We start from the raw sequence: 119,384 nt of genomic DNA, 5'->3' as shown, positions 1-119,384 counted from the left end.
AGTGATGATAAAAACATTTATGTTACAAAAGATTTCTATTTCAGATAAATGCAGTTCTTTTGAGCTTTCTGTTCATCAGAGGAACCTGGAAAAATCAGCTGTAATAATAATAATATTTTTTTTTTTTTTTTGAGCAGCAGATGGGAATATTAGAATGATTTTTGAAGGACCATGTGACTGGAGTAATGAAAAAATTCAGATGAAAATCACAGGAATTAATTACATTTTTAAAATGTATTCAGAAATAGAAAAGAGTTATTTTAAATAGTAAAAATATTTCATGTACTGTTTTTTTTTTCCTTCCTTCTTTAAAAACTTTAAAAATCTTACTGTTCAAAAACGTTTGACTGGTAGTGTATATTATTATTATTATTATTATTATTATTATTAAATATTTCACATTTAAGTCAAATTAATTTATCTGTATGTTATTTTATTGAATATAGTTCCAGCTATATTTATATTCAGTGTATAAACACTTTTAAGGTTTAAACCTGCTAATTTTAACATGAAACAAGATTTTTACACTTTACATAAATGCCATATAAATGTTAACATTTCCACAGGTTCATTTCTGTAAAAGAACCATATATTGGAAACAAAGAGCTATAGACATATTTCAGCATCAAGTTTATTAAATGAACTGCAGTTCACTTTTTTTTCTTTTTTTTTTTTTACACTACTACACTTCTTTACAGTTAAGATTCGATGTATTCATCCCCCAGGATAGAGAGATCCTGCCATCTAACAGTTCACTTAAAATTACTTATCACTTCAGACTGATGTGTCCTCTAGAAGCTTGCGTTCTGCAAGTGAACAGCACATTATTGTGCCATTTTCTTCAAGAATCACCTCTAGCACTCTCTATTCTAATTCTATTCTTTAAAAAGAATTGCCCTTTTAGACTTATACTCTATTTATTTACTTCCTGCTTGGAAAAAAAAAACAAAAAAAACATTAACACTAGCTTCTCTGTTCTTTTTTATAAGGCATCTAACACTAGCTTGCTTATTTTTCTATTCTTTCTGTTTTCTTTTTATTTATTATATGATAAAAAAAAATAAATAAATAAAAAAAAACTTTGCTACTATGTTAAGCTAACTGAGACTTGTCTTAGCACTTGCATGTTATTGTTGTTGTGTTGGCACCAGAGCACACAAAGTTTTTATATCAAGTATCAAAGGCATTTACTGTGTTTCACTGGTGTTCCAGTGCTGAAATGCCTTCATGTCTAACAAATAAACCAGCACTGACTGATGATGCTGTGAGCTGTACTGCAGGAACAGGCGTCTCATGTTCTCATAAAGCTCTGTGATACTTTTTTTTTTTTTTTTAAATGTATGTTATTTTATTGAATATAGTTCCAGCTATATTTATATTCAGTGTATAAACACTTTTAAGGTTTAAACCTGCTAATTTTAACATGAAACAAGATTTTTACACTTTACATAAATGCCATATAAATGTTAACAGGCGTCTCATGTTCTCATAAAGCTCTGTGATACTTGTCCTTGTATCGGGCTTTCCATATTTTTTGACCCATGAATTTCCATGATGCGTTCTAGTTTTTTGTAATTACTGAATAAAGAAATATATTTTTTAAAGTAAAGTAAAGTAATATTTTCAAAAAAAACATTCAAATTCATATTGAATCAAAAACTCATTTTCAGGTCTAAAATGTAAAGTGATTCACTCATGGACGTCATTATGGTCTAAGAGCTAATTTTTCCCTACAACAAGAACAATACTTTTTGAAGTTAAAAAGTGTCAGTCTATTAACTGAAATCCTGAATTTCATCATAATCACTTAAAATAATTATAGATTGTTCCCAGCAAAAAAATTTAACCTGAAATTGAAAAAAGATGACAGAACAGCAGTGAAGTGAACTATTTTGTCATATACAATGCAAAACGGTATTAAAAGTTTCTTCAAACAGGGGCACTAATCTTCTTCAAACTATATTTCATCTAAAAATAAAATATAGTGATACAAGGATAATGGCATTGATCAACCTTTAAATTCACGTTAGTATAATGCTTGATTGATTGATTGATTGATTATTTGTAAAAGTAATGCTGTGTGGCAGAAATGATTTCTCACCTATTGTTGAAACACTGAATAGGCATTTTACTTAACAACAGAATATTACTATCAGCCTAGATTTAACAGATTTTAACTTTTAGTTAAATCTAATTTTTAAATAGTTTTAATTTTTTTTTTATTGTTTTTTAACTATTAAAAATGTAAATAAATTGTCTGCTTCTGAATGAAAATTATCTATTGGCTGTTTTGATGGTAACACCCAACAAAGCTGTTCTGAGATCATCAAGTAGAAATTAAAGGTGCATTTATGTTGGAACTGGAATTATTTGATTCTGGCTTGTAGAAAGTGTTCATGAAAATAAATACATCAAAAAAATTAAAAATTAAAAAAAAAAAAAAAGTTTATTATAGATAGAACTAAGTTCTATAATGCATAATATTAGATTCATTTTCATGTGAATAGTGGTGTAATAAAAACACATAACTCCAAATCCAAGGATATCAGTGGAGAATGTCTGGGTTGCCCTGTAGTAATTATAGAAATCATAAATTATGGTAAATGCTAAAATTTAATATCTTCAAACTGTCAATCTTCTGCATAAGCAGAAATATGATCCTATCTTCTCCTATCTATTTCCATTATAATTAAATAAGGTCTCAAAAATAAACATGGAAAAATTCACATGCTTGTTGAGATGGTAGTAATGACCAATAGTAAAGTATTAGGAACAACAGTGCTTTGCTATAAATATAATAAAAATAATAATGATAATAATAATGATAAAAAATTACATATAAATACCAAATAAACCCAAACATGTAATTTTTAAACATATTCTTTGTAAATATTTAAAATCATCCCAGGACAAAAAAAAATTGCTTAATTAAAGAACCACCTTATTATGTCTAGGATCTTCAACATTATTACTCGTCAAAATTGATATGTTTTGCTCAAAAATGAGGTTCCTTTAACTAGTAGTTGTCCTGCAGAATAAAGCAAACCTTGGGATGTATATGAAGAGTTTATCTGAGAAAAAAAAAAGATTAAAAAAAAACAAAATAATAATAATAATAATAATAATTTTCAAAAATCATGTTTTTATTGTGTTTTATTGTGCTTTATTGTTAATTATTATTTTTTACTTTATATCAAAATAAAGATTAATTGGAATGCACAATAACAAAATGTGATTTGGAAAATGATTAAAAAATCTGTTTTTGCAAATAAACTCTTTATATATAGGCCTGGTTTCCCAGACAAGGTTTAGACTAAGCCAGGATTAGGCCATAGTTCAATTAGAACATTTAAGAGATTTTTATAAACGTGCCTTGGAAAAAAACCATCACTGGTGTCCATCTTCAGACAAAATGAAGGAATTGATGTATTTTAAGATCATTCAGTGCAAGTTTCTTTCAGTTGAAACAGCTCAGACTTACATTTTAGTCTGGGACTAGGCTGTGAAACCTGGGGATAGAGTTTTGTTTCTTTACCCAATATTCTCACTTTGTGTAAAAAGGATTTTTCTGCCACGGATTGTGTTTACAGTCCATGACTGGATTTTATTTCAACTATATACAGTGTAGCATGGCATGTCACAAAATAATGAAATCACGTCTGGTCAATCTCTTTAAAACAATTATTTTCTCTATCGTCTCAGTGGTCTTCTAGTCCATATACACACACACTGATATGACACATGAGCCCCAGCTCTGCGGCCCACGACATCTGCAACTGAAGACTGGCTGCGGTTTATTTTATTAGTACTAGTAGTATTACTTCTGTATCAGATGTTCCATTATAAGGAGCGAGTTTGAGAATTTCACCTCAGACTGGAAAATCAGGATTGATTTAGGGCATTTCGATTTAGGGCAAATCAGGGAATTCATCTTAAGTTGATTTACAAATCTGATTTACAAATGCTGTGAACTGTCTCATAATTCGCACTGCTTTCTCTGCATAGAAATGTAAGGTGAAATCATCATTACCTGAATTTACCAAATGAAATATTACATTCAAACAAATCATTGATCTCCTGCTGGTCCATCAGGGTCTCAGCTCTGCTGTCGTTTGCTCATCCTCACAACATTACATGCGTCCATGCTGTTATTTATTCTGTGGAAGACAAACGTTGAATGCAGGTCTTTCCTGTACATCAACAGATCATAGTGATCAGTCCTCCAAACTCATCTTTTGTGTCGCACAGAAACATAACAGCATATCGGTTTGGAATGACGCGAGGGTGAATAAATCAGGTGAGGTTTAATTTTTAGGTGAACTAGTGATTGTAAATCTGCTGCTAATCTCTTCAACAGTCTCTGTTCATTCAGTCCACATTATTGGCCTATGCAAAAGAAATTATTTTGTTGGTCCTGTCCGTCCCATGCTGAGATATAATTAGTCTCGTCACTCTTGTCCGAAGCCCTCGGTTTCCTCAATAGCAAACAGAAGTTTTTCTCGGAGCTGCTCCAGGTTCTTATAAGGTGGCAGATCCAGACGATTAAAGCTGAAATGGTAAGACAGGAGGGACAAATAAGCACACTTCTATGAGCACAGTTATTTTTTATCATCTTTCAGATTTAGAGTCTCACCAGGTGTGACTTCTAGGCAGCCAGGTTTCCTTCCCCACTTTGTCTATGCAGAATTTTTGTGGCCCGTTACTTCCTAAACACCAGGATCATAAAAAAGATGAATTATTAAAACTATTTACACTTCTAAACACAGAACATGTACAGCGTACATACACAATGTAAAGAGCTCAAAGCTGCATGGTGTGAAGACTCACTGCATTTTCTCCATTTAACCCTTGTGTAACCTTTTGGACATTTTTTTTTTTTTTTTATCTTGTTGTCTGTGTTATTGCCAGGTGCATACATTTTTGCACAGGTGTGTATTTCTGTTGGAATTTTACTATTTCACCCCTATTTCCTTCTATCTATTTTGCACTAGGTAGAAAAAAAAAGTTCCTCTCAGGACAAAAATGTCCCCATTGAAACCCATTAAAACTGTTATTTTTAATCACAGTGCCATTTAACTGTAAAATTATGCCATTTTTGTTAATAGATTTGCATTCTGTTGGCAAGGCTTTAAAATATTTTTTTTTACCAGATGGTGTCATTTTTTCAGATTTGGCCTATTAAGCAAATACTCTCTTTATTCCTGTTTTCTGCTTCTGCATATTATAGAGCCAACTGGATAAATAATGCAGCTGTAATTGTGTGGGTGTGTTGGTATGGATGTCAGAGTGTGGTTTGTACACGTATGTGTCATGAAAAAAAATTGTGTGTGTGCTTGTAATATTTGAGATAGAAAAACTACTGCAAATCACAAATCCAACCACTGTGTGCACCAGCGGAGTTTTGCTGGGATCGAATGGGGAAAATGTGGTACTGCGTCCAAACGAAATCTTCCTGAAAGCTCATTTTTTGAAATATCAACCTCAAATTTGGAACACAATTTGTTTAGATTCATAGCTTTGATTTTCTAACAGGTTTAGAGCTCAATATATTTAATAAAATATAAATCTTATATAAAATATTGTTCCTAAAGCATTTTCATAAACTTAAACCTCTATAACTTTATTTTTTGGTTTAAATGTTTAAACATTTTTTACTTTAACAATAATCTGCCATGGGTCTCAAATACTCGCTTTATTCCTGTTTTTTGCTTCTGCATATTATAGAGCCAACTGGATAAATAATGCAGCTATAAGTGTGTGGGTGTTGGTATGGATGTCAGAGTGTGGTTTGTATGTGTGTCATAAAAAAAAAAAATTGTGTGTGTGTGTTCTTGCTACATTTGAGATAAACTCTACTGCAAATCACAAATCCAACCACTGTGTGCACCAGTGGAGTTTTTCTGGGATCTAAAGGGGAAAATTTGGTACTGCGTCCAAACAAAATCTTCCTGAAAGCTAATTTTTTGAGATATCAACCTCAAATTTGGAACACAACTTGTTTAGATTTACGGCTTTGATTTTCTAGTAGGTATAGAGTTCAACATATTTCACAAAATATATATTTTATATAAAATATTCTTCATAAAGCATTTTCAGAAGCTTGGCGAGGCTTTAAAATGTTTTTTTTTTACCTTTTTTTTTTACCAGATGGTGCCATTTTTTAGATTTGGCCAATAAAGCAAAAACTTACTTTAGTTCTGTTTTCTGCTTCTGCATATTATAGAGCCAATTGGATAGATAAATGCAGCTGTAATTGTGTGGGTGTGTTGGTATGGATGTCAGAGTGTGGTTTGTACACGTGTCATAAAAAAAAAAATGTGTGTGCTTGTAATATTCGAGAGACAAAAACTCTACTGCAAATCACAAATCCAACCGGTGGAGTTTTGCTTGGATCTAAAGGGGAAAATGTGGTACTACCCCAAACAAAATCTTCCTGAAAGCTCATTTTTTGAGATATCAACCTCAAATTTGGAACACAATTCATTTAGATTTATAGCTTTGATTTCCAAGCAGGTTTAGAGTTAAACATATTTCATAAAATAAATATGTAATATAAAATATTGTTCATAAAGCATTTTCATAAACGTAAACCTCTATAACTTTATTTTTGGTTTCGCTTTTTTAACTTTTTTTACTTCAACAATAATTCTTTAAAATGGGACCAAACTTAAGTTAACTTAACTTTTTATGACAGTTTTTTGACATGGACATTTTTGTCCACTAAGGACCTATGTGAAACTTTTTATTGACTGTTATTTATTGACTGTTACCAAAGACTAAGTGATCAAAACAATAAAGCCAAAGCAGCGAGCATCTTGACAGCATGCAGTGATTTCTTTGTACTGTATGGCACATGAATCTGTTGCGTCTGTGGTACATTATAACTGACATTAAAACTCTACCTATCAGCTCTGCAAAGCCTCCAACCGGCAGTCGACATGTTCCTGTGACGAACTGCAGGAGACGAATTCTCTTTTCATTGTCCATTTCCTTTACGACCTGTTTGACACAATGAAATATATATATAGTAAAAAGAGAAAGACAGGAGGAGTAGCTGTGGCGGCATAAAAACACCCGAGGCTGAACGTGTGAATTACCTGCCAGAACCAGTGGATCTGTTTGCTGTTTTTGGTATAATGCCGATAGATGGTGTTCTTCTGCCAGTCGTTCAGATCAATTTCCTGCATCCCACACAACATGAGCTGGAGCAAGAAACAATCACACACCATTTACCATCTGATAAACATAACATCAAGACGCCTAAAACAAGTCCAAAATTAACCAGTTATTTACATCCACTTCCTCAGTGATGCCACTAATGTTTGTGTCTGTATAGGCGAGGGTTTTTTATATTCATGTCAAGTTCTTGCTAAAAATACCAAAACACCCACCTCCAGTTCTTTCTCATCAAAATAACGCAACCACTCCAGAGGTACAACTTCATTGAAGCCATCCAGGAAGGCTTTAGTTTGTTCCTCCACTCCGCGTGTGAAGCGCCAGTCAGTGAGCAGACTGCAGGAAAAACACGCAATGAGTTTCAAATCACTGTGTAAAGCAATAGTCCTTTTTAAAAGACAAAAAAGGTTTAAAAAAACGTTGACTGCAGATTAATGGTTAAATGTGTGGAGTTTCAACAGGTTCTTACAGTGGAGTTGCATATTAAATCGATAGGATGAGTATTCTAACACAAAAAATACACCCTTTATCTTTAAGGACAGTTCCTGTTATTACACCTCATTTGATGAACTGGCCAGTAGTACTGTTGTCATCTAAACATGGGCCAGCCGTACCTGATATACTCCTCCTTGTTGTCCTGTGTGACAAGTTCATTTTCTCCATCGTTCTTCAGCTGGTGTGTCGTCACCTTGCCCAAAATCTCCATGTCCTGAGCGAAGTACAGCTCCACGCCGCACTCTTCCAAATCATTCTCTCTGTGAACGTACATCAGCATAAATGTCACAGAACTGTTCTGACTGACGTCTTTGTTTAGTCAGTGAACGCAGATGCAGTCTTGATACTCACTTGACCCACATGATGGAGTTGTAAAACTCAGGGTCGATGGACTCCAGGTCTTTCAGGGTGGGTTTCTTGTTAAGCATGCGCTTGTAAAAGGGCAGAGTGAAGCCCGTGTCAATAAACTTCCCATGATACAGTGCCTGCAGAGAGCCAAACACAGGTCAAGGTCATAAAACAAATAATAGTAGTTATAAGCTTCGTCCAAAATGATGCACTATACACTATGTACTGTACTTATAGACTTTGCACGTGCATGAAGTGTCCAAGTTCCACACTTTGTTTTCTAGATTATTTAAGTAGATCATCTAGGTATTTAAAGTGCACTTTTTAATTTTGCCATTTTCAGTGTGAATGCACTACTTGTACCATTTATACTACAAAACAGCATAAAATAGTGATTAAATACGCAAGTCTAAAGTCTTTTCTTCCTTATTATGATGCATGATGCTGCCCAGTCTTGGTTCAAATATACATCACATCAGAGATGTCATTGTGAGGGGCACATTAATGCTTTTCTTTAAGATTATGAAGGCACATATTAAAAAAATAATAATAATAATGTTCAAGGATAAATAGGTGATAATAACCACTGCAATATTCCATAAAAATAAAGATGCTAATTACATATTCTGGGAATTCCTACAATGTCATATGGTATCTAAATCTAGTTTAAAACATTTTTGCTACATGTTTTGGATGTATTATTATTCTGAAATTATTCCTATTATTATTATTCTATTATTCTATTATGAATGCAGCTTTCATGAGCTCACATGAATTAAGATCACATTGTATATTTCTACTTTTAAAATTGATTAGAATTGATTGTCAAACAGTGTTTTTAGTTAGGGCTGCTTGTGAGTGGAGCTCCATCCCAACTTACATTACACATTTTTAAGACTTATGCCTCGTTTAAGTTTCACTTAAAGAAGTGGCTCATTAAGAGTAATTTATTTTGCAAACTAAATTCTGCTGCTGTCTTGTCTTTTCTGCTCTACTAGTTTGAGATTATTATGCTATTGTATGTACATGAGGTTGTTTGGTTTAGTACTGATTGAATGATTAAGGTCACGGTGACTTGTCTGTATGCTTACATTATCTTTGCCTGTATATTGATCTTGTGATATTATCAATGCATTGCTTGTCATTTTTTTCTGACAGTTGGAATGAGTGTGTATGAGTTGGTACTGATTTGTTGGTTCTATGTATAGGATAATTTTAAAGCCGATGTTATTTTATTATTATTATTTTTTGGTACTAGGATAGAACTATATGTAGTAGGAATAGTGTATATTTTATAAGTATTTTGGAGCATGCATGTATTACGTATTAATTAATTTTTTCAATATTTTTAGGGTGACAATTTTACCATCCGTCCAGGGAGTGCAAATCCAAAATAGCCTTTATTATTTATGTGCATTGTCCCTGTCAAACAAACCTAAAATAAATTATTTCAAAAACAAATTCCCGAGTTATGGGAAACTAGGGATTCATCAACTGATCAGTCACAGATAACTAACAGTTCATTCTTGTGCAATTCCATCCAATCCTGTTTAAATTTAGGACCATGGTTTTTGGGGGTTTTTTTGCGCCATGTGAAATTGTACACATACACTCCAACTCTACAGAATGAATCTGTTCTCAGTGCTCGAAATACAGTATGACATCATGGCTGGAGGGTGAATTATTGGCTGTTATGAGCATTCACGTCCTATTAAATGTGTCTGAATTGTATCATGCCCATATTCAAGAGTCATTAGGGCAATTCTGGCATATCGCTGGAACCCATTTTAAAGGTCACCATAAATAAATGTTTGTCACGGTAACAGAAACGGCTGCAATAACAGTTTAACCATTAATAAGGAAACAATAACATCGTCTTATAAACGCCACATTACTATCTATGTTAGATAACACTAAAGAGACTGAACAAAAAGTTTTGAAACGAACACTGGACATTTTTATCTTGCTTCTTCATGTATCAGTATGAAAAATAAACATTGGTGATTGTATCATACGATCATAATGTTAAAATCATGAAATGGTTATAAATACGTGTAAATTCAGAGGAATTTCCACATAAACTGGACCTTTCTGAAAACTATATTTTAATGATTTTTAACTTGGTTTTTTAGTTTTCCTATACTTATACATATAGCACAAGATTCATCTGGACTGCAGGCGTACAAATAAAAACAGTGCACACCGACTCGGTTTAGTGAATTTGAACACTCCAGTTTTGCTTTATCTTTAATTCTCTTCTCTCTCTCTCTCTCTCTCTCTCTCTCTCTCTCTCTCTATATATATATATATATATATATAAACAGATTTCAAAAACACAGAAATGTGATTTTGTTGTAAAGGGACAGCTAACTGTTTAACGTAACAGCACAGAGCTGTGGGAATGATCTCCAAAAAAAACACAGACACCCTGAGTCACACAGTCTGCTCAGATCAGGCACAAATAAGGGCTGAGAAAAAAAATGTAACACACAGCATATAAAAGGGTGTGAGAGGAACTGCTTGTGTTAGGTCCAAATCTTAATATAAGACCAGTCACTATATCAAAATGCAATGATTTCATTCTTGTGCCATGAGGTTTACACCCTACACACTCACACACTCGCATATGTGGTTCACAGGGACTCTCCATAGGCGTAATGTTTTTTCTGCTGTACCAACTGTATTTTCTATTGCCCTACCCAAACCCTACAGCTAAACCCTCACAGGAAACTACTGGCAATTTTTGAATGTCATAAAACAACAGAGTATGTTTTTTAAGCCTTTTGGTTTACGGGGGTCACAGGAAGTGTCCTTATAAATCATATATACCAGAACACATATACACACAAACACACAGATGTACAGAAATACAGTCTGAAAGAGTTTAATTTATTGCAGAGTGAAACTACTAGTCGTAAGGCGTTCTCACCATGGCAATGAAGCGTCCGATGAAGCGGAAGTAGGTGAGGTGGTCGGGGTTGATGGAAGAAGCAGGGTTAATCTGCAGACAGTAGTTGTTTTTACCGGCATACTCAAACAGACAGTACATGGGATTCAACACCTCGTGAGACAGCAGGAAAAACCACTCCCTACAGACAGAAATAGAAGACATTATGTCAGTAACAAGACGACCATACATACACCATTTAAATATTCCCATATCACTGAGACAAACTGTGCTGGCACATTACACAGAAATCAAGACAGTTTGGGGAAATACTCAAATGTTTACAAATCAAAATGGTTTTATAGATTATAAATTATGAATGATTTATGAACGTAGTCAACGGATGTCTTCAGTAATGGAAACATTTAGTTTGAGGCCTGACAGAAGCCTTGCACAAAGCTTCTTTATGAAAGAAACAACTACTTATGAGAGTGATGGGAAAGAACTGAAAACTCACATAACTTGTTAACAATGGCAAAAGGAAATACCAATTTCGAAATATTTACATTGTCATAACTTGCTCTTCATCACCACATTTTACAACAGCAGTAATGTCATAAAATCTGTGATTCTTTTAATTTAACTTCATAAGGTCCATCCTGGGAAGCTTTTAAAACACCGTATTGTTTAAAAAGCACAGAATGCATGTATGTTGGACACTTTTTGGCTGCTTTTCCTTTACTCAGGGTTCCCACACCTTAGTTAACTTCAAATTCAAGGACTTTTCAGGTCCAATACTCTCAAATTCAAGGACTTAATGTGGGGACAAATTTTAAGTGAGAGCAAGGTTACATTGTGTTACCTTAAGATACATTGTTACAGTTTTCATGTGTCAAACAGCACTATGCAAAAAATTAATTTTTGGTCATATGTGACCTTGGACCACAAAACCAGTCTTAGGTAGCATGGGTATATCTGTAGCAAAAGCCAAATTTACATTGTATGGGTCAATATTATACATTTTTCTTTCATTAAGATAGCAAATCATGTTTCTTTAAGATATTTCGTAAATTCCCTACTATAAATACATCAACACTTAATTTTTTATTAGTAATATGCATTGCTAAGAACTTAATTTGGACAACTTTAAAAGCGATTTTCTCAATATTTTGATTTTTTTTGCACCATCAGATGCCAGATTTCAAATAGTTGTAACCCAGCCAAATATTGTCCTATCCTAACAAACCATACATCAATGGAAAGCTTATTATCATTACTCTACATTCAGATGCATGATATAAATTTAAAAAAATTGACCCTTATGACTGGATTTGTGGTCCAGGGTCACATATTACAGAGGTCTGATATTCTATTTGTCGTATTTCTATTTTGCATAAAACTGAAGAATATTCTGTACATCCTATAGTGTATTCTAAAATGATCTGATATTAACTTTTGCATGGATTTTAATTAAAAGAGCTTGGACTCATGTAACGTTAAGTTAACGCAACACGTAAAAGCGTGTAACTTTCAAGAAGTATCTATGTAGGCTTATTTTCAAAAACCTTCCAGGGCCTTGAATTTTTTTTTTTTTTCAGATTCACAAACTTTCAAGGATTTCAAGGACCCATGGGAACCCTGTTCACTATTCACTCCAACATATTCATTAAGAAACAGTTATGTTTTTTACACATGTTAGTTTGTGATATGCAGGCACAATCATTCTGTGAGCCACTTGTGAGAGATGCTAACAAAATCAAACAAAAGAAAACAAATTTACAAAAAACACAATTATAATAATAAAGGGAATATTAAAAAAAAAAAAAAAAACACAGAATCAAAACAATTATTAACAATAAACAATAATTAAAAATGGAAAACAAATCAAACACAATTTGATGGACAGTGTTTACTTTTCATAAGAATTAAAGAAAATGAAGTCTCAGCTTACTTTGTACGTAAAAAAACAATGCAGGTGCCACATAAAGTGATGAAGGTGATGACAGGTTCAACAGCACAAACACACACATCAAATCATAGGCAGTACAACAGAACCCAAGCCCTGACCTTTGACCCCAGGGGTGTTTGGACAGAAGGTTTAGGGGCAAAGAGGGGAACCATGATTGGGGGATGGGGGTGGTTTGGTCACACCACAGGACGACGCAGACACCTCCAGACATCCCGTCCGTGGTTCTACCCTGTGGTAGAACAGCATGACGTAACCTACCATAGGGTAAAACCACTGACAGGACACAGGAGACAGACACAGACACAGGAAGACAACTATGAGGTCCAGACACCAACGAGCAAAAGTTACACCAAAGCCTCCCCGAAAACAAGAAACACTCAGCACACGAGCAGGAACATGAGGATGACGAACAGCGAGACACCACATTATGAACTTGCCTGGCTATTCCTCCATAATCCAGTCCCTCCTCTCCTCTCATGATGATGTAGAGCCTGCGGCGGAGGTCGTACGGCTTCATGTTCATGATCTGAAAGGAAACATGACGGCATTCTCAGTACAAAGGTTTTTTCCTTCCACTCTTTTAACAAAGATGTGAAAATGTTGTTTAGAAATGTTGCTTGTCCACCTCAGGAGGTCAAAATAAAATTATATTAGCCTAAAGGCCCGTTCACACCAACAACTTTAACTACAACTGCATTAGCATCCAGACCAACAGATGGAAAAACTGCCATACCGACTCTTGAAAATGGGTATGATACAATTCAAACACATTTAATAGGACATGAATGTTCATAATAGCTATAGTTGTGGTGTGAACATCCTGGAGTTGGAGTTATCATTCCTGGTGTGGACTAGCCTTAAACATCCATAACTTGGAGACCAATCTGGTTTGTCATTGTATTATACTCACCTGTTGAAATGAGTCCTCAAACAGAGTCTGTCGGGATACGGAGATCTTCACGTGACTGGGCAGCGCGTTGGACTGTCCAAAGAGTCAACAAATAGGACATCATGCGTTAATTTGTTAATGCTCAAATTCAAAATGCACGAGCTCAAAACCTAGAGTGATCTGGACAACTCACATGACACAAGAAGCGGAACTGGTGATATTTCCACCTGAAGCTGCGGTCGTACGCACCCGGAGAGCCACCCTGCCTTGAGCTAAACAGGAAGACAGAGAACATGAAGCCAAAGCACATGAGAACATACTGATGTCATTTATTCCAGGAGTGTGGCGCTTCAGACGCCGACACTGACGTCAGATCTCATGAGCTCTTACGCGGATCTGAGCAACAAAAACTGGACAAACTTTGCAAATGGCAGAATAAAGTCAGCCATCACACAACTTCCATAAACAGATCAAAGTGACGCATCACTACGTGTGATTCAGATCAGGCAAAGGATTGTAACTTAAAGGTTGTCTTGACAGTTCACTCCACTTTAAAAGGAGGGAAACTCTGAGGAATGAGACATTTAAGACAACAAAAAGATGCATGAAAGAAACAAAGGAGATACTGAGAGAGAGAAAAGGAAAGAAAAAAAAAAGAACACTAATATTCTGTGTGAGGATTTACAGCGTAAACAAATGATACATCACCAGTCAAACTTTTGGAATAAAAAAGATTCTTTAATGTTTTTGAAAAAAGTCTCTTCTGCTCACCAAGGATGCATTTATTTGATCAAGAACACAGTAAAAACAGTAATACTGTGAAATACGATTGCATTTCAAGAATGTTTTCTATTGTAAAATATCATTTATTTAGGGCCCTGTGATTTGAGTAATGCGGAATGTCACGGAATTTGTCAAAGTTTGAATTAATTAATCAAAAGTAGGTCATCAAACCGCAATATGGACTAGTATCTGTAAATATTACGCCGCAAAAACATTATTTAAATGTGATTCCTGCATGTTCTGCGTGTCTCTGTTTTACTGAATGGAGCAGACGTGCTGTTTTGTTTACTACACACACTGAAGCACGCGTGACGCTCGCGGTACATTCAGCTTCTGTCGTCTCACTAAACGAGGACATAAATACATGAACAATATCTGCTGAGAGTCACTTCATGAGCATTTCACCGCTGCATTTTAGGAAAACTAGCATGTGGAAATGTAAATGAAAAATTAAAACAGAAAAAACGGAATTTGGGAAAAAATAAAACCGATTTCATAGGGCCCTATTTATTCCTGTGATCAAAGCAAAATTTTCATTGCATCACTACTCCAGTCTACAGTGTCACATGATCTTTCAGAAATCATTCTAACATTTCTGATTACGTTAAAAACTGTTTTTGTGGAAACCACAAAAAAGGAAAGAAAAAAACACTTCTATTCAGCAAAGATGAATTATTGTGCTCCAAAAGATTTCAAATAAATGTAATTGTTTTGAACTTTCTCTTTCTAATGAAAACATTTTTAACATTTATACTAATTGCAACAATTAATAATAACTGAGCAGCAAATCAGCAAATTAGAATAATTTCTGAAGGCTCATGTGACACTGAAGACTGATGCTGAAAATTCAGCTTTGATTACAGGAATAAATTTAATTTTAAAATATTTTAAAATACAATGTAGTTATTTTAAAATTATAATTATATTTCAAGATATTACTGTTTTTATTATATACTTGATCAAATAAATGCAGTAATGTTGTGCAAAAGAGACTTGTTTCAAAAACGGCTCAAATCATAATTATTCCAAACGTGGAATCATGACAGGTAGTGTATATATAGTTTATATTTGAATTTTAAACTTTCTCATGTGTCATACACCGACACTGCATTGAGCATCTGCTGTCTAGATACTGAGAAACCCTTGTAAGTGGGTCAGCATCAAGTCCTTGATCGACTGTCTCTGTCTGTCTCTCTGTCGAAGTGAACGAACAGCTCCTGCCTTCACATACAATCAGAACATGCAATCTGAGCTATAGCGTGTGTGATGTTTACCCTGACTCAAAGCCTGGCCGAGGATCTTTAAAGGTGGTGGTGCGAGAATTGTGGTCCACAAAGTATCGCACCCCCTCTGCTGTGTACTTCATCTCCCAGCCGGGCGGCAGGGGCGGCTCCTGGATCATCCTGCAAATGGAGGAGGGCAGTGAGAGCAGCGCACCCTGCTGGACGCTTAACACTAAATAAAACTATGTTTTTCAGTAAAATCTAAAACGCAATGAACAAATAAACAATGCAAAAAAAAAAAAAAAAAAAAAATGAGCAAACAAAGAATGTTTTGCAGCTTAAGTGGATGAGCTTGATAATGTGTGGTAGTCATTTTGGTTAAGCAGGCAACTACCTTAAAAATAACGTAGCTTTCCTAGTAGTAGTTACAGAGTTAGGCATTAAAAGTATGATACACACTGCATGGAGTGCAAAAAAAAACACCCTCTTAGACAGGAGGCCCTCTGACTGACAAAAAGCAGTTGAGTGCAGTTGGGCAAATCTGACGTCAGAAAACATACTTGAAAACAAACGTTTTCTTGTGCATATCCAGTGACTAGATTCTAACTTCCTCAGAAGTGCTTATTTTGACAGCAAACAGGACTTCGTTTCCAAGTGGGCGGTAAACATTTGTCCTGGGGTTGCAGGCCTATCAGCCAATCAGATTAAAACTGCCAATTTTAGCCAACTCTTGCCCACTTTTATGTCAAGTCGCACTATAGCTGTTTTTGGCACATTACATGGCATGACATTATCCGGTGCCAGTTGAAAATAAAATTAAATATTTGCGATACATCATATGTGCCAGATGAAAAACACTGCTTAAGTCACGTACTGCTTTAAGGTTGTTAGTAACTTGTATTGTTGGCAACTATATTTTCAAAAAGGTAGCTCAAGTATGAGCAGCTAACAGCTTTGCATTTTCAAAGTAACTTCCCCTTACTGACGCAAGACACACAATCTGCAGATCATTTGCTATGGGTCACGTGACAGGAGGACATGATTACCCTTGGGTTCGAGGATCCTCCCACTGCGTCGTCCGTGTGTTGTGATTGACATAGTACACTCTTCCGTTGTCCTGGCGTTTCTCTGAAGGAAAAAAAAAAACAAGTTTCAGCACACATATCATTAAGCTGAATGGTCTTAACAGCTAAACAGCTTAAAGAAGTTAAAGTCCAAAACAAAGATTCACATATAATGTACTCGCCCACCATTATGTCATTACAAAACATATACCGTACTCGCCCCCTTGTCATCCAAGATGTTCGTGTCTGAGGATTTTTCTCCATAAATTTGATCTGATATGGTGCACCAATTTTGAACTTCCAAAATGTAGTTTAAATGCGGCTTCAAACGATCCCAAATGCAGTTGTAAACAATCCCAGTCAAGGAAGAATGGTCTTATCTAGTGAAATGATTGGATGTTTTTATTTATAAAAATACAATTTAAATACTTTTTAATCTCAAACGCTTGTCTTGTCTTACAACTGCATTTGGGATCGTTTGAAGCCACATTTAAACTGTATTTAGGAAGTTCAAAATCGGGGCACCATATCAGTCCATTATATGAAGAAAAATCCTGAAATGTTTTCCTCAAAAAACAATTTCTTTATGACTGAAGAAAGAAAGACATGAGCATCTTGGATGACAAGGGGGTGAGTACATTACATGTGAATCTTTGTTTAGGAAGTGTACTTCTCCTTTAAAAGATATATATATATATATATAAAAATATAAAAATATATATAAAAATATATATATTTGGTTTTTTTTTTACAGCATTTATTAACCTTTGTTAATGTAAGTTGTTTGTTCATGTTAGTTCACAGTGCATTAACTATTAACAGATACAACTTTTGACATTAAATGTTGAAATTAACAGACTGAAATTAATAAATGCTGTAGAAATATTTTCATTGTTTAGTTTAACAAATGTAGTTATCTAATTTAAAAAAATGAAACCTTATTGTGTAGTTGTTTGAGTTATAGCTAAAAACAACGCTAAAAATGCAATAAATGTGTTATGCAATAAGTATACATTACATAAAATATGAATCCATCAAACTTTACTTGTAAACGCTGTTGCTTCCTGATAAATGTACAGCAATGCTGTAACTGGGTGTTACTGTTTAGACTGGTCATTAAAAGAAATGTTCACCCAAAAAATCCAATCGCTGTCATTATTTACCCACCATTATGTCATTACAAAACATATACCGTTTACATTATTCTTTATAACAAATTTACTGTAGTGCTCTTTTCTCAGTTTAAGTTGTTATTTACTGATTCTTCCCTATTTTGATGAAACGGGTGACCAATTCTTTCACATATTGAAAACATAACATTTAAAGTGATCCTCTTCTGTTTTCTCTCTATACGCTGATGGGTAAAAGAGTGTCAAATTTGACAGCGCTGACTGAAAACTGACAAGTAAGTGCGGCATCTCGCTAGCGCCTGCTCCAACATACAATCTCAAATAATCACTTTTCAACTGGGTTTAAAAAACAGAAAGAAGGCTTAAGGATCTAAAGATAGAAAAAGAAAAGAGAAAATCTGCTGGCCAATCGCTTTTCCACAGAGAAAGACGCAGCCCTTTGCAAGAACCCCCTCACCCCCTCATTCACTTGACGACTAACATCTTGTTTTCATTAAGAGTCGTTTGTGGAGCACACAGTAGCCCTCACATTACTGCTCACACAACACTCTCTTTTTCTGATTTTTTTTTTCCCCTTTTTAACCCTCTCATCGCAAAGATTTCCTAGCTCCATTTATGTTGCTGAACTAGAAGTACTGTTACATGAGTTTTTAACAGACAGAAACAATTAAATACAAATTCTTTTAAACCAATATTTTTGTTTTGTTTTATATGGATAGGTACACATTTTTAATTTTGTATCCAGTGTCCAATAAAAGAAATTAGCTCAACAATATTTCATGGCTATTTATGTTATAACTAAGACAATGATCAGGCTCTGCTTCACTTTGTGGTCTGGATCACCTCGTCGAGGTTTATTTTGCTGCTGATCCTTACTATTACACGTTACTATTAAATGTCGCTGCTTTGAGACCAAAATGGTTCTGAATGTATTTTCATCTCTGTTTTGGCCTATGTACGAATCCTGTTGACTACACAGTTCCTGTGGTGCTGCTGGATGCCACCAAAATCTACTATACATCAGCAGATGCAGCACTAAAGTTTTAAATATTAAGTAGCATGAATATTTCAGCCAACTCTGGCCTAAGCGATTCTAGGCCTCTCTCTACTCCTGAAGTTAACGTCAAACTCACACTGAGCTCAAGACACCGGACCTGAAAATAAAGCTTGAAGGAGGACTTACCCCAGCCTGGAGGAAGAGCCCCGAGCGGGTCATTCTCCACCGGACCTCCAGACGACTGTAACAGACAAACAGAGAGAGACACGCACAGTAGTTAGGACACACTTTCTGAACCTTTTCTGTGTAACACCCCCCTCACAACAGAACCCACAGAAACCTGTTCAAGTAAACCAGTACCAACCCAAAAAACAGCAGGACCATACAAACTACAGCTGCCGGTGGGCTTCTACCTACAGCTGTACTGCAATAAACCCTGTGAGACAACGTGCTGGATGTTTCTAGAAGGTGCTGAACTCAGCAGATCACAGAGTTTGCCTCCCGCTCTCAGAACAGAGACTGACGGAGGTGTTCGAGTGCCTAGCCAGTGCCGTCCAAATACTACATGCCTGCTACGGGCAGAAAAAGACACACACACTGACACACATATGCATGCAGTGTTCCAATGATCTCACTGGCTGCTAGAAAGCCCCACCCTGTCTCCATCCGCCCAATCCCGACCCCACCCATGCCTCCGTCCTCTTCTAGCGGAGCTGTGAAAGTACACAGGGAGGCGCGATGTCTGAGCGGACTGAAGTGAACATTCATGAGCGCTCCAGATGGCCCAGCCCCCCACCGGACAAAAGCACCTTTATTCACCCACCATGGCTGTGTTTACTCTGTGCACACGTGTGTGTGTGTGTGTGTGTTTGGTGCACGGAAATTTCATTTATTTGTACACCAAAAACATCCACCCAGTGTGTGTGCTTTAGATGGGCATAATTATATATGAAAAACAGTCAAACGCAAACTCTGTGGGCATGTTTGTGCATTTATACCCCTAAAAAATGTATGGAGTAAATTTAAAAATGGCTCTTTTTCTTAAAGATGACATTACAAAGCACAGTAGAAGCCTGTTTCCGCCACTGAATAAAAAATAAAAAAAACAAGGTTATTGCGACTTTTTATCTTACCATTCTGACTTTTTTCTCAGAGTTATAAAGTCAGAATTGTGAGATATAAACTTGCAATTCTGTGAACATATTTTTTTTTCTCCTCAGAACTAGACTTTATAACTCGCAATTGTGAGTCATTTACATCTCACGATTCTGAGAAAAAAAGTCAGAATTTCGAGTTTATACGAATAACGGTTCATATAATGCGATTCTGAGAAAAAAAAGTCAGAATTCCAAGTTTATATGCTGAGATTTTAAGGGAAAAAGTCAGAATTCCGAGTTTATATGACGCGATTCTGAGGGAGAAAAAATGTAAATTCTGAGTTTATATGACACGATTCTGAGGAAAAAAAGTCGCAGCTGCGAGAAAAAAAAAAAAAATCAGAATTGAAGAAAAAAAAAAAAAAAAAAAAAAAAAAAACCTTTTTTTTATTTTTATTTACTGGTGGAAACAGGCTTCCATAAACCTCAGACCTTTTAAACCACAGGCTAAATTAAACTATTTTAATCCATGCTGGGACATAACTATACTTTCAGAAAATAACATAGTTGGCATTAAACATTATGAAACGAGAATTTAATACTCACAAAGATCTACTTTTCAATCAATTTTATCTACACAAAATTCAGGCTGTCACTTTATGATGGTCCCCTATGAAGCATTTAAGATTGTCCCTGTATAGAACAGACTATTTTAAAACAGGGCAAGTCTTAATCATCTGCATATATTTTTAACAATTTATATAATTTAATTCCGTTTTCTCTTATACTTCTTATTTAACGGTGAAGTGTGTAATTTCTGCAACCCAAGCATCATAAATGGAATAGCTAAATAATACTTGGGTTTCCTAAGCACGCCCCTCGTCTGCCGTCTACTCCATCAAGCAGGTCATCCTGCCCCAAACTCATGCCACTACTGGCTAAGTTGATGTTTTTGTGTTGGGCACGTTTGGATGCTCTAACAAACACAGTAATGCTCTCATAGAGTCACAGAGGCACAGTATGTATACTCTTCACGGTTAAAGGTTTTATTGTGCATATTAAGCTGGTATACGATAAAGTATTTTAACATCTAATCACTTCAATTTTAAAGAAACTGTTGATGTTATAGAAAGAAAAATAAAAAAATAAATAAAACTTAAATGCAGTGAGCACTGAAGACCATGAGTGTTGCCATTTTCCTATGGGCCTTTACCGTGTCACTGCATTCGTCTTAAACTCAAGGCGTTCCTACACTCGCAGCCAAGAGCTCTGACTAAGCGAACTTTAAACTGGCATCTCGCAATAGCCATTTTACCATAGTTTTGTCCTTTTTCCAGCAAGCCATTATATCAGTGGTGCTTGTGCATGAGGCGTATCTGATATCTCACATCTTCATTTATGAAGCAATAGCAGTTGTATGCCTTAGTTGGGCTAAAGATGGTCAAAAATGAGGGGGATGTTAAAAACTAGCGTGCGTGTGTCAGTATGCCCCACCCTCAGCAGTTTCTATGACTAAAAAAGGTAGGAAAAAAATGAAAGAAAACCATGACATCATCTTCACTCCCTCCACACAGCCATTAGACCCAAACCAAGCCTCAAAGAAACAGAGAGAGAAGGAGAGAAAAAAATAAAGGCTTAGAGAGAGAGGGTGAGCGAATACATTAAAAAAAACAAAAAAAGAATAGAGAGACAAAAGAAAACAGAATTACTCACTAAGCATAGAAGACTCGATTGTCCACATAACTGGCAACAGAATAAAAACTTTCCTTTTTTACTTAAAGGAGAAGTTCATCCCAAAATTAATTCTGACATGAATCAGGAAGCAGCACTTTTAATGTCTGACAGGAATGAAGACAAGGCTGGGAGAGACATAAGTAAATTTTGTTCAATGGATCGTATTGTTATTGGACTAAATTGAATTATCATTTAAGTAAATTGAGCTGAATAATTACATTAGTATCTTACTGGAGCCGTTTTACAACTGCAGTTGTATGTGTTTCATAATTGAATAACTTTGCAACATTAATACTGTTTATTGTGTGAAGCTGCTTTGAAACAATGTATTGTGTAAAGCACTACATAAATAAATGTGGCTTGATTTACTGCAACGTTTAAGCTGACAAAATGTCTCGCTTTAAAAAAAAAAAAACGTTTAGTACATAAAAACTCATATAAAGTTAAAACTTCAAAAGATTTATAAAAAGTCATGAAAGTTGTGTGCTCCGAAAATCACACGATCTAGGCCATAAAGGCCATAGTCTATCCTGCACAGCCTCGCATTCATCTCAGTATCCACCCTGACTAAGGTCTATTGCAGTAAAATTGTCGGATTACCTTCTCCGTTAAGTGTTTCCCATAAAATAAAAGTACATATTAACAGCTGTCAAGCTCCAAAAAGGAAAACAATAGTCCTTGTACTCTATATTCAACAGACTCAAATTTACCTCATTATTCGTCTTCCTCTCTACCAAAGCTTATTTTTGGAGCTTGAAAGACATGATTACTATGTACTACTGTCGTTGGAAAAATCTTCTTATATATATATATATATATAAGAGAACAACAGTGAGAGGGTTTTATTTTCGCTTAAGGCCGGAAGCGGTTGTTAATGATACATGATTCTCTCAGGAGATCCTAATGAGCTGCAATTAGCACACAAAAAGCCCAGTGTGCTGTGTGACGTGAGCCAAGACCAGCAGAGTGAGCCGTGTCGTGTCAATGGCACAAAAAAAAAAAAAAAAAACTACTTCTACTGCAGTAAGCATGTAATGTTGGAATCAGCTGTCACATTTGACACTCATGTGAGAATTAAACCAAAGGTCTCTTGAACAAACGCAGCAAACTACCATCTAAACTTCATAACATGATCATATACTGCCAAATATACACTGCATGAATGGCACAGAAGCACCTCTGTAGAAGCATTTAGGTGTCTTTACACAGAATCCTGCTCAGAGGCAGCATAAATGCATGTACACAGCGAAATACAACTGCATACTTTGATGTTAGGGTTTGAGCAGGCCACAGCCCTGTAGTGTAAAGATGCTTTTATGTTACTGATGTGTGCCATAAATGTTGAAGACAACCAAATCTAAAATTGTACAAGTATAAGAGAAGCATAAATAGATAAACATGATCAATATTTCTCATAATGCACCCGCTGGCTGCTATATTGCACCTAACATTGTCATTTTTGAATCCCTTTAATGCAAAATCAACATAGAGAGGATTTATTTTTTTTTTGATTTTAACAAGTATCAAGGATAACACAACATCAATATTAAAACTTTTATTTTGTATTAGTTTGAAAAAAGAATTAGTCATTTTATCATCATATCATCATTAAAAGCCATACTTGAAAGCTATTTAAGAGGCCTAAACTGCAAATTATCAGTATATTACGAAGCCATGATGACGATACACATACACACACACACACACTAAACTATTTATAATGAGGCAATTGCAGTACAAACAAACTGGAAAAGAGTCTTTCTTCATCCAAAATGTTCTTCTGAAACCTTTCCAAGGTATGCAAGCACTGTATTGTTTCAGATCAAGTCTAAAGACACAACGATTCATCCCCATCTTAGATTGGGCGTCTCTGGTTGTTATTGTAGCAAAAAAAAAAAAAAAAAAAAAAAAAAAAAAAAAAAAAAAAGGCACAACATTTTACATGGCTTATTATCGTCTGCAGGCCAAGACACACTTGGTGGACTATCCTATGCCTCGGATTCATTGGATTTGAGTTTTCGCATGGAGTTGTGGTATTCAAGCACTCTGAACTTAAAGGGTGTGTCTTGGCTGGTTAATATGGATCCTGAGAGCACAGCGAACATAGCTTCATCTATTCCACGGGCCTTAAAAGTGCTGCCGCAAAGGCTTATTGAGTGTGGTGTAAAGAACCTACAGAGAAGTGCTGTTTTGTGTACATAAATGACACTGTTGTGTATTCTAAAGTTAACAAAATTCAAAACATCTTGGTCCAATTTTATCTTTGTTTATAAAATGGAGTAGTTTGCAGAATGAACCCTAAAGCTCGAGAAGAGGGGGTTCCATTCAAGAATGAAGCCAAACCTGAATTCTGAGTAAATCTGTGCAGCATCTCTCTACTAATAGTCAAGCTGTGAGTTCGACCATTCAAAAAAGCAACGTTGCCACATCAATGCTGATATAAATAAAAGGTGTTTATAATCTCATTATTGGTGCATAGATAAACACGTCACATTATTACTACGAAGTATTACAATGTTGTACTGAAAGACAGGTGCTCACACAGTTTTTCCTGTGAAATTTCTGGTAAAATACACTTTAGATCATGTATAAACAGGCCCTTTAGAGAAATACAGGTAAATCAGTAATTCTCCAGGATGAGATGATGTGATGTTACCAGGAAATTTCTGTTTTGGCGAACAAACCAGTGTACTCAGCACTCTATATAGTACAGCTAGTTCACTGAGAACGTACTGTACGTGCTATTACTTTATGTACTGCACTGCTTTTTAATTGTGTTTTCATGTCAGTGTGTTAGATCTTTGACCTACTGTGCTTTTAAAAATGCATCACTGCTGCAGCTTTGCAGTTAGATACTACTGTATGGCATGTTGTTGTAAAAGCAAAAACCCCTTCTGTGTGATCAGCCCCTTACGCCGGTCACTATAAAGTCAAAAAAAAGCTGTCAGATTGGACAGATGGTGAAACTAAAGCGCTTCTCCTCAACAGGGTGGATGAAGAAAGCAGTAAAGCATTTAAAGGTCATTCAGAGTGACTGACATTCATTTATCAGCATTTTGGTGCTGTTGTATGATTGGTGTCTCAACAACAAAAAGATAGAAAGCTGTCACTTGTGTGAACAGCAGATATGATGTAGTTGATGCAAATATACCATGATAAATACGATGCAGACAAAAAAATCCATATGGCTTGAATTTTACAGTAATTTGCCAATTTTAATGTATGAAAGTGGCTACTGACACGTTACCTGAAACTATAACTACTATATATATATATACATATATAATTTCTGTGAAGCTTAATTTTTAGCAACCATTACACCAGTCTTCACATGACCCTTTAGAAATCCTTCTAATAGGTGCTCAAGAAACATTTCTTATTATTAATGTTGAATTTTTTTTTTTAATCAATTTATTTTTAATGTTACAAAAGTTCTTTTGAACCTTTTATTAATCAAAGAATACTAAAATGTGACCCTGGACCACAAAACCAGTCTTAAGTAGCACAGGTATATTTGTAGCAATAGCCAAAAATACATTATATGGGTCAGAATAATCTTTTATGCCAAAAATTATTAGGATATTATGTAAAGATCATGTTTCATTAAGATATTTTGCTAATTTCCCACCGCAAATATATCAGAAAGTTTTTAAGTTTTAATAACTTCATTTGGACGATTTTCTCAATAATTAGATTTTTTTTTGTCCAACTCAACTACAGTTTGAGTTCTGCCGATTTCAAATCCATTCAGCCGATCTCCGGGTCTGGCGGTAACACTTTTAGCATAGATCATTGAATCTGATTAGACAGTTAGCATCTCGCTCAAAAATGACCATATATAATGATGATATTTTTCCTATCTGAAACTTGGCTCTTCTGTAGTTACATTGTGTACTAAGATATCATTGCGCCTGCTGCACCCATGGTACAGCAGCAAAGTTCCTTGATTATTATGGTGAAATGAGAGTATAGTTCCTAGCCATATCGACCTAGAAAATCGCAAATTTTCATTTTTCGTCCGTCTTTGTACATGATGTAACTACAGAAGAGTCAGATGATCTATGCTAAGCTACGCTAAAAGTGCTACTGCCAGACCCGGAGATCGGCTGAATGGATACGAAAACGGTAAAACTCAACTGTTTAACTCCAGGGGAGTTGGACAATGAGTCTATTTTCAAAAAAAGTGGAGTGTTCCTTCAACATAGGACACACATCATACAACAATGGAAAACTTATTTATTCAGCTTTCAGATGATATATAAATCTCAATTTAAAAAAAAAAATGACCCTAATGGCTTGTTTTGTGGTCCAGGGTCACAAATAGTCATCCCCATTGTCAGAAAAATCGCAGCAAATCGCCTTATTAGAATACTTTCTGAAGGATCATGTGACACTGGAAAACTGGAGTAATGATGATTCAGCTTTACAAGAGCTATTTTAGATTGTAGTAATATTTCACAATATTACTGTGTTTTTTTGTATTTCTGATCAAATAAATGCAGACTTGGTGAGCATACGAGACTTCTGTCATAAGAGAAATTGACAAGAACAGATTGGCATGAAATACAGCATGAACAGTTACATCCTAGTCAGTGATGGATGATTATCTGTAAGGCAACCTCTAAACCAGAGCTTAGTACACAGTCCTGTTATGTTTTTTTTGTTATTAACTGTCAAAGACAAGTAAAAGACGTGTAAATCAGAAGCACTTTGTTCATGAGGATAATGAAGCATGACCCAAGTAGTGCTGTATTTACCTGGTAGAGGTATCTCTGGTTGAACTGCTGCATGGCTCCCTGCAACTGGCTGCGTTGAGACTGCCACTGCTCATAGTTGCGCACAGACTCCGCTGTGGGCCGCTGCCACGTGGTGGTCCTGGTGTTGTGATCCACATAGTAGAACCTGCCACGCTGATCCACGCGCTTCTCCCATCTACAAAAGACATAAATCATGGATTAACACCAGACCCGGATAAGCGTGTATGTGGCCATGCACAAATGTGAACTGTAAATACTCTCAAGAGCTGTTCAGTCTAAGTTATGGTCGGCACCCATAGCCTTGTGGTTAGTGCGACGACATATAGCGCAATTGCGCTCACAACGACCCGAGTTCGAATCCCGCCTTTAGATCCTTTGCCGATCCCGCTTCCCTTTCTCCTCCCAGTACTTTCCTGTCAGCTCTCTACTGTCCTCTCACAATAAAGGTGTAAAAAAAAACCCCCAAAAATATAACTTAAAAAAAAAATTATAAGTTATGAAAAAATAATGAGATTAAAATATTTTAATGCACTGGCCCCGCCCCAGACCTGCACATCATCTTATATTTCATATAGTTGAATGCTGCAAATATGATGTAGGGCAGTGGTTCTCTAACTGGGGTACGTAAGGTGACGGAGGCGGTACGCAAACAAAATGCTGAGCTCTGTGATGAAATGTTTATGTGTAATAAATTTTATGTTGAATTAAATAAAATATTTATTTCTAAAGCTTTAATTTGTAATGTTCACTTGATACGTTCTCAACTGACACAAAAAAAGCTTTAAATAATCTTTTGTGGGTATTTTCATGGTCAATATGACACTTGCTATCGTGTGTTGATATTCTTCATTCCATAGGACCCTATGATTTCCGCGATGTGGAAAATGCGGACGGAATCTCGGAATCCAGTCATAAAAATGGAATTTACTGAATAATGCGGAATGTCATGGAATTTGTCAAAGTTTGAATAAATTAATCAAAAGTAGGTGATTACACTTAAATCAAACTGCAATATGGACTAGTATCTGTAAATATTATGGCACAAAAATACCATTTAAATGTGAATCCTGCATGTTCTGCGTGTCTCTGCTTTAATGAATGGAGCAGACGAGCGTTTTTGTTTACTACACACACTGAAGCGCGTGTGACGCTCGCAGTGATTTTCAGCATTCCGTTTTAGGAAAATAGCAAAGGTAGACATGGCAACCCGTCAAAATAAAAGTCTGGTTTCATGTGAAGACATTGTGCCAGATATATATTACCACTATTACTACTACTACTAAAATTAAACATGCATTTTTTTTAGGGTATAATCACATAACATTTATTCCACGTTTTAATTTTAATAGTAAATTCCCCTTTGTTTGCCAAAAAAAAAGTTTGCTTAACTTTCAATAATTAAAAGATAAACGAAATTAATGTTTTTATGCCTTCATTTGATAACCAGAACATTTTAAATACACAACACAGAATTTCTGATGGTAAAAAAACCTTTCATAAGGCTATTTTAAGAATACATTTGAATAAATTAAGTATAATAACAACAAAACATATGGTGAGAAAAAATAAAACATTTCATAGGGCCCTAAACATGTCATTTTTGTTAAACCTTTATTAAACTGAAGTGAAACTGTATGTGTTTCTTGATTTTAATTAATTAGACATGCTCTTCAATTAATAAAATTGAATTTACCATTAAAAAGGAGTTGAGAAAAATTAAAACAGAAAGAAATGAAATCCAGAAAAATTAAAATGGAAAAAACGGAATTTGGGAAAAAATAAAACGTAATTCTTAGGGCCCTAATTCCACAGTAAAAGAGTGCACAAGGCAAAGTGGCATACTGGATAAATACTGTGGTACTGGATAAACTATGCTTTCACATTTTTAAAACAACAATTACAATATTATTAGAAACGACACTAACCACACAACCTAAATCTAAAATCTTTTAGGGTTGAGATTTGATGTTGATGTGCAAACTCTTAGGGATGGACATTGCATTAGCAACTCATCAGCATGTAAAAACGTGAAAAAGACAGATACACACCCTGGTGGGAGGGGTCTCTCCCATGTGGTGGTCTTTGTGTTATGATCCACATAGTAGACTCGTCCATGAGGAAGAATTCGCTGTTCCCAACTACAAGAGATAAATACACTGAGCAAACAGATATGGCATGCATTCATGTTTATATTCAGCCCCCTGCTCTCTGACGTACCCAGCAGGCAGTGCATCGGTGGTGTTTGTCTCTGTGGCTGTACTGGTCTGGTCAGTGGTGGATGGGGTCTCTGTGGCTGCTGGCAGTGCAGAACTGTCCATCTCAGCAGAGGGGGCTGAGCTCAGTGAGGGTGAAGACAGAGCTGGACGTGACAGATGACCACCCTCTATCCCATTAGCAGCCGTTTCCCCTTTACCTGAGCAAAGACCAACAAAAATGTAAATTTAACAGCAAATTTTTGCAGTATCGTTTATACTGCATCATGTAAACATATCCAGCTTTCAGTGGACAGGAATTATTAAAGCTACTGAAAAGTCAGATGAATGAGAGAATAAAGGATGGAACATGCTTATTATTAAAGGAGAAGTTCACTTCCAGAACAAAAAATTACAGATGATTTACTCACCCCCTTGTCGTTCATGTCTTTCTTTCTTTAGTCGTATAGAAATTATGTTTTTCGAGGAAAAAATTAAAGAAACATTGTCTATATAGTGGACTTATGGTGCCCGCGAGTTTGAACTTCCAAAATGCAGCTTTAAAGGGCTCTAAACGATCCCAGCCAAGCAAGAAGGGTCTTATCTATAAATAATAATAATAAAAAAATAAATAAAATAAAATTTATATACTTCTGAATCTCAAACGCTCATCTTGTCTAGCTCTGCGTGAACTCTGTGTATTCCAGTTCATGACAGTTAGGGCGTGTCGAAAAACTCCCATCTCATTTTCTCATCCAACTTCAAAATCATCATACATCGCTGTTTTGCCTTTTTTGTAAGGGGTGTTTGACCCTCCTTACACGTTCACTGTAAACACTGGGTTGGTACTTCTGCAGCAATGTAAGATGATTTTGAAGTTGGAGGAGAAAATGAGATGGGAGTTTTTTGAAATACAACCATGATAGAGATAACTACGATCGCTGCTTTGTACCTGCTGAATTCCCAAATATGCTGGAAAGCGAAACGCCGACGTGTCTGCGTTCACAGCACCATCCAGAGGTGGATGAGTAGCCTATTAATCCTGCATTAATGTGTGTTATATTTTTCTGCTGTGTTATATTTTTTATACACTGACATTATTATTATTATTTTATGTTTAGCAGCATTTCTGTAGCCATGCTAATAACATACAACTACCACTACAACTGATTTTAATTGTTTCTATGCTCCAGATACCTATATTATACATTTCTGGCTACAATAATGCCCTCTTCCATTTGCTGATTCAACCAAACTTGTCAATAAGCTCTTCGCTGATTGACTTGCACAAGAACGCTTCATGCGAAGTTTCTGCTGAAATGTTTGAACTTGGGCGCCCACACATTTCGCTTCATTCACATAGCCCAGCGTGAATTCGCCTCTATTCACGTCTTTGCATCGACTCTGTATGTAATCTACTCGCGCAAATAATTAAATTTGCATTTGGTGTAAACGTGTGAATGGACAGAGCTCACACAGCACTAGACAAGTATATAAAAAAAATGTATATTAATTGTAATTAAGCTCTGCAAAAATCATCCTGTTCTGTTCGAGGCTGCTTTAAAACTTAATGAGCTCTGCTCGCCCCACCCCTCTCTTCTCTCTGTGGAGTGACTGTTTACTTAAGCCGCATTTAGCCGGTAAACTTGCTAACTAGCACGTTATTAGGAAAGGTGATTGCAGAGATTCATAAAAAAAAACCTTACACTCACTTCTGCTGTAGGTGAAGCTGGATCACGAATGATTTGCGAGAACATAGACACATTTATGTAGATCGGGAGGTGCATTCCCTTCACAAACAAGTGTAATCCACTGCATCTTCAGCGGCTCAGATGTTGGGAGTAAATGACGACCACCATGTTCATTATTACATCCAGCAACACAACACCTCAATCGCTCAATCTGAGATATTCTTGTCTAACTTACATCCCTGCTCCAGCATCGAAACAATGGAGGTCGGACTGTTACAGCTGATCTGAGGTAAGACGCTCATGTCAATCAACTATCATGGGAGCAGCCTCTGTCGGCGTGACGCAACAACGACAGACATCTGAGAACGGCTCGATTTGAAAAAGGGGATATTATTTTTACAGATTAATTAAAAACCACAACATGGATTTTTAGCATTATAGGGTAGATTTGTACATACACTGCCAACACACATTAATGTTCAAACAACATGAAAAAGTGAACTTTGCGTCCGATGACCCCATTAAGCTGCATTTTGGAAGTTCAAACTTGCAGATACCATAAATGTCCATTATATGGAGAAAAATCCTTAAATGTTTTCCTCAAAAAACATAATTTCTTTACGACTGAAGAATGAAAGACATGAACATCTTGGATGACAAGGGGGTGAGTAAATTATCTGTCATTTTTTGTTCTGGAAGTGGACTAATCCTTTAAAAGCACAAAAAATGTTACTGTTCTTAGATATTTTGTCAAAATAAAAACACCTTTTGTGAATTACCACTAAGATGAGCGCTCATCATCTGTTATCACATTATGTAATGATAATATTTTATCGCAGCCTGAAGTGACTTTGTACAAGTATGTTTGTAAATGTGTGTGTGTTTGTGTGTGTATCTGACCAGCGCTGTTCAGGCTGCTGATGGCCGTCTTTGAGTTGCTGCGGCATGCGTTGTCTGAGGATTCTCCATTCAGTTCGCCATTGGTGAGAACAGCTCCTCTGATATCAGCTGGAGAATCTCCGCAAGAACCCACGGATGAATGAGCTAAACTTCTGAAAACATATGAGGGATTCATATCAGACACACAGTGTTGTTATTATATGTATGCATGCTGGTTATTTCTGTGTCTTTCCTGTTATGCCTCTGTAAACCCACACGCTGTGAAAATGTTTAATTATGGGTGTGTCCAACATATCTGTATGTGGGGCAAGTATTTTTAGTAAATATCCTGTAATACTCCCACGAAGAGTGCACACAATTTGCTAGATTGCCCAAGCAAATTCTATTATTTGGGATCTATTATTCAGGCCTAAGACTGACTAGACAACATTTATCACCAAAATTTTCAAGCAACAAATTGGCTTGCCAGTCGTGATTATTTGATTATTGGTGGGTTTGGCAACTCTGCTCCTGGTCTGATAGAACTGACATTTTTGTCCTTTTAATTTAACAGTTAAGCAACAGAGTTTCTTAAAAGTATGTTCTCTCAGCTAAATTCAGTCATAATAAATAACTGTGTGTGCAGTGTTTCATAAACAGTAACTGCATGCACCAAAAAGCTGGTATGCTCTTTTCTTCATTTATTAATTTCAATATTTAACAGTTTTACAACAGATAGAAATGCAGTTCTGGAGTTGGTTCCACATAAGTTCCAAATAAGAGACAATAACCAAAACTTGTACGAACACCAACTTGTGGTTCTTCAGCCCATTTAGGATAGCATAGAAAACAAGGCTGCGTTTACTAGGATGAAAGACAAAGAACAGGAGGAACAGCAAAATACACTAAGAATAGTCAGTGATAAACAATGTGGAAAATAAAGATATTTTTGCTGACCTTCCACGGGGGCTGCTGGTGCTGGGGCTTTCTTCACTATGAGCTCTGTGCAGACTAGACCTGCTCGAGTGAACTATCTCTGCACAGGGGGGAAAAAAAAAAAGAAAAAAAAAAAACACAAAATCATCATAAGTAAGTGTATTATCATGCAGAAAAGTTTGTCATTCCTACATTACAAGATAAAAACCAATGACACAGACATTTGATGCTTTTAAAACTACCTAATTTTCATGACCTATTACTGTATGTTTGATAATTCCACATATATAACAATTACAAAAGAATAAAAAACATGAGACATGTAATGCTGTAATGCTCCAAAGTGTAGAGAGACACCAAAGAACAACTTGGAAAGTGCCAGTCATAGTATTGCTCAGAAAAACATAAAAACTGAGCTTAAAATGCTGTATGAGCCACTAATATTGAAATGTGTTGTGTGAGTGTCACATACAGTACAAAAGAAAATATTGAGAGCTGACAAACATACTATTATGCACATTTATGCTGCTCAGTTCTGGTTCACTGGACTACTTGCACAACTACTTGTTATGGCTTGGTAGTTTCCAGTTAGCGTTCAGCGCACCTACATACAGACAGTTTCTCATGAGGATGCAGATTATTACTACATTTTAGGACTGGCATTTAAAAAAAAAAAAAAAAAAACAATTAATCATATTCTCTGCGTTAACATGAATCATGTTCAACCTGCTGAAAGGTTACTATGAATATATTTCCCTTCCGTATGTGCATTTTGAATAATAAATAAATATATTTCCCCACTAACCTTTCGCATTCTCATGAACAGTATTTTACTGATCATATTTCATACCTGTTGATTGCACAGTTTTAAATAAGTTTGACTGATAAACACCCTTATGAAAACTAACCATGGATTTACTGTAGTAAAAGTGCCATGTTTTTCCCATTTTTACCATTTGTATAACAACACTTTTACTACAAGTAGCATACCATCGTTAAACTATGGTCAGTGTAGTACAACCTGAGTTAATTTGTGGTTATATGGTTTAACTTCAATGGTTTTATTTGTAATAATGGTTAATTAGTTTGTGTGTGTTGATGCTCTTATTCCGAGTCCCTACAGCTTATTCCATTGTTTAAAATGGCTGAATGAACGTGCAGTAAATGCCTTATTTAACGATGTTAAACATTTAAATAATTTTAACAGTAACACGCTGACAGTGCGACTATTGAATATTCATATTTTGGCATTAGACTACATACAGTGAAACGATGACAGAATATGACACAGAATAGTGACTAACATATTTAATACAGATACAAAAAGTTCATTATGATCTTATTCAATTTCTCAATCTCACAAACTGCAGCGTCACGATTAGGCCACTATAGAGCACTGACACCCTGTGCTGAACAGTCACGTATGATTACCAGCCACCGCTTTCTCAGATCGGTTAATGTTGGATTAAAACTTCACATTCCATTGAGTTTGGAAAATTCTGCACACAGTAATCATCAGAATGTGTCTTCTCCTGTCTCTGAAAATTGCTGAATTTGAAAGCATCCCGCAAAATCTAATTTTATTAGGTGTTTAAGTCAACTAGATGATTACAGCGCATTGAAAATGTACATAACCGGAAATAAGCTTTCAAAACGGAAGTGCGTCACGAGGCTCAGTGCAAGTAGTCCATTCTGACGGACATGAAAAGGTTATTTTAATTCTTTCAAATAAATAACAGATAACTACACAAATTCTTCTGGTCACACTTTAACTATTAACTATGAACTTCAATATACTCCTAATTACTGCCTATTAATACTCCATAAAGTAGTTGCTGACAATTCAGTTTAAGAATTGGGTAGGATTAGGGATTTAAAATAAGGTCTTGCAAAATAAGACATTAATTTGTGCTTTTTAATAGGGATGCTCATTTTAACCGGTTAACCATTAACCGACAGAAAGAATTTTGACCGATTAATACAATCAGTTAAACTGTTTAAAAGGTTTTTTTTTTTTCCTCAGTAATTTAAATCACAATATTTTAAAACGTTTGCTGAATGGTTAAAATAAGACAAAACTGCATTTTTAAGAGAAAAAAAAGTTTTGTAAATTGTTAAGTCGCATTTTATTATTACATTCAGTAACAGACCTGATGCCAACGCAAAATGTTGACAAACACTATAAAAATAGGCTAGGTTTCAATTTAACAGTATTCAGAAAAGAACAAGAATGAAAAATATAAGAAGCTATTACGACAAGCCAAAACTAATTCATTTAGGCTAAAGTGAAACTGAAACTAATGTTGGGTCTCTCATACGACACAAATCCAAATGTTTCTGTATTTGAGATGTATTTGAACGCCAAAATATTATTTATTATGTAAACCTGGTTTTGTACTTCACTCGCATTCCAGATTTCACATAAAACAAATTCATTGGCATAATATCACAGCAGTACGTTGATAACAATTAAGCAGTGTGATTTTTCCAAATGTTTGGCTGACTGTATTTTGTTATGATAATGTAAAGGCTGCACTGTCAAGTTAGCAATGCTTGAATGTGTGTGCGGCGCCGGCGCAATCAATTGTTTTTTTTCCCTTCTAACAGTGGAGACTGCTCCTAGTCATACAGATAATCGAAACTGTAAGCGGCTTGCTTTTATTTGTATGGTGTTTTTAACGGGTCACAGACACTTATCCTTTCTAAAATAATTAAATTCTAATATTAAATAATCTTGTTGGTTAACGGTTAATAATCGGTTAATGAGTGTCGACTGTCTGTTAGGAAAAATAGCTGAAATGAACATCCCTACTTTTTAAGTAATAATAAACAGCCAATATCTCTGTAAAATTCATGCTATTAACCAGTTAATAGTGACAACTGGACACTAAAATGTTACCAATATTCTTATTAACTCACAAAAGTATTCAAAAGTGAGAATGGTACATAAAAAGCATGTATTTTAAGATTAGACTTTAAATTTTGATGTTAAATCCACCATTGTATTGCACTGTATATAAATGTTCTACAGCCTATACACAGGATTAAGTTCAATTACATATAAAGTAACTGAATTACAGAAAAAAATAACAGAAAAAATAAGAGCAATCCCTTACTTTACGTTTTCAAGGGAAAAGTAATTAAATTACATTAACTAATTGCTTCGTAACTAGTTACGCCCAACACTGGTCTATTGCATGTTGTACTGTCTAACATTAACTAATCCATGTTTTCAATAATGTTAAACATGCAACAGTTGTTTCAAACATGTATGACTTCCTTTTTTCCTTGAGCAAAATATTTACAGCTTTTTTTTTTATATAAATATCAGTGTCATGTGACACGTGACAGTCCATATGACTTGTATGGTACATTCCAAGCATGCCCAAGTCATACACTACTTAAATTTCTGTCTGTTTTTCACACAAAGCCAAGGTATCATTCACAAAAAATCTTTTCCTCCTATTTAACGCTCAGACACAAGAAACAATGATATTTGACACAAATTTTGTCTAACACATCTGGATGACGCACATTTATAGGCAGACAAACTTGAATATTGAGCTGTGGTGGAGGAGATAATGGTTTAGATTTTTTCATTATATGAAAAAACTGAGTGAGCATTTCACTAAAGTTCTGAAAATCATGGTTTGGAATCCCGTAAGGGGGGAAAATTCTCATTTTTGAATAACCATTCCTTTAATACTGACATACGTTCGAAATTAAATAAAATAAATTTCTATACTGCTTATGTTGTCGCTCTTAATTAATCACGTGTTGCATTTTAAGTAGTTTAGCATAAAAGCGTCTCTTAATAAAAGGCTTGCAGTTGTAAAAGTCTAATGGAGTGGCATTAAAGCTTTTATTACAAAATTCACAAGTTAGTGTAAGAAAGTTTGAAGCTTAGTAAGTTTGAGCACAAGTTTCTGTTTACTGAACGTGTGTGTGCCATTCTGTCTTTCCCCAGGCCTGTACACAAAGACCTGTTTATGCAGTGTGTGTGTTTCAGAAAAAAAACTGCCAGGGGAAATGAGGGAAAACATTAAACCAACAAGAGCGACTTCAGAGTGAACAGAGGACCCTAACAGACCTACACACACTCCAACCTTTATCCACCGCTGAAGGTCAAACACAAACTCGCACACTGAGAGAAAACACACTCCAGATCTTTATACTGTACGTGGCTAAAACCAGGATTTCGAAGAGCCCATCACAAAGCCAGTTGTTGTTCTGGTATGTTGTGAAAGACATTTATGTCAAACTGCCAATGTGTTAAGTGTGAGCGTGCGTGTACAACGAGTAACTCACAGAATCACTAAATAAACAAACAACCAAATTTAAAAGCAGCAGATTATTCATTTCCAGAACAACAGTAAAGTCCTTCACAGACACAAGCACAAGCAGCATTTACACTCTGAGCTTGTATTGGTGTTTATTACGACCTCATTCATAGTTTAAAGCAGCTCCAACTCAATCTGCTCAAACGGAAACAAAACCACTTCCAAATTTCCAACTGTGTTTACAAAAGAAGATTTTCACAAATGCAACACATGTAATCGCCCAAAGTCACAGAACTTCCAAAAGACTAATACTGTATGAATAGCGTATTAAATGTAGGACTGGCAACTATTTTGCTCATCAATTAATCTGATGATATCTGAAGTCATGGAATATTGATCATTTAATGTCACAGCTGTTTTCTCCCATAAGTAAGTATCTATGGAAGAAACCCATTAAATAGCAGTACAACTGTAAATTTACTACATATGTAGGTCACATATGCTGGTGCTTTTCATCTTTTACCCAGACTGCTATTATTCACACTGTTTTCATATCATTTATTTTATTTGAAAAATTGCCTTTGCTGCTTATGCTTCTGGTCTTTTGTTCAAAATATTCACAAAAGCTAACTGAAATCCAAAACATGTTCCATGATTAATGGCAAGACAAAAATCCTAGTAAAAATCAGAAATACAGTCTGAAATCTGAAAAACTGAAAAACATTCCCATTAATTTTGTATAATATGGTTTCTTGTGTGCTTTTGAATACGTCAGTGCTGAGACATGAAATCCTCTTTCACTGGGGGATAAACATGAAGTAACACACAGGCCAAATTTCTCCTCCACTGTGTTGAATGACCAAATAATAGGTTTCAAATACTAATAATTGCACGGGTTATTTGTACTTATGCACAAAGGAGATTCCGGCAGATTCACAAAAGAGGCTGCACAAAGTACTAAATGCAGGGATGCTGATATTTTTTTCAAATTGAGGTTTAAAAATAAACGTTTTATGATAAGTAAAATAATTGAAAGAAAACAAATATTCTTCATTAAAGGTAACGTTCTTGTGAATGTTTTGAATAAAAGAACAAGAGAATGAACAGCAAAGATCATTTTCCACAGCTTGTTTTGTTCACATTTACCAAGGATACTGACATTAGTGGAGAAAGTTGTGTGTATATGTAAGAAATAAATTGACAACACACCCAGGGTGGTAATGCAGCCACAATGGGAAACCTACTTCAAACACTACCAAAACTACCACCTCACTACAAAAAAAAAAAAGTAATTTACTTTTTCAGTGGCAAAGACATATTATTGTAGTGGTGGGACAGCGCTGACAAGTTTTTGTTGCCTGAATTTCTGCACATCCACAACTGTCTATATGTGTGCACATGGGAGAGACATGTAGGAGAATAATCATTCTATTGTTAGTAATATTCATGTTATTTGTTTATTTATTTTTATTTTTGTGCTGTGGTACTTCTTTAAACAAACAATTTGGCAACGTGACAAATCTAATGGTTTGAACTACTTTATCTGTGCACTGCATTTATTAAAAAATTAACTCTAAGCTAATCACAATCAAGCATTCTACAATGCTGTGGTATAATTAATCAAAATGGCATGGAAGGCTATGCTATATATGAGTAAGCAAGAGAGAGAAGAAATAATCAGAACTGGCAGTGTCTTCATTTAAAGTGCATTAATCCACTCAATTGTACATGCTCTGTGTCTGCTGCAAGAACGCCAGTGAAATCTGAGATGGCCTGTACCACACTGGGTGTTATTATAGTCATCAAAATCAATTGTTAAATTCTGGAATCAATGCATAGAATTTTCAGATACATTTTTATATTTATCTGAAAATATTTTTTTTGTGCACATCTTCCTTAAACCTTAAGTGTGAGTTAACACATCTTCATTATATCTGTATTATTTTATTTACCACTGTATCATTAATTATAAATGCTCAAATATCATTTGGGATTTAAAGTTTCTGAGCAGCCACACCATATAGCATTTTACATCCTGAGTTAATTTTGCCTTTGTATAAAGTCGTAATTATGTTTTCAGAGACTTTCTGACCTTGACAGACATGATATTTGAAATGTTTTAAAAGATGAAAGACTTTTATCATGTTGACAATAAGATGACAATACGACACAATAACATACATTAACAAAACAAACTGGGACAATTTTAATTTCATGTCAACTTAAATAGTGCTGTGATATTGTTGCAGTTTTTTTACAGAAGATTTATGATAATACACCAGTAATAATATTAATTTTAACTCAAAACAATATTTCATGCTGGCATGTTTATTTATTTGACAGGTAGCTGTATAACAAGTAAGATAACCTACAATAAGTCAGGTAAACCTCCTTATCTAGTTATATAATGGCTTTTTGGTAGGTTGAGGGTTTTAGCAATAGGAACAGTTTGAATGCAAAATACCAGCCCATCCTGGAAAACATAGAACACTTCTGAAAATGTGTCCTTTGAATTTCAGCAGTTAAAAGACACTGCACAACACACATTATCTGTATTTTTCCACTTCAAGCTTTAAATGAACATTAAATTGTTATATGTTGACCGATCATGCGTTGATGTCACAACACACACATATGGAGCATCGCAGAGTAATGTCATATGATTGATTTTACCAGTTAGAGACAGTCATTCACTAACTAAACTCAGGATATCATTCTTCCTAGGGTAAAAGACTCAACAGAGTTCCCGTGCGCCATCTAACTGACACACGGCTGCTTTCCAAAGCAGCTTATTCCCAATCAGAAATGAGTGTGCATGAGTCTGAACAGATTAGGTTTGAGTGGTCAGAAAACCCAATGACCTACTGGGTTCTGTTTGTCAGTTGTGAGTACACAGAGGAGAAAAGCTCTCTTGTGAGCATTGGCTGGGCCTCCTCTGGTCAAATCCAACTCTTTCCATCCCAACCCCTCTCACCACAACCTCCTCGGTTCCTGCATTTAGTTTAGGTGGAGTCACAGCCAAGGCTTTGCGAACGCATGAATGTGCATTTGTTCATGTGTTCTGTGTGTTCTATGAGTGTTTTCTATGAAGTGTGCATGTGTGTCTGTGAACAGGACTTACTGTCTGGGGCAGCACTGCCATTGGGCAGAGATCCTAGATCAACAACCAGGCCGTCCAGACAGACGTTGAGCTCACCTCCTGCTACAACCGAGCCTTTGTTCTCAGTCTGTAGAACCAGACTGAGCTGAACATTCTCCACTGCCAGTCAGAAAGAGAGAGAAAGAGAGTGAGAGAGAGCTCTAGTGCATTTGTTTGTTAAAACCTACATTTCATTTACATTCATATTTTATTTGGCTGATTCTTGGTTTCGGCAACACACTGAACACACCGGTTCATACTCCGTGTTTTAAAATAGCAGGGTAGAACTGAAAACTGGTTTAAAAGGGTTTGGGGGAGAGCTCAGCTGTACATTTCAATCTCTTCCAAATGCTGACATAATAACTGCCAACATAAAAACACTACATCTTTATCTTCTTAAGAAAACATTAAAGGAACAGTTCAATGAAAATGAGTTTACCCTCATGTCATCCCAAACCTGTACACATTTCTTCCGTGAAACAAAATAGGACATTTTTGAAAAGTATCCTGTCTTGTAAATGTAAAAAAAAAAGAAAGTTTTTTTTTAAAACAATGTGAAGGAGACAGCTGACTCAGAAACAACTTGACTAAAAAAAAACTAGTACTAACATTGCGGAGTGACGCTGCTGAAAGTCCAACCTCAAAACCTTTCAGGAAAAACACTGCACTGAGCTGAGAGGAACATGTGGTAAGTTTGTACAGACCTTGTCAGAAGACCCAGCAATGCAAAAGTATTAATTACAGGAGATCACATGTTTTCAATCAGAGACTTTTTCCTAAGAACTTTCTACAGTGCATGTCATTGTAAACACTAAGTTCATTCCTCACAGCCTTGTTTTCGAACAACAAATGGAGCTAAAATACACTCACAGTGTGCTGTAATGCTACCCAAAAATCATGATGCTAACCTTTATCTCCGTACCTGAATCTCTGATGGCCAGACAGTGATTCTGTGAACTGTTCAAATATTTGGTGCCCGAGCGTACACCCAGTTCTTAAAAGCTTAGCTTACGTGTGATATCAATAAACAGTGCTCATAAACAGCTGCTGAGACAATATTCTCAACTGAAACAAATAGGCTTGAATCATTGTGAATATATTTATATATGTGTGATGCACTTACTCTTGCCATCATGTGTTCGTAGAGTGTCCAATAAGTCAATGGTGGCACTGCCCAGAAGTTCCTTCCTCAATGTGTGACAACTCCACAACTTCAGATCCAAACGACTCTGAGGAGTCACGTTCCTGTATGGATAAATGCAGTCATTTAATCAAATCCCCTAGAACTGACATGATTTTTAAAAAAGGTTTTAAGAGAGTTCTTTTTGATTACTGTTTTACTTGCAGATCCAGTAGTTTTAGGTCATTTAAACTTAAGTTATCAATATATAATCTCAACCACATAATGCCTTACAAGGTGAGGTCTTCATTCCACTGCAGCTCTAGGTGTCCAGTGCGTTTGCCGGTTTTCTTAGTTTCACTGGTCAGGCCATCAGCGGTCACTTCCACAAATGAACTCAAACGAGAGTGACGATTGGGGAGTTTAGGAGACTGAGGCTTAGCAGACAACACTGCCAAATGAGCAGAAAAGAAAAAAAAACAAAAAACAAGCACTTTAAACATTCTTGAACAGAAAAATATAATTTACATTTACATTACATTACATTTCTGGCTAAGTTCTAAATTACAGAGCTCTACATCCCATATAATATTTACAATGAAAATGAACAAAAAGTAACAGTAATAACATCCAGCAGCGGCCCAAGTGTTTTGGGGGCAAAGCAAATTTTCTAAATGAGTCCCTGTTTCATCTTATTGTAAAGTGTCACGATAATAATAAAACAATGTATAAAGTAACACACTAGTAAACACTATCAACTCAAGATATATTTTCTGAACTGGCATGCTGTATCCAGATTAAAATGTAAAAATACTGTTTTATGTTAAAATCTATGGCAATTTAAAGTGTTGTCTGATAAACACCACAGCAAATAAAAAATGTAATAGGTGTCAGGAAGGTGCTACCTTATGCAGCACTGCGACATTAAATACTGGCATGATTGGGTAACCACTCTATTTCTGCTAAATCTATAAGGGTGTATTTACCCTTGTAGTTCGGTTCATTTGATTCACTAGGTCTGAACCAAAAAGGAAAATGATACATTTGGTCCTGGTCTGCTTAGCGTTCACACTCGCATTTTTGACAGGAAACCTAAAAATACCTAACCTAAAAGCATAGTGATACATTCACAATCTGACTGGTTGGGTTGAATGACATATTGAATGACGGAACACACTGAACACCCCAAACAAAAAGATTTGTTCAACTTAAAGCGGCACTGCACAGACTGATCGGTGTATGACATTAAAGTACCCAAGTACGCTTTAAGTCGAATACACCTAATGCCGTCTGCTTGACTAAGCACACTCGTTGTGAGTACATATGATTTTATTTTCACCACCTGCAAACTCACAAAGAGCTCATAAAAGGCACTTTACCTCTTCGTTGCTCCATGTTTCCCCTGTGCTCATTTTATTTTGGCTACACCACTTGTTTCCTTCATGAAATCTTGTCGCATCTTGTCATTGCTTCCTGTCATTACTTTTCTGTTAGTTTAGAATATTTTGTCCTTGCTGCTTTTATATTTCATTCGAAATGCACCAGAGTTAATTTAGAAGCAGAATGAGACCCATCTTTTTAGTGGCCTCGGGCCACTTGTTTGGTGCACACCAGGGTTTGGATGGCAGCGTTCACACTTACTTAAATGAACCGCACTAACAGAGCAATTGCACCAGAGTAAGTATTAATCAAACCAAACATGACATGTGTGAACACACACACCTACTGTCAGAGTGTGAATTTGCATCTTCATTCAGCCCATCTACCGTTTTTGTTCAGACCAATGCAAAACAATTCCGGAAAAGAATGGAACAGAAGCTAATGTGCGTTCTAAAATCTAAGAACGTATTTTAGAATTATTCACAAAATTATTCATTGGCACAGCATTTTCAAATCAGTGAAATGCTCGTCAAATGCTGAATTAAACCGACAATATATGACACGGCAGCCCATATTTCATCAAATGTATACGGACATAATTAGACTACTATAATGTTTTTTCTTTCATCCTTCTCTTTTTTGTTTTTCCCATTTTTTGCACCAAACTGATAGTGTTACCTCTTAGGGGTTCGCAAATTGGAAAAAAAAAAAAGATGAATCTCAATCTTTTTGTGCTGGTACCTTTGTTGCTTTAGGCCTGTCGTGGACAGCTGACTAGCAACGCTTTTTATATTCTTAATAATCTGTGCAGTGCCAATATTTTTACCTTTGTAAGAGTAATTTGTTCTAACCTTAGTAGATGTATGCATGATTGTTCATGTAAAATTCTTACATGTAATCATTAAATTAAAATTATAGGCTGTTTCCAGTTAAACTGAATCAGTATTAGCTTCAAAAATCTATTTTGAACTGCAAAATTGGCACAGAAGCCAAAGCAGCATTTACACCGCAATCACAAATTTATAAATCATGCTATGAGATAATATTTCGAATAATGAAATAAGAAAATGTCTTTTTCAAAATAATAAAAAAAAAAAAATACCTGGTTCAAAAAGCTGATTAATTTATGAACTAATTAAGTGACTGTCTTTATGAATGGACAGTTAAACCATTGATTTGTTCAAAAATGCTGAATTATTCAGGAACAAAACTGTGCAGCTTAGAGGCATACAACAGCTCCACTGTGGATTCGCTTGAAACTATTTTGGTGAAATAAAGCAAAAACAGGAAATATTACAATGCAACTCACAATATTAAATGTTGTTGACTGAACTGTATAAAACCAATATCACATTCACAATCATGCTGAGTGACATACTCGATAATGTCAGCATCCACATCGTTAAAAAAAGATTTTAGATACTATCGCATACTGAAAAAGCAAACTTTATCATAGTTACTATCACCTAGCTTTACTGCATGGGGCCCCCTGGTGGGCCCTATGCACCCACGTATGTGGCTTATGTAGGGCCGGACCTGATAACATTACAAAAATACTGCTTCTTTTATTAAATGGCTTTTTTTCAAAAGCAGAAAACTTTCATAAAGCATTTTATTATACAGAAAGACATCTTCCTGCTCCAAGACAGTCTGTAGTGTGGATAACATTTACATTATCACAAAAAAAAACAAAATAAGCCACAAAAACTATGATTCCAGAATCAAAGAATCAAGACCAACAAGATGCCAGGAAAAACATACGATTTGGATTCCTGTAAAGAATATTCCGTCAAGCAGGAAATGTGAGTGAATGTGTCCTGACATGAACACCAGCTGGTCTAGCAGCTCGCAGTTAAAAAGTTATTATTCAGCACACATCACCCTCTAGAGGACACAAGGCACAGTGCAAAAACACATGCAGGACTGATGCTGCAAGCTGATGCGTCATTGAGCTTTTAAACAACAGCAGTTCTTGATAAATCGAACACAGTCCACAGTGCTGATGTTTGATGGGACTGGATGAAAAGAGGCTGGTTTTCTTACCTTTCAAGGTCAACTGTGATTTCTCTGTGGCCTGAACGTTGGCAGACTGAGACACACTGGCAGCTGCCATCATCACATCACATCACATCACAGCCCTGAAACATACACACATATACACCATCAACTTCATTAACATTCATATTTACTCAGCCACTCTATATTACAATCAGCAGACAATCAACCATAGACGTGTGTGTGTACTGAGACCTTCATCTAGCATTAAAGCTCACAGTGATCAGCTGAAACACAGACACATATTACAGATCAAATCAGGAAGATTTTACACAAACTCTGAAAGAATCAAAAGAAAAATGCTGAGGAGGTCAACAGGAAAGCCATAATATACCATATATAAAATGTGTCATCATGAAATATGTGAATACCCCAGTCTGACAGCTTCATAGGCCAGTAACTGATTTTGAAGAGCAGACACAAACAAACAGCAATAATCCAAGTAATAAAACGTACGGTATACAGCAGCAGGGTCAGCTGATCATAACATCACATTTATATTCACCTCAGATTTAGACACCAGAAAAACTCAGCAGGAGATCATTTCTACAGTCATTAAAGGTTTATAACCATTGCTAATTTCGAAGTTTAATTTCTCATGATGGGTGAACAGTGACGCTGTTTGACTAGCTGCACATCACATTTAGATCAAAAGTCACAGTTGAAATCGTCAAGAAGAACGCTTAATAAAAGCGGACAGACATATATGTGTTTTAACCGGTTTTCTGTTTATCATAACACACAAAAATGTTTTGATCTCTACCTTTTATCTGCCGTGAGACTGTGAAGCGCTAACTGTCATTTCCGCTTTAATGTCAGAGTCATGTGACTCGCAGCGCCGCGGTGGATCATGGGTGCGGATATTCTTTTATTATTATTATTATTATTATTATTATTATTATTATTATTATTATTATTATTAATGTCATAAGGATACACATAACATTAGAACAAAAACAGGAACCAGAACAAGAGCAAAATACAGCTTAAAAAAAAAATAAGTACCAAAAAAACCCAAAATAAATAAATATCATAAAAATTGCAACTTGTTTCGAAATTTTCTGTAAGATCATAGTTTTTTTAAAAGCTTTTATATTGGAGGAGTTTCTTTGAAGTGATGAGAAAAGTAAAAGTAAATCAGAAGTGAATATTTTACAATTAGGTTTAAAGTTAAGGTATCCTGCTTTGTGAATGTGGTATTTTCCCATCATAAAAATAAAGTCCAGGGTATCCTCTCACTCCCTGTTGTAGAGGTTGTGGATACTCCGTAACGTCAGTGTGACAGAGGTGCATTTTCTGTTGTAGATCCTTAAATATTGCTGTAACATTTTCTATATAAGTTTTTGACAAAATGTTAATAAATTGCATTGTGACATACCAATCTCTCTACTAAGGTTTTATAAGTTTCAGACCTAAATGTTTTTACTGAAATATTCACAGATTTAATGCACTTTGGAATTAATCATTAAATAAATATACAAATGGAATTAAATCATACGCTATCTTGCCATCAAAATATTTACATAGGCCTATCATTTTTGCTAGGTAAATTTTAGTTAATTAAAATACAATGTTTATTGCAGCATTCATTTCATATTCAGCTGTATTCAAAAGTTTCCATTGTTTTGATCTTTTACACCTTTTTATTGTTTTCAACAGAAGATCTTAAATACAATTGTGCATATAAATTATAATTTTAAACTTTGACCTAAAATGCATTTATTCATCTACTGTAATGGAATTAAAAGATTAAAACAGAAGATTAAAAAATATTTTTCCGTACAAATATAATTAATGATTTGAAACCAATCGTAAAGAAATCAGTTCAAGTATTTCAGTATCCAGGCATTTTCAATAACAACATGCAGCTTTCTAAATGCAGAAATGAATGTATGGGAAGTCATTTTATTTTACTTTTCATGGAATTTCTGAAATTTGCTTCTATATATGTTTTCCCAAATGTACACTTTGCCCTCCTATTTGTGCCAGTCAGTTTTAATTTAAACAAAGGAAAGAAAGAAAGAAAGAAAGAAAGAAAGAAAGAAAGAAAGAAAGAAAGAAAGAAAAACAAGGAGAAATGAATAGCGAATAGTCCAGGGCAGAGCCAATACAGAGCCAGACAAGGATCGATAACTAGAAAACAATCTGTAACAGATAGTCAAAGAGTGAGGTGAGTTCAGAGATGAATTCTGCGAACGCAACAGCAGCAGCGGGCAAGGCCAGGAAAAAGCAACAAGCACTGGAGAAATGAGCGGGGTATTAGAACAAAATGTGCACATATAAGATTACACATATTAAGGATGACATCCCTGTTGAAAAAAACAACATATGCTGGTTAGGTATGTTTTGATGCTGGTCCTTTGCTGGTTTATGCTGGTTCTTGACCAGCAACATGACCAGCTAAGAACCAGCATAAACCAGCAAAGGACTAGCATAAACCAGCTAAGGATCAGCTTAAACCAGCATCAAAACCTACTTAACCAGCATCCCAGCATCAAAACATACCTACCAGCATATGCTGTTTTTTTCACCAGGGATATAACAGAAGCTGCAACCATTGTTAAAAGAACGCAGTGGTACTAAATGAAGGGCTGTTTTGGAGTGCCAGCTCTTATTGTTGAACTGAGCTGAATGATCTGTCTCCCTATAAGTAGAGGCAGAATTCCAATCTCTACAGCTCTACTGTATGCTCGCCAGTAGGAAGGGGGCTACTGCTGAGGGTCACATCGCTGGATAAATGTCTGGTCACTACTCTCTTCTTTCTGGAAATCATATGGAAATTTTAGTTGTTTCTTATGAAGTCACTTTTTTTTGCATTGGGACATCCTCAACTTGCAGGGCATAATCCTCCCCTTGGCTGGTCAGAGAATTCTGACCAGAGAAAGTGTTTTCTTGCAGTCCATGTTGTCTTAACAATTGGGCCTCCTTCTCTTGAGACGAACCTAATGTCTCCCTCTCGGCACCCTGCTCCTTCAAACACCCTCCGAATGTATAACAACCTTCTTGATTTGTCTTAAACGGGTCATCGGATGCCCAAGTTGATATGATTTTTTAGGGTCTTAATGAAAAGTCTATAATATACTTTGGTTAAAAATTCTCAATGGTTGTGTAAAACAACACCCCTTTTACCTTGTCAAAATGAGCTCTGCAAAAATCATCTCATTCTGAGGGATTGTTCCTTTAAATGCAAATGAGCTCCGCTTGCCCCACCCCTCTCTTCTCTCTGTGGAGTGACGAGCCTGTTTACTTTAGCCGCATTTAGCATGTTTAGCTGCGATACGTGCTAACTAGCACATTATTAGGAAAGGTGACTGCAGAGATTCATAAAAAAAACCATTATACTCACATCTGCTGTAAATGAAGCTGGATCACGAATGATTTGCGTGAACATAGACGCATTTATGTAGATCGGGAGGTGCATTCCCTTCACAAACAAACTTAATCCATTGCATCTTCAGCTGCTCAGATGTCGGGAGTAAATGACGACCACTATGTTCATTATTACTTCCAGCAACACAACACCTCAATCGCTCATTTGGACATATTCTTGTCTAACTTAGATCCCTGCTCCGGCATCGAAACAATGGAGGTCGACTGTTACAGCTGATCTGAGGTAAAACGCTCATGTCAATCAACTATTGTGGAAGTGGCCTCTGTTGGTGTGATGCCACACTGACAGCCATCTGAGAATCGCTCGATTTGAAAAAGGGGATATTATTTTTACAGATTAATTAAAAAACCACTGCATGGATTTTTATCATTTTAGGGTAGATGTACATACACTGCCAACACACATTAATGTTCAAACAACATGTAAAAGTAAAGTTTGCATCCGATGACCCCTTTAAAATTACAGTCTGGCAGTAAATACTGAAAAATGCATTCCAGTGTTGGAGTAAAAAGACGATTAACATTTATATACGTAGCCTTCCATTTGCCAACAGACTGGCAGAATGTCAAGAAAACCATCTTCACGTTCTGCCAGTCTGTTGGCGAATGGACGTATGGATGGAAAGTGCATGTTTTTGTGTATTTTTATTTTTTTTTTTATTGCTTGGGAGAAACAAAGCATCATTATCCATGAACAGCTCTTCTGGCAGTCCATAATGTGAAAATAACTCTCACAAGATTCTGAGGGTCTTTTTTCGAGGTGATTATGGATATTATTAAAGAAGAAGTTCACTTCCAGAACAAAAATTTACAGATAATGTACTCACCCCCTTGTCATCCAAGATGTTCATGTCTTTCTTTCTTCAGTCGTAAAGAAATTATGTTTTTTGAGGAAAACATTTCAGGATTTTTCTCCATATAATGGACTGATATGGTGCCCAGAGTTTAAACTTCCAAAATGCAGTTTAAATGTGGCTTCAAACGATCCCAAATGCAGTTGTAAACGATCTTAGCCGAGGAAGAAGGGTCTTATCTAGCGAAACGATCTGTTATTTTCATAAAATTTATAGAACTTATATACTTTTTAATGCCAAACACTTGTCTTGTCTTACTCTGCCTGGACTGTTTTTGTTCCGGTTCATATCAGTTAGTGTATGTCAAAAAACTCCCATCTCATGTTCTCCCTCAACTTCAAAATCGTCCTATATCGCTATTTTACCTTTTTTGTTAAGGGTGTTTGATCTTCTTTGCATGTTCACTTTGCAAAGACTGTGTCGGTACTTCTGCAGCGATGTAGGATGATTTTGAAATTATTTTTGAAATTGAGGGAGAAAATATGATCAGAGTTTTTCGACATACCCTAACTGTCTTGAGTCAAAATACACGGAGTTCAGGAAGAGAAAGGCAAGACGAGCATGTGAGATTAAAAAAGTATTTAAAATGTATTTTTTTAATAAAAATAACCAATCGTTTTGCTAGATAAGACCCTTCTTTCTTCTTTAACATCTCTGTTAAGCTGGAATGCATATCCACAGAAGCAAGCAGCATCATCCCTTCAACAGGCCCCACAAAGTGTGGTTTCACGTTTCTCATCACGGAGAAGATAGCCTGTCATACAAATAGCCTTTAACTCTTTTTCAGTGTCTAGTACTGCTCATCAGATCTCACTTCTAGCCAATTCATCTAGATGATTGAATGCAACTGAATGCAGCTCTTCTAGTCACAATGAAAGTGTCCAAACTGGATTTGACATCTAAATTAAATAGTAATGTGTAAACAATATAATTTATGGCTGCTGCTTAGTGTTTCTGACTTGAAATTTTCAAGTTGAGTGTTTTTCAACTTTTGTAGAGTCTCTGCCATTCCCTTATTCAGTGTCAATTCCACAATGTGCAAATGTGGCTCTCTTAGGGGTGAACTGAAAATGTCCCCTCAGCTAAACCCACTCCATGCCAGTGGACACATACAGTAACTTTAGTCTCGAGAAGTCAGACCATTGACTGAAAGCGGAAGGTTTGGTTGTGCCATGTTCAGATTTCGTTAGTTCGTTTCAAGAAGACAAAGCTTTTTACCAGGTTACATTTATTTGAATAGTCATCAGTCCTTTTCGGCACTTCAGTACATCATGCTTTTGTCAGCTAAGTAGCTTAGGGGAATAAAATAATGACACCTGGCCTGTGAGACCAGAGTCCAGTTCTCACTAATACTGGTGCGTCACAGCACGACTGAACTAAACAACATGAATCCAGCAGATAAATCCCCAGGCCTCTCAATTGCAGATTGCACTCTCATTGCCATGAAGAGATCCCGACAGAGATAATCCATCTTAAAGATGGACTGATTTAAAAAAAAAAAATGTGGCAACAGTCATTGGCCCTCTGATTTGATACTTTCTAGAGCCACCTTTTGCTTTAATTACAACTATTAATATTTTTGGATTGAAGAATATTTGCCCATTCTTTCTTGGAGAATTGCTCAATTTTGGTCTAGTTCAACTTAGAAAATGTACTTCATGTGGTAACATCTACAATAACTGGTTTTGACACATATGATAACACTTAATTCCTTTGCAAAGCATGCTGGAAAAAAGACGTCTTGAGCCTTTGCCACCAATGGTGTCTACGATCAACATATCTTACGATGCTTTTGAGAAACGCAGCCATGCAGGCAGTGGATCTGTTGTTCCCAGCATGCTTTGCAAGGGACGGCATTCAGAGATTAAGTCTGCATCCCAATGTGCATACTATCCATCCTAAATTCTATATGATAATAGTCATTTTCACTACTATTTAGGGCACATAGGATGGATAAGTATGCACAATGGGACGCAGGGTAAGTGCTATTTTAAGTGTTTTCAGTAAAGGGAAAGATGTTGGTAATTTATGATAATGTTTAATGTTCAGTTATGTTGGATATTTAAAGAAGTTTCTGTAATCGAATGTTGTGTTACTATTGTGCTAGAGTAGAGATTGGATTTTCACACTGCTGTGACATAAAGTGTATAATAATCCTAAATCACAATTTTTCATGGAAGCAAAAGTTGCTTATCAGCAAGTGTGTGTGTATCTTGCATGTATTAGTTCCCAGTTTTATTGGAAGTAAAATATTCGATCAATGTAATGTATTTCAGTTAAAACAGCAATCCTTTGTTCTATGTATAACCCTAAAGGATAGTGTTTGTGGCTATGCAACCACAATATCCGTATGGACAGTCTCATCCACAAATAATTGTGTGGGTTATTCATACTTAAACACACAGAAAAAACTTCTCACACAAAAGTTGTACCAGATTCACAACAGGTATGTACAGACATGAATTTTGGGACTGGTTGTCTGACTGGTTAAATATGCACTTCGTTAAATATGCTCTTCATGCACATATGCACTTCAATCATGCTGCTCAGTTTGTACACTGTATTAAGTAATGGAAAAGGGAGTATTTTTCCAGGACATTATTTATTATCCGCTGTTACCCTGAAAACCTGAAAATACAAAATACAATGAGTAATTTAAAATGCAGGTTAATTCAATAATAATAATTCAATGTTTTTATTTAAATACAGTTATATTTTAATATTTTATGCATTTATATTGTTTTACAAACAAATCTAAATTAACATATTTAAAATATATTTGATGAGATTCGATGAAGTGACAATTTTGCGTCATGATTACATAACAATGTCACTGTGCAATGATGTCACAGCATCATTTAGCAACTTTTAGCAGCAAATTGACCTTCTTTTAGCAACTTCCCCTGTTGGCAACACTGCTAAATTGTGTTGTAATATCAGAACCTCTTCTCAGTGTTATTAACTCATTATTAGCTTTAGTTCAAGTCCTAAGAAACTTTAGGCTGGTAGATAACCATAGATTGAACCAAGACTAAATATATCAAATCTCCCATTTATATCTGAAATAACAGAAAAATTTGTGTCCTTCTCAGTTATATTTATTTGGGCAGAGTGACCTTTTTAAACTGGGATTTTGGCACTGTATGGCACACATACTGCACAGACAGTTAAAATACCTGATTTTATAATCTCAATCTCACTTCTTAAATCACAGCTCTGCCTTTGAGACTATAGATCAGCGGGTTTCAACCCTGATATTGTCTTTGCGTATCTTTTGGGTCAGCTCCAAATAGGTAAGGCAGCTCCTCACTAGTGAGCTGCTGTAATCGCAGTTTGGTGCTTAAACACTTACGCTTATGTTCTGTTCCTAATGCTGCAAGATTGTGGCAGCTTCTCGTGGCTTACTGATTACTGATTTCGCCATTGTGACTTAAATTCCATGCAACAGAGACAATGTAGTATCAACAACTTGTACGTATCTGTTTAGGCACACTCCCTCTTTTGAACAATGAACACGCTTTTTGGACATTTTACAATAATAATAATGATTTTTATTTTTAGCTTTTGATTAATTTATTTTCAATTTAAAGAAATAACTCCCATATTAACCCTTAGTCCATGATTTCAGGCCTCTGCCCATGTTTTCAAATCTAATATAAATGCCACACACAGGCAGATGTTATGAACCAAATCTTATGAACACACACACACACATGAACTTTTTAAAGGACGACTTTCCTTAAACATGATGTTTTTATACTGAGCTAATCATATTTTCTATCCGCTAACCTTACACCTAAACATAAGTAATTTAGTATGATTTATAAGCTCTTTTCTTCATGGGCTACAGTGAAATAGCAACTTTTCATGATTTACCTTTGTAGGGACATTTGGTCATTATGTAGGTTAAGCAAGTACACACAAACATACACCCATAATCTACCCACATAAAAATTTACTCCATATTTTGTACTGGGTTTAATGTTTATTAAAACCTTCTTACATCACATTCATTTCTTAAAAACCTTTTATCATTCCTTCATCATTTAAGTAATAGGTAGCTAGTTTTGAAATAAGCTATTACATATCAGCACATTAAATACTAAAGTGTTTTAGGTTTGTTTTAAAGTTGAGTAAATGTTTAGGTTTCGAGTGTTTAATATATTTAAAGATAATTTTAAAACACAAATTGTCACTGCCCCTCAAACAACAATTTTCCCCAATAACTTTTCCACCAAATTCTACTTGTACAATGCCATTAAAGAGAACTGTGTGATGTTTGAAGAAAACAAAGAAATATCAAGGTAAATATCACTTTATTTTTTATTTATTTTATATAATATATAAATATATTTCTATAAATTAGGCAAAAACAAAGTATTTTCCTAATCTGCAAAATGCAAATTAGTCTGCCTTTTGTGATTTTCACCACATTTGTTATTCTATAACTTGATATATGGTGTACATTAAATTTTTCGTTTAAAAAAAATGACAGAATTTCCCTGAATGTACAGCTAATCTGTTGGACATTAGCCTATTTAAATTAAATTAAATTAAATTAAAAAAGTGAATTTAAGACAGTAAGAAAGTCTGTTTAAGAGAGTTTATCACCTAAAAGTTCACAGAGCCTAAACTGCCCATAGTTTAAGAAACATCTAATAATTGCCAAGGTGCAGAACTGTTTTCGAGAGACCTGATATCGGTGATTTGAAGAAATTAATTACGTGCCGCGACTGTAGTTTCTGGTCCACTTCAGACCACCCATTCCGCAGCAGAGCCTCCAACACTCGCCCATGTAACCCAAGTAAAATGACTTACACACGCGCATGCGCAGGGTTCCATAGCTAAATGCTAATGCTAGCACACACTGGTTTGCAGCGGCCCTGGACAGCAACGAAATAAACTAGCAAATAACCTTAACTCCGAATTTACGGTTTAATGTGAACTTTTACTTTACATCAGACTGCGCTGCGGCAGTCGGTTAAACGTGCTTTATGTAGTTAATGTTTGGTTACTAAGTGAAAGAGAGTAGATTATTTTGGCGCTCGGGCGGACCTGTGCTAGTTTGGCTAATGATTCTTACTTTTCAGAAAGTTAACGTATAAACGTATGATAATATGTGGAATATTAAACGATGAAAAAATACCCATCTTGACTCATTAAAAGCTTGTCGTAAGTATTTTTTTTTCCCTTATCTGTTTAACAGAATGTATTTATCTAGGTAATCCTATCAACTGTATATGTTAGCTGAGTTACGTTAATCCAGTTGAATTTAAGAGTTAAACAGCTATGTGAGATGAACAACAAAAAAGTGCCAGTACAAACTTTATTTGGTTTATTTTGATTTGATTGAGTAACAATCTTTTGTTCTGTTCTGTTTTCACGTTGAGTCTTGTCATTTGATAGATGTTTAGATGTAGATCGTGTTGAGTTAAATGTACTCATTTGAAACCATCCCGACTTAAGTAAACAGTTTGCTTCTTTACTGTTGTTAATATTCAAAAAAACCTTTGTCGGCATAATAAAAGTTATCTGGTGCGACCACCATGCAAAACACAAACAGGAATATATTTCATACATAGAGGACCCCTGTGGCCCCTTAATGCCTGTTGGTCAGGGTCGATAAAATATCAGATAATTCAACATTTTTATGACAAGGCAAGAAAAAAAAATGTTAAGTCTGCAACGTCATTTTGTGACTTCCAAAAACGTGATGTTTATTAATTACATACAAAAACGTATATTTAAAAACATTTGTTTGTAAATAATGATAAAGGTGTGTGCACTCAAATGTCTAAGCTTTGAGGAAGATATTATTTTCTTGCTTGATGGTTTATACCTCATGAGTCATTAAATGAAAATGTTTTTGAAAATGAAATGTAAATGGTATTCATTATGGTTTTGAAACAATTTAAGCATGTGGTTATCCAAAGTGACTTACATTGCATTCAAGATATGTATTTGGTCAGTTCATGCATTGAGTTAGATACAAACTCATGACTGTGGCATTGCTGGCACCGTGCTCTACTGTTTGAGTTACAAGAAATGCAGTTATACTACACATAAAAGTATTTCCTTTGTAAGACAGGTGATGTCATTTTATTTTATATGATACAGTGTGGTGTGGCTCTGTTAAAATGAATATACAAACCAGTTTCTACCATTCATTTTTAACTCTATCTAAAATAATGTCAGTAATCATACGTCTGTTTACTCAGAAATGTTTGTAGCATTGTAATTGTGAAGGTTAACCTGGAAGAACAAGACAGCAGTCTAAATTACATTGTTTTTCCACACGTAAGATTTTTTCCACACAGATTAAATTTTTTCTCTGTGTATTTTCGTAATCATGTCATGGTATGCTGGAGTGCGAGAACAGGATTGCTTTAGGAAAATATTCCAGGAAAATGACTTGGGGGATGTATGTAGACATTATGTACAATTGAACTTGGCCTCTGAAGGATTTATTTCCTTCAAAATGTTTTATAGCAAAGTTGCTGTTTTGATGATCAGATGATGTTTTAAAGCCTGCCGACATTCTTAAGTTGATAGTTGGTTATACAAGTAGGAAAATATCACTATCAACAAACACCTTCAGTGTGAACACACTGACCAACAAAACCTTTGTAAAGTAAGCAGTGCCATTCATTTGTAATGTTTCTTATTTGGTGTATTTTTTTTCAATGTTATAGAATTGCTTCAGACGCTGCTATCACATCTGTAAACCCTTTCTACATGTAGAGAATGACTGTTTGCATTGGGCTGGGGAATGAACCAGGAACCCTGGTGGCTGGATCTGGGTAAGGTGTTATGTGGCGCATTGCATTTTTCATCAGAAACCGTCATAATTTAGAACAACTGCACATTTTTTACCTTGTTTTTGGCCTTCTGTTTTAGCCATTTTTTTAGGATCATATCTCTTTTCAGACTACACTGTAAACGCCCACTGCTAGGCTTGCGTAACAACTTTGAATAGGAAATATCAAACAAGCTATAACAGATAAAGCACTGGATTTAACATGGTTACTCATCCTTGTGTGGTGCAACATTACTGTCTGGTCTAACAGAGCACTACAGTTGCAACAGGAATGAGATTTTCACAGTACAGTAACAGTATCAGAAAATATTGCGGTTTTACGGTATTACATTATTATTGTCAGTTAACAAAATGAAGCTTTTTTTTAAATAATTGAGACTATTTTTAAGTAGCTGTAAATGTAAACAACAAAAATCTAAATGCATACGAAGGCTGTACAAGCTTCACAGATGCCATTGACTTGAGAGAATTTACTGTCCATAAATATTTTTTTAATAGCTATGAAAATGTATTTTCATTATCCATATTTCCAAAAAAATAATAATGAAATAAACAATAAACAAAAAACAACAAGCTTTTACTACTGTACTCACCCCCTTGTCATCTAAGATGTTCATATCTGTCCTTCTTCAGTCGTAAAGAAATTGTTTTTGAGGAACAATTTTTCTCCATATAGTGGACTTCTGTGGTGCCCAGAGTTTAAACTTCCAAAATGCAATTTAAATGCGGCTTCAAACGATCCGAAATGCGGTTGTAAACGATCCCAGCCAAGGAAGAAGGGTCTTATCTAGCGAAACGATCTGTTATTTTCACAAAAATAATACAATTTATATACTTTGTAATCTCAAACGCTCGTCTTGTCTATCTCTCCCTGAACTCTGTATTCTGGTTCAAGACAGTTAGGGTATGTCGAAAAACTCCAATCGTATTTTCTCCCTTAACTTCAAAAATGATTTCAGAATCATCCTACATCACTGCAGAAGTATTGACACAGTCTTTACAAAGTGAACATGCAAAGAAGATCAAACACCCTTAACAAAAAAGATAAAACAGCGATATAGGGCGATTTTGAAGTTGAGGGAGAACATGAGATGGGAGTTTTTCGACATACACTAACTGTCATGAACAGGAAAAAAACAGAGTTCAGGCAGAGTAAGACAAGACGAGCGTTTCAGATTCAAAAAGTATATAAATTGTATTATTTTTATGAAAATAACCGATCGTTTCGCTAGATAAGACCCTTCTTCCTCGGCTGGGATCGCTTACATCCGCATTTGTGATCGTTTGAAGCTGCATTTAAACTGCATTTTGGAAGTTCAAAATCGGGGCACCATATCAGTCCATTATATGGAGAAAAATCCTGAAATGATTTCCTCAAAAAACAATTTCTTTACGACTGAAGAAAGAAAGACATGAACATCTTTGATGACAAGGGGGTGAGTACATTATATGTGAATTGTTGTTCTGGAAGTGGACTTCTCCTTTAAGAATGATTTTCTTTTACACAGTAATTATGTCCAGTTGTACAGTGGTGAATTTTGTCTTTATGCTCTAGGTATCAAATGGTCTGAAGAAGCCATGGGAAGCTGTTTTAGCTGTCCAGATAAAGAATCGATCCCTGACAATCACCAGAGTAAATTTAAGGTTTGTTTTTTTTTTTCCAGCATACATGTGTTTGATTGTGATGATCTTGTTTGTGGTGGTTCGTGTGTGTTTTAAGTTCATTTGATTCGTATTGAGTTAGGTTTGGATTGTTTTGATGTGTTCAGGTGGTGAACGTGGATGATGACGGAAATGAGCTGGGAGCAGGTATCATGGAGCTGACGGAGGATGAGCTGGTGCTCCGCACGCGGAAATGTGATGCTGTCAAGTGGCCTTACCTGTGCCTGCGACGTTATGGCTACGATTCAAATCTCTTCTCATTTGAGAGTGGCCGTCGCTGCCAGACAGGTCAAGGTAAAGTTAAAATCTCCATTCTGTACACTCTCTCACATCATACGTTAATAAGAAATCATAAGTTCATAAGAAATGCATATTGTGAGACTTGGGAATAATTAGTACAGACATTTACAGTTGTTTCAAATTCAGCGATTTGAAGGCTTCCCAAATAAGGTCTGATCACCAGCTCTTTGTTATTAATGTACGACTGTTAACATTTAAACCCATGCTTTCAAAAGGATGAGCTCGAGAGCGTTTGCATGCTTGATCAGGTAAGTCCAGCTTGATGTGCTCCAAACAATTAGATTCAGCACTGCAGCCCCTTGCAGGTTTAGCAAACATTTTGCTTCCCTGATAAGAATCAGATTTACGCTACATGTTTTCTGTTGTGTGTGTGTTTGTCCATCATTAGTTGGTTAACTAGAATATTGATTTACTTTTATCTGTTTTAGCATTATTGTTTGCCACCATCTGCAGTAGTTAGTGTCCACTTTTGGTCATTTCATCCATTTGAGCAGAGGAGCAAGTGTTTTTTTTCTAACTTTTTTTTTTTACATTCTGCAGGGATATTTGCCTTCAAGTGTTCACGGGCCGAGGAGATCTTCAACATGCTGCAGGACATCATGCATAATAACAGCATCAGCGTAGTAGAGGAGCCGGTGTTTGAGCCCACCCTCGCACAAGCTGAACCAGACCTTCCCCTCACACCGCACACACCAACCAGTATGTCATTAACATTAGTAAGAGTGTGACAATGTGCACAGCTCCAACAAATAAATACAGAGCTCTTCACAATATTGCAGAGATGTTGAAAAGTAGCAATGGTAACCTTTTGATGATTTTGAGATGACCTTTTCTGTAACTGAATAAGTGTATCTCATGAAACTTATGGAGACATTTTACCAAAACAGTTACTGAGTGGGTCGGTAGGTGCACCGGGGATCCAATTGTATCACTTAAACGTGGAAAAAGTCTGATTTTCATGATACATCAACTTTAAAGGAGAAGTTCACTTCCAGAACCAAAATTTACAGATAATTTACTCACCCCCTTGTCATCCAAGATGTTCATGTCTTTTTGAGGAAAACATTTTAGGATTTCTCTCCATATAGTGGATTTCTGTACTGCCTGCGAGTTTGAACTTCCAAAATACAGTTTAAATGCAGCTTTAAAGGGCTCTAAATGGTCCAGACCATGTGAGAGGGGCCTCATCTAATGAAACGATCCATTATTTTCTACAAAAATGTACAATTTACATACTTTTTAACCTCAAACACTCATCTCGTTTAGCTCTGTTGTGTGCATGCGTACTCTAAACACCTTAAGTTCAATAGAGTTTGTCGAAAAACTTGCATCTTGTTTTCTCCTCCAAGAGAATAAAGAAAATAACTGATTGTTCTGCTAGATAAGACCCTTCTTTCTCGGCTTGGATCGTTTAGACCCTTTGAAGCTGCATTTAAACTGCATTTTGGAAGTTTAAACTCACTGGCACCATAGAAGTCCACTATATGAGAACATTCCTGAAATGTTTTCCAAACATAATTTCTTACATCTTGGATGACAAGGGGGTATTTTTGAATTATCTTTAATTTGTGCTCATTGTGAATGCATGAACATTGTAAAACAGTGACAAGATTTTTTTTTTTTTCTTTGTTTTAGCTCCTGGCAACATCCTCCCTACTTTACCAAATGGCAGCTTACGGTATCCCTCATTGGGGGATGCGTCCTCTCACCCCTCAAGTCGGCATCCATCTGTTGGGAGCACGTGCCTTCCATCACTGGGCGAGGAGTCCACACACCCTCTCTTAGCTGCGGAAGAGGCTGTGAGGGTAAGTGAAACTGTTCACATTCATGCGAATCTCACAGTTCCATGCATTTAAACTTAGAGCACCTCCTACCAGTACTTTGGTACTGGGGTAATTCCATGCAAATGTCAACCTTACCATAAAAAGTTTTTACTATACTGATAGCACAGATGTCAACATTTGGCGGTTCAAATACACATGTGAGGTCTCAACGTTTTTAAAGCTTTTTTTTCATTTTTAATGCATGTTTTTCTATAGTCTGGCTTGTCACATCCATAACAGTACATATTCCTCATAAGTAGATGCATCAAAATTAAAATAAAGTAACAATTATATGTTGTGTGAAGAGCCATCGCTTCTCTATTTGTTGGGTATTATTGTGTCTAGTTTGTGCAATTTAATTTGCAGAAAATCCTACAAACTATTTAATCTCTCAAAAATGGTGTCCTTTTTTGTCACATCTGTAACACATAGTTATTTCCCTTGTTTAACATAGAAAACTCATGCATAGACTGATATTTTTCTGATGTTTAGACTCTGTCAACAAGGGTTTATTAAAATATAAACAGATGGTTCAGTATATTGGTAACACACACATTCTCTAAGCATTTATATGTCACATGATTCAATTCATGATTTCAATTACATGCTTTTTAATAAATATTTTTTTTTTAATGAATTTTATTTTTTAAGGAATTTAGTAAAAAATAAAACAGATGTCATAGGGCCCTCTTTATTTCATTTGTGTCTTTGTTTTATTGTAGTTGTCCTTTAGTTTACTAGGTTCTTATTATTAATAACAAAGATAAAATAACAAAAATGACTGTCATGATATAAATTGTTATTGTGAAATGAAATTACTATATCATGAAATAAAATTTGACTTTATCCTTTAAGCTAACTTACCAGTATAGCAAAGATCTTTACATACCTGTACGATTGGTAGTTGTTCACCAAAATCCTGTGTTGTGGCACTGGCATGTGATTATTATTATTTTATTTATTTATGTATGTTTTTAAAGGGGGATGAAATGCTCTATTTTAACAGATAAAATAACTATGCTCTCCATTTGGAACATCTGTTGTTCAATGTTTTTTTTCGTAGTATCGGTTCAGTAGTAGTATTGTGATATTTTAGTCAGGTATCGTATCAAAGACAAAATTTTGGTATCGTGACAACACTAGGCCATAAAAATATGTCATTTAAATGTAATAGTCACTAAAGCACAGCTTTTGTCTCTTCAGGGGCACACATATGTGAACACCACTGGTCTGCTGGAGCAGCACAGCCCAAGCGCTTTAGAGGTTCCTGCAGAACTGAGTGTCTCGTTAGCTGATGGTGAGGAAGCTGTTCCTCAAGAGGCCCCTGATCCTGGCCCTCGAGTGCAGCTCGAGCCTGAAGGCGCTCGCTTCGTGTTGGGCCCGACGCCTGTGCAGAGACAGAGGCAAAGAGAGGCCAGTTTGTCAGGACAGCAGTTCGCTGGGGCGGAGGGAGGGCCGAGTAGCTCAGCCCAGAACTCAAACGGGAGCGTCGTTTCCCACCCTAAAAATACAAGCGCCACAGACGCGGACAGTGGCAGATCCGAGGAAACCTCTCCCGGAGTCTCGGTCGCTCCGGAGAACTCCAACGGTTCGCTCTCGGCTCTCTCTCGGCGCCGGGCTCGGCCACCTCCTCTCACTCCTGACGCCAACGTCAACAACTCGGCCCAGCGAAGAACGGCTTTGCTGGACTACGAGAACCTCCCTGCCCTACCTCCTTTGCGGGAGCACCCGAAGGGTGGCTCCGAAGATGAGGACGGGGAAGAGGTGGCGGAGCTTCAGCCACAGCCCGTCAACGGTTTCCACAACCATCGTCAGTACAGCCCCGACCCCACTCACTACTACATCAACACGGAGAACGTGACGGCCCCCCTCAGCGCTAACAAGGTGGAGTCGGCCCGCTGGCGGGACCGCTCTGCGCCGACCTTCTTTAACTTCGATTTCCGCCGGCCCTGTTTCGAGTCTCACAGACTGAACTACATCGAGGTGGAGACCGAGACGGAGAACTCTAGCAACCCTCAGACCCCAAAGACGCCCACTTCACCGCTTCCCCAGACGCCCACCCGCAGGACAGAGCTGTATGCGGTCATCGATGTGGAGCGCACGGCCGCCATGTCGAGCCTGCAGAAAGCACTGCCCCGTTACGACGGGACGTCCAGGAAAACCCGCCATAACAGTGTTGATCTGCCCATGTGACCTGCCTGAAGACACTCCTAAAACTTTACAAATTCATTCCAAAGGCAGGCGGACTGAATATCGCAGAAGTCGTTTCGTTTGTAACACTTGTAGGGATTTCATGTAGTTTAAAGAGTGTCGCTCTGTCTCATGTTGGCTTGAGAAAATTAACAGAGGAGCTCGCCATATACCTTCATTTTATTCCTATGGTAATATACTACTACTTTTCTTACACTCGTTTTTCAGTGCCTGTTTATTTTTGTTTTATTATGTTAATAACAAGGTTGGACAACATTCCACATGTCCATTCCATACGGTACAAATCAGTATTACTGATCATATGTTTGTTTGTTTTTTGCCTTTATTTACCCTTTATCAAGTGACTAAGTTGTTTTAAAACCTGTATCTAAAGATAACTTCACACACTACATTTTGAATTTTTGGCTTCATATAGTAGATTTCAATACGTGGCACAATAAAAGTCTATTTTGTTTCATTCGAGGTTTTTAGTTCCACAGCTGTACACCATAATATGTGCACTATGACCTGCCCTAAGCACCTGCCATAAACTTGCTTTTCATATCCTGGTATTATCTGGTTACTGTTTAGCTGGACTCCATTTCCATCATGTGTCCGGTATGTCTCTGGTGTCGTCAGATGGAGATCCTATTACAATTGTCCACAAAAATGGAAAACACTACTTGCATGTTTTATCAGAAGTTCTGTTAATCAAAAGTGTCATTTCATCCAAATCCTAAGTAGTTCCTGTGATTATGACAGATAAAAAAGGCATCTGGGAGTCTGGCAATGATATGTTGAATTTAGAATATCTTGAAGGAATAGTTGAACACAAAAGGAAATATTAACATTAACACTCCATTCCTTGTATGATTATCATTCTTTTGTGGAACACAAAAGCAGAACTTTTGAAAAATGTTCAAAAGTCTTTAAAAGTACAATTCCAACTAAAATTATCTCAGTTACACTCTTAAAAATAAAGGTGCTTTAAAAGGTTATTCAAGTGATGCCATAGAAGAATGATTTTTGGTTCAGTAAAGAACCATTCAGTCAAAGGTCATCTCTTTCTTACCTTTTTATAACCTAAAGAACCTTCTTTCGCCACGAAGAACCTTTTGTGAAACAGAAAGATTCTTCAGATGTTTAAGGTTCTTTATGGAACCATTTAGACAAAAAAGGTTCTTCAGTGGCATCGTGAAGCACTTTTATTTTTAAGAGTGTATTTCATAGCAATAGAATCAGGAAAAAAGGAAGAAATTGGCCAAGCGCCTCAGGTAATGTTTTTTTTTTTTTTTTGAAATGAGTCATAATATCAGTGGAAAGCACTTTCTCGTTTGCCCACAGAAAGTCACCGCTACTCTCTATTAAAAATGTTACATTATATAAGAAATATAATTGATGGTGGTATTCTGTTTTGCAAAGCAGAATTCATTTTTTAATGATTACTGGTTTAGGGTCAGTTATTATGCCATATTTTCTTGGTGAAGATAGGATATTTTAAGATAATTCCACTTTGGTCTTAATCAATCATGAAAAACAATAACAGGACATTTCATGTATTTCACATTTCCGGGCTGATTGGTTGTTTCCCTGTCTGATTCCCTTTATCTCAGGGAACCGAAGCTACATAACCAGCGACATTCCCTTTTGATTTCAACTCACTCTGCACTGCATCAGAAGGGATCGTGTCTGATCACACCTGTCCTTCTACTCTGTGTAGTGGTGAAGGAAGTAAATGGGTAAGGAGGCAAGCGTAATAAATCTCTGTGGTGGCACAGCCGAGTTAGTGACATAAACACTTCAAAGCATGATCATGTTGGAAAGATTGGAAGTAGGAAATTTCAAAAATTAATTGGAAATTGGTAAAGGAACTTAAGCCTGCAGGTGGGTGAGTACTTCTAATTTAGGCTATTATAGGGTTAAAGGTGTTGGATGCAAAGACACCAAGAAACAATATGTACGTTTGTGCGATTCTGTAAGAACTTCAGGATTGGTTGGAATTGAATAGAAAGGAACCCATGCTTGTCAAAACCCATGTGCAATCGATTATTTTAATTCCCATGTAATTTTAAATCATAAAAATCATATTACTATGCAAGGTTAAATGATTAGGCTCATCAGGTTCTCAAGTTGGACAAATAAATGGAGAAAGTGCTTTAATCTTAATTTTTTTTTTTTTTTTTTTCATGTTTAACAACTGGTTATGATTTAACTATTTGATTTAATTTCTAAACATTTAAAGCAGGGGTGCTCAACCCTGGTCCTGGAGATCGACTTTCCTGCAGAGTTCAGCTTTAACCCTGACCAAACACACCTGAACCAGCTAATTAGGATCTCAAGGAGCACTTGATAATTACAGACAGATGTGTTTGATCAGGGCTGGAACTAAACTCTGCAGGAAAGTCGATCTCCAGGACCAGGGTTGGGCACCCCTGATTTAAAGGAACATAATGAATGAATCAATGGCCAGTGAATCAAACATCTAAATAATTAATTGTGTTATTTTAGTCTTTAATATCAACACCATTTAATGAGTCCTTTTTTCTTTATTACTTATAAGATTTACAGGTGCTTTGCAAAAGGCTCAAAAAAGGCTGTATCAAATACAAGGCTACACTTTTTGGGATTCTTAATGTTTTAAAACAAAATTTGGTAATACTTTACAATAAGGTGTCATTTGGTAACATTAGTTAATGTATTAACATGAATGAACAATGAACAATACATTTATTACATTATTAATTTTGTTAATGTTAGTTACTAAAAATAGTCGTTTGTTTGTTGATTGTTCATGTTAGTTCACACTGCATTAATATTAACAAACACAACTTGTGATTTTAATAATGCATTTGTAAATGCTGAAATTAACATTAACTAAGATGAATAAATGCCCTAGAGCTATTGTTCATTCTTAGTTCATGTTAACTAATAAAACTTGCTGTGAAGTTTTAGTGTATTCAGTATGTTATTAAATGTCCTTCACCATTTATCAATTGCGAAAACGTTAGTATATCATTGTAAACCAGTTAGAATAGAAAATCGATTTATTCTTATATTTAACATTTTTATTATTCTAGCTGTTTGTGGGAGGAATAATTATCTTTGTATATAAGTGCCAGCATAAACGAGCCTGTTTATGAAAATTGGATAACTGAATGGGAAGTTTGTTAACCTCAGTCACATATCAAAAGCAACTAATTAGACTTGGAATAAATGCCATCTTTATGTTTAATAAAATCTAGTTCAACTAAAATTACATTAGAAGTAACAAAATCAAGCACATTCAAACTTCCTTGATTTTAATTACATAAAATATTTCTATTTAAATAGTGATTTGTTTTTCCATATACACAACATATACAACTGTTTTAGTAAAAGATTTGGGTATACCTAATACTTTCATTAATTTTGGGTAGAAACACTGATTGTATTTGATTGTACACTGTCTGACTGATTTTTACAGATAATAATAATAGCAAGATAAGTTACCTCCTCCCTAACTGGAATACTAATTTAAATTTAAATTGGGTTAAAAGAATGCCATTGTCTTTAAGTGGAAAACATGTAGCTTACATTTAAGGCTGAAGCTTCAGAATTATTATGAAGAATATATTAATAGAATATATTAAGATACTCTGAAAGCTGTATCATCAGCAAGCTAACAGCATTTCATTTCTCTGTCCCTAATTCTTTTGCCTTGAACAGTCATTATGTATATGTAAAACCATCATTTGCATGACCAGAAGAAACAGAAAGGGAGGTTTTGTACTGCCCTTTTAAAGTAATGACCAAAACTAAAATGATCTAATAAATAAAATAAAGCATGATGTTTTACAGTATCAAAGCTTTGTGTAAGTAGAACGTAACTGTTTACACTTATGTAATCCTTATAATCACTTAAATCTAAAATTAGTCCAGTGTTATTGTTTCCTTGCATAAAGCCAGACTGACAACCAGGTTTACACTAACTTTCCAGTCTGCCTACAAAATTAAGTGACACTGCAGCACTCTACAGTATAGTATTTGCGAAGATAGACAGATTTCCAATGTTTAGTTGCTGTGACATTTAAAGAAATACTAATGTGTGAAATTGTGACATTATTACTCCTCCAGCAAATCTTTAAATTAATTATTAAAAATTATTAAATTATAAAATTATTAAATTAAAAATATTTATATAATATCTGCAGAGATACTGTAGTGTACTGGCCCTTTAAGTATTTGAAAGGCGGAAGCGCGGAGCTCAGTCAGTCCCAATGTGCAACGCGGGAAGATGGCGGGTGTGCTAGAAAGGAGTTACATAGAGATCTGCGGATTTGAAAGAGAGTCTGTTTTACGATTCAGACAGATCACACTGAATCTGGGTAACGCCTTTTTTATTTTAAGCTGTTTTAGAACCGGCGTTTTCAGTCAGATGTGTTTTAAAACAGGCTGCGTGAATAAACTGTGGCTTCAGTGTTGGCAGCTGCAGCGCGTGTGTGTCGCGAGGCGGCAGACTGAGAACAGGCGCGCTGCTCGCTGTGATAGTTTTCTGAAATTGTTACCTTTTTTCCCGATTTTCTTTAAGGGATTTTGTTATGTGCCCATAAAGGGCAAAAGTCATAACGTATTGGTAGCACAACATAAGTAGTACAGTATAATGACATAAATGTTAGATGTAATATGTACATCTGCCTCTCGTTTTACTTGTTTGTTTATATGTATATTTGTATATGGGTCAAAGGGGTTACAAGAACTAAAACAATAAAAGTTTAAATACAGATCTTATTTATTATTTTCTGTGCATTATAATGTCTCCTGTTCAATTTTATTTTTTCCTGAACAGAAAATAATGGCTATCATACATTTTCACTAAGGATTAAAGAAAGAGTAAAAAAATAAAAAATAAATAAGCGTAACCATAGTTTATATATTGAAAAAATCTTGTCAGGCATATTTAGTAGAAGCATAATCAGAAATTAAAAACCCATATTTAAAGATCAGTGCAGTGTCTTTGCCACTGTCATTTCAAACCACCCATTTTTCAGCAAGTTGTTTTTAGTCATTTAAAATATAATACAATTTAATATGATCACTTATTTTCATATGTATCTATAGTAAATAGCACAGATCAGAATAAGTATGTAGTTCAGTTTTTACATGTCACCCTGAATGATAAGAACATTTTATTTTTACGATAGTTGTTTGAAACCTTTAAAGTCGATACTTTTAATATGCTTTCTATGTGTATAAAATCTCATTTGTAAATTTAATTTGATGCTGATACCAGGAGGGGACATCTTGTCTTTGATCCTTATAGAGAGACAAAGAGAGAAAGACAGAGAAATGTCTTGTGTTTTTGTTTTTTTAAGTCATATACTGCTTGTCAAAAGTTTGACCACATCTACTCTATATTATGACTTCCATATTTTTTTTAAATATGGGGAATTCATGGAAGCTATGAAATAACAGACATAGAAATAAGGGAATTATAGAGAGAAAAATCTTTCTGCAGATGCAGTTTATCTGCCAAAATATTTTTTAGATTGTGAGAAATATAAATTCACTTGAGTGTGTCCAGATCTTTTTGGTTGTGCTGGATATTACGCATGTTGTTTGAAGTCTGTGTTGTTGTGTCCGACAGGTGTTGGACTTCACTCAGGCGGTGTGAAGTATGCAGACAGTGCAGGTGGATTCTCATATGAGGACAGCGGGAAACTCCTCTCAGTCACCAGCAACCGATTCATCCACTGGTGAGAGCTTATCGCTCATTTAAATGCTTCACTTCTAAGGACTTCTTTGATATCACATCAAAAACGACCAACATAACTAATAAAGTTTAATCACTATTAAAGACAAATGAACAGTATGCAATAAAATATGAACAAATTAAAAATTTACAAGCATACTTAAAATAGTACTGAGTTAAAGAAAGGTAAATAAAGTAGGGGCTAATGCAAGTTTTTAGGTATAGAAATATAATAGTGTAAGGGATATGCAGCGTCGGTCCTGGAGTGCCAGTGTCCTGCAGAGTTTAGCTCCAACCCTAATCAAACACCTGAACCAGATAATCAAGGTCTTCAGGGTCATCAGGGCTGTAGGTGGGTGAGGGTTTACTTCAGTGTTGGAACTAAACTAAACTTAACAGCACATTCAGCTGATCTGCACATCCCTGCACATTTATATAAGCTTATAATCACTCGTGCTTTTATACACGCTAAAAAGAATAACGTTAACTGACATCCGGACGTGACTCTGCGCAATCGCTGACGAAATCGGTTGGGTGTTTGAACATACTGGATCCTTGGACAAAAGTTTATAGGGGTTCACCCAGTTTAGGAAATTTCTAATCGTAAAAATCAAATTATTTACATTTTTAATGTATTCTTTTCGTTATAATGTAGTGTCAAGTTAGTAATCAATAATAATTCTTATTTTAATACTCGGCGTGCCTCCCTTGACCTGCTCTCATGTACGAACAGGCAGCAAATCTGGTGCTGGCGCGGATGGAGCAGGCGCATCAGGCGCAATCATCAAACATAATATTAATATTTGTGTCATTATTGATTTATCTCATCCACCTGCGACCCACCTGCAAAAAATAATCAGAATGTATTTTTTTATTACCTGACCTGCGGATTATCCGCAGCGCCCGCAGATATAACCGCCATCCACGCATCACTAATTGCCGGCCATGGTCTTCCCACACTCCCTTCACTATCTCTGAGTGGTTTAGACCACGACATTGGCCTAATGTGTGTCTGTTGAACCAAGGTCACGGAGACTTTTTTTGTTTTCTTCCAGCCCTCAAACGGCTGGTCGCACTGGTGCACCATTGAGAAATTAGGTTGCACGTGCAACCAAATTGGTCGCACTCTATAGCCCTGTCTCCAGAACAGACGTTGCCTATCCCTGGTGTAAGTTAACGCTGCATAGTGTTCACTGTCTAAATTAAGCATATATATATATATATATATATATATATATATATATATATGTTTGATTAATATTAATGATATAGACAGCGGGTATTTATGGCTGCTGTCCCTTTAAGACATAATGCATGGATCCAGTATGCAGTTTATTTCTCTATAGACTAGTTTGGAGTAGTTGTCACAGTGACATCACTTGCAGCTGCGCGCATAGTGGTTGCAGAACAACACTGGTAACAAGTGGAGGTAATTGGGCAAAATCCATGGAATAAGAGGAAAAAATATTTTTGTGCCTTTTGATGTCAAAATCGGAATGCAAATAGTTTTTATAGAATACTGCCATCAAAGATGCCATTTGAAGCTAACTGTAGATGTTTAAACGGACATCCTATGGATGAAAACTGCTATGATTACTTTTAAAGCATAAATTGGATTTAAACAATAGGTCTACATGAGTCATTCCACGAAACCGGTACGATTTGAACTTACGCATTTTTAGATTTTTTACCAAAACGTGTTACTTTTCTGAACACCCCACAATATTAATGACATATTTAACTTCTAGAAAAGCATATTTTCCCATCTCAGGCATCAAATCCCTATTATTATTGGTCATTATTTTAAGATTCAACATTTTCCTATTAATCAGATGTCCCTCACACTAATTCAGTACTTGCAAATATAAAATTACATAAAATCTCACACTTTTGCTATACTGAAATGGCCTGAAATGGAACTTTTTGTGACAGCAACCTCATCATTTTTGATCAAAGTAGTGGCTTAACTTCAGAATTTAAACTAAAGTCAATATTCTTACAATTGCCCTGAACATTTCAGACTGAGTTCAACAAACATTAAATTACTTTTTCATAAACTTAAAAAATAATTAATAAAAATGTAGGTGTGATGGGGTTGAAGAGCGTAACAGGATTGAAGAGACAAATACATCTTAACATATAAATTGTTTTTTACAGCTTTAACGTGGACATTAATACATTTAACATATGCATGTGGTATAAGACTCTTGATCAAATATAATAATTCATTTAAATTACTGGATAGCTTCATCTCACAACGCCGTTATGATCAAATAAGTAACAGGGTTGAGTGTGATGGGGTTGTAATTTTGTTTTTTTTGCTCTAAATGGTCACTGCTCTAAATGTAGTGAATAACAGGAGAGCACAAGACATCTATGATATTAAGAAAACATGCATATTAAAATATAAAAGATCATTTTCACAAGTAATAGTTTTCTATCTTTATTTGATGTAACACGGTTGAGTGTTAATGAGTATTAATACATTATAATTATAAAAGAAGGTGGTAACTTGCCTGTCTGCTCACTGTGTTGTTCAGAAGACTTATATGATGTCACTGATGTATATATGATATGATATGATATGATATGATATTATATGATGATATGATATTATATGATGTTAATGATATCACATAAGGATCAGTTTATTATTTTTATGGGGAAAGAATGATTTGTGTAACAGGGTTGAGGGGTTACTGAGGTAATCATGAATTTACTTAGAAAAAAAAACATTGCCAGCAAAAAAGCACAGATGGATGTTTATGAGAATGGAAAAATGTATGGACCTTTTTCTAATTTTACTATTCATATCCCAAGTACACTTTCATAGAAGGCCATGAGGGACATGACAAAAAATAGTGTCAATGGAAAAAAACAAGATCATTTCTAATATAAAGATAAAATGTATGTCATGTTTTTAAACCTTAATAAGGGAGACATTTCAATTAATACAAAAAGCTTTTAAAAATAGATTTTGGTGAAATGATAGATAAAATACACTTAAAAAGGTCAGAGGGACTCAAATTGTACCATTTCGTGGAATGACTTGTGTAATATTCACATATGCTGTTCATTAGGGACGTATTGTATTAGCCCTACAGTTACAGCGTGAAACATTGTTTAAACCTATTAATATTAACATTTTTACATAACATTTATTTATCTCACAATTCTGACTTTTTTTTTTCTTGCAAATGCAAGTTTATATCTCATAATAAGACTTTTTTTTAAACTCAAAAATAGTGAATTTGTCAGTTCTGAGGGAAAAAAGCCGAAAGTGTGGGATGTAAACTCCTATTCTGAACCGAGGGGAAAAGAGAAAATGACGAGTTTTTTTTCCTTATTAGAACTGAGATATATAATCTCGGAATTGCGAGAATAAAGTCAGAATTTTGAAATATAAAATCACATTTACCTTTTTAATTCTTTTATTCAGTGGCTCCATAGACTGCTGCTTGAACTGCTCACAATAACATCATCCCTATTTCGGATCTGTAAGACTATCCCACTATTTAATGTCAATTTTGTTGAATAACAGTGCTTATTTGCTGGGTGACAAGCTCTTGTAATATGCAGAGAACGTTTCGAAAATTACATCTAATCATTCTCTAGCCGTTAAGGCTATCTCTCCCGAGTTTTCTGCAACCATGATGTACGCGCATCCAGGGTCCGAAATTAACACTCGCCACTCGCCAAATGCGAGCAAATTCTCTGTCTGGCGAGTTAAATTTAAAGCGCCATCCGCCACATGGCGAGTAAATCTTTTCACCAGTAATGTTAATCAGTATCAGTCTCGCGGATCTCTGTGATGCTCCCCCGCCGCCGTCTGCATGCGACGTACCGAAGCGTAAGTGAAACGCGAGCGCCGCACTCACGTCATTTCCGTCTATCCCACACTCAACGTAGCGGTAGTTTCGTGCTAGTGGCGAGATGTGGCGGTTTTTAACTGGAGCCAGCCAGCCTTCAAAAAGAAAGCTTGGCGAACTGGAAGAAAAGCCACCACCAGAATTCTTATTGATGTTTTAATTTAGGGCTGGACAATAATTCGATATCAATGTATATCGCGATAGAATTTTTTTCAATAACGGTGATACGATTTTTAAACCCATTTCCGATATTTCGATATACATTTGTATATATATATAATTTTATACATTAGCATTTGTCACTGAATGACGTTAAGTGCTCAGCCGTCAGAAAGAGCAGAACAGAATTGCGTGATGACGTACATCACAGACACGCTGCCAGCGCTCAGCAGTAGTTGGTAAAGTTCCGTCGCGGAAAGTTTTAGCTACAAAATGAGTACCCCTGACCAGAAATTATATTTCTTACCAGAATAATATTTCTTGCCAGAAACCTCTAGAGCCTGTCATAGAGTGTCATCAACACTAGGGATGTTCGTTTCGGTTATTTTTCCTAACCGACAGCCGACGCTTGTTAACCGATTATTAACCGTTAACCGACAAGATTATTTTAAATTAGAATATAATTATTTTAGAAAGGATAAGTGTCTGTGACCCGTTAAAATACTAACATTTGTTTTCCGGGATTAATTTTACATGCGCAAAAAGCAGCAAACAACAGAACATGAGGATTCACATGGACACGTCGCATCACCTGCAGCTTCTGCGAATGGAGAAAAACATCATAAAGCTAGGCTATATATATAATGAAAGAATATGCCTATAAGATAAATATTTTTACTTAATAAAACAAACAAAAAAAAGTGCAACAATTAGCTAGTAGCAGAGTTTTCGTTCATTTTTGTGCTGCGCGAAAGGAAGACGGCTGAAAGCGGCATCCTATTTTTCTTTATTTTACAAACAGCAAACCGTTTACAGTTTTGATGATCTGTAAAGAGTCGTTTCCCCTGTTAGAAGGAAAAAATCAAGTGATTGCGCCGGCGCCCGCACGCGCGCACACAATCAGCCAAACATATGGAAAAAAATCACACTGCTTAATCGTTATCAACGTACTGCCGTGATATTATGCCAAACATTTTTTTTGTGTGGATATTTTAATGCGAGAAGTACAAAACCAGGTTTACATAACAAATAATATTTTAGCATTCAAATACATCTTGAATACGGAGACATTTGGGTTTGTGTCGTATGAGACACAATATTAGTTTCAGTTTCGCTTTAGCCTCAGTGGTTTGGTTTTGTCTTGTCGCCGAGCTTCTTATATTTTTCATTCTTGTTCTTGTCTAAATACTGTTAAATTGAAAGGATTTTTTTGTGGAGTGAGGGGAACTAAAATAGCCTAGCCTATGTTTATAGTGTATTGTAAATATTTCGCGTCGACACCAGGTCTTTCTTAATAATAAAATGCGACTTAACGATAGGCCTACGCGATTTATCTTTTTTCTCTCAAAAATGCAATTTCATTTTATTTTAACCATCCAGAAAACGTTTTACAATATTTTGATTACTGAATTACTGAAAAAAAGACCTTTTAAACCGTTTAACTGATTGTATTAATCGGTCAAAATTCTTTCTGTCGGTTAACGGTTGACCGGTGTTCTGACAATTTGTGCTACCCTGTCAGATTTTGCTACCTCCCATTAAAACAGATGGTAGCATAATTCGACAGCGAAAAATGCTACCTATCAGATTTTGCTTCCAGCGTGATATTAATATTGTGTGAGGCTTTATTAACGTGTACACCTACCCCAACCCTAAACATAACATTACAGTATGAAAAACACAGTGTTGGTAGCACAATCTGACAGGTAGCATTATTTGTTAAAACACCCCGGCCAGAGCAATGTGTTTTTGTTGTTGCTCACTCTTTATTTATTTTATTGTATTATTTTTGTTTCTTTATCCTGGCTGAAGCAGTTTGTTTGTTGTTTCAATTTATATGAATATTCAGCCTGTTCTAGTTTAAATGGAAATATATTATTGTTAATAAGCTGAGTCTGAGAATTTTATTTATTTGATAGTTTATTTCACATTTCCTGTTTGTAAAGGCTAAATACAAATAAAATATGAACCTTATTTTTTTTGTACTGTTTTTATTTTAAAAAAAATTATATAATTTTAATAGGAGGAGCCTGGAGGTATTATAGACTGTGCAAATTCAGTTTGCAGACATTTGTAGGTACAGACATCCATTGTGTGTGTTTTTCCTGAGGCTTTTTAATATTGTCCGTATCGATATAGGAATTATATCGTATCGACCGAAATTAAGAAATATATCGTGATATGAATTTTTGCCATATCGTCCAGCCCTATTTTAATTGTCACTCCTCTCTGTCCGGAGCACACATAATATACAGAATAACATGCTTTGGATATATCTGTGTTAAATCGTTCAGAATTTTGGCAGGTAAAAAATAAGCTTGGCCGGTTGATTTTTTTAATCCACCGGCCAACTTGGCCGGTGTGTCAAAAACTTAATTTCGGTCCCTGCGCGCATCCCAAATGTTTACAAACAAATCATTTCGTCGTGTGCAAGTGTCCACACAAGCCAGTACCAATTCAGGAAAAATATCAGTAAAGGTTCCTTCTATAACAGAGAACTTTTCTTGCTTTTCAGTCATAATTTGGATAAAAGTTAAATTTTTCATGCTCCTCAGCATACATGGCAAAGTTTTGGCAGTGACAGCCATATTTAAATGCGTCATTTAATGCTAAATTGCAGCAATTGATGCTAGGAAAAAAAAACAAAACATTGACTGTATCAATATTTATACATCACTGGACGTAGATTTAAATGACATGCTGTAATGTACACTTTATAATCACAGCAGTCACAATTGCCATCTTATACATTATGCTTGTTTTCTACCCTTGAAGTTTTTCTAGCATAATGGTATGTTCTGAATAAATAGGCGTTAGTTTATAAATATGATCTAATTTATACTTTAAACACATTTTATACATTCCTTAAATCAGTAACTTTCTCTGTTGTGAGAATTAAGTTTGTTTGACTTGAGCATGTTTTTTATTTTATAGGTCCACCTCAGGTGACACAGTTCAGTTTGTCGAGCAGTCGCTGGACACTAATCTTCTGAATAATGCCGTCCGCCTGCGTATCCCAAACTGCCTCTTGCTGCCTGGAGGAGTTTGTATTCAAGAGACCCTTAACAATGTCATTATTCTGATCGTCACCAGCCAGTCAGTTCATCGCCTGGTGCTGCCGCACCCCAGCCGCATGTACCGCAGTGTAAGTGTCTGGATCTTTGCTTTCATAGGCAGTTCCTGACTGCTACGACATCAAAATGTTTTTTTGTTTTTCCTGCTGGTGCAGCTAGAATTTATGTATAAATTAAAAAAAATTCTAAACGTATGTATTATAAAATTTAAAGTAATTGAAGAAAGAATTGTGACGCATCAAAGATTTTTCTCCCTCCACTAAATGCGCTCTGTTGAGCTTGACTGTGCTGTCCACAGTGTCGCTGTTACAGATGATGACCTACATTTTTGTGGTGACACTTTACAATAAGATTCCATTAGTTAATCTTAGATAATGTTAACTAACATGAACAAACAATGAACAATATATTTATTGCAGTATTTATTCATCTTTGTTCATGTTTGCTGATGAAAATACTGTTGTTCTTTGTTCATGTTAATTCACAGTGCATTAACTAATGTTAACAAGCACAACGTTTGGTTTTAATAATGCATTAGAAAATGTTGCAGTTAACTTTAACTAAGATTAATAAATGCTGTAAACATATTGTTCACTCTTAGTTCATGTTAACTAAAGTAGTTAACTAATGAACCTTTAAGCATTAATCTTAGTTAATGTTAATGTCAACATTTACTAAAGCGTTATTAAAATCAAACATTGTGCATGTTAATTCACAGTGCATTTACTAATGTTAACATGAACTAACAATGAAGTGCTGTATTTTCATCAACTAACATTAACGAAGATGAATAAATACTATAATAAATGTAGTGCTCATTGTTTGTTCTTGTTAGTTAGTACATTAACTAACATTAAATAATGGAAACTTGTAAAGTGTGACCATCGTCTTTTTGTGGTACATATGCCTTTGAGTCTCTCTTACATAAATAAATGCATAAATAAGTATTGGACTACTTTTTTTAAATAAGTAAATATGTAGTTAACTTAATTTTCACAACACAGTTGTGCTGTTTAATTGTTTAGTTTTTTAGAATCTGTGATTTTTTTTTTTTTTTTTTTTTTTTTTTCAGAATTCCTTGATGAACAAATAGTACAGCATTTATTCAAAATATAACTCTTTTGTAATAATCTAAGTTTTAAAATGGAAAAAAAGTGTGTACTGCTGTTGAACTGTACTGTATATTGCTACAAAAGATTTCTATTTTGAATAGAAAAATGTGAAAAAGGAAGTGCATGCGTACAGTGTGCACAGACTTCAGATGGAACTTGGACAGTCAAATTATACTTATGTACTTATACTTATATATATACTTTGGGCTTTAGTGTGCGTTTACACTTCAAAAGATATTAATTTAATTGATTTTCGTCCTGTCTGTTGACATTCATTTAAAATATATCTCTGTATACATTTTGGGTTCACAATTAAGATAAATTGTGTCACACTTTATTTTAAGGTCCAGTTCTCGCTATTAACAAACCATTAACTATGGCTTTTGCCTCAATAAACGTATAATTTGCTGCTTATTAATAGTTAGTAAGGTAACTGTTAAGTTCAGGTATTGGGTATGATTAGCGATGTAGAATATGGTCATACAATATAGGTGCTTTATATGTGCTAATAAACAGCCAATATGTTAATAATAAGCATGCTAATAAGTAACTAGTTAATAGTGAGAATTGTTCCCTAAATCCCTATACTAAAGTGTTACCATAAATTGTTTAATTTAAATTTGTTTAATTGTTTAATTTATTACTGATATTTTTATTTAATTGTTGCAGTCCTGTTTGACAATGAACCACTGAATGTAATGATATTGCTTACGTGTATAATGTACAATCTCTGTATGGTCTAACAGATTGCTCTTTTATAGGATCTGGTCACTGAACTCCAGATGCAGTCCATTTTCACAGACATCGGAAAGCTGAATTTAAACGAACCAGCCCACAGTTATGTGCTCCCATTTGCACAAGGAACACAGGCGACCGCTCCGTCCACGTCGGCCGCCTGGATCAGTCATGAGGGGGAGGCGCTGTTTGCTCTCGCCTCGCCATCAGGCGGCATTACTGTAGTCACGTTGCCTGCTCATGATCAAGATGGTTTGTGTTTATGCAGTTCTTATCTTTATCTGTCTTACTCTATATACATTGGTAGTCTGTGGGTTCTTAAACTGTGAAAATGTTTTATAATTAAATTTATAATTATAATTAAATGTCTTGCATATCTTAGTCTTAAATACGTTTGTAAAGGTCATAGTTTCAGAATCCAAAGAAACACACTGTAATCATTGATTTAGTCTTCATTGCATACGTCACACAGCCCAATCCATAGACCGTAAACATATGTCCCGTTCCATTTCTTATGTAATATGTGTGCTTGCTTTTGGCAAAAAGACAAATTAATTTAAAACATTGCTGTGACGGTGTCATGTTGTTCCAAACTCGTGTAATTTTCTTCTGTAGAACACTAAAGAAGGCATTGTGATGAAGCTTTTTTTTTTCTCTGTATATTATGAAATGGATCTTAACATTTTAGGATTTGATGCCATAAGACTCACTAGCTATGTTTCCATCCAAAGATGTGAATTTAACATATGTGCAAAACTTGATTATCGCATAAAACATTTGCACCGTTTCCATCCAACGAGACAAATAGAACAAAATCGTAACTTCTTGATAAACTTGCACTAGATATCACTAAAAAAAACTAGGAGAAGCCACTGAAAATGATAATTTCCATATAAATATATGAATTGCTTGCACCTCAGGGAGAGCAGTAGGGATGTGACGGTGCGAGGAAATTTTCCCACCGGTTAATCGATGCGTGACAACACCGGTATCACCGGGGGGAGAGGTTGTGGGGTAGTTCGTTGGAGTTTTTCCTCTTTTCCACGTTTTTCTTCACTTTTAAATTGTTGTGCACATTTTACTTTCAGTTCCGAATTAGCTGCGATTCGGTGTTAACTGATTGAATAGACAATAAAACAGGACAAACTTAATTATATTAAATATAAAATTATTCATTATAAACAAAACGAACAAACCAATGATTAAGAAACTATATGTTCTTCCAGTGAGCTTCCAAAATCACCTTTTTGGAAAAGTCACATGACTTTTTTAATGCACATGGACGAATTTATTTTGTACAAGTGTTTCCATCGTAGTTTATGCACATATTTTCTTATCGGTTAAAAAGTTTATCCTACTCACTTGTGCGCAAGTTTTTTATGCGCATTTTTAGAATTTATGCGCATCTTCGTGTTTCCATTCAGAGTTTTTGTGCGATATTCCAAAATGCACATAAAAATAGGTGGATGGAAACGCAGCTAGTGGTATATGTCTTCTAAACATAATTTGTAAAAAGTAAACATGAGGGTGAGTAAACGACAGGATTTTTGATTTTTGAATCTCTTTATATATCAGCATTGAACAATACATACATAGAGCTCATCAAATATGGTAAACACAAAAGTTTTGTTCTCATTAGGTTAAGTTGTTTACTATATTTGATGAGCTCTGTGTGTATTAATCAATAGTTATATATGAATTAAACCTGTTTGGCATATAAAATGATTGTGAATGTCTCTTCTGAGGCTTTGATTCAACCGTTCAATTCCTATAGATAACTTTTATAATGTCTTTTTGGACTTTTGCATGAATTTTCATTGGCTAGACAAAAAGAAAGAATATGAAATATTTTTCTTCGCATTTTTAAAATGAACAGAAATCTTATGGGTTTGGAACAACATGTAAGTTAGTAAACAATGACAAAATTTTTACATTTGACTGAACTAACTCTTCAAGTCTTAAGATAGTTTGGAGATACCTTTGTTTATAGAAAATCATGATTCCACTTTCTGTTATAAAGGGACGGTGTCCGTTTTGGAGTTGAAACAGAGTTCAATGATGCAGCGGTTGGCTGGCTGGATGCCCACCGCCATCAGGTATTTTATTTATTTTGCATACAATTTAGATGTTGATTGAATCATGCACAGCCCAGAACAGAGCAGAGCAAAAACTTGCATCCATTCACAGGGGAGATCAGAGCATTTCTGATCTGGCCATCAGTCTGGCTGTCCACCAGCTAGAGGATGACACTTTCATATTTGCGCTGTGTCAAGATCATAAGCTGCGCATGTGGTCTTTTAAGGTCAGTTTGGCTCCAGCAGAGCATGATGCACATACATATTTGATCAAAGATGTCATTTCTATAATTGCACGGCACTCACAATGACGTATTAATCTATTGTCCTTTAGAATCAGATGTGTCTGTTGGTGACCGATATGTTGGATTATATGCCCGTGGGCCGTGGGGAGGTGAAGGCTTCTCCAGCGCAGGCTCATAAGCTCCGTCTCTTCTTCTCCTCATCCACCGGACTGTGTCTCGCCATCTACCTCGCAGTACCCGAACGCAGTCAGTTCTGTGTGCTGCAGCTGGTGGCCAATGAGAACAATCGCTACAGCTTGGACCACATCTCAACACTGTTTTCAACCCAGGTAGAGATCAATACATCATATGTGACCACAAAACCAGTCACAAGGGTAAATTTTTTGAAATTGAGATTTATACATCATCTGAAAGCTGAATAAATAAGTGCTTGTTCAACAAGAAAGTCAAAAGTTTTGATGTAATTACAGTAGGAAATTTAAAAAATATCTTCATGGAACATGATCTTTACTTAATATCCTAATAGTTTTTGGCATAAAAATTAAAAATCAATAATTTTGACCTATACAGTGTATTGTTGGCTATTGCTACAAATATACCTGTGCTACTTAAGACTGGTATTGTGGTCCAGGTTCACATATGATCATATGATAACTGTTGAAAGTATACTCACAAGTATGTGTGTTTGTGTGGAACAGGAGACACTAGTGGATTTTGTCTTGACGGCGACTGATATTTGGGCTGTTTGGCTGGACAATGACAACCAGACTGTGGTGAAGTACATCAGTTTTGAGCAGTGAGTAATATACAGTTTGATTCTGCAGTTTAAACAATTGAGGTTTTGTATTTAGCAACTGCTCATTTGGAGAAATTAACTTATAATGTTAACTTATAAATACAAATGTTGTCTTAAATATTGTACAGATATTAGAGTTGGGGTACCTGCACTCATACTCGGACTCGAGTCCGGTCTCGAGTACAATTTTTAGGCGACTCGGACTTGTCACGGACTCAGATGCATTTTTACTCGGACTTGACTCGGACTCGAACCTTTCGGACTCGGAAAATATTCCGAGTCCATCCGAGTCCAGGGACAGTTGACGGAAGACAGTTCAAGCATAAAACAATGTTAGTTTAAACGTTAAACCTAGATAAATGTGTGCTATCAGGTGCATATTAAATCGCGTGTGCATGGAGGCGCCAGTGCAATAACTTGCATTTTTTCAGTGGAAACTATTTAAAACATTCCGTCATTTTTGCTCATAAAGCAAAGAGTAATACATCATTCGGAACTGTAAAGGGTCTATTTTTATTTGTGTGCATTCACAATATTAACAAAACGCTGCAAATAAAGAACACAAACATGATGCGCTTCTGTCGTCTCAACAGAAGCACTTTACAAAAATGAACCAAAACTCAGCGAATACATCCCTCACAGACATGTTAAAGATATCTATAGAAAGCTTTAAATTATTACTTAACGAAATAAAACAAATCGAAAACAAAAACTCTTTCATTATGTAATCTATAAAGATACTTTTCTCTCTAAACGCACGTCCAAAGAGGAGATGATCGATGAGAGCGAGTCAGGATCGGGTACTTTATCCCAGCGACACTGGCTCAGAAAACACTAGTTTATTAATATATAATTCAAAAATCTCCTTACTATTTTCCCCTGACACATTAATCGTAATAACTTTTGCCGGTGCTTTGCGGCAAGCTTTAGCCTGTTACGTGCACTTGAATACGGAACTGTTCCAGCTGCGGTAAAGGCGCGCTCGCTGCTGCTGACAGAGACACTAAACGCCTTCCGAGCCGGTCTCGAAAGTGAATGCGAAGTCTCATGTTGTTTCCACCAGCGCAAATTTATTTATTTATTTTTCCTCACCATAATTGGTGGACGTCTAAAATTTATAAATAAAGAGACGCCTAAAACAGGCCTGAAGCTCGGCCCTCGTCTGAGATATGACGTGAAAATTGGCCCGAAGCTCGGCCCTAGGGGCGTAAAAAAGTCGGGGCGTGTCGGGCTCGGCCTGAAATGCAGGGCTCTAATCTCTGCATCAGATCTTAAAGCGACAGCAGTGTAAACCGCGTCATAAATATTAATATTTAATGATCATCTTTAATGTATACAGCGAAGATTTTGCAGTGTTTTATTTTGACATTTATTACTTCATGAAATATTTGTAGTCTGTCTCTGTAGTAGCCTTTAGACCTACCTAAAAACTTAAAAAAACGAAAAATTCAGTTTTTAAAAAGATTCTATATATTTTTTTTGAATATTATCTCATTTGTATTTTTGATTAATATATTTATTTATCCTATTGCTTGTAAGTAATAAGCCTACTTGGAGTGTTTACTTGTCTTCAGTAAGCTTGAGAATGTTTTACTTGCATTAGTTGATTAGTTTTTGCTGTATTGAAATTATTATTATTTTTTAAACATGGTGGCAGTTTCTAGCTTCAAAGAAAAATAATTTTTCTAACATCTTTGCAGTAATAGTTTTTATGGGTCCAAAACTACCTTGGGTGTGCATAACTTTCTAATCATTCAATGGCCCATCACGAATTATTCCTTATGTAATGTAATTTATTGTAATTAATGTGCCTATAAATGCATTCAAAAATAAAACAGGTGTGAGTTTGCTGTGACTTATGGAAAGTATGTGAAGTTTGCTAAGCAGAGCATGGACACTAATTATGAGATGTTGTGAAATCAAAAATCAAAATGGCAAGATCCACTAGAGATTTGCTTTTCTTATATTTCAGTTGACATAGCGTTTTTCTGGTTGTAAAGGTTAAAAAACAGGGGTGCCCAAACATGGTCCTGGTCCTTGGTTTAGCTCCAACTTGCCTCAACACACCTGCCAGGGGGGTTTTAGTATGCCTAGTGAGAGCTTGATTAGCTGGTTCAGCTGTGTCTAATTAGGACTAGAGCTAAAATCTGTAGGACACCTTCCCCTAGGACCGAGTTGGAGCACCCCTTGGTTAAAACAATGTTAAGATACTGACAAATAGTAGTGTTTCCTTGGATTTGGATTTGACTCGGACTCGGACCTTTGGGACTCGGACTTGAGTCCGACTCGGCCCGTTTTGGGCTCGGACTCGATTGGTTAAAGACTTGAACTCGACTCAGACTCGACTTAGGTGGACTCGAACCCAACACTAACAGATATTATAACACAACAAACAGAACATGTAAGTTATTCCTGCAAGTAGGAATTACTGGTGTAAGCACATCAACTCTTGAACAACCAAATTAGCATGTCCTCAAAATCTGTTGGTTCTGTGGCCTCAATTTTAGGCTGGTCAGTTCACGCGTTTTTTTTTTTTTGTTTTGTTTTTTTCTTATGAACCATTTGTCCCATCCCCTTGATCATGTGCCATGTCCTTTACAATTTATTGATTTTAGAAGTCTAGACAAAGATTTTTCAAGCCTGGTAGACTATGGGCGTGTAAAAACGATATTTTTGTAAGCTTTTTAAAATTTCTAGTTAAAACAACAGAATAAACACAAGTAGGTTACCGATCAAATGAAATCAGTATTAACAAAATTAATTTGTACTACAGAGGTGCACAGAAGAACACAAAAGTGGCTTGTAGGTGTATTTTCAAATGTTTAATGAGGCTCAGAGGTGGCATGAGTGCAATCAAATTCATAAATTAATGTTGAGATTAATGTTTTAAATATAACATTTTGAGTACAGAAATATTAAATGATTAAAATAACTAAAAAGATACTTTAAAAATAAAACTAAATCTGCCAGTAGGTGGCAAGTCACTGATTTTATCATATCATATCATTCATTTGATTCATTTGAAAGGCTGATTCTTTTAGGAATAAAGCAAGTGGCTTTATGAACGGGAAATTGAATCATCGACTAGATTCGTTAAAAAACCACACATTCATTCATAAACGAAACACCGCTGTTTATATGGAGATGCACAGAGGCTCAGTTGTGACTTGTTTTAGACAATTTTTGATGACAAAATAGAGTAAAATCAGGTAATAGTGTTATAGTCGGAAAATGTAAGTTACTTAATATTCACTTCTTGTTTAACTGTTGTATTAAATCAATATCTCATTTACAAACTCACTTAAAAATCATTAAAAGCTGTCACTTATTCATCGTGATCTCACCATCCATTAAAAATTAACGAAGCTCTCTACGCTGCACAATGAATCTCTTATTTACACTCACTCTACACTTTATGAAAGGATTCATGAGATATGTCTATAATAATCCAACATAAACCATGGACAGAATAGTCCATGTGACATCACATACTTTTTGTGTGTGAAAAAGCAAAAACTGAAAACTAAATAACAACTTTATTCAACAAATCTTCTCCTCTGCGTCACCTTAAAGTCCACTTCCAGAACAAAAATTTGCAGATAATTTACTCACCCCTTGTCATCCAATATGTTAATGTCTTTCTTAAGTCAGTAAGAAATTGTTTCTTGAGGAAAATATTTCAGTTTTCTCCATATAGTGGACTTCAATGGTGCCCCCAAGTTTGAACTTTCAAAATGCAGCTTCAAATGGCTCTAAACGATCCCAGCCGAGGAAGAAGGGTCTTACTTAGCGAAATGTCATTTTCGAAACAAATGATTTCTATACTTTTTAACCTTAAATGCTTTTCTTGTCTCATCTCTGAGATGCGCAGTCTGTGTAATCCGGGTCAATACTGTTAGGGTATGTCGAAAATCCCCCGGCTCGTTTTCTTTTTCAGCGTCAAAATCATCCTACATCACTGTTATACCTTTTTTTGTAAAGGGTGTTTGATCTTCTTCACATGTTCATTTTGTAACCACTGGGTCGGTACTTCTGCAGCGATGTGCCGCGATGTGAGGAAGAAAAAGAGATGGGAGTTTTTCGACATACCCTAACTGTATTAACCGTATTGAACCGGAAAAAAACAGCGGTCACGCAGACTTGGACAAGACGAGCGTTTGAGGTTAATAAGTATATAAATTGTCAATTCATTTAAAAAATTATAAGATAGGCTGGGATCGTTTAGAGCCATTTGAAGCTGCATTTAAACTACATTTTTGAAGTTCAAACTTGGGGGCACCATTGAAGTCCATTATATGGAGATAATTCCTGATTTTTTTTTTTTTTTCCTCATGAAACATTCTGTCTTCTGTTGATAAGAAATTAAGACACGAACATCTTGGATGACAAGTGGTTGAGTAAATTATTCGTAAACAGCGTGGCACACGTGTTCTATGTCAACAACGAGACCACACACATGTGCTGTTTACATTCAGAGGAGAGCTGATACTCTCAAATATGGTGCTAGAGTGATGCAGAGGAGAAGATTTGAATAAAGTCATTATTTTTATGTTTTGTTTTTTTTTCTTTTATCTTCTTTTATCAGTTGTAATGATAAATATTTGCTGCTTTTCCCTGATTTGCCGCTTTTTTTAAAACTTTAGTAACACAGCAGGCATGTGGAACCAGGTGTTTGTCCAGCCATCACCAGAGGAGGAAGTTCACGTTGGTGAAGACCAAGATCCACGGGTAAGAACATTCAGTTCTAATGCAAACTCTGAAATTGATGTGTCAAAACGTCTGTGCCATTTTGAGTTGCCTTAAACACTATTGTCTTTTAACAGGAAATTTACCTTGATGTACTTTTTTCACCTCTACGTTTCACAGCATCAGCCATCATCAAAGCTTTACAGGTAAAAATCTCAGTGTACATCAATTTGCTCTGGACTCTGAAAAGACTCACGAGGTGTTAATGTTTGATGCTTAATTAATTTGTAAATTGTATGTGAAAAATATGAAATATGAAGCACCGCCCCACTGAATTTGCAAAGATGAATGTAGTTGAAAGTACTGTTAACTGTTGAGTAATAAATTATATATACTCACTCATAAAAAACTCAGGCAGATGCAATATACTACATTTGTAATGTAATAGGTAAGCTGTTTGTTAATGCCGTTAGTTAATTGCAAAACACAGGAACATTTATCATAATTATTTTACCTGCCTTTAAAGGGTCTTCAGTTAGAGCAGGTGAATGCATGGTTTACATTAGATTTATTTAAAGGGGTTCATTATTTTTGTCCAGATTTACAAACGAGGTACAGAGCGATATTCCGATTTGTCGTGGGAGGAGCTGAAGAAAGAGGTTACAGTCACATTGGAAAATGAGGTAAGGTGGTGCTGTTGTTGTGTCTGTGTTCATTTCTTCATCCGTGTTACCACTAACACGGTGTTTTTTAGCTTCAGGGCAGCGTGACAGAGTACGAGTTCTGTCAGGAGGACTACCGGCTGCTGCAGGTGGAGTTCTGGTCAAAGTTTTACGCCTGCTGCTTACAGTACCAGGATGTTCTGTCCACGCCACTCGCCCTGCATGTGAGCCCTGCCACAGCCATGGTCTGCATCCTTAAGAAGGTACCTGATCCCAGCCTCACAGCTGGATGTCTTCATTTAGTTGAAGTCAAATAAGTTTTTCTGTGTATGTGTAAGTCAAATGAAATCAGTATTATCCCTGTTTACTGCCTTAGTACACATTCAGGTTCTTATTTTTGTTAATAATTTAATATTGTTTAATTATATTTATAATATTGAATCATTTCGAAGGGTCATTGCCTGAGAGGTGCTCACAAAACTTTAGTGCTGCAAAACAACAAATACTTCTGTCTGTAATTATAATGTGTTAATATGAGGGGAGAGAACCAGAAGGGTGTAAGTGTCATTTTGGGTGAAATGAAGATATATGGATGTCAAATGAAAGCTGTACTGTCATCCATGAGTGTACAAATTTTTATTATACAGTCATGGCCAAAAATATTGGCATCCTTGCAATTCTGTCAGAAAATGCAACACTTCTCTCAGAAAATTGTTCCAATTGCATATGTTTTGGTATTCATGTGCTTATTGTTTTTTGTTTGCACTGCAACAACACAAAAAAACAGAGAAGAAAAGACAAAACATTTTACTCAGAACTCAAAAATGGACTGGACAAAATTACTGGCACCTTGTCAAAATTGTAAGAAATAATTGCTTTTCAAGCATGTGATGCTCCTGTAATTTGTATTTAGAACCATCTGTGGCAAGTAACAAGTGTGGGCAATATAGTAATCACACTTGCAACCAGTTAAAATGGAGAAAAGTTGACTCAACCTTTGTGTTGTGTCTCACACTGAGCATGGAGAAAAGAAAGAAGTGTAAAGAGCTGTCTGTGGATTTGAGAGAAAAAATTGTGGGAAAACATGGACAAGCTCAAGGCTACAAGTCCATCCCCAGAGATCTTAATGTCTTTGTGTCCACTGTGTGCAATATCATCAAGAGGTTTACAGCTGTAGCTGTACACTGTAGCTAACCTCACTGGACATGGATGGAAGAACAAAATTAATGAAAAATTACAACAAAGGATTGTTTGAATAGTGGATAAAGAACCTCAAACTTCCAAAGAACTTCCAAACAAATTCAAGCTGATCTGCAGACACAGGGTACAACAGTGTCAGCTCGCACTATCTGTCGCCATCTGAATGAAAAGGGACACTATGGTAGGAGACCCAGGAGGACACCACTGCTGACACAAAGGCATAAAAAAGCAAGACTGGAGTTTGCCAAAGCTTATGTGACAAAACCTCAATCCTTCTAGGACAGGGGTGTCAAACTCCAGTCCTCGAGGGCCGCAGCCCTGCAGAGTTTAGTTCCAACCCTGTTCTAACACACAAACCATGTAGTTGTCAAAAAAAAGCCTGAATGACTTGATTAGCTGGATCAGGTGTGTTTAATTAGGGTTGAATCTAAAATGAGTTTGACATCCCTGTTCTAGGAGAACGTACTGTGGACAGATGAGACAAAAGATAGAGCGTTTTGGTAAAGGACATCATGGCACTGTTTACAAAAAAAGAAATGAGGCCTTCAAAGAAAAGGACACAGTCCCTACAGTCAAACATGGTGGAGGTTCAAAGATGTTTTGGGTTTGCTTTGCTGCTTCTGGCACTGGATGCCTTGACTGTGTGAACGGTATCATAAAATCTGATGATAACCAAAGAATTTTGGGGTGTAACGTAGTGGCCAGTGTCAGAAAGCTGCGTCTCCACCAGAGGTCATGGGTCTTCCAGCCGCCTTGTCACAATTCTGTATTGTTAAAGGCGGTATATAAATAAAGGTGATTTAATTTGATTTTGATTCCAGCAGGACAGTGACCTGAGACACACTTCAAAAAGCACTCGGAAATGGTTACAAACAAAGCACTGGAGAGTTCTATAATGGCCAGCAATGAGTCCAGATCTGAATCCCATAGAACACATGTGGAGAGATCTCAAAACAGCAGTTGGGAGAAGACATCCTTCAAATCTAAATGACCTGGAGCAGTTTGCAAAAGAAGAGTGGTCCAAAATTTCAGTAGAGAGGTGTAAGAAACTCATTCATGGTTACAGGAAGCGATTGATTTCAGTTATGGAGGTGCTACCAAATATTAAGTTAAGGGTGCCAGTAATTTTGTCCAGTGCATTTTTTGGGTTCTGTGTGGAATTGTATCAGATCTGACTTTGTGTTGTTCCAATGCAAACAAAAAAATAAACATGAGTACCAAAACGTTTGCAGCTGCAACAATTTTCTGAGAGAAGGGTTGCATTTTCTGACAGTATTGCAAGGGTGCCAATATTTTTGGCCATGACTGTAAACTATTGAAATCAGTACACAAAGTCAGATCAAACTTTGGTAAATTAGTGTTTTGGCCCTCCTGTAAAGTTGGTGAAATGTCACTTACGCCTTTGCTTTGCTTCTCACCCTCGAATATTACTTTTTTGGTGTTAGGAACTGTTCTATTGACCTCTGTACCTAAAAAGCCCGCTAAGCTAAGAAAAGTGCAAGTAAACACTGCACGCTGGGAATAGCGTTTTCTCAATCAGGTCATAATTTTACATAGTGACCAATTGAATATAGCTCAGCAAGGTTCCACGATCAAACATTGTTCTCTTGCATGCCTCCACTGACATTAAAGACACTCTCACCAGTCAAACAGACAATAATTAAAAATGTCAAATATCAGCCCTGGTCAAATATTAGTTGACCACTAATCTTTGTACTCTACTTTCCTAGGGCTTTGTGTCTTTCCTGTTACCCTGCTTTGCTATAGACCATCTTTACCTGTCCTCGGATGAATACCTGTTTTCGGAGGAGGAGACTCCAATTGCTGAGGGTAAGAGGGCAATGCCTTGAGAGACTGCTTGTTTTATAAAGTATGATCCTTTTTCAAATTTTGTCTTAGTTAGACAAGCAGCCACTGTTGATATGAAGTAATCGAGCTGTATCAGTCATTAATCGTGGTCTTTTATTAGATTCAGATTTGAGCCGTGACATCCTGCAGCTCATTCATTGTCTCCGCATGGTGAGTGAGTCTCTTCCAGAGGATATGGCCTATGAGATGGACAAGGCCCTTGAGGACCTGCAGTCTCCAGAGAAAGTGTCTGAAAAAGTACTGGAGGGCCTTATGGCCAGTGACAAGTCAGTATCCCTTGAATCTCTGATTTAAAGCAGTCATGGTAACTGATCAGCTTGATGTCTAAAGTGAAATATTTTCTTCAGTGTGAATGTCGTTCAGGACATTGTAAACAAACTGCAAGATATCAGTAACCCCATTGTTGCAATAAACACTCTGCTGAGAGAACTGGACCTGGAGGCTGATGCGGAGACGGACACCAGATCCACAGGTACACCTTTATATACACCTTTTCAAGGGTTTTGTGGTGATCTTGTTGTCTGAGATGTTTAAAGGGGTACTTTGCCCATAAAAAAACATTGCAATTTTTCTGAATTCATTCTTATCTGTGGCACTATCCCGGTTCAAAACTGACTGTATTTAAATTGAAATGCCACATGTAGTGAAGATGACCTTTGTAGGCACAGTCTTGATTTACTTTGTTAAAACATAGCAGTAAAGTAATTCGATAACATTTTGCTCTGGGTGTGTGCCCTACATAAGAAATAAGGTCGCAGAAAAACATATTTTTATGTGAAGTTCTGTTAACAAAAATAAGTAATTTTTAAACTATTTGTGATATTATAAATATTAATAAATGTATTAGCACAATTACAGTATCAGCAGAAATAATTGGCTTTTATGACTTTTCTAGCATACATTTTTAGTGTTTGTGATCGTTTTTTTTGGAGCTTGATAGCCCCTGCTCACAGTGCTTTTGTTTTATGTTAACGGTAGAACATTATTGACTATTTGTTTGTGCTTTTGTATTTCACGGATGAAAGACAGTTGAGAACAAGTAAAGGATTAAAGGATGACCCTTTTATTTTTTAAATAAATGTTTAGACTAGGGATGGGCGATACCACTTATTTTGCTTTCGATACGATACTTTTAAAGGCCAGTCGATATCAATACCGATGTGATACTGATTTTTTTAAATTATGAATTTTATTAAATTATTAAGAGTAAAATGGGTAATAGTACCAACTTTATATTTGAAATGCAATTTAACTTTCAGCACACCCTAATTGCAACTTATTAGGTTATACTTTTGTTTATGCGTGATTAAATCTGTTTACTGTAGTGGTAATCATGGAAGTCTAGAAATTTTATAGTTGAATTACAGTCACTTTAGTAAAACCATGGTTTGTTTTTTTAATAAGGAACTGCCAGTGACAGGCTGTTGCACACATAAAATGCGCATATTCTGACAGTGTATGATTTCTATTAACATTACAGAATAGAACATGATCAATATGAACTTTTAACATTCAGTTTAAATAAATGTAATTGCACAAACTGTGTAGGCTACAATTTTAATTTGCTTATTGTAAAATGCTTTGATAAGCATTGCTCTGGGCTGCTGTTGCCAAAAGCATCAATGTTTTCTTATGATACTTTTGGGAAATGCAGCCCTATTTGAATGCACTGTCAGAAATGAGTGAACGCTCTCTGTGATTGATTGGTTCTGTCTTGCAACATTTGCGTTGCTAACATAGGTTATTCATCCAATTCAATGCATATTGTACACATTCAATTTATTTTGTTAAATAAAATCACTGATAAATGTGAATTTGAATATCGATACTTTTGATACTTCAGGATCGATACGCCCATCCTTAGTTTGGACTCTATCCCTGATCAACACTGATGCGGTATTTGTTGCAGGTCAGTCACTGAGAGTGCGCATTAGCCTCTCTCAGCTGTACGGCAGCAGTGTGGCCGCTAGTCTGATCTGTCAGGCTGTGTGTCAGACTGCTATGACCCGAGCTCTGCTCTGCAGAGACCTGCTCATCCTGCAGCAGCTGTACCTGCGAATTGATGACCATGTGAGTAGACACACATAATTATGTACAAGTACAAACTTCACATCACACTTTTAAGATATTAACAATGCTCCAGCAATGTGTTACAGTATTATATGGTGATCGGAAGGGGACATGTTCGGTTCACTTAATTTTTTTGTGCACACGACATATTAACTTATGGAAACTTGATATGTCGTGGCCACGAGAAATTAATTTGTGGCAACGTCATATTAACTTGTAAAAAATGTTATACAAAGTACACCAAATAAAATAGTCCTACAATATTTTCTTGTAAGTCCATTACCAGGTCGTCTTTTTTCCTTAATATTTGTATATTATTATTTTCATTATTATTATGTTAGCCTGTTATTGCTTATGTTTTTTTTTTTTTCTGTTTATATTTGTTTTTCGTTTATTTACTAATGTAAATTATAGTTGAGGCTGCTGTAAATGCTGGACATAATGCTTTGATTATGCTATATAACTGGAATTTTTACTAGAATGCAGTTTAAAGGTTACATTTAACATATTTCGTTTTATTTTGACTAATTAATGGACTATAATTATAAATAGCCCTACTGTAGTGTTTTACTGAATTAATCATTCACATAGTTTTATTTATAAATTTAAACACGCTCATTTATCGTCACACATGGGCATAAATACAAATATAAAGTCAAAACTTTATTGGCATATTTGTCAGGCGTTTGTATAACCCAACCAGCTATTTAAATAATAATATTAATATTATATAATAATTGGTTAGGGCTATATTTTGTATATTTATTGTGTAGTGCTTTACCTAATTAACGTTCTGTATATGCTAGTATTTGCTATATATGTTTCAAATACTGTAATCGGCTGACAATTATGCCAATAAAGTTTTGACTTTATGATTGTATTTATGCCCGTGTGTGACACTCATAAATGAACATGTTTTCATTTAAAGAAAGAAACTACGTGAATGATTCATTTCCAATGAAACACTATAATTAGTCTGTTAATTAGCCAAAATAAAATGATATAGCCTATATGTTAAATTCAACTGCATTCCAGTAAAAATTCCAGTCATATAGCTTAATAAAAGCTTTGGCATGCCGAGCATTTACAGCAGCCTAGGCTATCATTTACATTCACAACATTAAGTAAAGAGATCGAAATGAAGAGGGGAAAAACTAATATAAACGGGAATGCATAATGTTTTCTTGTAGGCCTGTTTTATTTGATGTACTTTATGTAACATTTATTCAAGACAGACTTCATTGGAATGCTGTCTATGTCGCACATAGACGGCATTGCCTGTGGTTAATATAATAATGTAATAAATGCATTAATTTCTAGAATGATTAATATAATAATTTATGCATTCAAAGCAAAATATTAATAAATCCATCTCTGGATACTTGTGGTCTCCCTCAACAAAAGAATCTTGTAACCACGAGACAATATGATGTTCCCACAAAATGTGGTGCCTACGACTAAATTAAGTGAACCGAACATGTCCCCTTCCAGTTACCGTAGTATTAAGGGAAATGGTCTGCATTTATAACTATTGACATAATAATGATATTGTACATCTAGTGTTTGTGCTCATTTTTGGATCTTTTTTTTTTTTTTTTTTTTGAAGAAGTAAAGCTGAACAGTGAGCCTTTAACCTTTGCTAGCAGAGTGCAAATGCACCCTTTATGTGAGATTAATCAGATATGAATATGAAATAATTTACTAAATGTACAGGATGTTTTTTTGTCAAAAACTAAGCTTAATCTAAAAACTGTGTAAATTATCTCTGGAACTGTCTTGGGAATGTAACACGGTGCTGTTTATATGTATTCAGTCTTTTGTGGATTGTTGACTTTGGTTGAAATCTGGTGTTAACCTAACTGCAAAAAGAATTGTGTAAAATTTAAAATGAAGTTTGAATTTTGTAAATAATATTTCATAGGGGTGTGACGAGACACTAATCCCACGAGAGACGAGACGAGACACGAGACAGGGTTCACGAGAACGAAACAAGACAAGATTTTTAAACTTTTCTTAAGAAATCCTCAATGATGAAATATATAGGGAAAATAGTCTTTTATTCAACTAAAAAAAGACAAAATGCAAAAAAAAAAATTAGGTGCATTTTGAACTTCATGAAATTAGACTCATTTTAATGAATTATTTGCAGTAGCAAACAACATTTAAACAAGAGCTTCACCATTCTGGATAAATTAGGAATCCCAGATGTTTTTAATAAACTGGAGACCATGATTCTCTCAAAAAAAAAAAAAAAAAAAAAAAGATTAGAAAGCTAAACAAAATAATGTATTTTAATAATAGTTCTGACAAACTGTCAATTGCTCAAGTCTTTTAAAAACATATATTAATTTAAACAAAATAAAAAAAATTTAAAAAAAATCCAATGAAGGAGTCAGTGTCTCACTTCATTAAGACTTGTTTGACTATTGAAATGTCCTGAATGAACGATTCAGTGACACTTTTTTTAAACGGGCAGTTGTCGCCACCTCCAGGCGGAAGAGGATAAGCGTTACTGTACATACAAGTTTTAAGATACTTTTTAGTTTTGACCGCTACTGTAGACAATACGTGTTTATATCCAAACTATAAACTTTTATCCCAGTACTTCTATTATTTAAATGTCTGTAACACACAAATAATGATTATAATGTGGTTGAAACGACTGTTTCTGCGTTCACATTTACCCCGACCCTCTGATTCATTAACATGGGCAGCGACAAAACGTGTTTCTCACGCTCCACTGACACTCGCGATGTAAAACAGTCATTATAGACATAGCTAAATCGTTGTCTTTCAGTAATAAGATCGCGTGGGTGTTTAAATTGAGATATGGATATTTTAAGGATTAATTGTGCAGCTCTAATGTTTTAGAAATGCAAAATATTTTGCAAATGATATCGTCACGAGATCTCGCGAGACCCGACTAGTCCCGCGAGACACATCGGATCTCGCGAGATCTCGTGCCACGAGATCTCGTCACATCCCTAATATTTCATAATAGTGATTCTGTAATTTGTGTTGATTGTTTGTGTGCAGCTGTTGGGTCAAGGTGGTCCTCAGTTACTGCAGTTGCAGCAAGACTTGATTCCTCGATGCTCTAATCTGCTGTGCACGTATCACCTGCTCAAGCAGATGAGCCTGATGCTGTCCTCATCTGTTCCACTTGACATACTGTGAGTCCACACGCCACATGCCTCAATTCACAAAAAAAATCTCAAATTTATATTTAAGCCATGATTTTTTTTTTTCTGCAAATGTGTGTATACAGTAGGGCTGTAATGGTGGCAAAGTTGAAGTCCTTGAACATAGAAGTCAGTGAAAGTTTCACAAGCCAAGTTTAATTCAACACCAAGATAAATGCTTCATATATAGGGCTATGCTTTTTGAGAGGGCTGTGGGACACGAGCCAGACAGAGCTGTGTTTTATGTTGTCTTCCAATAATCCAAAGCAACTGACACTTTGTAAATGATCAGAAAAGGGTTTTTTTTGTTGTTATAATAATATTTTATTATATATTATATTTATTATAGACTTGCAGTTTCTTTTGGTCAAATTTTTTGTTTAGTCAACTCAAATATCTAAGTTGTCACTTAGTACAACTTAACATTTCAAGTTTGCTAAACTTAGTTGAGTTGACTGAACTTTACATTTTAAGGCAGGAGGGTAACAAATTATTTTAAGTTGGCTCAACAAATTGTGTGGTTTTTTTTTTTTTTTTTACAGTGTAAGGATATTTAAAAGCAAAAAAAAAAAAATAATAATAATAATATATATATATATATATATATATATATGATAGAGTCATATTCATATTTATCACTTTGGATAAAAGTGTCTTCTAAATGATTAAATGTAAATGCTGTCTGTCTCTAGAAATGCTGACCTTCAGCATCTGTCTGTTTTGGAGCTGTCAGACTCTACAACTCCTACATCCAGTAGATCAGGTAAGATATATTAATTGCCTCAATATAGACGGTCTGTGACCAATGATGAGAATGCTGACTGATCCCCGCTGTATTGTTTCTCTTTTGTTGTAGTGTTGAATCCTCAAACTGTGGTGGAGTTGTTCTACCAGAATGTGGCCCGTAAAGCCATCATGTCCCAGATCTTTTCCCAGCAGGATGTGGGGGGGCAATCAGACCATGTTGCACTGGCCACAAATGATCTCCAGTGTCCTCACACTACTCTGCCAGTTTCTGTATCCTCTTGATGTGCAGTATGCTGGAAATTTAAAGATTCTCTATTCACATTTTGATCCCAAATATACAAAATTTTGGTACTTGATTTATACTTGAATTAAAAAAGTAGTAAATAATTAAAAAGTAAAACAATTGATAATGTCATGTAATGTTTGAGTAAATATACAGTATATTCATAACTTAAACAGAAGAGCAAAGAAACATAGTATACAACATAAAGAGTGTTCATTAACTAGTTGCAGACTTCAACAAGGCAGTGAGTGATTTTCTCACACAGGTCTATTTTAATCTGCTCTTGTGTTTATAATCCCTTTAGACATAACTGTCTGTGTAAAAATGTTTGTGTCATACAAGCATTGTAGATTATACAAGCAGAGACAAATGTCCCGGGTTCCTGTTAGAGCTGTTAGAGTTCCTGTTGATTGTAAAGCATCTGGGTGAGGTGTAATTCATGAGCTCACTATTTCCCTTACATCATTTTACTAGCTGGCCCAGCAATCCCAGTTTCCTCTTTCCTGAATGCCTAATGGGAAACTGCCAGTATGCACAGTTGCAGGTGAGACATCAGTTATCACTGGTCTAATTTCCCAGAAATATGATTTGCAAGGTTGTATATGGTCCTTATAAAAAATAGTAAAGCAGTAGCCTAAAGAAACTGTAAGTGTAATGTAACTACTGTCTTCTTCAGATGACTGAATGTGTGTGTTCCTTTTACCAGTTAATATTTAGTTTCTGTTTTTATCTTTATTCTCTGTTTTTTCTTATTTATTTATGTATTTATTTATTTTACATTTTTAATGTAGTGATTTTCAGTGATTTAGTGAAATTAATTTTAAATTAGTAAATTGTTTTGTTTTTTTTTTGGTTTAGAATGCAGTGTTTTAACTCTTGCTTGCACAATGAATAGCCTGCAAATATACATAAACATTTTCGTAGCCTCATATTGTACATTTTTCAGAGGACAGCATTGGAGGACAATGTAATGTAGAATACTATTTCTTTTTTTAAATATAGATTAAAAGTTATTTATTTTAAATTTATTTTTATCCAAGCAATCAGAGTTAGAATTGATAGATAATGATCTTGCTCTACTACTCTTGTTGCATGGGGCTCAGATTTATATTGGCCAAATTAGACATCTCAAAATGTCCTTCATGTAGTTTTTCACAGTCTCTGCACAGTTCACAGGTTGCTCTTAGATTGAATTCTGTGGCGTTTCCATTGTAGACTTTTGCTCCAGCGCCAGTTGTATAATCTCTGCAGCTGCTGTTGTCATTATATTAGTCCTCCTTCCTCTCCTTGATGTATTTCAATCTAAATCAAGACTGCTGGATGAAAGTCTTATAGGTCTCAGCTGCCTGGTTCTGTGTATGTCTATTTCCAGAACCTTAAAATTTTCTCTCTTTTCTCTTTCATATACTGTAAAGGGAAAAATAAAGAGGTTGTGACATTGTGGCAGTGACTGCTGAAAATTGTACTCTTGTATCTAGGTATTACTGTTCTTCTGAGTCAGATTTCCAAGCTACTAGAACGTTAAGCTACTTACCATCAAACTAAGCAAGGACAACTTTTTCTGAAATTATTAAATTAAATCCATCAATCACTCAATTTTTTAATGAAAACGTGATGAAAGACTTTGCATCTCAGTTAGGGCATTACACATTTTATAATCCATCGAGGTTTGAGGATTTTACTGCCGTCCAACTTCATCTTTTGCTCAGTTCCTGTCAACATTGAACTTCCGTTTTCAAGGGTGCATTGAATATGATCCTGGATACACATGTTAATAATAATTTGACTTTAGCTCTGCCTGTATTTACTTTTTTATTCCTTTTATTTATTGTTTGTTATTTATTTTATTTACTTGCTTAAACGTCTTAAATGACGTAGTAGTTTGAATATCAGCAGGTAAATTATTCCAGTCATTTGGGGCTTTAAACAAAACCTTAAGTGTAGTTTTATTTAATTTATTTAATTATTTATTTATTTTAAAGCTGTTACAATGTTTTAGTGGACCACTGAACAATGAATTTAACATGTGGCTCTACAGATGGGATAAGTATCAAGTTGAATTTAGTCTTGATTTACAAAGAATAAGTAGATGGACAAAGTTCTCAGATTGATTTGATTATGTAGCCTGTTACTCAACACAAAATATAAGTTATGTACAAAAATGTATAAATAATATAGTTTTAATTTATTATTTAAATTTATATTATTAAAAATATAAATTTTATATTTTCTTATATTAATTAATTTAAATTTATATATATATATATATAAAATACAGTGCGGCTTGAAAGTTTGTGAACCCTTTAGAATTGTCTATATTTCTGCATTGATATGACTAAAAAGTTCATCAGATTTTCACACATTTTAAAAATTGACAAAGGGAACCCAATTAAACAAATAAGATGAAAATATATACTTTGTCATTGATTTATTATGAAAAATTATCCAGCGTTAAATATTTGTAACTTGCAAAAGTATTTGAATCTCAAGGATTAGCAGTTAATTTGAAGGTGAAATTTGAGTCTCTATTCAGAAGTGTTTTCAGTCAATAGGATGACAATTAGATGTCAGTTTAGGCCCAGTTTTATTTAAAGAACAGGGATCTATTTAAGTCTGATCATGATTGTGAAAGTGAATCAAGGCACAAACAAAGGAAATCTCTGAGGACCTCAGAAAAAGAGTTGTTGGTGCTCATCAGGGTTGAAAAGGTTACAAACCATCTCTAAAAATTTTGGACTTCACAAATCCGCAGTCACACAGACTGTGTATAAATGGAGGAAATTCTAGACCACAGTTACCCTCTCCAGAAGCGGTCGACCAACAAAGATCAGTCCAAAGCAAGATGTATAATAGTTTAGAGGTTACAAAGAACCCCAGGATAACTTCTAAGCAACTAAAGGCCTTTCTCACATTGGTAAATGTTGAAGTTCATGAGTCCATCATCAGGAGAACAATGAACAACCATGGTGTGCATGGCAGGGTTGCAAGGAGAAAGACAACTCTCCAAAAAACACTGCTGCCACTGCAGTTTGATAAAGATCATGTGGACAATTCAGAAGGCTAATGGAGAGACGTTTTGTGGATGGATGAGGCCAAAATATCATTTTTGGTTTAAATGAGAAGTGTTATGTTTGGAGAAATAAAAACACTTCATTCCAGGATAAGAAGAACCTTATCCCGTCTGTGAAACATGGTGGTGGTGGTATCATGGTTTGGGCCTGTTTTGCTGCATCTGGGCCAGGACAACTTGCCATCATTGATGGAACAATAAATTCTGAATTATACCGGCAAATTCTAAAGAAAAATGTCAGGACATCTGTCCATGAACTAAAATCTAAAGAGAAATTGGGTCTTGCAGCAAGACAACAACCCCAAGCGCACAAGTCATTATACCAAGAAATGGTTAAACAAGAACAAAGGTAATGTTTCGGAACGGCCGAGTCAAAGTCCGGACCTTGATCCAACTGAAATGTTGTGAAAGGACCTGAAGCAAGCAGTTCTTATGAGGAAACCCACCAACATCACAGGGTTCAAGTGTTTCTGTACTGAAGAATGGGCTAAAATTCCTGCAAGCTGTTGTTCAGGGCTGATCAGCAGTTACAAAACGTTCAAAAAGGGGTCACAACAGATACTGAAAGCAAAGATTCACATACTTTTGTACCTCGCAAATATTTAACACTGGATCATTTTTCTCAATAACTAAGTAACAAAGTATATATTTTTGTCTTGTTTGTTTGATTGGATTCTCTAAGGACTTAAAGTTAAAAAAACTGATCATGTTTTGTGTTATATTTATGCAGAAACATAGAACATTTTAAAGGGTTCACAAACTTTCAAGCAGCACTGAATGTGTTTGTGTGTGTGTGTGTGTGTATAACCCTTTTGTCATGGTGGCTTTGTTCTGCTTCTCTACAGGAATATGTTCGGTTAGTTGGGCCCTGGTGCCAGGTGAACGTGGGATCCTATCGTTTTGTTTTGGGTCACTGCTATCTGGCCAGTGGTGAGGGCCAAAAGGTAAAAACATCCATGTATGATCAGTGGTGTGTCTTCTGTACTGTGCAGTCTCTGGGGTCCTCCTGTAAGAAAATCTGTATTACATTTGGATTAACTGTAATAGTATATCTAGTAGGTTATTTACTAAATCCCAAGAAGCGTTCTTTTACTGTATGCTTTTTCAGTCTCTTCCTGGTTACTGCTAGTTAAAGCTTGAAGTAAACATGAATGAACCTCAAAAGGTACATTCAGTAGTTAAGATAAAAAGAAAACTTCAGAGAGGAGAATTTATATTCTATATTTTTTGCGTAACTGTTATCTGTTAAATGTAAACTTGAATAAATCCATCATGAAAAGCCACTGTTTTTCAATATAATTTACCGTTATAAGTCCATAGTTTTTGATTTCCTGTGTTAGATTTGCTATATTTTCATATTTTAAACCATGATTTGGTATTCCTCCTGTGCCATTGTCCTCTTGTTGGCAAATAATTAAGTTTCCTCTCAGTTCTCTCCCAAGTGGTTCAGTTGTTGATTCAGTATGTTCACCCGTTGATCGAAAGTTGCCTCCACATTAGGCACCACATTAAGTGTTGTTTTTTTTTTTTTTTTTTTTTTTTTTTTTTTTCCCTCACATATTCATATATGTGTGTTGCCATTTGTGTGTTTTGTGGTTTTAGGCATTGCAGTGTTTCCAGGAAGCAGCCGCTGAGGTGGATAAAGAAGAGTTTTTAATGAAACTCACAGGTTCAGATGAAGAGGCGGCCGCAACTCACCCACGATTACGTTATTACAACAAGGTATGTGTTTGCTAGATGTACAGACCATGTTAAAATGATGATTCAGCATCTAAATGGGGATGTAATGATTCTAATTGTTTGTTTGTTTAGGTTTTGCGATTACTGGAGGATATTGGTTTGCCAGAGCTTGTGATTAATTTGGCAACGCTGGCCATATCTGAAGCTGCCAATGATGAGAGAAGCCAGGTAACGACATTGTTTGTTTTGTTTTCAGAATGATTAATTAATTACAATAATTAAATAGTGTATTCCTGTGATGTTTTTTGTTGTTGGTTTTTTGCTTGCTTAGTTTTGTTTTTTTTTGCCTGGTGGATTGTTTGCAATAACCCTAAAATGCATAGCTACTTTGACCCCCATAATGTAAAAGTCAATGAAAATAAGTATTAACGGTGATTTAGTGACTTGCTGTTAGAAGCCATTAAAGAAGAAGAAATAATGTCCATTAAACTAGTTTAAAATGATACAGCCCAGAAATTCTCAGCAACTCTCACAGGGACAACAGGACACAATTTTATGCCATGCATGGTCTAATTCAGGGGAGGGCAGTCAATTTTCCCGAAGGGGCCACATGGTAAACTTGGGTGGTTGCAGAGGGCCGGACCAATGCACTTAACTCAGTTCTGCCCAATATATTTTATATCTCTTTATAAAAAAACATTAAATGAAATATTACAATTAAACAATGAAAATGTGGAGCACACATTCATATCACTGTTTAATGAACATTCACAAAAACAGTTTAAAAAAAAAAATTGCAGTGTTTTAAAAACTACCATCACAACTTTGTACAAAAAAATCAAGTATTTCAAAGATTAGCATGACGCAGTTTCAGCATTATGGACGTGACATTTGCAGTCAAAACCTGAAACATATTTATATTTTTCTGAACTCCTGAGAAAAGTATCAGTATAAAAGCAACAATATCTGCTAGATAGAGAAAGGTTGGCAAGTCATATATATATATATACACAGTACTGTGCAAAAGTTTTAGGCCACTAGTATTTTCACCAGTTAAAAAATGGTTTAAAGTCAGTTATTTCTATCTTTTGCTGTAGTGTGTCATTAAAAAATATCGGTTTACATTTCCAAACATTCTGTTTGAAATTAATTATAATAATCTAGTGAGATCTTTGTTTGCACAAGGAGTCTGAAAATAGGCAGTGCTCCACACAAAGATCTGGTCTCACCATCATCCAGTCTGTCTCTGGAATGACATGAAGCTGCTTTAAACGCAAAGGATGGTCACATCAAATGCTGATTTATTTTAGCTAATTGAAGTTAATTGATAAAGAAAATCTATTTATGACATTGTTTTTGACAGCATCCTCATTTTATGTGCCTAACTGCCTAAACATTTTAACAGTACTGTAGCTTTGTAGGTATAGGTCTCTTAAAGCATCTTGGAGATGTTGCCACAGTTCTTCTGGATTTAGTCTGTCTCCGTTTTTTGATTCTTAAGACAGACTGGATTGAATTATGGAGAGATCACATCTCTGTTTGCACAAGGAGTCTGACAGCAGCCTGTGCTCCATACAAAAATCTCACTGGATTATTATAATTAATGGCAAAATGAATGTTTAGAAATGTAAACTGATATTTCCTATGGTACACTAGGACCGACTTTAACTGACTTTAAACCATTTTTTAGCTGATGAAAATACTAGTGGCCTAAGACTTTTACACAGTACTGTATATGTTATGAAGTTTCATATTTATTTGTTACAAAGTTACATAGTGTTCACTGATTTTCAGTTGTGTATACCTATTTAAACTTTATTATGTTATATTAGGCATATAACATGATGAATTATTATTCATTTTGTTAATAAAAAGTTCTTTACGTTATGTTATGCTAATTTAAAAGTAAAAGTAAAATGCACACAACACTTTTAAAAGCTACTTTAAAAGAGGGAAAACTCTAACTGAAAACACTGAATTTTTTTTTAGTTAGAGTTGTTTTTTTTTACGTCGAATTTCCACGAATTTGAAAGTGAAAGTAAAATGTGCATGGCGCTTTTACAGAAGGAAGGCGAGGAAAAGAGGGAAAACTAAAATAAACTAAAAACAAACAATTACTAGATGCTAAATTGCTCCTAATTTAAAAGTGAAAGTAAAACTTGAACTATACTTAAGAGAACATATTGCTGTTTTCCTTTCTTTTTTCTTAAATTTTCTTTAGTTGGTCTTAAAGTCTTACATTTACCTTCATAGAACCTGCAGAAACCCTGTATATGCAAAATGTTTGCTATCCATACATTGTCAGATATCTCAAACATAATTTTGAGAATATCTATCTCTATTTAATATTAATCAGAATCTGACACCTGTATTGTAGGCTGCTCTGTGGACTCGTATATTCAAGCATCATCTGGATCTTGGACACAACAGTCAGGCATACGAGGCTCTGACGCAAAACCCTGATTCTAGCAGGTACTGTGCACTGACATCATTTTCTTATCCACAGTTTAAAGTGAAGTACTTGAGCTTTCGGTGTCTGTGTCTGCAGGCAGCTGGACTGTCTTCGACAGCTGGTGGTGGTTCTGTGCGAGCGCGCTCAACTCAGGGATCTCGTCCAGTTCTCGTTTGTTAATTTACACGATGAGGTATGTCAAAATACGCTCTCATGCATGTGCCTTAAGGCCAGTTGAAATTGCACCGACAGACGTTGACAAACGACAATAGGCGCATTTGTCTGGTTTTGTCAGATCGGTGTGTTACTCCAGTTGGTGTCGGTGCCATTTGTCTGCTGTTGGCATTGGTCTGTGTATGTCGGTACTCTGTGAATTGGCCTTTACAGCTATTTATTGTTTCATTTATTATTGAAATTTACTTTTATGGATTTAATCTCATTTCATTGATCAAAGCATCTGATGCTGACCTGATGCTTAAACATGTAAATAACCGCAGATGATGTCACAGTTTCATGTTTTTTATATATATATATTTATACCTCAAATGATTCTTAAACTGGCTTCTTCCATTGTCTGTTCTTCTGCTATATCCAGAATGACAGCGTGTAAATAAGTGGTTCCATTTTTTTATTTTTTTGTAATATTATAATACAGTATACACCGTACTCGTGTTATATTCTCTTGGAATTAAATTGTCACAGCCTGTGTTGGGCATGTTACTTTAAAAAAGTAATTAGTTATAGTTAGTAATTACTTCTCACAAATAGTACCTGAGTTACATCATTATAAAAGTAAAAAATATGTCAAATTACTTGGATGTCCCCAATATTAAATAGGTTAAGTAAATGAAAATTAAATGAAATTACTTACATTTTTTCAGACTAATATAAAATATAAAATCAGAAAAAAATACATAAAAAACATAAAAAGTTGTCCTAAAACCAAAACAATACCCATTCTTTTCTTAGGACAACTTTGATTAACTTTTGTTGATCCACTTGATCCACACATATTATAATATCATATTATGACTTTATTTAAAAAATCTGTGCCATTAAGCTTATATATACAGTCATGTGAAAAAGTTAGGACACCCTATTGAATTCTATGGTTTTCTGTATCAAGACATCATTAAAAAAAACTGGTCCTTGGCTGGTCTTAAAATTTCAAAAATAAAACCTCAGATGAACAACAACACATGACAGATTGCATCGTGACATTATTTACTGAACAAAAAAATTTTACAGCCAAAATGGAAAAGCCATGTGTGACAAAGTTCGGACACCCTTACTGTTAAAATTGGAATTAAGAGGGTAAATAACAGTCAAGAACTGATAATTAAATACCTTTCATTAACTGATCATCAGCAAGTCTGAGCGCCTCTATAAAAGCATAAGCTTTGTCAGTTTGCTGGTCTGGAGCCTTCAGGTGTGTGTTAACACGATGCCAAGGAGGTAAGACATCAGCAGTCATCTTAGACAAGCAATTGTTGGTGCCATCAATCTGAGAAGAGTAATACAGCCATTTCCAAACAATTTGAAGTTTATTCACAAGTGGAAGACATTTATAACAGACACCTCTTCTTCCAGGAGTGGACATCCCAAGGTCAGACCGTAAAGCTCAGACAACCCAAAAACTACAACTATCATGATAAAGTTCATGACAGTACCATTAGATAAATATGGGACAAAAATGGCATGTTTGGAAGGCTTGGCAGAAAAAAAGCCTCTTCTATCTAAAAAAACAAAAAAGCAAACAAACAAAAAAAAAACGTCGCAGCGCAGTTTAGGTGTACACATTTGCATCTGAACAAAACACAAGTCTTCTAGAATAATGTCCTCGGAACAGACGAGACCGAAGTGGAGATGTTTGGCCATAATGCTAAGAGCCAAGTTTGGTGAAAACCTAAAGAGCATATCAGCACAAACACCTCATACCAAAAGACAAGCATGCTGGAGGAGGGCTGATCATTTTGGGCTTGTTTTGTAGCCACAGGACCTGAGCACCTCATAGTCAATGAGTTATCCATGAATTCCTCTGTATATCAAAGTATTCTAGAGTCAAATGCGAAGGCATTTGTCTGACATCTAAAGTTGGGCCTAAATTGGGTCATGCGACAGGACAGTGATCCCAAGCACACCAGCAAATCTCCAACAGAATGGCTGAAAAGCAAAGAATCAAGGTGTTGCAGTAGCCCAGTCAAAGTCCAGAGCTCATCCTGACTCAAATGCTGTGGTGAGAGCTGTACATAAGCAAATGCCCACAAACCTCAATAAACTGGAGCAACGTTGAAAAGAAGAGCGGTCCAAATTCTTCCAGAACGATGTGAGAGACTAATAAAGTCGCACAGAAAATAAATGCTTCAAGTTGTTGCTGCTAAAAGTGGATCTACAGGCAGTTGAATTATAGGGTATCCTAACTTTTGTCACACATGGCAGAAAATAATACTGATAAGATAACAAAACTATGAATTCTAGTACTAATAACTATATAAAATGTACTACAGATTAATGAGCTGCTGGGTTCATGAATATTGACTGATTTGCTGAAATCAAGACAGGGATGATAATTGGTGAGTGCCAGCCAATAAAATTGCCATTTGCGCAGTAGTTCCGCCTACTACCAGAGAAACCATCAGTTCTTAAAAGCTGAAGAATTGCAGAGAAACTGCATGTTATAAGACTCTCTAAGTCTGTATCTTTCTTTTCGTGTATGAGACCAAACAATGGCTCGTGTGCCTTCACACTAGAGTTCATGGTTCGTCAAATACAGGTACGCTGATGAACTGAAAAATAAAATTGTAATAATATAACAAATTATAGTAATGCTGCGTTTTATTGTCGTTTTACTGTATTGTATTTTATCGTTACTGGTAACGACATTGTAACGGGGGAAACAGTAATTCGTTTGATTACTCGTTACTGAAAAAAATAACGCCGTTAGTAATGCAGTTTATTTATAACATCATTATTTCTAAATAATGAAATTTCTAAAAAAGCTCTTAAGAGAGTGACTGCAAAGTGTAACGCTTATTATGTACATTGAAAATGATTAGTTGAATAAGTCATTTTTACAGTTTCGACAACATTTATGGTCAGCTACATTACCTTTCCTTTATGACGCATTTAAATCCTGCAAATTCACAACTTTCAGCGTATGTTTGCAAGTCATAAAATTGATACATCATCAGATATCTCCAGAACATCACCGTCCCTAGGCCGTTCTTATTTTTCAGTCCTGTCTTCAATTCTTACTTGTATTTTTAGCAAGCCGTTATGTTTTGTGCTTTGTGTTCTTCAGGTGGTCAGCATTATTGAGTCTCGTGCGAGAGCTGTGGACCTCATGACTCACAACTACTATGAGCTTTTATATGCTTTTCATATCAATCGTCACAACTATAGGAAAGGTAAAACTGATTTTCAGTGTTACAATGATGCTACAAGTTTTTTGGGGGGAAAACGATTAAGTATTGGATAAAAAAAATCAACATTTTTGTATTCAGGCAGGATTTGGCTGTTAAGCTAATAGTAAATTGTTTGTGTGTTTAAGCCGGTACAGTGATGTTTGAGTACGGTATGCGTCTGGGGCGTGAGGTGCGAACTCTGCGTGGTCTCCAGAAGCAAGTCAACTGTTATCTAGCTGCCCTCAACTGCCTGCGTCTCGTCCATCCGGACTACGCATGGATTGTGCAGCCTTCGTGTGGAGCAGCGGTAAGCATCTGAAACATTTGTAATTGTTTGGATGGAGTGTTCTGTCAGAGAATTGCTGAGTAAGAATGAAAATAAATGCATGCAGACCTACATACAAATATGTGGGTTTTAGGACACTTGAGTTATACAAATGTCTGAATTTCGTTACTTTAGATACAAAATATCAAAAGAAAATCCAAGTGGCATCTGTAAAACAAATGATGCTAGAGGTTTTCTTAGAACTAGCATTACAGAGTGACATTTTCCTGTCAAATGTGCAAATGGACATAAAGTATGCCATGAATAGATTTGATCAATTAACCTTTTTTCCTAAAACGTTGAATAAGTTTTGTGCACAAGTTTTGTGAAGCATCTAAGACTCTGTGTGTTTATACATTTATAACATACAACATCTATAGCATAATTTTGTAACATGTATTGTAATGTATTTTAATGTGTATCATGACTTGACTAGTATGAACGACCGGGCACATCACCGAAAAGGAGCTATGATGGTGAATTTGCTGCAAGTCCAGGTAATTCCTCCCAAAAACACCCTCTCAAATTTGGTAGACTTGTCTTGTTGTCACCCTTTAAAACGTAAACATGATCAAATTTAAATTGTGTATACTAGTAGTCACATTAGTCTTTCAGAACTCAGTATTTTTATTGACAGGTGAAGAACCTGAACACTCATCTATTAAACATTTTACTACATGCCCCCACTTAACATTTTAATGATCATTTTAATGGTCTTGATACAAACAATCATTGAAGATAATTAATATTTAATGTGTTCTGTTGTGTTGTTTGCTGGCTGCATGCAGAACACACAGCATGACCACCATTGTAGTATTGTTCATGAATTTGGTTCTTTTAAACACTCCAAAAGACGATCAAATGATCGTTTTGAATCATTCTGATGAATCATTAACTGAATCCGCCAGCGCAAATGCTGAATGTGATTTTTTTTTTTTTTTTTAATGTTTTTTTAAATGCTGCACATTTTAAAGTTGTTTGCCTTTTGATCACAGTAAGTCAACAGATCGACATTCTTGAGCTGAAAGACTTGGAGAAAGAGTGTGTTCTTGCTCGGAGTCGTCTAACATTGGCTCAGCAGGATCCCCCCTCAGCCGCTATCGCAGGTAATGACGTGGGGGGTTTATATTCTGCAATATGTACAGTTGTTTTTTTGTTTCTAATGCATTTTTTAAACAAGTAACCTTTCTTGAGCTATAAACACTAGGGCTGCCCCCTAATAGTCAACTAACTGTTAGTCACTTAGTCACAGAAAAAAAATTCCACAGGAAGTGGCAAAGTCATGCAGTTTGTGACGGACAGATTGTTAAAGGCTGGTCTATGTGGTAATATACGTATCATTAATCAGTGGTGGACAAAGTACTCAAATCAAGTACTTGAGTAAAAGTACAGATATGTATAATAAAATAATACTCCAGTAAATGCTCTTTTTTTTTCAATTTTACTCGAGTGAAAGTACAAAAGTACCTGATTTTTTATGTACTTATTTAAAAAAATAATGATAGATTTATTTTGCAATTCTATATAGGCTATTTAATTTAATTTTATATTAGCACATATCTTTTTTATAATCCTACTGCTCAAAAAACCTGGTATTCTCCCAAAATAACCACTATATGGAGTAAAAATAATTTTTTGTTTGCTGATATGGACTATGTTGATGAGAGTGTTGTGGTAGTATTCACTGTGACGCTTACACTGTGATGTACCTCAGGGAAAACAGATTTGACCATCTAATTTTCACCAGTAAGAAAAAAGTGTTTTAAAGCTTGTTGTTTTGCATAATGTCAGAGTTATATATGACATGAGAATAAGGCCTGAAGTTAGCAAGAACATTATAAGGAAAATGTAATTATATTTTCATAATGATTTTTTTGTTCTCAAACCTTGTCTGTGGTGTAAAAACACCCCTGGCCAAATGGCCCCAGAGGGCATCACTTCTAACTTTGATAATAACTGTAGTTACCACGTTCTGAACATCACATCCTTCCTTTTTCCTTCCTGTAAGCTAGACCGTTAGTATCAGCTAACAATATTTACTTATTTTCAGTAGGGTTATGAATAAACATTCATATCTGTCTACTCGGCTGGTTGATCTAACAATATAAAAAAATGTATACTGTTGATAAACAGTATAAAAACAGACGTCACGTAGGGCTAAATGAGTAGCATTTTAATAAAACTGCTAACGTCACAGCAGTGGGGAATATGAACGTGCATGAGTTATTTTATTTAATCTGTTATTTAAATTTAGTTTTTTGACCTCAAACATAGAGACACTGATGTTGATGTGTCTGAATTCAAGTATTTCAGTGGGCTTAAACAGATCACCCTTTACAGCAGATTTAATTCACAAATAACGGACAGTTTTTACGTAAATATGATTTACAGTTATAATAATTAATCCTAAAATTTGACATTCGTAACTTACTTTTTGCAGCACACGCGTGTGCTCCTGATTCTTACTTGTGAACTCAGTTCACTGGAGACTCGCTTTAAACGGATCATTTGATTCAATAAGTTGTCAAATCGAGAACAGCTGCAATTGGATCATTCCAATTCGTAAATGAATTATTTGGTGTGATTTGCGAATCGATGTAACTAGTGATTGACCGATATTGATTTTTTTTTTTTTTTTTTTTTTTAATAACCGATATTGATTATTTGCATGTTTATGTACCCGATAACCGATATGCAGAACCGATATTTATTTACTGTTATAAAGTAAATAAATGACTGAGTGAAGTAAGTCCATACTTCACTTTGATTTTTCCTCCTTAATCTTCATATTACAACAGTAAAAACTTTTTATTTATATACATATTTTTTATTTAAAAAAAGCATCAGCTGCCACACTAAGCAAAACAAATGTAGGATATCTAATGTTTTCAAATGGAGAAAATAAATAAAGGACAGGAGTCATATCAATTTCATTTTAAACTACAGTTTTAGTAGGTTTATAAGTTGTTTAATATAAAGAGTAAAGAATAGCTCACTGGATAATGTTAATTCATTGAAATATTGGAATATAACAACCAAAACATCATGTTTTATTGCATTTCTAAACTTGTATGTTATATCAGAATCACTAATATTTTGTCGTTCTAGATTCTGACAAAGTGCTGTTTACACAGAACTATACTCAAACTGCGATCGCTAGCAGAGATAAATAATTAATTTCCATAGAGTTGTATACTTTTAGATGTGTATTAGCGAAATAATGGTTATATAGTGAAGCGACTTCACCAGATTAATGATACACACATAAAAATAACGCTTTTATTTCCAACATGCGCTCATTCATGACTATATTATTTAATTCAGGCAAAGTTAAGTCTTTATTGGGACTTGACAGATTATTTTAGCAGACTCCGACTTCATGAGACTAATGAGCTAATAGTCGACTAATGCTTTAAATGAACAACTACTAGTCAACCAGAATAATCTTTAGTCGAGGGCAGCCCTAATAAACACAGTCTCAAAACTACATCCAGGCCCTATGGTGCAACCATGTCTGCCACATTTTAGTTTGAGGTGCTGCGTTTTTCCAGCAGCTCGTAATCAGTAGCCAGGTTTCCATCCACAGTTGCGAATTTACTTTGTGCGTAAAACTCATTTGCGAATAAGCACATTTTCCATCCAACGAATCAAAGAGATTAAAATTGTCATGTCCTGAGAAATTGCCACTAAATATCACTAAGAAAAGTAGGTGAAGCCACTGAATATATAATTTTCAGTTATAATAAATTACTTGCGCTTCAGAGAGAGCAGACGAAACAATACCTGTAGTCATTGCTTTCAGAGGCGGACGCACATAAACACAGGGTGATGGAAACATAGCTAGTGTCTCTGGAGTGACTTGGTTCGTAGTAAACACTGCTCCACACATACGCCTTTTATTCATTTGGATAGATCTGAGGAGTTCTGGAAGATTGTTTTATGGAATGATGTGACCAAACTGGAACTTTCTGGACCTGTGGGTCAGCAGTATATCGGGTACAAAAAAAAGAGGCAACGCTTATAAGCAGAAGGACACTGTCTCCATAGCCAAACATGGAGGTGGGCCAGTCCTGTTATAGGGTTGTTTTACTGTAGAAGGAGGTGGAAATCTTGACGGTATGAAGGATATCATGGATTCATTGAAGTTTCAGGATATTTTGGCAAGAATTGTGATGCTTATGGTGCAAAGACAGAAGTTGATGATCAGTGGACTTTCCTGCAGGACAGCCATTACAAAGTATACATCCAAATCTACTTATGTTTGGTTCAGGGATCAGTAATAGAATGTTCTTGAGTGGCCTGTTCAGTTTCCAGATTTAATTCTTATTGAAAACATTTGGTTAAATTTTAAGCAGTGGTAAAGTAAAAAACCAAAGATTATCAGTGATCTCAAAGCTTTGTCAGGTGAGGAATGGGCCAAGACAGTTGCAGTAGAGAGGTGACAGAAGTTTCTAAGTATTTCCAAGCAGTGTTTATTTAAGAAAAAAAGATTCTGCACCAAATTTTACTTTTACCATGTCTTGTAGGTCAAGAGGGTTGAATAATTTTTATTACAACTGTATATATTATTTATTTTATAACAATAACTGAACATGTGTTAACTGCCTGAGCTCTTTTAAAAGGTTAACTTGGTCCTGGTTTTATTTGTCTTACAGGAGGTGCATCTTCACAAGAGATGGTGGCTCTGCTGGTACAAACAGGACTTTTTGACACAGCCTTGACACTATGTCAGACCTTTAACTTATCCCTCACACCCGTCTTTGAAGGACTGACCTTCAAGTAAGTTGATCGATCCTGTGTCTGTCCAATCAAAATCAACTCACTTCTTTTGTTCTGATTTCTGCACTGCATGTTTTGTTGTGTGTAGGTGTATCAAACTGCAGTATAAAGGTGATCAGGACCAGACAGAGGTGTGGAACTGGCTTGCGGCCAATCAGTTGCCAACTGTCATTACTACTAAAGAGTCCAGGTTTGTTAAAATAATCTTTGACCTTGATTATTGCAATAGGCTCTGCTCTGTCTCTTCCTAAACTGAATTTCTCTCCACACAGTGCGACAGATGAAGCTTGGCGGCTGTTAGCTCATTATTTGGAGAAATATTCCTCACAGAACGCCCAATATCATCGGTGTGTCATCAACAAGCTGTTGTCACATGGGGTGCCAGTACCTGATTGGCTGCTTAATGCCTACAAGGTGGATACATTTTTTTTTTTCTTCAGTATTACATTTAACGACAGGGGTCATGAATTGAAAAATTATATTTTTCTTAAAACCTATGGCCTTTCCACTGAGCGGTATGGATCAGTACAGTATGGTACGCAATTGTTTCCATTTCCATTGTCAGAAGTTGTGAATAGTACCAAAATAGCAAATATACCACTTTTTTGGTTCCCTTCTGTTGGGATACCTAGCACAGCAAAGGGTGGAGCTAAACTTACCACTAGAATCGTCACTTGTTTGTGCTACAAGGGGATACCAGTGCTTAAAATGTATTGTGATACCCTGATTTTAAAAAACGGATTAATTCTTTATCAAATTTAATTATCCTTTATTAATTCATTAGACATGCTTTTGATTATTAAAATGTAATGAAACAATTAAAGTAGAATCCAGAACATTCTGGAAAAAACAGAGATTTACAAACCAAACTGAATTTCATAGGGCCTTAAAAACATGTAATTTTGAGAAAGTTTCATGATTTTAATTAATTAGACATGCTTTTTGATGAATGTTTTTTTTAATGTAACCATTAAAACAGTATAGAAAAATTAAAATGGAATTTAGGAAAAATAAAACAGATTTCATAGGGCCCTTTTTATTTAATTTGTGTCTTTGTTTTTTGTAGTTGTCCTTTAGTTTGTTACTTGCATCAGGTTCATATTATTAATAACATAATAACAAAGATAAAATAACAAAAAATGACTGTCATGATATAAATTGTCGTTGTGAAATAAAATTGCTATATCATGAATTAAGATTTAGCTTTATCATTTAAGCTAACTTACTAATATAGCAAAGATCTCGACATACCCGTAGGCTCGGTAGTTGTTCACCATAATCTAATCCTGTGTAGTGGATCTTGCATGTGATTATTATTATTTTATTATTATCTTTTTTTTGTTTGAAAGGGGAATGAAATGCTTTGTTTTTAATAGATAACATAACTATGATCTCCATTTGGATCATCTATTATTCAATTACTTTTCCTGTTCTATATTTTTTTGTAGTATCGGTTCAGTAGTAGAATCGTGATATTTTAGTCAGGTATTGTATCGAAGTCAAAATTTTGGTATCGTGACAGCAATAGAGTGCGCAAACACACACAGTGTATTTTATATTTACACACAGACAGTAGCATTTCTCGATATGCATTCTTGTCTGTTCTTGTGGACTTGTGAAACGTCATCAGTCATTGCCCATAATTTTCAAAATATTACTATCATTGTGTCAAAAAGTGTAGTTTTAAGAGTTTTCAGGTGACAATGCAATTGTTTAAAACTCAAATCTTTGGTTTGTTTATAAAGATAGCACCTATTTGAAAATTTGCTATGCCAATTTCAGAGATGTGAGTTCCAGGTGATCACCAGGTGCTCAGTGCTCATGTGTCCCGCCTAGAGCAGCATTAGCTCAGCCAGTCCTTCTGACATTTGCCGCTGACTTTGTCTCTGTGGTGATTAAACATGAGATACAATTTGTTTCTGGTCATATTGTTTTGGCTGAGGTTATGTTTAACTTCATATATTTATTTTGAACTTTACCGTAGTACAGCGCTGACTTTGTAGCATATGTTTGACGGAAATGAGCCATTAGTCCAAAAACTGTTTGTTGAAGATTTTTTGAAATCAAAACAAGTGTTTAAACCAGAGCACTAAAATCAGGGTAGAAATGGTTTTTCATTTCCAAAGGTTTTTATGTAAAAAGCCTACTAACATATGTTGTGCACCTCAGCAAACAGAAAATAAAAAGAAAATGCTGTTCATGACCCCTGAAGTTTATCTTTTTTGTTTGATTTAATTGTGAGCCCTGTAAAAAGTTGTGAGTTGTGTTTGTATAACATTTATATATAAAGAATGGTTGTGGTTCTGTTTCAGGAAGTTGATGCTGCAGCGCTGTTGCGTCTCTATCTGAACTTTGATCAGTTGGAGTCAGCAGCTGAGCTTGTGCTCGAGTATGTGGATGCTCTGCTTGGAAAGGGACATCAGTATTTTGGTATAGAGGTGTGTAGTCCTGTCTGCTTTTACAACTTGAATAAGTATTTAAGTTTCTTTTTTTTTTTCACAGCAATCTGAAAATTAATTAAACCTTATAGTCTGTAGTGGACATTACAGTTATTATTTGCAAAAATTGCAAATAATCAATATGGTTCATTCTGTGTCAACTCAACCCCGGCTCAGATTTTTGATTTTGCTAATATTTTTTTCTGAAGAAAGATACATGTGTATAATGATAAAAGCCAAAATATTAAATGTCATGGATGAATATTTACCAAGTAATCCACTATTTTGTAGAGGGAGGTCAAAATGGCAATTTTCACCTTAGATCAGAAGTTACAGGTGGTAAAAAATAACTTCAGAAAGATGGCAGCATCATCATGTTATTTTTGCACAGAGATTAGTAGTTCTATTAGTAAAGTCTGTTAACTTTAAAAGTCTTTGTTGCATTAATATGTGCCAATGGTGACTTTTTCAAAAATGGGGAAACAGCACTTTTTAAGTTTTTCTCCAAAGTTTGCATGCCTGAACTCAAGAAGTATTAATGATATCTTATTGCCCTTTCAGATATTGGGTCTTAACAAACTTTCCTTTTGGCATCTTCGTTTTTATGGCCCTATGAGGTTCAGTTCCAGAGATATTGAAATTTCAATATGGCTCCAGGAGTAAATCATTAAAATGTACACATTTTCAGTGGTCAAAAAACAAATGTGGGTCAGTTTAAAAAAATATGAGACTTCTTTTCTTTTAAAGAGAAGTATCTGAAGAGCAAATAATCTTGAAACTAGAGATGAATCTTGTTTCTTTCTTTCAAAACGACTGCATTGTATATACGTCTGAGTGCCATAAATGTTCTTTTTCCAAGGTTAGCGTGACTATAACTCAAGAAGTATTAAAGATATCACAATATGATTTTAGATTCTAGTTGTTAATAAACTTTTCTTTTGAAATCTTAATTTTCAAGGCCCTACAGCATTCAGTCCCAGAGAGATGGGGATCTCAGTAAGTCCAGATTGTTGAATGTTACCCATTTCAGTGGTCGAAAACCAAATGTTGGTCATTTTGTATGCAGCCGATGCTTATTTTGATTAAAGAACAATGTCTGAAGAAAAAATAATGTTGAAATTAGAATTTAATCTTGTTCCTCTCTAACTGAAATGTTAAGGCACATTACCTTGCTTTCTGTAGTTTATTCATAAGATCCTATATTTGAATCAGTTTCAGGTATATTTGGAAGAAATTATTATTGTTATTATTGTTATTAAGATAACATAAATACTTTTGAGTTACAGGGACACAAATTTTGGAAAAAGAATATTTATGAGACTTAAACAAGTATGTTCTATGCAATTGTTTCCACAAAAGATATATCTTTTGTTTCTATACAAACATTTTTCTTTAAATAAAATGTGCATCGGCTGCATACAAAGTGGCCAACATTTCATTTTCAACCACTGAAAATATAATATTCAACAATCTAAAAATGGAGCCTTTACTGAGATCCCCATATCTCCAGGACTGAATGATGTATGGCCTTGAAGATGAAGATTCAAAAAGAAAAGTTTATTAACAACTAGAATCTAAAATCACATTGTGATATCTTTAATACTTCTTGAGTTATAGGCACACAAACTTTGGAAAAATAATATCTATGTCACTCAGACTGGTATAGTCAGTGCAGTTGTCTTGACAGAAAGAAACAAGATACATCTCTAGTTTTAACATTATTTGTTGTTCAGACATTCCTCTTTAAAAGAAAAGAAGTCTCATATTTTTCCAAACTGACCCACATTTGTTTTTTGACCACTGAAAATGTGTACATTTTAATGATTTACTCCATACTGAAATTCCAATATCTCTGGAACTCAGTCTCATAGGGCCTTAAAAATGTAGATGCCAAAAGGAACATTTGTTAAGACCCAATATCTAAAAGTGCATTAAAATATCTTTAATACTTCTTCTTGAATTACAGGCATGCAAACCTTGGAGGAATACTTGAAAAGTGCTCTTTCCCCATTTTTGAATGGTCACCATTGGCAGATAATGCAACAAAGACTTCTATGGACTTCTAGTCCATTTTATGGACTGATAAACTGTTGGTTAACGAGTTTTGTCTTTTTTTTTTTTTTTTTTTTTTTAAAACAGTGCCCTACAGTCACTATCTTTATCACAGCCTTTAATTTGCATATATTTTAGAGATGTGAAATAACACTTTCTCAATAAAATACAATAAACAGTTGAATAAACGGATATCAAATAATTGTTAATTGCAGTCATAAAATATATGTAGCCTGTATGCCTATCATGAAATATTAATGTATATGTTTAATATACATTAAAGCAGCGTTTTGGAATTTATTCCAACAGACGGTTACATTTTAGGTGCCTCATTAACCTTTTACATGCAGCGCAGTTCATTAAAAAATAAAACAATAATAAACTTTGCTAACAAGGCATTGAGTTGAATCAGGTGTGCTTGATAAAGGAAATATTGTTTATTGTCTGTGGCATTTTAAGAAATAGATTATTACACTCTTTGCAAAGGGAATGTTTGCAAATTTGTCAAACATCTAATGTGCTTAACACTACGCAGTACTCCGTGTGTATATATTTATTACTGTCTTTTTTATTTCCTGACAGCGTCCGCTCTCAGCTACAGCATCCCCGGTGTGGTTGCCTTATACATCAATCGATCAGCTCTTAAGAAACCTCAGTGAAAGCCAGATCAATGAAAAGGTGAAGCATTTTCTTAACTTGCATTCATCATGATGCCTGAGATGTTTATTTCATGATTGTTTAACAGAATTTTAGAACAATTGTTCCTGTCTGAGATGGGTTGGTGATTCAAAAACAGATTTAAAAAAACCCCTTTTAATTAGTTGTTAATTATAATTTTAGAAACTGTAAGTTTATCACAAAGAGTTTCGAAGGTCTCCTGTGCAGAATAGCTGTTAGTCAATATAATGACAGATGAAGGTGACTTAAGTTTGAAACACATAAACAGTGTAAAAAAAATTATGTAAACATCAGTTGACATTTAAGACCTGCAGTCCATCCAAGACAATTGACCACTGCACTGCAAATGTTAAATGTGATCATTTTTCACCCATTATATAAAAAATTAGCTGTTCAGCCATCCATGTGCAGGACTGTGATGTAGGGAGATGATCCAAATGGAGATCGTAGTTATGTTATCTATTAAAACAAAGCCTTTCATTCCCCTTTCAAAAAAAAGAGATAATAATAATGAAATAATAGTATATCACATGCAAGTTCCACTACACAGGATTATGGTGAACAATTACTGAGCCTACAGGTATGTAAAGATCTTTGCTATATTGGTAAGTTATCTTAAAGGATAATGCCAAATCTTATTTCATGATATAGTAATTTTATTTTACAACAACAATTTATATCATGACAGTCATTTTTTGTTATTTTACCTTTGTTATTAATTATACGAATCTGATGCAAGTAACAAACTAAAGGACAACTACAAAAAAAAAACAAAAAACAAAGAGACAAATGAAATAAAAAGGGCCCTATGAAATCTGTTTTATTTTTTCCTAAATTCCATTTTAATTTTTCTAGACTATTTTAATGGTTACATAAAAAAATGACCAAAAAGCATGTCTAATTAATTTAAATAATGGATTTAACAGCAATTTTTTTAAAGTTTAACAAAAAAATGCATGTTTTTAAGGCCCTATGAAATGCGTTTTATTATTTTTCTCAAATTCAGATTTATTTGTGAATCTCTTCCATTAATTTTCTGAATTCTATTTTTAATTGTTTCATTACATTTGAATACTCAAAAGCATGTCTAATGAATTTATAAAGGATGATTAGATTTAATTAAGAATGAATTTATTATAGGCTATTTATTTCTTATTTATTCAGAAATTCTGTGTATTTACAATTTTCTGGTAAATAAATTCTGGTAAATATTCTTTTCTGGTAAATATTCCTTAAATGTTTTTTTAATAATATTTTATTAGTAGTAGTAGTACTATCTTTACATTTAAGTAATATATTAATATATTTCTGACTGTCAAGTTAAACCTAACTTTTATTTTGGCGGGTTGCTGTGAAGACCTTTAGGGTCTTCATTATATGACGATAGTTTTCCGCAAAAGAAACGGTAAAATGCTCATTAAGTGACTCTCAGTGCAGTTCTAGAGATTATGTTCATGTATTCATGTACTCATATGTTGAGGCTGAAAACGCAGCGAGCGTCACGTGTATTTGTGTAATAAATAAAACTGCGCATCTGCGCCATTCACCAACACAGACATGCAGAAATACAGCTCTTACTAAAATGCATTCTCGAAAAACCAGTACTAGTAAAATGTGGAATCATACCATTTTTAAAAGCAGGGTATCACGAACAGTTTGTCCAGAGAATCTGTAATGGTGCAACTGACCCAAAAGTAAAAAAACAAGGCTTCTCTAAGTCTGTTGTAATTTGAAATAATTTATTATGTTGAATTATAATGAATAATGAGCTTCTCAATTCCAGTTCTCACATACCACTGGTCTGACATTTGACATCTTTTGGAAATACAACAAATGTGTACAAGCCAACAGATTTATATGGATTTCAATGGGATTCTTCTATGGTATTCTCTATCATTAAAAAAATTCAGCAATGATTTATTGGTTGCAAGTGAGACTGTTGGTAGAAAAAAAAAAAAAGTATTTTAACAAAACTGGGAATTCAACAACAGATGAGTCCAATCTATTCAATAAATATCAAACTGGGTAACAATGACATCAGAAAGTATGATGACATTTGTTATGTTCTCTGGCTTCTCTGTCTACAGATGTACAGGAATCTGAAAGATAAACTAGTGGAGTATCACAGACTGGTGGATCAGAGCAGCAGAAACAGACTCATGGCCCGCTAACCACCGCTCAGAACTGCACTTCAGACCTGTACTTAGTATGAATGTTGATGAAATTATGTTTGTTGGTGGTGCGTAGGTGTGTTGAGCTGTTTGATGATCCATGCTAAAATTATTTGGAAAATGTATCAACATCTTTAATAATCAGTCACAGTTCAGCCTCTTAAATAGAAAAATGTGTATTTTTATATAGATACTGTTTAAACCATCTTAAACTTTGTATGTTGTACTCGACTTAACTGGTGTAATTTAAATAAGGAATGCAATAAAGCAACTTTGTTAAATTGAAACGTTTCAGACCTTCCTTCAGACTTCCTTTTCAGTCCAAAAATGCACACTGTGTATTTAAGAATAGGATTCAGGATTGCCAAATTGGAGTTGCAGATATTTTTAACCATAGTGCAATTCACCTGTTTGAAAGGGAAACACTTTGGAGAACTTAAATCAAAAGACAAAAGTTATGGATGAAAACGACAATTGAGAGATATGGATAATAACAATAGATGGAAACAAGACAGTTTGCTTATTAAGACAGTTGTGATCTGAACATAAAAAGCTGATGGAGTGACAGTACAACAACTAAAAAAAAGTGCAAAGGAAAGTGAAAAACTTTCTAAATGAATAACTTTCACTTATAAGTACAAGTCATTCCTGGTATCCAGTAACATTTTGGCTTCATTTTTGGAAAAAAGCTACATTTTTCATGTTTTTAGCATTCTACCAAAATGGTGTAGGGTATCAGAGCGAATCAGAACGTTGAAACCAAGGAGCCAAATTCCACAAACAGGCCCATCATAAATCGTCATAAATCTGTCCATGATACCCTGGCGCCAGCCTGAAGTAAGCCTAACCAACCAACTTTGAACAGCTTTGAACAACTTGCAACATTAACACAAAAGAACACAATTATTAGTAATCCCAGTGATAAAACAGGAAAGTATTTAGCTAACTTAAAAGAAATAAGGAAAAAACATTAATACCTACAATTAAGAACTCTAAAGACAAGATAGTTCACACATCACAAGAAATAAACGAAACTTTTCGCATATTCTATAAAAATCTATATAGTAATAGTAACGAAAATAATATCACAGACATTTATCAATTTTTAAATAATCTGAACTTACCTAAACTAAGTCAAACCCAGAAAGAAGAATTAGAAAAGCCTCTAAGTAATAACGATTTTAAGAAAGCCCTACTCTCCCTATCAAACAATAAAGCCCCAGGTCTAGATGGATACCCACCAAAGTGCATGGAGATAGTGATCTGAAATATTAAGTGTACAGTGAACACATTTATCGGAGTCTGCCATACCCATTTTAAACATTTTGTATTGCTCTCTTCGAGGCGAGAGGTAGTACTTGACAGAAAAGATAGAACCAAAAAGAGAGAGAGGAAAAGAAAAGCCATTTAAGGCCTTTGAGGTGGTATGCAAATTTGTTCAGAATGAGAGGATATATCATACAGATGTAAGTGTATGATGTAGTGTCTGTGTGAATATATGAGCATTTTTTAACAATTTGAAGCCATTTTACATAGAAATCTTGTTTTTAAAAGCTTTTTAACTGTTATAGTGCCATCTATGCTGCAATCTCCATGAAACTTTGCATGCTTGTTAAGAGTCATCTGACACATGTTCTCACCAATTTTCGTAAAGTTTTGAGTTTTTGTTTAGGTTTTATAGGCTTTTGGGTATATGTGGCCACACCCCTTTTCTAAATGACCCCTTTATAGCTAACCAAAGGACAAAATTCCACATTTTTTTGATAATTATTGATCTAGAGAGTCTGGAGAACTCCGCTGCAGTGGTTTGATCGAGATTGAGCAAAAAACCTAGGACTAGTTCGCAAAAGTAGGTTTTTAACATATTTGTGAATAATTAATGAACGATTTGATTGACAGCAATGGTTCTTGAGGCAAAGTTGTTCATCATGAGGAGATCTATCAAATGATATGCATATTGTGTAGATGTGTGAAACGCCACGCGATTACAGATCCAAAAAATTCGTTAGCGCCAACTAGTGGCCGATTTCTTTCAAAATTCTTACAGACCTTTAGGGCCATGAGTCGAACATGCCCACCGAGTTTCGTTCCAATCGACCTCCGTTAACCTTGTCAAATAGGTGCTCAAACTTCATTGGCCAATGGCGGCCATGTTTTTTGAGATACGCCAATGTCCTCATAGACACTTGTGCCCCTTTGGTCCAAGAGACTGCATACCAATTTTCAAGTCAATCGGACTAACGGCGGTGTATTTATAGCCAATAATATGTTTTTTCAGTTTTATAGCGCCACCAAGTGGTCAAGCTCCGCAATTTTTTTGATTTGACCAAAGATTAAGCTTATACATATGTGTACCAAGTTTGGTGAAGATATCTCATTCCTTTCAAAAGTTATAGCCATTTTAGTAAAAGTGGCCCCGTCACTTTGGAACGTTTTGGTGGCCCTTTGTGACCGTGAGTGAAAAGTTCAACTTTTTTTTGATAATTATTGATATTCAGTGTCCAGAGAATATTTCTGCACTGGTTTGGTTCCGATTGGGTGAAAAACCTAGGACTAGTTCGCAAAAGTAGGTTTCGGATTCACGTC

At 35.3% G+C, this 119,384-nt stretch overlaps 3 protein-coding genes across 4 annotated transcripts; 2 read left to right on the top strand and 1 right to left on the bottom strand.

The window, feature by feature from the left end:
• Nucleotides 1-3,578: 3,578 nt before the first annotated feature.
• wwp2 (WW domain containing E3 ubiquitin protein ligase 2) lies at nucleotides 3,579-45,057 on the bottom strand. Of its 2 annotated transcripts, XM_051099615.1 has the most exons (24): nucleotides 44,985-45,057; nucleotides 44,210-44,304; nucleotides 41,081-41,237; nucleotides 40,790-40,911; nucleotides 39,649-39,786; nucleotides 32,269-32,347; nucleotides 31,333-31,484; nucleotides 28,767-28,962; nucleotides 28,598-28,687; nucleotides 26,550-26,724; nucleotides 19,148-19,202; nucleotides 16,817-16,898; nucleotides 15,822-15,950; nucleotides 13,958-14,036; nucleotides 13,786-13,857; nucleotides 13,309-13,401; nucleotides 10,949-11,104; nucleotides 8,023-8,156; nucleotides 7,791-7,931; nucleotides 7,392-7,512; nucleotides 7,098-7,202; nucleotides 6,903-6,999; nucleotides 4,634-4,706; nucleotides 3,579-4,548 (listed from the first exon to the last, which is right to left on the bottom strand). In XM_051099615.1, exons 2-24 carry the CDS (start codon nucleotides 44,280-44,282, stop codon nucleotides 4,449-4,451), a joined length of 2,619 nt encoding a protein of 872 aa, XP_050955572.1. In that variant the 5' UTR covers nucleotides 44,283-44,304; nucleotides 44,985-45,057; the 3' UTR covers nucleotides 3,579-4,448. The 2 variants fall into 2 exon arrangements, with proteins under 2 accessions (XP_050955572.1, XP_050955573.1); XM_051099616.1 differs by lacking the exon at nucleotides 15,822-15,950.
• Nucleotides 45,058-53,308: 8,251 nt separating this feature from the next.
• Nucleotides 53,309-61,821, top strand: frs2b (fibroblast growth factor receptor substrate 2b). The gene is made up of 7 exons (XM_051100210.1): nucleotides 53,309-53,637; nucleotides 55,158-55,265; nucleotides 56,838-56,926; nucleotides 57,052-57,238; nucleotides 57,785-57,943; nucleotides 58,880-59,049; nucleotides 60,271-61,821. The coding sequence occupies exons 2-7, from the start codon at nucleotides 55,235-55,237 to the stop codon at nucleotides 61,258-61,260; spliced, it is 1,626 nt and encodes a 541-aa protein (XP_050956167.1). The 5' UTR covers nucleotides 53,309-53,637; nucleotides 55,158-55,234; the 3' UTR covers nucleotides 61,261-61,821.
• Nucleotides 61,822-65,505: 3,684 nt separating this feature from the next.
• On the top strand, nucleotides 65,506-117,079 carry nup160 (nucleoporin 160). Its single transcript, XM_051100008.1, is given in 36 exon segments — nucleotides 65,506-65,621; nucleotides 66,881-66,989; nucleotides 73,948-74,158; nucleotides 75,961-76,186; nucleotides 77,955-78,030; nucleotides 78,122-78,236; nucleotides 78,344-78,583; nucleotides 78,953-79,050; nucleotides 83,694-83,778; nucleotides 83,874-83,942; nucleotides 84,336-84,419; nucleotides 84,491-84,661; nucleotides 87,329-87,428; nucleotides 87,568-87,733; nucleotides 87,815-87,939; nucleotides 89,377-89,537; nucleotides 92,574-92,710; nucleotides 93,412-93,482; nucleotides 93,576-93,664; nucleotides 93,666-93,736; nucleotides 94,224-94,293; nucleotides 97,665-97,763; nucleotides 98,422-98,541; nucleotides 98,632-98,727; nucleotides 100,877-100,971; nucleotides 101,048-101,144; nucleotides 104,253-104,358; nucleotides 104,502-104,662; nucleotides 105,117-105,177; nucleotides 105,676-105,786; nucleotides 109,336-109,459; nucleotides 109,548-109,649; nucleotides 109,732-109,873; nucleotides 111,772-111,897; nucleotides 114,532-114,627; nucleotides 116,715-117,079. Coding segments are annotated over 36 exon segments (4,185 nt in total). The 5' UTR covers nucleotides 65,506-65,530; the 3' UTR covers nucleotides 116,799-117,079.
• Nucleotides 117,080-119,384: the final 2,305 nt, after the last annotated feature.

This window comes from Labeo rohita, chromosome 25 (assembly GCF_022985175.1).
Source record: "Labeo rohita strain BAU-BD-2019 chromosome 25, IGBB_LRoh.1.0, whole genome shotgun sequence".
Lineage (NCBI taxonomy): Eukaryota > Metazoa > Chordata > Actinopteri > Cypriniformes > Cyprinidae > Labeo > Labeo rohita.
This window is presented reverse-complemented; position numbering and strand designations above follow the sequence as displayed.

Coding starts and splice junctions, on each gene's coding strand:
- wwp2 (XM_051099615.1), bottom strand. CDS start 44,282: ATGATGGCAGCTGCCAGTGTGTCTCAGTCTGCCAACGTTCAGGCCACA. Junction 28,963..31,332: donor CAGCAGCCTGAACAGCGCTG/GTCAGATACACA, acceptor GTCTTTGCTCAG/GTAAAGGGGAAACGGCTGCT. Junction 4,707..6,902: donor AGGCTTTGCAGAGCTGATAG/GTAGAGTTTTAA, acceptor CCTGGTGTTTAG/GAAGTAACGGGCCACAAAAA.
- frs2b (XM_051100210.1), top strand. CDS start 55,235: ATGAACCAGGAACCCTGGTGGCTGGATCTGG. Junction 55,266..56,837: donor ACCCTGGTGGCTGGATCTGG/GTAAGGTGTTAT, acceptor TTTATGCTCTAG/GTATCAAATGGTCTGAAGAA. Junction 56,927..57,051: donor ATCACCAGAGTAAATTTAAG/GTTTGTTTTTTT, acceptor TGATGTGTTCAG/GTGGTGAACGTGGATGATGA.